Genomic DNA, 121,516 nt, shown 5'->3' with positions numbered 1-121,516 from the left:
TACACTGACTACAAAACTGAAAAACGTTAATAAAAACAATATGCAAGTATAATCAATCAATCAGTTCTTCAGCGGTGGTCTCTTCATGTTGTAGTTTAGTAAGGAATGGCTCAAGCTGCTCTCAGAGACCCTTTTATGCCAGGTGAGTATAGGTGATGGCCCAGACCCCCACCCCTGGCACTCCTGGTACCCCATGAAGACAAAGGCATACATTTGCATCACTATAGGCGAGGGTCGCTCTGCTGAATGGATACGGTGGTGATTAGCTGCCTGCCCTCGTGAATGGACGAGGGCATTATAAATTATAAATCTCTGAACTTTTAAAGGAGTACAATTCTAAAACTATTAAACATTTCAAAGATTCCTTTTCAGGCAAACATGTCCACAGTAAGATGAACATTTTAAAGTATGAATGGGGTTACTAGCAGTAAGTATGTAGGATTAGTAGCCTGTACTCGTTTCCCTTTAAATGTCCATTGCCGCATCGACAATGCATAGGGCGCTTAAAGTTAAATATCTCCCAAACTACAAATGATTTCAAAGAAAAAATCTCAAGCATGCATGTCCACAGTAAGGTAGATTTTTTGAACTGTGAATGGAGTTTCTAGGTGAAAGTGTTTTTTTGAGGTCCCACATTCGTCCATCGACCTCCATTCTAAATCTCTGAACTTTTAAAGGAGTACAATTCTAAAACTATTAAACATTTCAAAGATTCCTTTTCAGGCAAACATGTCCATATTAGGATGAACATTTTAAAGTTTGAATGGGGTTTCCATTCTATATATGACATTTTGAATCATTACAGTCAGTTCACCTTCTTTTGGGTCTTGAGTCGAACCAATTACTCCCGCGGAGACATCAAATTTCTCTTTTGGGCCTTGAGTCTTGGGACTCAAGGCCCAAAAGAGAAATTTGATGTCTCCGCGGGAGTAATTGGTTCGACTCAAGACTCTTTTGGGTCTTGAGTCTTGGGACTCAAGACTCAAATCCAGGAAATCAAATCCTGGAAATGGCAAATCAGCTTGTGTGGGATTTGAAGATGCAAGAGTCAGGTAGAGATGGTAGCACTTTACAATAATGACCCGTTATAAAGCATTTATAAACGTTTATAAGTAGTTTGTAGACTATTAACAAATCATTAACAACCTGTTTGTTGACATTCGTAAATGATTACTAAAACCTTTATAACTACAGTTACAAATCATTTATAAAGTATTAGTAAGTAGTGAACTATTCATTAATAAGCCATTTATATACATCTGTAAAAGATTATTAAATCATTTGTAACGACCCATTCTAAAGCATCTATAAACGTTTATAAGCAGTTTGTAGACTATTAACAAATCATTAACAACCTGTTTATTGACATTCGTAAATGATTACTAAAACCTTTATAACTACGGTTACAAATCATCTATAAAGGTATTTTATGACTATTCATGAATAAGACATGTATAATATATCTGTAAATGATTATTAAATCATTTGTAACTGATGTTACATAATATATACAAGCTATTGGTAGCTTGTTCATGTTTAACATATGCTTTGTTAAACATTCCTAAAGTATCTATAAATCCTTAATACATGTTATTATGTGCTCTATAGTAAAGTGAAGACAGTTCATCATTTACAACTGTCTGTTAATGTGTTTGTTCATGTTTAACATGCTTTGTAAAACATTCCTAAAATATCTAAGACTATGCATTATTATACTCTACCAGGAAGGCTGTACTTGTCAGCCATCTGTTAGCTCAATGGGTTGAGATGCAGTATTCATGATCCAGAGGCCATGAGTTCAAATCCCACTGATGTCATTCCTATGATTCTTTCCTTTGCAAACTGGCTTCCAGAAGATCAACTGAAAACTACCAGGAAGGCTATATTTGTCATCCAACTGTTAGCTCAATGGGTTGAGACGCAGTATACATGATCCAGAGGCCATGAGTTCAAATCCCATTGATGTCTTTCTATGATTCTTTCCTTTGCAGACTGGCTTCCAGAAGATCAACTGAAAACTACCAGGAAGGCTGTACTTGTCAGCCATCTGTTAGCTCAATGGGTTGAGACGCAGTATTCATGATCCAGAGGCCATGAGTTCAAATCCCATTGATGTCTTTCCTTTGCAGACTGGCTTCCAGAAGATCAACTGAAAACTACCAGGAAGGCTATATTTGTCATCCAACTGTTAGCTCAATGGGTTGAGACGCAGTATACATGATCCAGAGGCCATGAGTTCAAATCCCATTGATGTCTTTCCTATGATTCTTTCCTTTGCAGACTGGCTTCCAGAAGATCAACTGAAAACTACCAGGAAGGCTGTACTTGTCAGCCATCTGTTAGCTCAATGGGTTGAGACGCAGTATTCATGATCCAGAGGCCATGAGTTCAAATCCCATTGATGTCTTTCCTATGATTATTTCCTTGAGTGGGTTCGATTCCGAGTCATGTGTCCCCGGTAACTTGGGGCAACGGATAAATTGACTGATATTTTTCGTGATGCTTCCCTTTGCAGAATAACTTCTAGAAAAACAAGTTAAAACCACCAGGAAACCTGTAACTCTCAGCCAACAGCATAGCTCAACTGGTAGAGCGTCTGTCCAATAACATGACTTGACTTGACTTGAGTGGGTTCGATTCCCACTCAAGGCAAGTGTCGATTCCCACTCAAGGCAAGTGTCCCCGGTAACTTGGGGCAACGGATAAATTGACTGATATCCGTAGAATAACTTGTAGGAGTGTGCTGGTTCAAATCCAGTTCAACCCAGGACCGAGCGGTCCTGGGTTCGATTCCCACTAACTCACTCCTACAAGTTATTCTACGGATATCAGTCAATTTAACCGTTGCCCCAAGTTACCTGGGACACTTGACTCGAGTGGGAATCGAACCCACTCAAGTCAAGTCAAGTCAAGTCAAGTCATGTTATTGGACAGACGCTCTATCAGTCGAGCTATGCTGTTGGCTGAGAGTTACAGGTTTCCTGGTGGTTTTAACTTGTTTTCTAGAAGTTAGTCTGCAAAGGGAAGCATCACTAAGGATATCAGTCAATTTATCCGTTGCCCCAAGATACCGGGGACACTTGACTCGAGTGGGAATCGAACCCACTAATGTCAAGTCAAGTCATGTCATTGCCTTGAGTGGGAATCGAACCCACTCAAGTCAAGTCAAGTCATGTTATTGGACAGACGCTCTACCAGATGAGCTATGCTGTTGGCTGAGAGTTACAGGTTTCCTGGTGGTTTTAACTTGTTTTTCTAGAAGTTATTCTGCAAAGGGAAGCATCACGAAAAATATCAGTCAATTTATCCGTTGCCCCAAGTTACCGGGGACACATGACTCGGAGTGGGAATCGAACCCACTCAAGGAAAGAATCATAGGAAAGACATTAATGGGATTTGAACTCATGGCCTCTGGATCATGAATACTGCGTCTCAACCCATTGAGCTAACAGATGGCTGACAAGTACAGCCTTCCTGGTAGTTTTCAGTTGATCTTCTGGAAGCCAGTCTGCAAAGGAAAGAATCATAGGAAAGACATCAATGGGATTTGAACTCATGGCCTCTGGATCATGTATACTGCGTCTCAACCCATTGAGCTAACAGTTGGATGACAAATATAGCCTTCCTGGTAGTTTTCAGTTGATCTTCTGGAAGCCAGTCTGCAAAGGAAAGACATCAATGGGATTTGAACTCATGGCCTCTGGATCATGAATACTGCGTCTCAACCCATTGAGCTAACAGATGGCTGACAAGTACAGCCTTCCTGGTAGTTTTCAGTTGATCTTCGGGAAGCCAGTCTGCAAAGGAAAGAATCATAGAAAGACATCAATGGGATTTGAACTCATGGCCTCTGGATCATGTATACTGCGTCTCAACCCATTGAGCTAACAGTTGGATGACAAATATAGCCTTCCTGGTAGTTTTCAGTTGATCTTCTGGAAGCCAGTTTGCAAAGGAAAGAATCATAGGAATGACATCAGTGGGATTTGAACTCATGGCCTCTGGATCATGAATACTGCATCTCAACCCATTGAGCTAACAGATGGCTGACAGCCTTCCTGGTAGAGTATAATAATGCATAGTCTTAGATATTTTAGGAATGTTTTACAAAGCATGTTAAACATGAACAAACACATTAACAGACAGTTGTAAATTATGAACTGTCTTCACTTTACTATAGGGCACATAATAACATGTATTAAGGATGTATAGATACTTTAGGAATGTTTAACAAAGCACATGTTAAACATGAACAAGCTACCAATAGCTTGTATATATTATGTAACATCAGTTACAAATGATTTAATAATCATTTACAGATATATTATACATGTCTTATTCATGAATAGTCATAAAATACCTTTATAGATGATTTGTAACCGTAGTTATAAAGGTTTTAGTAATCATTTACGAATGTCAATAAACAGGTTGTTAATGATTTGTTAATAGTCTACAAACTGCTTATAAACGTTTATAGATGCTTTAGAATGGGTCGTTACAAATGATTTAATAATCTTTTACAGATGTATATAAATGGCTTATTCATGAATAGTTCACTACTTACTAATACTTTATAAATGATTTGTAACTGTAGTTATAAAGGTTTTAGTAATCATTTACGAATGTCAACAAACAGGTTGTTAATGATTTGTTAATAGTCTACAAACTACTTATAAACGTTTATAAATGCTTTATAACGGGTCATTATTGTAAAGTGCTACCAAAGGTTTTTGGGGGAACAATTTTGGCCTCCACACTTAGTGATTTTTTCGGATTTAATTTTGTTTCGGTAGTGACACAATGGTGTCACTACCGAAACGAAAAAAAAATTACTAAGTCCAGAGCTCGATGAATGTTAGGGACCCAAAAAAAAGTCACTACCAATCAACTTTAAATTGCCTGAAACGTACTCCTAACAGGTTTTTGGGGGAACAATTTTTTTTTTTTCGTTTCGGTAGTGACACCATTGTGTCACTACCGAAACGGAAAAAAAATGACTAAGTCCAGAGCTCGATGAATGTTAGGGACCAAAAAAAAAGTCACTACCAATCAACTTTAAATTGCCTGAAACGTACTCCTAACAGGTTTTTGGGGGAACATTTTTTTTCCCGTTTCGGTAGTGTCACTACCGAAACGGAAAAAAAATGACCAAGTCCAGAGCTCGATGAATGTTAGGGACCAAAAAAAAAGTCACTACCAATCAACTTTAAATTGCCTGAAACGTACTCCTAACAGGTTTTTGGGGGAACAATTTTTTTTTCGTTTCGGTAGTGTCACTACCGAAACGGAAAAAAAATTACTAAGTCCAGAGCTCGATGAATGTTAGGGACCAAAAAAAAAGTCACTACCAAAATGTCAATCTTATTTGCTAAAGGTCAGGGCAAAGTCTCTCTCACTCACACTCACACACACACACACACACACACACACACACACACACACACACACAATTTGACAAATTCAGTAAAAATAAGTTTGCTTTTATAATATATACAAAATACAAATACAATTTATGTACGAAAATGTACACACACAAAATTAATCAAAATTCATTTAAGTCTGCCAGTGTTTACATTCAGTAAAAACAAAATTCATCACACTGTTAATTTTCCATTGGAGAAATACAGGTACAGGAAAGATAGTACTTGCTCACAGAAAAGAAAAATACAGTAAATATGGTCCAGTGATCCATATCTACAGACAATAAACAGGCTAAAGAAAAGAGAGAAAGCAGCTGCATTCCTCATGGAGCATCTAAAACATGGCCGTTGTCAAAGAGTTAATCAGTTTGAGCAAAAACATGACAGTGAATTCAAGGTAAGAAATAGCTTATTCTTTTAAAGTTTTTTTTTTTTTTTTTACATAAATGTAAAAGGGGGGTAAAGCATACCAAAGCAAAAATATAGAAGAAAGTAAAATAACCCAGGTTACCAGACATAACAAAGAATTAAACTATATTAATGAATATGATTAGCTTCTATGCTAATTTGGTAAGCAGTTTGTAATGTGAGACATTTGTTTGGATCAATATTAACAGGAAAACATATTTTGAATGTTAATTCTCTTCTTGTAGCATGTGAACCCCCCAAAAACTTTTAATTTCAACTTCTATTGAATTAATGTAAATGTGTTTCAAAAAGTACAAATGTAGTACACAAAAACGTGTTTTTTTACATTATTCATTTCTCATCATTTGAGATATCCAACGGCATTATTTTAAAGAACTGTAACTGAGAAAGACATCTTTTTACTCAATGCTGTAAGAGTGGTTGGTTCAGTACGTTAAGATTGTTACGGTCTCCCTTACAAAAATACACAAAAAGTATTTATTTATTACAAAAATCCTTCTTTCAAAAATAGCAATTATTTTAAATGTGTTACTTTTACTTCCAGGTTTTTTAAGACTTCTACAGCACAAGAAAATATATTTTCTTTTCTTCTGATACAAATAAGAAATAAATTATCAGTGATACATGTGATGATTCCTTGCTCAAAATAATTTCCATTTCTAGTGTGCTTTTTTTTCTCTACTCGTTCAAACATTAGACAGTTCTGTAAAAAAAAAAAGAAACCTTGTCAGATGGAACAGGTAACATGGTGCCTCCAAGCCTCCAGGGCAGTGCCCTCATGTCAGTTTGAATGGAGTTCGGGTCAGTGCCTCTCTGTGGGCTGTGGGCTCCAAGGAGGCAAACAGCCCCCCACTGTGTCCTCTCTCTCTTGTACAGATTTACACAGCAATATGCAGGTACTTCCTCCGAGCCAAATGCATTAACGGCACAGATGGCACAACAAAGACACAGAACTGAAAAATAGTTTTCTCTCAAATAGTATCTACAGTGTTAGTGTGTCGTGACTTTTTTGTTTCCATTTGTGGCTGGTGCTAAAATTCAGTCTTAAGTTGTTTCTTTTCTCAAAGGAACTTAGTCGAGTCTTTTTTGCTGATGAGGACTTCCAGGAGGCGCAGCTTGGCTTTAACATGCTTGTATTCGCCGTACTCCACTGCCAAGGGGGAGCGGTCCTCCTTCTGCACATTCCTATAGGAACAGGAAGTGGGTGGACAACAAAACATTAGAGCTAAAAGTGGACAGTGTTCAGAGATTGGAGTAGAAGTAGACCTCTGGGGAGACATTTTGGTATCATGTGTTCTCTGAGTGACTCATGTAAACAAGAAAAAATACATTTTCCTCATACCTTCCATTTTGCCTGAGGAACTGGTCCTCAAACTCTCTGAGGTTCTTACGGAGTCTCTTTTTCTCCTCTCTGGTCTCTTGGAGTTGTTCGACAAGTTCCTCCCTGTATGTATGATGTCAAACCATTATTAATACATTTGAACTAACAGATTAAATCAGCAAATGTGCAAGTCAAAATCTGAATGAAGGAAGCGCAATGATTTGCCTGTAAAATGGTCTGCATTTCCATAGCACCTCTATCCAAAGCACTTTACAATGTTTACATTGACCCATTCACACACCGACGGCTAGGGCTGTCACAATCATGACATATTAGTTGATGATTGATTGTTGTTGTGCAAATAATTGTGATTTAAGGATTTTATTGTGACATTGAACATTGGAACATAAGACAAAAAAATACATTTTTGTTTGCCTTTTAGGCTTCGTAGATTTTGCACAAACATCCACACATGGACTCAAGGATCAACTAATTCAAATTTGGTGGTTGGTTGATAAAGATTATGGACAAAGCAATGTATAGTACTCTAACTTACGTGGTGGCAGAGTGAAGATTGGACAGCCTCATGTCGGTGGTGTTCTTGGAGGGAGAGAGCTCGTCCACGGGTGAGATGAATCCGTCCGTGTCCTCCTCCAGCTGGTCCAGGAAGCCCAGCATGCTGGGGTCTGGACGCACACTGACGGAGAACTGAGTCTTAGATTCTCCATCGTCATCTGAACCATCTTCCTCCTCCTACACAAACAACAATAGACAGGCAGGACGCATTAGGGAGGTTACTAAAGGTGGACGGTACACAGCAAGTGTCCTCAGTGTTAGTTTAAGAGTGTAAAATGGAAACAAAGGGATCACTTCGGGTTCATTTTACTGTACTGTTTATAAAAAGTCCTGCTGTTCGGTGTATGAGAGAGGTCACTTCTGACAGCTGACCTCCAGAGCCAATGACAGCAGTCCACAACCTTACATTTTTAAAGTAGTATTTAATACAAATGTCTGTCATCATGACAATAAAAGGATTATAATGCATTTCAGTCATCCTCCTATGGAATCAAGGTGTGTGGCCCTGTTGGGTAAACAATTAACAATAGCTATTGATGGGGTTAATGAGGAGAGTCATCCAAAGCAGTGGTTCTCAACTCCAGACTTCAGGACTGAGAGTTCAACTGGTGTTCACTTGGTAAATGTCTAATCAGGGTTTATTTGAGAGATAGGACATCATGCGAATGCAATGCAGCAACCTGGTTGAATGAAAGACTGGAATATTTAGAACCACTACTCAAGACGATTACCGACTTAATACTGTAAACATCTTCACAAACAGTATTAGACAAATGTCCGCAGAGAACGAGCTGAGCGTATTGATTTAGAAAACATGATTATGTTTTTGAGTTCAGTTCAGGGTTGCTTGATTTGGTTACTGGAGTGGGTGGGTGCACACAGACCTTGTAGCAATATAGCATTTTCTATGGTTTCGTTCCAACATTCCTCACACAGGCAGACCTTCGAAGGCATATTGCATAAAACAAAACAAAACCCAAAACAGGCATCTACTGATTCAGAACTTCATTGGACACTAGTGTCGTCCAGGCAACTGCCCAATCAACAGGCAGCAATCAGGTTTAGGTTGTAGGATAAAGGGTAGGCAACTGGTTGTTAATGGTAAAGGAAGGTGGTTCTGATGACTGATTAGTCAAGCAGTGGCAGCACCAGCAGCATCAGTTCTTCACCTTGATGTCATCGAAGAAGAGAGAGGGTTCACCCTCGATAATGGGTGGAAGAAGGAGAGGGCCTCTGCGTTTGCTGGAGGGAGATCCCTGTGGTAACGTTTCAGAAGGAGGAGGAGGGGTTACTATGCTACAAACTGACTCCTACTTTGTGACTCGTTGTTTGTGAACACTTAAACCCTCTAGGCTTAGTAAAGTGGACCTGAGTTGGCTCTGTACTCTGACCACTTTTTTCCGTCTACACTATATCTCTTTGCCAACAATAACCGTTGTACACTGCGAGCTTGTAGATCCGCCATTTTTGGCTAATGTTCCTCAATCCCGGCAGAATATGGGCACTGGGGTTCAAGTATGTATCCAGTAAAAGTTGACAGGGCTGTGCTACAGCAATATCCCGCATCACACTCAACCACTGCTAAGCATTCACACATGGGAGCTGCCCACGGAAAACACAGTCTTTTTCCCACCACAATGCCAGTCAGGGATTCAAACCATCAAACTTCTGCTCAAGGCCACGTTTTTTAACATCAGTCCTATCTTCCGTTTTATTTGTTTACAGTGAGGCTGTGAGAAACCCACCAGGCTGAAACCCATTTTCCACTGACTTGCACTGCTTCAAGGCTGAATCAACTTTTAACCCAAGCAAACTGTAAACTGAACCAAGTGTCTTCGACGTGGGTGAACACACCAACTTACATTTGTAGCAGATGAAAATGCTGGGTACAAAAATCTAAATGTTGTGGCAGTGGATGGGATTTTCATTCTCATGAACGCCAAAGCGCAGTGTCATGACAGAGCTGCGTCACAGAAATGTGCATCTAATGTATTGAGATGCTACGGAATGAGAACCAATCACTTTATTTTTCCAGGTACAACCAATATACTGGAACTTGCCTTGGTGACACAGATGCAAGAACATCTCACCACTCAAAATGACAAACACATACAGATATCACTAATTAAATCCCAACCATAAATGATAACACACTAAACCAACTCCCATCAGTCTGATATATCTCATGGTATAATATTATAATGTGCTGATATTCTCTATAAGAGAACTCTAGATGCCAGAGATCTCAATTTATATAATGGAGATTAAGACGTAGTGCCTTATGTAATGAACATACAAGCAGGGCCATAATGCAGATTATGTCTTACATAATCAAAGTGTTTAATAAATGAAAACATGGGATTAGGTGGCACGTGTACTACAGTATGAGAACAATTGTCATACAGAAGCTATCACAAATAAACAACAATAAAACTGATTGCTTGGTGTCATTATTATTTCTTTCAAGTTATCCGATTGTTATTGAAGCACGCAAACTATCATACCAGTTGCTTTTTATTGAGGGGTTTCTTACTGTCATCAGCAGGGGCTGTGTCTTTGAGTACTGCAGGTCACAGACAGTTTCTGCGCTGTCATTTCTCATGCCCAGCATAGATACACAGTGAGCTCAGCATCTCTGAGCCCCTATAAGGCCATCCGATCCACTGAGCTGCTAAAGCTGGATTTATCATTGGCCTTGATGGCGGGATAAAATGTTTGTGTCACAACTATCCACCTAGCACGAACAACAGCTTGGACGTTGGATTAAGGACCAAGAGAATCTTGACCTGCTACAGTAGGTCTTTAGTCAGCGCAAACCTTTGCCACTAACTTGTCAAACAGCAGAAGGACAAATTGCGGTGAGCATAACAACAGCTTTGGCGAAAGGGGATGGAGGGTGATGATAGTTACTTACAATAACAGGGATTGAGGATGCTCTGCATAGGATCTGCTTGACCAGGCGGTATCTGTCATACAGTGGCTTCATGATTTGCCTCTCGTTCTTGGTAATCTGGGGAGGTAGAAGTGAAGACACCTTATTAGTATGTTAGCATTACGGTATAAGCTTTTTATATGCCAGTCAAAGTGATAGGTAACCTAGATTGGCCCCAACATTACTGTGACTCCTGTGTCAGTATTGTAAGTTAAGAATGTGATGACTGTTTGTCTGTAAATCAGTGAGGCATGACGAGGGGATAGTGGGCGATTAAAAGGTCAGCCATGCTTCCTCATTAATAGTAGCACCAGCTGGGATTTTGTGCAATTAGCCCAATTAGATTTGGTCTGACATCAAATGTAAGTATTATGTGCTGCAGACTTGCAGTTCAGATATAGTTTAAATACTGTCAATGCTGTGAGCATAATGTAAAGCCATAAAGTATAACATTAGAAAAGTGTGAACACAGACTTGCAAAGGAATTATTCATCCTTCACTTCAATCTAGGTCACAGTCCAGTGCTGCACAAGATGTGCTACATTTACCAAGGTTTGAGTTGTCATGTACAACACTGGCTGGCAGCAAGCTACAATAAATGGAATGGTCTTTTCAGGAGAACTGCAGATGGTGGTCCTGCATTTATTTTCCAAAACACCTAGACTCAAACTATTCAAGTGTTGTTCATGTTCAATCCATCTCCACGCCTTATACACAGAGGAGTGAGGTGGCAATATGGAGCAACATTCCACCAACATGTTTTTCCTGAGTGCACACATTCACGTGTGGCGTTGTTTATCTGCTTGCCGAGAGTTTAAATAAGCATTTGGAAGCGTTTTCAGGTGAGCGCCTTGTGTTTTTAGCTGCAAATAAATGCCTCGGTGGACACAGCCCCTAAGAGGCTTATGTGTCTAGATTTGTTCAAGGATGGTGTGATGTGATGTGATGTGATGTGATGTGATGTGATGACATACTGGTCTGCCGTGTATGCTCTCGTAGTACAAGAGTGCCTTCTGTAGTGACACCTTCTCCGCTCCAATCTGCTCCCGTGTCATATCCTGTCGGCAGGGAAGAGAAAGTGAGTCACCATGTTCTATAGAAGGCCTAGCTCAATGGATGTCAAAGTGGGGTTCTAGCCTCTCAGAGTTATGGTGGTACTTGAAATTAAAAAGTTAGCCTTGCTTAATTACCAGACTCAAATCATCCACTTTTCAGATCCACAGTGATATAATTGCAGAGTTAAGCTAACACTCCAAATTTGCTGTTCTCACCTTGATGTCCTCAGGGCGGCCCACCTCCTCTCTCTTCTCCTGCAGCTTGTCGAGGACCACCTCTAGCGTGCTCTCCGCGGGGGGCTTGGCCGTTTTCTCCTGCTGGGGTTTCTTCTCCAGCTGAGAGCCAAAACTCTTGGGCAGGGTGTTGCTGCGCTGGCGAGTCAGCGGAGGAAGGTCCTCCTCAGACTTCATCAGCTTGTTCTCTGGTGGGGTCATGAGTAAATGACGAGAGATGTGAGTTACAGTACAATGACTGTCATGACACTAGATGGCAGCTTTGATTATAGTGATAATACCCAAAGAGGGCACTCTGTGGTATAATTATTTGGGTGTAACCCACAATCAGAAGCACACATAGCAAGAATAAAGAATGCCCTGAAGTGGCTAAGGACAAGTATTTTTCACATGTGTAATAATAAAAAAGAAAGCATGAAAGATAAAGCACAAATAAGCTACCTGGTTAGCCGATAAAGCATGGAATTATCAACACACTTGAAATGCATAATGCATATTTGACCAGTCCAGTTGCTTTCTCCTCAAACTGACTTGTGCAGCTTGTGCTGCTTTTAAAGTGCTGGACTTTTTTGAGTTGGTACATTAGTTTTACCTTTTAGGTCCTTGCGGAGCTTTGCCAGCTCGTTCGACCATCTTAGTACTTCTGGGTTGGTAGCTTTGTCACCATGAGAGGGCTGGACAGACAACAACAACAACAACAACATCTACATGAGAACAGTGCAGCAGCACTTTGTCCCTCTCCTACTATCACAATGAGTCATATGTGTCTGCTTAAAGTGTCATATAAGCTTGCTCACATGTCCCAAACCGTTATTTATCAGGAAATGTAACAGTGGAACATTGGACACATGTTCAACTGTGTCCAATGTAGTTAATATTTAGTCACAAGCTCTTGTTAATAATAAAGCCCACACACTATCACTTTCATTTTTGGAATGTTTAAAGCAAAAATTAGAGTGTGAGCTTGTACATCTTCTATTTTTGCAACTATTGTGTGACACTATGACAAAGTAGGCATTCATTTACTTAAAAGAAGAAGTTGAAATGTGTAGATTCAATGTTTCTGCCTAACAACTTGTTAAGTATATATTTCATTTACCCGGTATTTGCGCTCCTCCTCAAACCTCTCCTCAAACTTGCGGATCTTCTTCTTGAGTATATGGATCCTCTTAGAGAGCTGGGTCGTCGTCAACTCTTCTTTCTCGTCTTCGCAGGAGCCTAGAGACGAACTCCGTCTGCGACTAAGGAGACACAAGCAATTGCCATGGTCTCTAAAATGTTTCCTAGATTTGTCTTTGTTGCCAGAGAAAATAGCTTTCAGTACGTTTCCTATCAACAAAAGTCGTACCCATAAATGCTCAAATATAAATATAACACAAAAATATTCTACCACCAAAACAACAACATACATACAAAAAAAGATTGTAAAATCCAGAGTGTTAATTTAACTCAGAGTGTGTGAAATGGAACTAAATGGATGTACACTCTCAGAGTTAAATGAACACTGGATTTTATATATAATAATTTCCCACAGTTTCACAGCTCTCCACTAACGCTCTTTATCATTGACTTTGGCTGGCAACACTCTTCATTGTGCAAAGGACTTACAGCAAGTTCAGTGGGAGGAACGGCTTACCTAGCGAAAGAGTGTGAATTGGGTGGTGAAGGCGGCACCTCTGTGTCGTCCAGGTACTGCTGGCACTGGCCGTAGGCGTAGAAGCGAGGGGATAGCATGGGATCACTGTCCTCGTCCAGGAGCTGTTGAATCAGACGCCCCCCGGCGTGAGGAGACCGCCGGGCCTCCTCCTGGTCCATGCTCTCCCTCTGCCACGCTGAGTACGCCGGGACTGGCTCTGTGGGCGAGACGAGCACAATGATAGCAGCCAGAGGTTTAGTGTGACAGCCACATGCCAAAACTCATAGAACACAACAACTTAGTGGAAAACTCTGGTAATCTGCGGTCAAAAGAAAAGACTGTAGTCTCCCAAACTGGGTGTGCGAGAAGGGTTGAGGTCGCCTGTTTTCTCCCTCCCATTTTTTTGTTTTTTCGGTGAAACTTTGCACAAACGTGGTGAGCCGACAACTGATTAGCTCTCCGCTTAAACACCAGAACCGCAATATCATACCATGCCACCTATGAGACAAAAGTACACAGTATCTACAATGCTGTGTGATGAAAAAATAAAAAAAAAGAGTCAACTATTATATTACATCTGTTTGCTGTACCGGTGCAACAGGAACAATACAAGACGGACCATGATGGTCCAATACACTGTCTGCCTAAAGACTGAATACCTTTGCTCTAACGTCTGGCTTTTTGTGTCCCTGGCATCAGCCTGGTGGCTGGCACCGCCCCTGTGTGCTGTGAAGGTCAACGGTGGAGAATGACAAAGCAAACTGGCTCTAAACCCCTCTGCAGTACATGTATAAAAATAAATAAATAAACTTTCTCAGGACCTTCAAGGTGACAGATGTTCTCTCACTCTCCCTTCATCCCCTGGCTACTAGACAACATCAAAGTGATTAAGTCTGGTGAAAATAGCCACACGGCAGATATCCCTGACAATACCGTGCTATAAATAACACCAGGCTCCACTGTGATGCTCTCTGCAGGATAATGTTGGAGCACGACCCCTGTCCAGAGGCAACGGCTGTGACCTCACAGTTTAAGTCCCTCCTCCCCCGAGTGGCTGCATGAAACAGTGGTTGGTGTGTGTACTAAAGGCACGTGTATGTGATCGTGTGTGTGTGTGAGAGAGACAGACAGCATGTTTGACTGTTTGAGCACACAGCCTGTTGCTAGGTAAAGAACGTGGGAAGGCTGTAGAAAATACTGTAACACTGTCAAAACATGACAGTCAGAGATACTGTATAGCAGTGAGTAAATTATAGCTAATTATACTTTTCATAAAATATATTATTTCTATTATCTACGAGATGTTACCGCAATGCAAAGGGTCTGTTTTCTCCACAGCACCGAATGTGCGACTGCTCCACTGTCTGTCCAAACATGTGCAGCGGGCTGTCATCTCCATGACAACAATGGGTTGACACCTTGTTGATCATTGAGAGTTCACAGTGCAGACGGAGAAATTACAGCGCGCTGCTTTTGGTTCGGCAGCAGTTTACTAGTAGTTTAGTCGCGCCAGCAGTTAACTACAGCAGAAGCCTAAATTTAAAAAATGAATCAAAATGGCATGTTAAATGTTGGCCAGTAAAAGAAAAGAGTACCAGACCGATATGCCTAATGTGCCAAGAGACAGTAGCTCTGGTGGAGAGTGGCAATTTGAAACACCACTATGACACTGACAAAACACAGCTATTTTGAAGCAACCTTTCCTCAAAAGTTTGATACAAAGAATGTATGACTCAACTGATGGAGACCATGTTTGAAGGCAAACAAAAAGAGGAAATGACAGATAAAGCAAGCTATCACTCTCTCAGATTCCACAGCAACCAGTAGAACTGGATTACTGGCTGATGATTTGATTAAACAGCTTTGTGATGGAATATAAGATGCACAGTACATTTCCTTAGCTGTGGATGAGTCCACTGACACCACTGATAATGCTCAGGTCAAGGTTGTCTTTATTGTCACATCTTATAAATCTACGTAAGAGTTGTATACACTAGTTGTAGTTATACATTGTGTAGATCTAATATGTGGCTTGACCGACTTTAATAAAAAAACCTTTGTCCTATTGAAAATGTTCTTTGTGGACCTTTAAGATTAGTATTTGAGCACCCCTGCAGTATAGTTTGTGGAAAAGGGGGGAGGGAGAAACAACATTATTGCCCCATAACCTCACATGTCAAGAAAGGCACATGCATATCATTTAGTAACACTTTCAAACTGGACAGAGAGTTTGCTGTTGTCCCGTATCAGCCGGATCGGGTGTGCAAGTGAACCCACGTACAGAGAGTAGAAGTTACCATAGGGCGATGGGGGCGGTGTGAGAACAAATGCTCTGACAGTTGGACATTGTCAATGTGAACATCCAAAGAACCTGGGAATGGCTCTTGAAAACATGCCCACCCAACTTGGGAACAGCGCATGCATGTTTTTCTAAGCAGGGAGTCGGCTGGGTTGGAAGCACAGCAACGCAGCTCAGATTCCATTAGCAAACCCCTCAGGTCCTCCTGGACCTGGAGCTACAGTACGTGCAGTTTACCAAGTACTGTAGCAACTGGTTGCATGCTGGGACTCACTGCAAGACTCCTCACAACAGTGGGTGAACCACTCAGTCAAACTCATTGCATTCCTAGGTGTACTGTGTAGCACAGGGCTTCCCAAACCTTTCAGCTCCAGACCCAAAAGAGAAATTAGATGTCTCCCCGAGACCCAAATAAGTGAAAATAGCCGACCTACAGTACATCTACCTTGTATCTGCTATTTTCACTACTACGTTTTTTTATTCTAATTTATGAAATTCCTTTGTTAATTTTTACTTGATGATTTGTGATTTGTTTTGGATTTTTTGGAAAATCGTTTTAAACAATACAAATTCAAAACAAAATGAAAGAAATGAAAAATGAAGGGATAATTACTTGCAACCCATAAAAATGGGTCCGTGACCCACAAATGGGCCCCGACCCACAGTTTGGGAACCACTGGTGTAGCACATTGCAGCTGACCGACAAGACAGCATGGCATTTGAAATGAAACCTTTAAATCAGCCTCTCGCTGGGCGTTTGGCCTTCACACAACATTGACTAATGAAACAATGAAACATGGCAGTCTGACATCTCCCTTAAAGGTTGGCACTGTCATGTGTGATGCCTGGCCACAATGTGCCAAATCGCTCCATTTAACCCATTAAAACCGGGAAAGCAAATGTTTGAATATATATCTTTTTAAAGCCAACATTTTTTAACTCAAATCTTTGCTTCTGGGGGTCCCTGGAACAAAATATTTTGAGATGGGGGTCGGCGGCCTAATACATATCATTTTGGGGGGTCTTGACATGAAAAGGTTTGAGCACCACTGATATTAGTAAGATATATTATATATTATATTATATTTAGAAGACATTTTTAGAAATGGCCTCAGGTCTTCATGGGTTAATGATGTTGCCATGCAGCAAATGGTTCATGCTAAAAGAAAGCATGTGACCTTTTTCTTGTGTTTCATAATTTGAGAGGCGTTGTTTGTAGCAAGACAAGCCAACTTTGTTATTGCTGCAATACAACACTTACCGTGACAGAAACTCAGCTTCAAAATGCTTTTGAAATCAAGAAAAGGGGCGCTAAAGCATGGTGGATCTGTAAGGTGGAAAAGGAGCAAGAAAGAAATAGAAAAGCAAGAATTAGAAAAGCAGGAACAGAAATCTGGCAAATAAAGTGCAGAGTCTGCAGACACAAAAAAATGAAAAAGAAAGTTAGGAAAATAACATGTATGCACAGTCCTCTCTCCTGGCACACCCTCTCAACAGGTCAAATCAAACTACTTCTCTGTTAAATAGATCTGGACATTATTATCTTTGGTATACTTGCCTAAAGGTCTTTAAACACCGGGAGTGCGAGGAATAAACGATTAGAAAAATCTGTGAATATTTCTCATCAAACTATTAATTTGGTGATGGCCCCTTCATACAGATTGAAGATGTTATTCACGCTAAAAAATCAAGCTTGTTTCAAAAAATAATTATGCCGCTTCATCGCTTATCGTTATAATCACGTTCCGTGTGGATGTACTACACAAACAGCTCCTAATGCTTGACGTATACTTGGTTGCACACCATGTCGTGCACAGATATATGTGTATGTGTGATAGCACATCTACAAGCTCACGTCATGTGGCGACGCATTGAGATATGGTAGATCCGTTGTTTTCGGTGTGTGACACCACTATACCAGTTATGTAGGGTAGTGCGCTGGTTCTCAGGGACCACCAGGGGTCCGAATGGACCCTTACGGGTCTGTAACTGAGAGTTATATAAACACAAAGGATCTAACAGTGTAGATTGGTGTCCCAGAGATTAAAATAATATATCAAATGGGGGTCTGTGGCCAAATGCATATCAAACTGGGGGTTCTTGAAATGAAAAGGGTTGAGTATCACTGTCAGGAGTAGTGCATGTCCCTTCCTTCACATGCACACAGGGTTTGCACATCCTGCTGTCCCATCGCTTTGTAGAGACATAATTAGACTCAGCCTTCATCAACCAGTAAAGCAGCTGCACAGGGATTTCCCCTTGGTGACATATCGGTGCAGGAAAATACAGACTCATAGACTGTAGATATGGAGATAAGTCGAGTCTAGGGCTGCAACTATCTATTATTTACTAATCGATTATCATATCGATAACTTTCTCGATTAATCGAATAATTGATAAAGTACTTAAGCATTATTATACGGTGTTGTACAAAAATTGTCAAAAAATAGTGAAAACAGCAGATCATGTGTTGTGAACTTGTAGATTAGCTGTTTGCACTATTTTATTTCTCACTTTTTGAGACTATAATGACCAAAATAGAAAATCCATTATTTTATTAACTTTTTGATTATCAATATATATGTTTTAATAATTGATTCAATCAATTAATTTGATTAACTGTTGCACCCCTGGTCTGGTTACTATTTTACCTGAGCAAAAATCACTCTTTGGTGGCTGTGATAACTGAGTAAACATAGGGTGCCTGCTAAGAAGAAAGAAACACCAAACTTCTCAAGATCAGCAAACTGAATTCATACAGTAAATGTGGTCCCAATCCAAGCTACAGTATGGTAATATATCTTTTACTCTGTCTTCAAAGGACACAAGTAGCCTCAGCGAGGCTGTATCTAGGAGAGATGTGACTGCTGTTATGGATCTGGGCCACTCTCAACCAATCAAACCAGCTTTCTGAGGCATTTTCAATTCCCAATTGAGTTCAGAGTTCAGTGTCATGTGCATCCAGGATTTAACTAGACGAAGGACAATTAAATAAGCAGTTTGTGTGCTGCTGTTGAGAACATCAATCAAAAACTTGCTAAAGGATTGTTTTTCTACAAGCAAACACACACAGAGATCTTCAGACATACTGTACACAGCCAACAAGAAACAGACACGACGAAACTTGTACAATGGGATGTAGCATTAATAAGACAACATCAAAACACCAAACATTAATTGTCTTCTTGGCTAGAGCTAGACACCATACATAGACAAAAACAAACAAACACACTCCCACAGGACCTCTGTCATTCAGGAAGAGTTGACGTTGCAGGATTTTGCCACTAGAGAGCTCTAATGAGACCAGCGGTGGTCCATAACACGAGGCTGCTTGCCTTGAGGCAAGACTGATTGCACTGCGCTATATTTTCTTTGAAGGTGTGCCAACGTTTATTCAGGTCTGAGGCGAGATAGCCACACCGTGTACGCATTCTAGGAAATGGGGTGAGCAAAAGTGGAAAGGTAGAAATACTGTATGTACAAGTGCATGCCTCCACATGCACTTGTACATACTGTACAGGTCAGTGCATGCCTGCAACTGTCAAGGTCTTCAGTCAGAAAGGAGTCTTTGTCTTTTTTTACGACATCGGTATCCGCAATTGTGCAGCCGATGTGTCCCGATTTTTTAACCACTTTCAAAGTTCTTAACCCTATTTTGGGTTTGTCCTTTTAGGCATAAATGTTACACATTTTCAATCTACAAGCTCACAACATTGTTACGTTTTGCTTAAAAGTTACATGTTCTCAAATACAATCTTTAATAAACTAACTTTTTCAAATTGATTACAAAAGGTTGCACATTTTGGCAAAATATCGGTCAGAAAATCGGTAACCGGCGGTCTATGACCGACAATCTTGCATCGGTCGGCCTCTACCTGTGAGTACCTGATCAGTCCAATGCACATGAGCTCAGCAATTTTGCTACTTTGCACAACTACAGAACCCTTCCCTCCTCACGTGTTGCAACGCCCTAGAAAAAACACTCCCGACTCAACATGACACAATGATTCTGAGATCTCCCATTGCACTCTGTTAATAATTGCTCTACATGTGGTTTGAAAATGTCAGTTCAACTGGAAAGAGGCTCGAGAAGAAACCTTAAGATCTCATGCACTTCACATTAAGGTATATATAAGCTAACATGTTTTATAAGAGATGCCAATAAAGACACCAATAAAAGAAAATCTTAGGCTATTTCTGTAACCTCATGCATGACCTATGACACATGGTAAACCAGCATTAATAAACAAATAAATGGACCGTCTCGATCGCTTGCATCCTAGTTTCAACCCATGCAGTCTGCAGAGCTGAAATCAAAGGCACATGCATGTGTGCGCACTGCACAATCACACATACACTCACACATACGCATACATTCACACATACATGCAGTGAGCATGGACATTAAATATTACATGCATGTGTCCATGCGTGCGCACATACACACGTGTACACGTGTATTTGTATTACTATACTTTTGAGGACATCAACATTGTAGGACGACAATTTTATGAATGGCATTTATTTTTGCCTATTGTTATCCCTAAACCTAAAGCAAAAAATAGATGATCTACAAGCTCACAACGTGTCATGCTGTGATGCTTCGTGAGCTTGTAGATCTGCTACTTCCGATGCGTGACACCAGCATACAACTAAGAATAAATCAGGCATAACTCTAATCGACCCAACCCCTCAATGTCTAGACCTAACCCCAACCATAACTGAGATAGCATAGCTGACAAAGGGGATTGATATAAATGATGGCCTCCATTTCCACTTATAGGCATTTCAGTAAGAACATGTGTCTCACATTCGACTATTTTGGGGGACATTTGGCCGGAGTCACAAATATAGTAATACAGCACGAGCGTGCGCACACACACACACACGCACACACACACACACACACACACACACACACACACACACACACACACACACACACACACACACACACACACACACACACACACACTCCCTGCAGAAAGATCTAATCAACTAGACACAAGTTCTTACTGAAATGCCTCTAAGTGGAAATGGAGGCCATCATTTAAATCAATCCCCTTTGTCAAGACTCGGGCTGCTCCTAGTGCTCAGTACACGGTCGTCATCCATCCTCCTCTCTAATGATCACTTGTATGTACTAGTGAACAGAGAAGCTGTCACTCACAGCTGAGGCCGGACGCCCTTCAAAGCCACAAAGTGACCAGCAAACCCACCGCAGGGGGGAGTAGGAGAAACATGATGAGGGCATGCAGGTACAGTACAAGTGCAGCAAATACTGATTATTCCACAACCCCACAAAGAGAGCAGGACCCCACACACAGACCATGATCGTCAATGAGTAAACAATTACTGCCATGGAACACTATAAATAGAGCAAACATTCTCCATGCATGTTGTTTACTATTATCCTCAGACTACTAATACGGGAGGAGTACTGGACAGGAAGTCTAGACCAGTGCAATGCAATGCAAATTAAATAGTACTCACTATTCACCTCAAATACATTAGCACAGACAGACAAAACAGCTGCATGTCTTCTTATCACGTCCAAGGTCAAAACAGACAAACCACAGAACAACAAACAAAACCGATCTAGTTCAGCCCATGTGCGTTTAAAAGCAACAGACACACGTGGCAGAAGAAGCAGATCGTGTTTACACACTGTGGTTACACAGTACAATGCTGAGCTGCTGCGTTGCCCAGCCCGAGAGGACAAACGGGTCTTTCTCTTCTCCACATAATAGTGTATTAACTTAAAGAGGATCTCACCTCCTGCAGGAGACGCGAGACGAGAGCCACAAAAAGGGAAGAGGAAGAGAAGAAACAGAGAGAGGGAGAGAAGGAGGTGTACAGCTGCTTTCCAGACACTCATGTGCGTAGGGCAAGATTATAGGGTGGGGAATAGTGAGTGGGCTGTGTGAGTGCGCGTGCATGCGTGTTTGTGTACGTGCGTGTTTGTGTATGTGCGTGTTTGTGTATGTGCGTGTGAGAGTGTGTGTGTGTGTGTGTGTGTGTGTGTGTGTGTGTGTGTGTGTGTGCGCTCACGCGTGCGTGTCAGACCCTGTATCAAGCCCATTCCACATAGAAGCACAATCACAATAAAACATTTGAGTGTATAGGAAAAACAAGGCATGTCTATGTATTTACATGCATGTAAATACATGCTCCTATCACAACATTGTGCATTAAGCAAGTTGGCAAAAAAACAAAAACAAATTTTCTTTTCCTGTATGTACTGTATGTGCACATCAGAAATCCTCTGTGTACATTTTTCCATTGGGTAAAATTTCAAAGCTCATGTTTATATTTACGTATGTACAGTACTGTATTTCTGTTTTGAGCGAAAGCTCCTCAGCACAGCCAGGGGGCGACAGCGGACTCACCTCCCCAGCCACCGCCGTCTTCGGTCAGAGCTGTCAGGTCCAGCCTGGGGACATGGTCCTCGCAGCTCTCCGAGTCTGAGCCGCGCACGCCTCCGCTGCCTCCTAATCTCCCCGCGTCGCAAGTGAAGGGTGGCTCCTGGATCTTCATCCTTAGCGTCTGTACAACCATGAGAGAAACAAGATGGGAGAGCACTCAATAGATGTGGGGCAGCGCCAGCCAAGCACACACTCTTTAAGTTCAGGCACACGCTCCCTTCAGACAAGCCCTGCCCTGACAGGAGGGGGGCTGGCCCCTGATTGGACGAGCTGGCTGGCCAAAACATCCGCCCATCTGTCTCCCTCTCTCTGTGTGTGTGTGTGTGTGTGTGTGTGTGTGTGTGTGTGTGTGTGTGTGTGCATGTGTGTGAGAAGAGTGGGGGAGAGACAGAGAGAGTGAGTAGTGAGTGAGAGAGAGAGAGAACTCCTCCTCTTTTTTTACAGACTGGATCACCCCCCCCCCCCCTCTCTCCCACTCACACTCACTCACACACACACACACACACACACACACACACACACACACACACACACACACACACACACACACACACACACACACACACACACACACACACACACACACACACACACACACACACACACACACACACGTACGTCATGCACATACTCCCCAGCCCAATGCTGGACTTGAGTTGTTTGTTTCACAGTAGCAGGAGCAGAAGGGGAGGGGGGTGAGGGAGTTGTGTGTGTGTGTTCTGGAGAAGAAAAGCAGGCAGATTATTAGCCAGTACATGAAGGTTGGCAGGGTGATTTCTGTCTCTCTGTAGACAAACAACATATAGTACAGCATATTGTGAACTTTTCCATCTACGTGTTTGGCTAGTGTTTCTATATGTATGAAAAACACAACATTTTTTATGTCAAGGTCTTTTCTCACGGCTGGCTGCAAATACCAGCTACTGTATACTAGGGTTGCTTTCTTCTTACTTTCAACAAAGCAGACAAAGTATAGCAGAATGCAACAGGTTGTTGTGGAGGCAGTAAGCTATGCCTCATCAGCCTAACTGTGTAGCCTAGTTAAGGAAGAGCCATAAATCTTAACCTTAATGTACTTCAACTACAGCAACTCTCCCGTTGCCTAAGGCATAATCTATGCTTCGATGTACAAAGGTGTCTTGCCCCAAATTTAGCAATCTAATCTACAAGCCCAAAAAGCGTTGCATCTATGACGCAGCGTGTAGATTGGCCATGTTCGGTGTGCGACACGTCAATCGGCAAAGTAAAGTTCTGGCTTAATTTATGTGCCATCGTAAGAGTGAATCGGGCGCCCAAAATAGTAGATTACTAGCCGTGACCAGGGGCTTGTAAAAAAGAAATTGTCACAGAAATACGTATATTTATTTCTTATATTTTTGCTCTCTCTCTGTCTCTCTCGCTCTCACACCATTGTGCTATGTGATCTGAGCCGCTGCCTACGTACATTGCGCAGCCTTTTCTGGCAATACCCAACTTGTGTTTTTTCTACATCCAGATAGGGCCACGCACAGGTTTCTTTCCATCTTGTTTGGACCATTGCTTGGATCTATCAGCCATCAGATAACAGAGCGACGACTAATGCAGAATGGATGGTATTATGTGATGTATGTGGTGGGTCATTCTGCAACTTTGGCAACTCCTCCATGGTGAACCGTCAGGTGCAACTTTGTGGCAAGGACTGTACACATACCGTGCCAAGGCTATCATGTTCTCTAGCACAATTATCTGTGTGTGTGTGTGTGTGTTTGTGCGTGCGTACGTGCGTGCGTGCATGCATGCATGTTTGGCTGCGTGTGTGTCTGCCTGTGTGTGTGTGTGTGTGTGTGTGTGTGTGTGTGTGTGTGTGTGTGTGGTACAAGTGGACGGTTGCCTGCTGGTCATGTAGTCTCAGTGTGCATGTGAGCTGCTTGGCCCTTCTAAAGCCCCATAGGCTCCCATTTCCTCTGTTCCTCTGGGTGTGGGACTCAGTGCTAATTTTAGGGGGGGCTGCCACTAACTACTCCTGCAAGATTAGAGAGCATAAGAAATCAGTATAGTATATTGATTAACAGGAATGAGGAGTGAGGAGAGATGACAGAGGAGGTGGTGTGGGAGGTACAGTGTACTCAGCCCCAGTACTTCAAAGTATAGATACTCCTGGTCAAATATTACTCAACTACAAGTGAAATTTGCTCAGTCAAATTGGTACTTGAGTTAAAAGTGCTGGGAGTACTTAGTTTGAATTCAAAGGTGCAAATTATAAAGTACATTTTCCTTTTAATATCAATACATTGCTGTATTAAAGTTTTGACATTTTCTAAGTAAATTATCCATCAATTTACGAAAATATCAATAGTTAAAATTGCTGATCAACAAGCGTGTCGAGATCTGCTATTTTCACCATTTGAAATAGGGCTTAAGTCATAGATATTCAACTGGCGGCCCGCGGGCCACGTGCGGCCCGCGAGGAGCTTCCTTGTGGCCCCTGGCCATATTCCAAATATTTTTTTAATATATTTTTTTTATTTTCATATTTTCATAATTATTATTTATGTAAATATATGTTCGTTTTTATGTTATCAAAGTTAAAACAGTACAAATTATTTATCCTTCATTAGTTCTTGAAAGGCCATCTTTCATTGGAACTTAACTTAGAACCTTAAATAGAACCGAATTAGCCTGAATTAGACCCGAAAAAATTCGCGCGCGTGCACACGTGCAAATTGTGTGCGCACATGCACGCGCGCACTGTATGGCCCCCAACTCCAAATTATTTTACAGTTGTGGCCCCCTGCCTAATCTAGTTGAATACCCCTGGCTTAAGTGGTTAGAAATGCTGTAGAGTCAAAACTACTGATTTTTTTTAGTTAGAGATACTAAAAAAACTACTTAAGTACCGTATTCAAGTTAATGTACTTTGTTACTGTCCACCACTGGGGAGGTGAATGAGAGAGGGAGCAGGAGTGGTGGGGTGATGTGTGCATCCTGCCAAGCAGTAGCAGTAATAGTTATCTTTCAACTGTTGAGTGGGGAAAAAATGTGTGTCGTGAAACATTGGTACTGGTAGCAATAGACCCCGACAGGTTTCAGCAGAGACAGAAAGAGAGTCAACAGCGGAAATTTACCCCATATGTCCTTTCAAGGAAAACATTTTCTGTCACCATTTATGTGGAAAAAACCCACTAACAACCCCCACCCCCCCAGCCCCACACCCACACACACACACACACACACACACACACACACACACACACACAAACACACGAGCGCCTAGTGAGCATGGACACCAATGTAATCAAGAAGACATCTTATTTATTGACACCTTCCCATCCAAAACTCCAAACACTTGTTAACTTAAGCTGACACACACACGCACACGCGCACACACGCACACGTACTCGCACACACACACACACACACACACACACACACACACACACACACACACACACACACACACACACACACAGTACACTCACTGCCACACACGCACGCTCGCGCACGCACACACACTCAAAATATAAAGTACATACGCAGAAAACGCAATAACACTTCTAAAGGCAGGGATGATACATTTAATGTTAATTACATCTGCCAGGAGTACCAGTGCTGCAAGAAGTTGTATCAAATGTTTTAGAATTTCATCTTGTGTAAAGAACTGATGACAGGTTGAAAATCTATCCTCTGCCCCCCCTAGTCTCGCGTAGCCTGACAACTATTCCAAAATCTCCAAATGCTATATAGAGTCTGGAACTACACCTCCCAAAATCCGAGAACGGAAGCTGTCATCTATTCGTCATTTCCGTTCACAAAAATATATTTTAAAACATCTTTACATTTTATTTTAGCTGACGGACCGTCACTATGACTCAGACATAACCCTGTTACATACCCATATATGGGCATATACTGATAACATCAGGGATCTCCATATGGGAATAAAAGGGACAAGGATACAGAGATCACCATATATGGGCATATCGGTCGGATCGGTGGTGCAACATAGGTGTGAGGGGCCGCATAGTGGCCGGGACTCTAGTTTCTTTAAAAGGAAGGAATGGTAAAATGTAATCACATCAATTACATGAAGGACACCCCCACCTCCCACGGCACCATCTCACAACACACTCCAACGCGCGCACGCACGCACACACACACACACACACACACACACACACACACACACACACACACACACACACACACACACACACACACACACACACACACACACACACACACCTCGATGCATCTCAAAAAGGTCCAGCCCCTAGCCCAAGCTGACCCAAAGCACCCCAACACCCCCCCCGCACTCAAGACCCCCTAACGACTGTTTGTCCATCAGACTGATATGCACACATGCATCACATGCACACGTAACTCAATACACCCTTAACCTAGCAAGTGACAAATTACTATTACATGGAATTCTGCTGAAACCCCTTCCTGTAACGCACTTGGCCCCGATCCACAAACACAAGACATGCATGGTGTAGTGCCATGTGCACACTATTAAATACTCATGTAGCTAAGTATGACAAGCGCCACTGCTGACAAACTCTACCCACTAGGGCTGTCCCAATCGGCAAAAAAAGTGGATTGGATCAGATCAAATAATCTAATACAGGCACTCCATTCCATTTCATTATTTGTTATGTATTTTATTTAATGCTACTGTTCACATTTTAATTGTTAATTGGTTATAAATACATAAATACGCACTGGTATCGGACGATACTCAAGGCTGCTGTATCGTATCGGTAATTATCGGTACCAGAACTGAAAACATTGGATCGGGACAGCCCCACTACCCACGCACCCAATCTTTATGCCCGCTTGGCAAGAACACATTGCATTGCAGAGTGGGCACAGGGAAACCACTGAACAAACACGGAAACAACAGATAATATCAATGGCAACGCAGCTTATGACTGCCATGTCAGTACAGCATGAAACGCATTAGCAACTCATTAGGGCCATATTGACGTACTGGCTTCTGAACATTTGTTGTTGTTCCCTGGTATGTTGGTGATTAGGGCTGCATAACACCAGCAAAAAAACAACAACCTCAGCTAGAAGAAGCACGAAGGGAAGGGGTGACCTACTGAATACCAGACATTTAATGTTAGTGACTTTACTTGTTCATGTCCTCATTACAGTTCATGAGTGGTTAAGGCCACAGTGTGCATACACATATTGCTACTGAGGGTCTCTGAATTCAAATACTAACTACTACAATTTCCACCTTCAAAGAGGTTGCATTGTTTTCCTTACGTCAGAATGAAGGGCATTCCAGAAGTCTCCCTTGACCAAAACATTTTGTTGGCTTGCAGAATCCCTGGCATGCAAGTGAAGCTACATCATGTAAAAATAAATGTTTCAAATCACCAACCGCTGTGTCTTCTGTCAACATTGTGCTGTCCTAATCCAGTGGTTCCCAAACTGGGGGTCCCCAAATTATTTTGGGGGGTCCCCAGATGATTAGCTTAATGTGCAACATTGTTTTCTCACTCAACAGTAAACAAACCAACATACAATTGTAGTGTTTTAAAGGGGATCTGCACATTTCTAAAGTGACAATTTAAGGACTTTCAAGACTTTTTTAATACTTATAAAATAAAATAATAAAAAAAAGAAGCAAAAAACAAACAATACTATAAAGAATTTGTCAAATATTACCTGAGAAAGATATATTTATCTGTGGAACTTAGTCAAACAAAATGTAATGCCTGAACTCCTACAATTCCAATTCTTGTCAGGGTGGGGGTAGCCTGGTAAAATATCCCGGTCGCCATCCAGGGGCCAGAATGGTCTGTAGAAGACACATGAAAATGTGAATTCATGCAACTGGGATGGTTTACCTGGCTAGGGTGGGGAGTCTCCAGTTCAAATTAGCCTGAAAAGTTTGGGAACCCTTGTCCTAATCTATTTTTAGTTTTACATTGAAAAGGTTTCTTGAATGATCTTGATTGACCACCTTTTTATCTAGTCATTTATATGCAAATGAGGCCATCCAGATCAATGCCTCTCAAAGCAGATTGATTAACGGTGGTTTTGATAATGTACCTGGCCAAGTCACATTAACCTGCTGATTAGTTTAGTTTGTTGGTTTAATTCCAATCCAATCATAATAATTGCCAATAGAACAATTAATTAATCAACAGCAGAATCACTGAAAGACTTACAGGTAACAGTCATAATGAAAGTAAACAGGCATGTGGCTATTCATAGCCTGGCATGGCCAGACTAATATCACTGCATAGATATTAGTCTGGAATCTCTGTGTGGAACTTGCATTTCCGAGGGGCAAATAAAAAAAATCCCTCTGGTGATAAACCCACCCCATATCTGTATACTGGGCTCTGATTGGTCCCTCACAACTTCGGAGGGAGAGAAATAAAATCTCTATTGAGAGGGGCCAGACCTCTATGTAACATAATCACCAATATGAACATACATTCACATGAGCACAGATGCTCTTTTTCCTGCAGTGACGATTTGTGGGCGCACGCGCACGCGCACACGCACACACACACACACACACACACACACACACACACACACACACACACACACACACACACACACACACACACACACACACACACACACACACACACACACGGTTCAGTGCTTTCACTATGTGCATAATTCCCAATGACATAATCCACTGTGTTCAAATCACTGATGCTGTGATTACATCATCAGAAGAGAGCCCCTTGGGGTGGGGGGCATGATATAGAGACAGACCGTGTACACATTACAAGTACAGGAAAACAGATGATGATTTTGTTGTGTTTGCAGGGCTTACAGACAGGGTAAGTCACACATGCACACACGAGGGGAACATGAGGAGGATAATGCTGAGATGGCACGCTGGCACACAAAGTCACTTGTATTATATAACCAAAATCCAGAGTTAAAACAATACTCAGGATTTTGAGTGATTTTGAGTGTCAGTCTCTCTCTCTATTTCTCTCCCCACACACACACACACACACACACACACACACACACACACACACACACACACGCAAGTCTGTGTTCCTTAGACATCTTCAGACATTACAGTGTAACAATAACATATACAAAGCACAGCCTAGGCCTACATAATAAATCGTAAAATTATCAGTGAATTTGAGTGGAAAGAAAAACAAGACAAATATGTTGAAGAAGTTGCAGCCGCCAATAGAGGACCTTTAAGAAGCCAGTGATCATGCAGTCAATGTATGGGCAGCATATGGAACGCTTCAGTGCCAAGTAACAGGCTTAGTCTGTCAGCAGAAGCTTTCCATTGTAATTTTCCACGTCCCATTGATTCTGTGTGCCCGTAAGTGGCCTGTAATTGACATATGGGTGGTGAAGTAATCTTTTAAGGCAGCCAATTGGCCTCACTGCTGGTGCATATACTATACACACGTGCATGTGTGTGTGTGTGTGTGTGTGTGTGTGTGTGTGTGTGTGTGTGTGTGTGTGTGTGTGTGTGTGTGTGTGTGTGTGTGTGTGTGTGTGTGTGTGTGTGTGTGTGTGTGTATGCGCGTGTGTGCATCTGTCTGTTTGGATGAGTGTGTTTGTGTCCAGTACATCTGCTTTTGTGTGTACTTACTACTTACTGTATGGATGGGCTGAGTCAAGATCACTGCTACCCCCCCCCCCACCCCCATATGGTATAGGTGCTGTGCACTGTGTTCTGACTGGCAGTTACTGGCAGCACAGCTATCAAGTTACAAGGGGGGCTCAGGCCAACCAGACACTGAAACACTGATACAGTAGGCACAGCTTGTGCATGTGCGTCTGCTTGCTGTATGTGTGTAAGTTAGTGTAACAGAGAAATTATGATGTGAAAAAGTGATACTGTGCGTGTCTGTGTCTGTGTGTGTGTGTGTGTGTGTGTGTGTGTGTGTGTGTGTGTGTGTGTGTGTGTGTGTGTGTGTGTGTGTGTGTGTGTGTGGGGGGGGGGGGGGGGGGGGGGGGGGGGGGGTCAGAAACCGCTGTCGGTCAGAAACTTCTATCTCCATATTATTTCATGATACTTTGTCATTTGATAGTGTCGCACAAAAGTAGCAGAAAATAGCCAGTCTACAAGCTCGCAACGCCCAGAGATATGCTATTTTCATTATTAAATTATTATTTTTTAAATCCTTGCATTTTTTCACTTAGAAATAACATGCCCAAAATAAGGACACCAGGCTTAAAGTGGTTAAGTCCGTCTGGGAGTTTTATTAACATTTAACCAATGAAAATTTGTGAAAAGCTTGTGACTACCGGTAAATAATAACTACATTGGATCCATTGGAGCACAGGTTATTTTTTTCCATTTCCTCAAAGGCAACTGTTTTTGGACAGAAGGTTTCGGCCCGTAAGCAAAAATATGATGGACGTCAGGTAAATAATAAGGTTAATAATACCATATTGGCCAATACGATCGGGACAATATTCAAACACTGCCCTTGAGCAATCACTAAACCCCCAGAAGCACTAGGCTGACTTTGTATTTTAATTCAATGACTCTGTGTACACAGTAAAATCCAGAGTGTTAATTTAACTCAGACATAGTCAAAGACCTGACCAGCCTGATGGTAACACTAATGTCTCTGTATGATGCCAGTGTTGTGACCCTTGGCAGAGATAACCAAATGAACGGCTGTTCACCGCAGTGGCCCGTCAATCAGCAAGATGACCGTGCCAAGGCCCCAGATGGCATCTCAGTGGGTACAGTTTGCTGCTGGTGGTGGCAGAGGTGTGGCACACGCATCACTGAAAATCCATCTGTACTGTGTAGAATAGGATTCCACCAGATTTGTGCAGCACTATAACCTTGTTCTTTTACTGGTTCAGATTACAAAGTCAGCAGATGGAGAATGTACATTGCCTTTTTTTTCTCCCATCTGCCAACACCAAAGATTGCACAGTTAATCACATGTAAGTACACAGTATGTTGCAGTATTAATAGCATGGTGCACAGAGTCATTCTAACATTACTAGTAATAATACTCTAACTAATACTTAGATGTCCATAGTTTAATCTTTGAGACAAGCATCTGCTACTGGCAGAATCAGCCATGTAGACTGTCATTACTTCTTATAAGTTCTGATGTATCTCTGTTCAAACTGATTATCACTCCATTAGAGTGGGGTACTGATTATAAGCCATGACTTCTGTAAAGCAGCCAACTCTTAATTTTAGTTTTCAAAATAATTGTATAATGAAGACATAATGATCAGTATCTGTGTTGCTCAAATCATTAAGATTATTATTATTAGTTTGCATCCTGCTATTTTGATTAGTAAATGTTGTCAAAATGTCTAGCAAAATAATAATTATGAAGGTATGCTAAAACATTTAGAGGTATGGGTTGCCAACAACTGATTAAGTGTAAATTATTATCTGTATGATGGCATTCTTGACATAATCTACACATGCATTTCACTCCCAGTACTTTGTTACAAACATGAATATGACAAGATCAAAATCTCCCTGGTCAACGCCTGCTCTAACCGTGTGCCAGGGTGGTGTCCTTGACCAAGACATCCATACCTGTTGACTCACTGTATGTCGCTGTAGATAAGAGCTGTAGCTGAATAAATAAAATGTTGAACGTGTAAATATTGTAGTATATCTCTGACAAAAATCCTAATCTTTGACTACTAGTAGTTACAGTGGTTGCTGTGCTGCAATAATATTCTCAAAAACATCAATGTGGAGGTGCTACATGATGAGCAAAAGTGTTAAGAGTGATCTTCGGCTTTATTAAAGCATTTCTTCGGCTTTATTAAAGCATTTCATGTTTTTCATTGTATTGTAATTAATGTTTTGGCAAAGCACTTTGCAAATGTGTTTTGAATAAAGGTAAAATCTAATTTATTATTATTCTAAATAAAAGGGAGTGACGTGATGTCACCAATTACACCCACGTTGTTTATCTTCTTGAACACCTTGCCCACTACCTACTAATTCTCTCTCTCTCTCTCTCTCTCTCTCTCTCTCTCTCTCTCTCTCTCTCTCTCTCTCTCTCTCTCTCTCTCTCTCTCTCTCTCTCTCTCTCTCTCTCTCTCTCTCTCTCTCTCTCTCTCTCTCTCTCTCTCTCTCTCTCTCTCTCTCTCTCTCTCTCTCTCTCTCTCTCTCTCTCACCCCCCACTCATCCATCCATCCATCCATCCCTCCTGCTATCTGAGCCTTTGGTCTTATCTCTCTCCAGCAGCCTGTACTCAGTGACTAGACATGCACTCTGAGTGCATAGACAATATATCACAAATAGAGAGATGTAGAACGGAAAGAGGGAGAAATGACAGATTGAGAAATCATAACTTACCTTTGCAGGAGGAAGGCCGTTCATCCTTGGACTATCATTCCTAGAAAAATATGATGTAGTACACTTAGATTATTGGCCTAGAGCTTCAGGAATAAAACACTGACTCCATATGTCACATTCGATCGAACTTAACCTTCATCACAGGCACGTTTGCAGAAAGCAAACAATGTTTTGATCTGGCTCTCACTCCAAACTTTCAGCAGTCTTTTGCAGACTAAACGGCTTGAATAAAGGTCAAAGTACATACAGTAAAGCTGATCCCCTTAAATCTCAAATTGGCTGCTGGTGGTACTGTATAAGCTAGTATCATAGCAATAAGAGTAATGATGTAAACCCTTGATTTATACTTGGCTACACGCGGTCTGGCGCCCCAAAAATAACTGATCTGCAAGCTCACAACACGTCACACTGCAACGTGTTGTGAGCTTGTCGAACAGTTATTTTCGGAGCACGACACGGGCGTTCAACCAAGTGAAAATCAGCGTTTACAGTTGTGTGATCATGAAAAGGTGAGTCTGTACTACTACTGTAGGGCCAAAATATTGCCAAACTCACCCATTCTCGCTAGACTCCATGACGTCCTCTCCAGGCGTTTCATCTGCTCTTGCCCCACAAACACTCTCCTTAAAATGGAAATAGACACAACATCACTCAAGTAAACAGTTGGTTTTATAAAAAAAAAAAAAACAATAAAACCAATCTGTGGGTGTGGCGAGAGCTTTACCTCTATGCCACCTGGACAGATGGCATAGAGATTCTCGTGTAAATATAGGATCAAATTAGGGGGTGTAAGTGATATTTTCTTGTTAAATAGCTCTATATTCCAATAGAAATAGTTGGGTTAGGGCGTTCAGTAACAGGGGTCTCCCCTCTTTCTCCAGGAAAAAAAATCGGGATACCAATTTCATCCAATCAGGTGAGAGAACTCGTACAGGATACAGGATATACAAGTGAAATTGGAAGTGATGAAACAAAGAGATGAGCAGACAAATTTGGAATTGGAACAATACAAACTTGAAGCAGAGAAGTGTTTTAATAAGTTTTTTTTTTTTTTTTAACCAACAAATACCACTTACAGCACCTTTAAAGCTGAGGGAAGTGAAATTCTTTATGATGTGTGTCTCAAACAGCAAAAACGAAAAACACAGATGTCTAGGTGACACAGTTGGTCACAATGAACCATAAGGAACAGAATATAGTGTACCCTGCTACTTTGTGTAGTGTACATTCTAACCCCACTGGGGGCTTTCTGGCCCTTATTTACCATACATACAGTATAACAGCGCATGCCATATCTTTACAGTCAGTCATTCCCTTAGAATACCTCCTCCCCTGCCAGTGGCAATTACAATTATATGTGTGTCAGGGTGTCCTGTGTCACCTTCACGCTTACATAAGAGGAGTGGGCAACACACAGTGAAGGTCTAGCGGAGTAGTTTTTTTTACTTGGAGCTAATCCAAATACCGGTACCAATTTCCATCTTGGCAACCAGTGTGTTGGTTATGCCATACAGCAAGTAAGCTTTTATATTGTGCGAGTGTGACTTACAAGCCAAGTGCGTTTGTGCAAATAAATCACCGACTTGCCTACGCAAACAATTTGCACCTGAGCCTAAACAGGTCTTCTATCTTGCCAAAAGAAATGACCCCCCCCCCCCCCCACTGATTTTCTGTAATTACACTTTTATTGCTCCTAATATTGATGATTTCTTGAATAGTATTGTATGTCTATATCTTGATTAATCAAATACAAACAAGCCCTCTGGGTTTTCTTTTTAATCCTTTAAGCATTATTGTATAACCTTTTACATTTTAAGGTTGTTGGCTGCTGACTAAGTGTTTTTTTCTTTTCTTTTTTCCTTATCTGGTATGCGGATGCACTTGCAAAAGATAGACACCTGCCAGATTCTACCTCAGCAAGCCAAGTCGCCCAGCTGGTATGGTTTAAAGTATAAATTAAATTCCTGTGCACCTTCAAACACAGGTGCACATTAACGTAGGCAGGCTATAATAAAGGAAGGTTGATGGTGGACGAAATAGAAGGGGGAGCTCTGCAGAGCGCATATCTCGCCCAGACTGGTGGAATTTCCAGGGCTGTGCAAGTCAAGTTCCCGTACGTTGCAGCCTTCAGGACCCCAAGGCTATGATAGAAGAAGGTACAGACAGTCCATGGGCTGGGCAGGCCCCATTGACGCGCATGGGAGGCAAAACTGGAAACGAAAGTTTGGTGAAATTACATCGAGAGCCAAATATATTTTTGGGTCTTTTTCTGCCTTTATTGATAGTAGATTGACAGGAAATGGGGAGATAGACGCGGGGAGTGACACGCAGCAAAGGTCGTCGGGATCAGCTGTCTGCTGATTCTTTTCAATCAGCCACGCTTTTCTACACTCCAATCACAGCTCATTCCCACAATATAAGGCAGTCCATTTAAATATGGCTCCCTAATACACTAGATCTCTGCTTTCAATTGCTGCCACACACGCTGCTGCTGCTGGAAAAGCTTGCGTCCACCACCACAGCCTCCACCTTCTAGTTCAGAGTCTTGCATGGCTCAAAAGTTAAACTGAATGTTAAAGGGTAAGACCACTTTGGTAGAGGTTTGGGTTGTGTAGTTATCTTGCCATGATGTAACTCCAAAGGTGGGCAAGAAATCAAAAATAATTGCTCCATTGATTAGAAATTGATAATTCAAAATATGCTCCTCATTGACTTACATTGTACGGTAAAACAGCTCTCAAAGTCACTCTTTTAGCACGTAAATGAACCCAAACAAAGTTGATTCAGACAATATAGAGCATCACCAAACCCAGTACTGTTTGTTTTTTTAATAAAAATGTCAACTTCCTGTTGATTTTACTGTTTGAAGATCCGGATCCGGATCCGCGGATCCAGTCCGGGTTTTCTACTTATTAAAAATGGCAAAATCAACAGGGAGTTGACATTTTTATTTAAAAAAAAAAACAGTACTGGGTTTAGTGATGTTCTATATTGTCTGAATCAACTTTGTTTGCGTTCGTTTTTGTGCTAAAAGAGTGACTTTGAGAGCTGTTTTACCGTACAATGCAAGTCAATGAGGAGCATATTTTGAATTATCAATTTCTAATCAATGGAGCAATTATTTTTTATTTCTTGCCCATCTTTGGAATTACATCATGGCAAGGTAACTACACAACCCAAACCTCTACCAAAGTGGTCTTGCCCTTTAAACTGAAATTCATGTGTGCATGGCTCTCTAAACAAGTAAACTGAAATTCAATGTTTGCATGGCTCTAAGTTTAACTGAAATTCAATGTTGTATGGCTCTAAGATTAAACTGCAATTCAAGATGGCATGACTCAAGTTAAACTGATTAAATGTCTTGCTATGGCCACGCTCTTGTATATCCATGGGGATTTTGAATTGCGTTCCCTGATTTTGCTTAGCAAGCTGCTTAACTAAAATTGGGGAACATCTTAAGAGCAACGCCAAGTATAACTGTATTCCATTTGTTGCAATAAATGGATTCCTTTGATGTACTGTAGCATGCAAATCTTATGAAAAATAATAATAACACACATTTATAACCATAATTTTCTATCATTATAATCCTGTTGGTTCATACAGTTGGCAAGCATACCATAGGCCAGGAGGCACGGACCTACTTGCAATGTCACAGGTTCAAATCCGGCTCAGAGTAAACAAAGCCCTCATTAGTAGCTAAACAAAGCCACTAATGAGGGCTATGAAACCTGTAAGCAAAGTTTGCAACATTAAAATGGAAGTCCACCATGGCAAAAATATCAGCGCCAACCCACGAGTAACATGAATGTGTTAGTATAGTCAATTCTCCTCGAGTAAGTTAAACCAGGTATATTATATACATAGAGATGTTGTGCTGAAAGATGTGTACATACATCTAGTATTTAGTTAATTCCATCTCACATTTCACAAAGGGCAAGCAGGTTCAGGGAATGGTTGAACCGTTCTGAAAGATTATTTTAACAAGACATGGCTATTGTTTGACACGTCGACTATTGTGAGTATCAAACCTATGGCCTTGTGGGGGTCACAGAGGGAAAGCAATAACCCACCATCGCAGCAGAGGTGCCTCTGGCTTCAAAGAGACAATTGTAATTGAGTCCTTGTCACTGCTCTTAGGCCTGTCACAATTATTACATAATCGTCATTTTCAAACATTTTCCAAAAATAGCAGAAATTATTTTGGAAAGTATAAATGTATTAAATGTGTCAGTAATCTGCATATTTAAGTTATTTGTCATTTCTGCCCCGTGCAATTTTTGATTATGAAGTACATAAAAACAAACAGAAATTAAATTTGTATTCTGTTCCAATGTATATGGGATATAGGGTGTGAACCTCTCTACTTGTTATGCTCTCCTGGTGTAACTCAGGTGAAAAAAGAAGTTACTCCATGTGTATCAGAGGAGGCACATGATAATCTACACCTAGTCTTGTGTAGCCACTAGAAGAAAAAAAAACATCTGCACTGAGCAATAGTTTTTGGTTAAAACAGAAAGGGTTTTGGTAAAAACGTTTAACTCTATATTCTATAATAGTAAGTAAGTCATTGTAATTGCATAGTAATTGCTATAGAGTATTAGTTCAGTAACAGGGGTCTCACCGCTCTTTAGTAAACAGAAAATCATAAATTCTGTCTACTCAATGTTTTTCTTTGTTTCTCATGTATGAGACTCTCCTGATTGAATGAAATTGGTATTACTACCTGAAAATGAATCTTAGCTGGAGAGAAAGTGATTCCCCTGTTACGGAAAGAAAAACACTCTATAGCAATGACTACTAAATAACAAAATATCTTAAATTACGATTTAATGCCTGAGAGTCATTTCTGAAATCAATGTTTGATTTGACTTTTGTCTTTCTGACTTGGCCTGGATGGGTCTATAACACTGGTTGCTAGAGACTATTATGTGTCATTACAAGACTAAGGGTCGGTGGGTGGTGGTGCTTGAGTGGCTGTGGATGAGGAGCTAAATTCTGGGAAATGTTGCCCCCCCCCTGTCCATAATTCCTAATGTATAATACTATTGAATCCTACTAGACAATATATTATCCACATCTACACCAACAACACTTTGTGTGGAGCAGTGGTGAAAAAAGTACTCAGATTCTGTACTTCGTAGATCGGCTATTTCCAAATATATAGACTATATATATAGACTTTCAAAAGTCTATATAGGACTGAAGTGCTTAATGTATGTTTTGTAATAATATTTAAAATCTACAAAGTAACTAGTAACTAAAGCTGTCCAATAATTGTAGCGGAGTAAAAGTACTACATTTGCCTCTGAGATGTAACGGAGTAGAAGTAAAAGTATTGAAAATTGGAAATACTCCAATAAAGTAAAAATATCTCAAAATTGTACTTAAGTACAGTACATGAGTAAATGTACTTAGTTGCTTTACACCACTGGTGTGGAGAATGGTACATGATGATAAGTACAGCAAGGGATAATCACTGCGGAGGCAAACCCCCCTCCACTTTGCACCGGGGAGCGGGGATATTTGTCCTCTGCAGAACCCAACTATTACGAGTGGGCGTTAATAATACAGCACGGAGGGAGTAGTTAGGGTTAAGTGGCTTGCTCAGGGTCACTTCGACACAGACTGGGGCAGGGAGGTATAGTAGGCCTGTCACAATTATTACATAATCACCTAATCGCAACTATTGGAGATAATCATAATTATTTTTGCATTAATCATCATAATAATTTCCATGTAGAAAATTCATTTTCAAACATTTTTCAAAAAAATTGCAGAAATAGCAGATCTACAAGCTTACAACGTGTCACTTTGTGAGGCGTTGTAAGCTTGTAGATCAGCTATTTCCGCTATTTAAAAAAAATTAAGTATACAACTTTTTGTATAAGTTATTTGTCATATCTGCCCCGTGCAATCTTTCATTATGTAGCCTAAAAGGCAAAAATAAATTAAATTTGTATTCATATGTTCCAATGTTCAATGCCAAAAACACAATTGAATCATTAATCGCAATTATTTGTTTGATAATTAATCATCAACTTAAAGCAGCAATATGTAACTTTTTTGAATGAATAAAATGTAATTTTGACCAATCTGTATGGCAGAGTAGTTTAATACAATATAACATCTACAGTTAGGGTGGTTGTATTTTAGTCTCCCTGCTCTTCAATTGAGACAGTTGGATCGTGTCAAAGGTAAAGTCTCACCTAGACACAGGACCAGACAGGATCCCCTGAGCAAGCCGGAAGGCTCTATTGGCTCAATTGTAAAACAAGATCTGCACTTGGGCTGGAAACCGGGTAGAAGAGGAAAGATACATAGTGCTGCTTTAAATTTTGTAATCGTGATAGCTTTACAGGGAGGCAAACCAGGGACTGTCAGTAATGACCTAGAAACAAGTACCAGCTGAGTTAGTCAGCTGACAATAGTCACGTCTTTCACACGCACGCACGCACGCACGCACGCACGCACGCACGCACGCACGCACGCACGCACGCACGCACGCACGCACACACACACACACACACACACACACACACACACACACACACACACACACACACACACACACACACACACACACACACACACACACACACACACACACACACACACACACACACACTTTTATGTTCCCCCAAAAACTTGAGTTATATTTAAATGAAAGTTGTTAGCTTCAATAGCTTGCAGAAAATGTTAAATAACTGTTAATGGAGTACAATTTTGATTATTTATATTCACTTGGAAAGGTGGTGAGGCCGCTGGGTCAAAGGTTAACTAAAAATAAAGACCAGTCTCCGACAAATCACAATCAAGTATTCTCTGTGGCCATGGTAAGTAAGGGATCATGTACAGTGAGCTAGGCACTTATAGCCTGGCATGGCCAGACTAATATTACTGTGTAGATATTAGTCTGGAACCTCTGTGTGGAACCTGCATTTCCAACGGGCGGATTTAAAAAAAATGCCTCTGGTGATAAACCTGCCCCGTATTTGCATACAGGTTCCTGATTGGTGCCCCACAACTTCGGGGGCAGCGAAATCCAATCACAACCTAGTGGGGCCAGACTAAATCTGCTGAGGGCGATTTTTTTTTGCACTGACAGATTTGTCTGGTTTCCAGGCTAAGGCACTTCTGCTTCCATAGCAACATAACAGAGGCAGAACAGCGGTCTGTTGTTCAGAGATAAACAGACTGCAGAATGCCTTGATTGACCAACCAGAGTCAAGGATTCAACACTAATCACGCAGTCACTGCTCGACAGCATTGTAGGGCAAAGACTCCAGGACACAGAAGAAGACACATCAACACACAGATGAAGCTGAAGACGAGATGCATTGCGAGAGACTCACTGTTTGGTCCCTCTGGTTGTTGGCGAGCTGTGCCAGCCTAGGGCTTTGCATGGACCTCCTGGGTCTGCGGTCGGGGTCCTGGGCTCCCTGCGAGGCCGCGGTCGTCCCGTCCTCCCCGCCGATGGCACTCAGGCTAGCTCTGCCACTCGCCGGAATGTTCTCCTTGTTGACGTCCACCCTTAGGGACACGGCTCTGCTCTCAGAGTGGGGAAGAAGAAAGGAAACAAGGAGATCAGATTCGACTCTCTCTCTCTCTCTCTCTCTCTCTCTTGATTTCCTCTCTCTTACACGTTTTCCCTCTGTTGACATGGCATCAGATGAAACGCCCAAGGGGTATCCTTATGGCAAGGTCATCCAGATATCTCATTTACTTATACTCTACCTTCTCACTGTTTAGCTTTGACACTAATCTATTTACGGTGAATACCCTGCTTGTATTGATGTTTGGCTTTCTGGAGTGAACTAATGTAGCTCCTGTAATCCATGCTGTCACTGTCCTTGCAGGCTCCACTAGTACTCTATCAACAAGGATTAGCTTGGTGATGCTAAGTATGACGCCAGTTGTTGTGGTTCTATTATGCCTCAGTGGACTGGACCTGTAGGGAGACATACCAAAACCCAGACAGAAACCTGCCATAATTGGAGGATGATCAATCCACTCTTTCTCCCTGGTTCTTGTTACTAGCGTGTATATATAACTCAATACTGTATGTTTCATATCCTTTGTTAATCTTTATATTCTATATCTATTTCTTATTTCTTTGATTGTTTCTTTTATAGTACAATATATACCCATTAAAACTCTAACTCTAATGTTGATGCCTTAATAATTAGCGGTGTGCATTGGCACTGCCCTCACGATTCAATTCGATTATGATTCACCAGGTAACGATTCGATTCGATTACGATTAACCTTGTAATAATTCGATTCGATTCGGCGATGCATCGTGATGCATCACACTTTTCAATTTTACTGCACAACATGGCTAGTCTTTTTTTTTCTAGATTATTTTTCACACCACTATTACTAATTAAGCGTGATGATGACAGCATAAGACTAGCAGCTGAATGGTGTTCTGGTATCTACTGTATGTACCACTGAACAGAACCTGGCACAACCTCGCCATACCTGCTCCTGCCTCGGAGCCTCGATCCTTCCTCCTGCTGCTCTCTCTGCTGTCGACGTCTCTGGCGCGCTGTGGGTGTCGGTGTTGGTGTCGCTCCTGGAGGCGCAGCGCGCGGGGACACCGTGCGGCACTCTGAACCCTGACCTCCCGAAATGTCCACCTCGAACAGGTGCTGCTCCACGGTGGATCGTATTGTCCTGCCCAGGACGCTTAAAGGACAGGGGAACAAGCACAGAGGTGAGAAATACAATAGGTTATGCTGTATTAACTGTAGAACGCACAGCAGGGCCTTGTGTGTATTATGGATTGTCACTCAAGATGTACTGTAATGTAATAAATTGCACGGAACAGAACATTAGCAACGAAATATTATATCATTTAACTGTGTACTGGGTTACAATGGCAATTTTGAGGGCAATCCACTTACTGTGTCACATCTGGTCTGCAGAAGACAGGCGGGAGATGATTACTGGACAAAGAGACAGAGTGACAGAGAGGAAGGAGAGACAGTGAATGAGAGGTGAATGAGATGAGGGAGGCAGAGACGGAGGAAGAACAGAGAGAGGATGAGAGAGATGACAGAGAAGAGGTTTAAAGAGAACAAAGGGCAAGAAAGAGCCAGCATGAAATAGAGGTTAAGAGTGAGAGAGAGAGGGAGAGAGAGGGAGAGAGAGGTAAGTCATGTTAATACCACAAAAACAGGTGGTCACAAGCAACACTTAAAACCCCAGACTGTAGCTGACCTGAGGTGATCACAATGGTGTGTGTGTGTGTGTGTGTGTGTGTGTGTGTGTGTGTGTGTGTGTGTGTGTGTGTGTGTGTGTGTGTGTGTGCATGCATACTTCAGCAATATTAACACCACACACAGGTCCTCTGAGAGCACTGCGCTGCTGGCTTCCATGGCTACCATAAGTCTCTCCCTTTCTCTCTCAGAAACACAGACAGACATGCGCATATTAAAAGAGCACTCTGTGTGTGGCAGCCCTGGACATACCCACAGACTGTTTGTTTTGGGATTCCCAAAAAGGAGGCAAAAAGGCTGTGTGGTGTGTGTGCGCGTGTGCGTGTGTGCGTGTGTGTGTGTGTGTGTGTGTGATGGTGACATGCCCTGTGCCACAGCCAACTCACTAAGGTGGAACTCTGCAATTTACATCGAACAGAAACAACCAAGTTAGTTTTTGCTGCTACATCTGTAATGGTCACTAAAATGAGTCTGTATACACACAGCTTTCTACACTTCATCGGTCCGGTAATAAAATTGGGGGGCTCTCGTTGTGCAGCAGTTATGGGGATTCCGTGCCTTGCTCAAGGGCACTTCAACAGCATTGTGGGCACTGTAGATGAAACACCTGCCACGTGACAGTGGCCAGCTCACAGTCTCCTGATATTACCCTGCAACACTCTGGTTAACGGTCATACTCATACCCTCTACCTCAATACTGTACGTCCTGGTACATGAAACACTGTAGTGTACCAGCTTGTTCAAGTGACTGTAGCAACATCAACGGTGATGATCTTAAAATGCTTCCATAAACAGTGGTGTTGACTGTTGACACTAACAGCACAGCTTGCAGGAGGCCATGGCCAGCGTAAAGATATGAGGGAGAGATACTGATGCAATGATGGCACAGTATTAAGGTGACTTTTGTAGTGTTGCTACGAATATGTGTGCAACACCAAAGTTATACGCAATCATTATGTGTTATCTCATAATGAGATAAATCTTGTTCATTATTGCTCTGTTGTTCTATTGTAAACTTAATATAATACTGTTATAGCATTATTGCATTGTTGTTGTTGTTGTTGCTGTCATGATTGTTCAAGCACTTTGTAACATTGTTTAAAAAAGTGCTATACAAATAAAGTTGTATTATTATTATTATAATCAAGTGATGGTTTGGATGACACTCACTGATACATGATGTGTATCTAAATCTTAAACAGGTGATGTAAATGCCCGGTGACTTCTTCTCCCTTTTCTTTTTCTTTTTTTTTGCATTAAAGGGAATAAATGTTAAATCTAAATTGTATTATGATCAAAATGCTGACTGAGACATTTTCTATAATATTTCAGGTGCCAAACTCATTGAATCCGATGCTATGTGTATTACAATTTAAGAGTTGGGTAAGAGTGTACAAGACAGCTGCCTATTAGATAAGAAAGACAGCAAACTATAGATTATTATTTTTACTTTACTCTTATTTCTTATTACACTGCGAAATGGAAGCAAAAATGCACACAGACAGCAGCTTGGCATTATAAGGCAAACTGTACCCATCCATCTGACATGGACATCTTTTTTTCTTTTGCATTAAAGGAAACCAATGCTAAATCTAATGTGCATTATAGTCGAAATGTTGACCGAGTCATTATCTATATTATTTCAAGAGTTCTGAAACTCCCTTGCCAAACCCATAGTACCCGATGCTATGTGTATTATAATTCAAGAGTTGGGTAATGAGTGTATAGCGCACCTGCCTATTAGACAAGAAAGATAGCAAATTTCAGATGATTATTTTTACTTTATTTCTATTTGTTGGTGCACTGCGAAACGAAAGCAAAGATGCATACAGACAGTAGTTTGGCATTATAAGGTAAACTTTACCCATCCATTCGATATAGACATTACTTACTTTTCTCATTACACGGGTTAAAGTTAAGCAATGTAAATTTGACTTAGAGTCTCTGTGAGCGGTTGATCGTTTTTTTCTTAAATACTATAATTTAAATGTATTGATTTCACTCACCCCCCCCCCCCCCCCTATTTGCCTGTGCCTCAGCGTGCCCACAAATAGTTGCATTTATTTCTACTCACTTTTATGTGAAATGAGTGTATCCGAGCTTGAAAACAGTTATTATAACTCATTTAATGAGAGATCCACCGTCCTAGTCAGAGTTAGGATAATGCACCGGTGGTATAACAATTGCAAGCTGCAGTTCCCCATTTTTGTTTTTCAAGGGAACTTAGTATTTCAGTTCGTTTTTGTCTTTTTTGTCATTAGGGGTTTTTGTTTTGTTTCTTTGTGCGTGGGTCACATCATGGGTCCAGTTTTCTCAATAATCATATTCATTGAATCTTATACAGTGTCAGGTACAATATCATGGCTGCTTACTTTCTTGTTCTTATATCCCTTTTTCAACATAATCTATGGCTCATAAGAAAAACAACCAGATGAACAGTCCTGACTGTTCTGTGAGGATGCTTAGCTGGAATGTAAGGGGTTTGAACAGTCCAGTAAAACGATGTAGAGTGCTTAATCATATCAAAACCTTAAAAGCAGATATTATATTCCTACAAGAAACCCATTTAAAAAATGAAGATCATAAAAGACTTAAAAACAAATGGAGTAACCAAATCTTCCATTCAAAATTCGATTCAAGAGCCAGAGGAGTGGCGATTTTAATAAATAATCAAATCCAATTCACAGTTTCAGAAATAAAAGCAGATGTAAATGGAAGATACATAATTGTGTCAGGAATACTGTTCCATACTCCAGTCCTGCTAGTTAATGTCTACGCCCCTAACTGGGATGACTTAGACTTTATGAATAGACTTTTATCTAGCCTTCCAGATTTAAACACTCACAAACTCATCTTTGGAGGAGATCTGAACCTAACGATCAACCCCTTGCTGGACCGTTCAAACCCTAAAAGCCTTTCTGTTTTAAAAATGTCCAAATCCCTATCAACATTTATGGAAGACAGTGGATGTGTTGACCCCTGGAGGTCACTAAACCCTCAGACTAAAAGCTTTTCATTTTTTTCAAATGTCCATCAAGCTTTCTCCCGTATTGACTACTTTTTTATAGACAAATATTTTCTTAATTATGTGACATCAGTAGACTATCTGGCGATAACAATCTCCGATCATGCACCACTTCAGCTAGACATCTCATTTCCTCTAAACATTAAAACACGCCCTCCCTGGCGCCTGGATGCTTTGCTGCTTAGAAATGAGGATTTCTGTAAAAAAATATCTAGTTCTATTGACAACTTTCTGGCTGAAAATAAATCTGATTCGGTCTCTGAATCACTTCTGTGGGAGACGTTAAAGGTGGTTTTACGCGGTGAAATAATTTCTTATTCATCCCATGAAAAGAAAAGAAAAAATAAACGTTTTAAAGAACTCACAGAAGCAATATCAACAATTGACAGACAATGTGCTATAGACCCATCTCAACAACTTTTTAATAAAAGGATTAGTCTTCAATCAGAGTTTAACATTCTCTCTACCACGAATGCAGAGAGAATGCTATTACAATCTCACGGCTTAACATATGAATATGGAGACAAAGCCAGCAGGCTACTTGCACATCAGCTTAAACGACAAGCAGCCTCACGATTAATCCACCAAATTAACGATGAGTCTAATCAAACTATTTCGGACCCCCAAAAAATAAATGATGTGTTCAAATCCTATTACTCGACCCTATATACAGCACAAGAAGTTAATGAAACAAATATGAAGTCTTTTTTAGACGATCTTAATTTTCCAACTATTAACGTGGAGGGTAAAAACAATCTGGAGAAACCTATAGAGCTTAAAGAGATTGTTACAGCAATTAAATCATTGTCTAATGGCAAGGCTCCAGGCCCAGACGGCTTTACAACTGACTTTTACAAAACATTCATTGACAAGTTGGCCCCCATTCTGCTAAACGTTTTTAATGAATCACTCAAAAATAAGTCTCTACCGCTAACACTCACACAAGCTACTATAACTCTTTTGCTAAAAAAAGACAAAGAACCCACTGAATGTGGCTCATATCGCCCTATCTCACTTCTAAACCAGGAACAAAAAATATTGGCGAAGGTTTTAGCCCAACGCTTAGAGTCTGTCATCGCCCAGATAGTCACACCAGACCAAACAGGCTTTATTAAAGGCCGCCACCTGTTCTTTAACATTAGAAAGCTGTTGAACATCATCTACACATCGAACGCGCTTCTCCCTCCAGAGGTCGTTATATCACTGGACGCAGAGAAAGCGTTCGATCGTGTAGAATGGCCTTACCTTTTCTCTGTTTTACGTAGATTTGGCTTTGGTGAAACATTTGTGTCACGGATCCAGCTGTTATATTCAAATCCACTCGCAAGTGTAAACACAAACGCATCGCACTCTTCCTTCTTCCGCCTAGCTAGAGGCACACGCCAAGGTTGCCCGCTATCAGGGTTACTCTTCGCTGTTGCAATCCAACCACTAGCCATTGCGCTAAAAGATTCTCAAATGATCCAAGGTATTACTCGATACGGGAAAGAATACAAGACCTCCTTGTACGCAGATGATCTTTTACTTTACATTAAAAACCCAATACAATCAATCCCGGCCGCTGAAGCTATACTAAAGGAATTTGGCTCGTTTTCCGGCTACAAATTAAATCTGAAGAAGAGTATATGCTTCCCCATTAACACCTCGGATCAACAAATTCAACAAAAAGATACCACCTTCCAACTATCACACGCTGGTTTCAATTACCTAGGAATTAACATCACACCAAAATTATCACTTCTTCATGAAGCCAATTTTGTACCATTGATAGCAAATATAAAATCTGACTTTCAACGTTGGAACAACCTGCCTCTATCACTGGCGGGAAGAGTGCAATGCGTAAAGATGACTACCTTTCCTAAGTTTCTGTACCTAGTCCAGTGTCTTCCAATATTTCTGCCCAAATCCTTCTTTAAAACTATAGACCAACTCATAACTAGCTTCATCTGGAACAATAAAACCCCTAGAATTAGTAAAAAAATCTTACAAAGAAGGAAGATTGACGGAGGTTTAGCCCTTCCTAACTTTTTAAACTACTACTGGGGAGCTAATACTCATAAAATAAATTACTGGCTACATGCACCGGACATAGACTGGTGCTCCCTGGAACTTCAATCGTGTCAGGTAGCCTCACTACCAGCCCTAGTTTACTCATCTCTTCCTTTATCTCCCTCCCGTTACTCACTTAACCCTATAGTTTTGTCAACCCTAAAAATTTGGATACAATTTCGACGTCACTTTAAATTTACCTTACCATCTATACAGGCTCCCATTAAAATGAACCACTTATTTACTCCTTCTACCATAGACTCGTCATTTAATAGGTGGTATGATGCTGGACTTAGGTGCTTTAAGGATCTGTACATGGATAATATATTTCATAGCTTTCCGTCTCTATGTTCTGAATTCAATCTGTCCCGTGATAACTTCTTTAGATTTTTGCAGATCCGTCAATTTGTAAAAGACACATTTGGTTCATTCCCACACCTTCCTAATAATCAGAAGTGGGAAAAACTGCTCCTGATCTCACCAACGGAGAGTGGATTCATCTCAGAGAGCTATACATTTATTTCATCGTTAACTGAAGTTAATACACAACGATTAAAAAACAAATGGGAGAGAGAATTGAGGATGGAGCTGACAAATAAGTGGTGGGCTGATGCGTTGTATAGAGTGAACGCAACTACCTCCTGTGCACGGCTCAGCCTAATCCAACTGAAAGTAGTACATAGATCTCATCTTAGTAAAGCCAGGGTGGCTGAAATGTACCCTGATGCTGACTCAAAATGTGACCGCTGTGCTCAGACACAAGCACACCTTACACACATGTACTGGTCCTGCCCACACTTACAACTGTTCTGGTCACTTGTGTTTGACACCCTTTCGGAGGTCTTAGAAACTGCACTGCAACCCTGTCCACTGCTAGCTATATTTGGCACACCAGCAAATTCCTTACAATTTTCGAATCGAAAGTTAGATATTATTGCCTTTGCAACTCTCTTGGCAAGAAGAAGAATACTACTAGCTTGGAAATCTCCAAAGCCACCCTCTCACTCAATTTGGCTAAACGATGTGATGTACTTTTTAAGCCTAGAAAAAATTAAATTCTCTCTTAGAGGAACCACTGAAGGCTTCTATGAATCATGGAGACCTTTCATTGAATACTTTAATAATCAGACCTCTCGAGAGTAGAAAGCTCCGTAGGCAGCAAGTATAGCGGTCAGTGGATTTCGGTGTATCTCCGTTGGGTGTATGTGACACAATGACAATGGCTGTGACCCATGATGTGACCCATGACCTTGCTTGTACTTTTTTTTTTTTTTAGTACTTAATCTCAGTTACGTCGTTGTTTTGTTTTTTTTGTTGCTTATTTGTTGTTTTTTGTTTGGGGGGGATTGCATGTTGTCTTTTGGCTTGTCTTGTTATGTGTTAAAAAAAAAAGAAAAACAATGGGGGTGACTATACGCAATGATTGTGTATGCAATGATTACTGTAACACTACTGAATTATCCCCAATAAAAAAGTGTTATAAAAAAAAAAAGTAAATGCCCGGTGACCTTTTGTTGTTCCGAGCTGTTGGCTCAACCTAAAAAAAAAGAAATCATGTCCAAAGGGACACCTCTGCGAAACATTAACTCCATACTTCCAAAAATACATATGGCACCATAACGATACAGGTTAAAACAACAGAAAAGTGGGTTAACTTAGTGACTTCCAATAAGCCATTATAACCATAACCCTCAAGAAATGTCAAGGGGTAAGAATCATTAACACCTCTTGGATGGCGTAATGCCAATTGACAGGACATTCTAGAGAACAACCTTCCTCCAGGCTATAGGCAGTCTATTGCATTTATTCACTTACAGTATGTAACCGCAGCCTGCCCACAAATACTATGCACCAGGGGAAGAAGGTTGTAAGTCGAGTCTTTGCCAACGCATCAACCAGTCTAGACACGTCAACCTTGGGTCCAGCTCAACAATGACCTGCAGAGATCGTCTTGTACTGTATCTGTGATTCTTTGCAATGCGCTCATGGAGCAGGGATTCAGCATTGTAAACATTTTTTGTTTTTAGATTGTTGAAATTGTGGCGTGTGAATCAATTGAAGAGCATAACTTCAACATCTCAGTGTAGGAAACACAATAAGGAAATGTGTGAGCAACTGAAATAAAAGGGATTTTCAAATTCAATCTGGTGTGTTTTTGGTTGGGCACTGCAGAAGGAATTTGGACGCTTAAGAAACCCAATGGAAGAAGTGAAATGATTATGTAACATTATTTCATGATTTAATGCCACTGACAGCAGTGATACTACTGGCTTATGATATCACTGAGTTACTTGGAGATGTACAACCTGGAGATGTAACAGTGTGTAAGCTCTTTGTTATGAGACTGGCTTGTGACTGTGAGTCAGGAAGGAACTGATGAAAGTGAGCTAATGGCTAAAAGAGATCACAGGAGCACTACAGCAGAAACAACGACTTTGCTGGTAATCTTATTTTGGGGTTACTGGAGTAGGCTCATTACCGGAAAGTCTGTGGTTCAAATTCCGTTGGGAAAGTCTGAATGTCTTAATGAAAGTGATTAAAAAGCTGTGTGAAGCAGGGCACTGCTGAAAATAATAGCATCATTTCAGAAACCATTTGTAGTAATACCCATATTTAAAAAAAAACATTATCCATCAGATAGACTAAATGTATGAATACATTATACATTTATTTTACATTATGTGATTCCATTATTTTTTCAGCATGTGATTTGTTTATTATGTATTGTTATGTATTGTTGTTGTGATGTCATTCGTCATGTTGAGTGTTTCTCGTTGGAGGACCACAATGGAAATAAGCCCTCTGGCTTTATTGTGTTTTCATCCTCTGTGATGCGAAAGTGCTCTTGTGCTTTTATGTCACCAAATAAAATCAATCAATCAATCAATCAATATTATTATTATTATTATTGTACGGGAGACATGGAGCATTATCACAATGTTAACTGGACATTAATCATTTGCCTCAAATTCTTTATTGCTTGACCCTGCCGTTGATTATTGCTGACAAAATAATCAACTGAATAATCAAGAACATTGTGAAATCACACTACGGGAGGGCTTACAATAATAGAACACCTTGGGCTGTCCATTACTAAATTAAAATACTGTAGTGCGTGTGCGTGTGCGTGTGCGTGTGTGAGAGTGAGAATGAGTGAGTGAGAGAGGGAGAGAGAGAGCGAGAGAGACAGAGAGATGGTGGGGGTTGGTAATTCTGTGGTCATTATGAGTCATACCCCCCCACCTCTACACACACATACAATAATAGAAAGTGGCCATCACTGGGGACCTGGCTTATGAAACTGTAGCCATGGTGACAGGATATACGAGTTACCTATGCAAGGTTACCAAACAGTGAATCGGCATGTCTGAATTAGGCTATGTAACATATTTCACAGGTTCTGGATTTGTCTCCATAAGCTATGCCTCGGTTTCAGATAAGGCCCTGAGAACCTAATTTGGACCCTGCTCAGGAGGTGGAAATACCCTGAGTTCTGGGAACCTAGAACTCAGAACTTATCATTTCAAACATTTTTTTAAAACAGCAAAAATAGCAGATCCACAAGCTCACAATCTAAATGCCAAAACCAAAATCATACCACTGATCATTTACCTCACATTATAACCTCACCTAATTATGTCACAGCCGTATTGTTTTTATAGAAGTCCATTATAGACTCTGATCTTTGCTGAGCGAGTCGTTGTCAGCAGAATCACTTGACCTTTTGAATTCCATTTGGCAGTTACGGGCCATCCACACTAAGAATGATAATTATAATGACTAGACCATACCCGGTCGGCGCAGCGCATCCGTGGGGGGATATGCGCACATGATCTGGCAACCCGGGAGGCAGTTCGTCCCATAGCTGGGCAGCCCCGTAACCATGGCGACAGTGTTTGACACAAAAACGCTAATAAGAAGCTAAGATTTGATGAAATTGAAAAACGGGCTTCACAGTTGCGTTCAGATGGTAATGGTCAATGGCTGTGTGCAAAATCAGAGCAATTGGTCCAGCCAGTGAGGAGAACCGGGTATCTTCACTCACGTACTCACCACCACTACAGAGGTTACTAGAATTATAGTATGATAACTGTGAACATCCACAGTGATGGGCGATAACATTCTGTAAACTATGGTACCAAGCACACGTTACATGCTCTAGCTGTGTTACTGTTACTGATGTACATTGTGCAGAGAAAGAACAAGAAAAGCAGAAGGGCATGGGGTTCATGTAGCATAGAGTTACAGTAATAATTGCATACTTGCATAATCCAACACCGTTACAAGTGTTGTTGTCTTATATACAGTAGACGAATCGTATTCATACTTTCATATGAGTCAACATCCATTTGATAGTATCCTGCCGATCGTCAAAGAGGACATCAGTAAGGACCAAACAAAATGATGAGCCATGTTGAATTTGAGTGCTGTGTTGAGTTGAACATAATGTGTACATGATGCCCTGTAAATTCGGATAGATTTTTGATTGGCTGTCAGTGGTTCTATCATTCAAATGATATCTCTCTGAAAGTGATCCCAATGATATCATTCGCCAGACTGGAATACACTCATGTATGATTGCTTGTGTGTCCGGATGTATGTGCACGAGTACAAGAGTGCGTGCTCAAGCATGTGTGCTTGTGTTTGAACTGTATACGTGCAAGTGTGATCATGCTTGTTTGTGTGCCTTTGCCAGAGTGTGCCTTTATTTGTCTGTTTTATGAAACAAGAAGTCAAGATTGCATTGAGAAATCTCTCCACAGCATCAACGGAGAGGGAGAAAAAACAAAACAATGCAAAGCACTCACACAGGAAACTAAATACTGTGTGTCCTGTCCTCAGGTGATCCAGCACTAATTCACAGTAAGACATTAACCCTGACCATATAAATACTATTTCTCAACATGGAAAGGGGGAAATCTAAAACATTATTCTGTGCTTCTCTAAAGTTAGTGTAAAAACTAACAGCATTCTCTTAAGGTGAGACAAAGGTAAAGGTGACTGTGTGCGTGTCTGTGTGTGTGTGTGTGTGTGTGTGTGTGTGTGTGTGTGTGTGTGTGTGTGTGTGTGTGTGTGTGTGTGTGTGTGTGTGTGTGTGTGTGTGTGTGCACGAGAGAGAGAGAAAGAGAGAGAATATGCAATAGCTACTGTAAAGATTTACTATTTAAAACACAGAAAGTTAAATGTACACTGCCAATTTTACTGACCCAAATCCATTACCAAACCTTGAGTTTAAGTAATGTAATTTCACAGGAAATGATGGTGGATACGGTTCAGAGGTGGCTGCAGGATGAGTCATGGGTCTCAGGTGTCAAAGAGGTGTGAATCAGGTTACGTTTATTAGCAGCATGTGTAAACACACGTTGGGTTTAGGAAATGCAGGGGCTTTATTCTGTATTGTGTCAAAAGAGCTCCTGCGTGGGCCGCCGATGGCCGAGTGGTTAAGGCGCATACCACATAATAAAGGCTCTAGCCTGACAGCGAGTCCTCGGTTCGATTCCCGGGGCGAACCTTTGCTGTGTGTCATTCCCCGACTCTCTCCCCATTTCCAATCTACAATGTTCTGATCAAAATAAAGACATCATCAAAATCATGAAAAAAACAGTGAGGTCATACAATTCTTGTCATTTTAGTGCAAGAATATGATGCACGCGCTGAACACCTTTGAGTCAAGTCACACAGGTGACAAAATGATGCAAAAAAGTTGAAATTTGATAGCCTTAAGCCCTTTCTACTGAACAATTGCCCACTCACCTTTGCAGAGGTAAAAAGATGATTCTGGAATCTGCAGATATCCGATCATTTTTATCAGAGCTTTGTTGATTACTGAGGGGAATGTGTCCTTTGGACAAACCCTCCACTGTATTGGAAATGGAGTAGGCTAATGGACACGGCAAGATTTCACCCATACTGTATCCTCATCAAGGTAAGACTGCGTTCATGTGATCACTGATGTGGTCAATATTATAAATTAATAGCGTGATGGAGTTGGCATGAAACTTAAAGCCTAATAGCAAAACTGTGGCCACAGTTGCAGAAACGGTAAACACGCCGAGGGAACTAATAATTCAGCTCTAAATGCGTCAAAGAAAAGGGAAAAAAAACGGTTGAATTTGCATCATGTCATGTCTATATGCATAGATAGAAGCAATAGATCGTTGACATCTCTTTTCTTTCTTTTTTATATGTGTTGACAAATGTTGGGCACATAAATATTTAGTTTGAGGTTTGGCACTATTGTAATTAATTTTGCATGAAGAATAAAGCATACGCAAGCTTTGATCCCATGTAAATCAGCCTCAGAGCAGACTTGAGAAATAGCGGACCTCCCGCAAAATTCACAGACAGAAAAAGATGAATGAATCAGACTACTAACGTGGGAAGTTGCGTAAATTCCTTTACGTTCAAAATATGGGCGTAAACAGCTTAGTGAATCAGGCCCATTATCTCTATAGTCATGTGATCAAGACGGATCTGTCCAATTTTTCATATTCCATCCTGATTGACGAATTCCGAACATTGCTGGCCCACAATAAACTACCTGATCTGGCGGTGACCTGTGCTCCGAGGAGCACTTTTTCTAGTTTACATTGTATTCACAATACAGTAGTGTATTAGAGAAAGTTCCATTACGTACCAAAACATATTCACTGTGTCCTTACAACGCTTTTCCATGGATTATATATACTGGTTAATACACTGAATAGCACCACTCCATTGCAAAGTGTCACCCAGTAAATAGTTAAACAAAATCCAGTTATACAACATAAAATACTGGATAACATGACACCGAAACAAACCCAGTCCCTCTCTGTATTGTACAACCAGAGGATATTAGATTTTAACAGGAAGTTTTCATGTCCTCTCCTGACCACGTGCTGTGGTGTGCAACCAGCACTGCCACAATAACAAAATAGTAATGCAATCTGTTGCGTGTGTGTTCACTCCCTCCTCTATAACTGAAGCTTCTATTGTTTTACACGCTAATGTAACGCCCCCTCTCTCTTACTCACACACACACACACACACACACACACACACACACACACACACACACACACACACACACACACACACACACACACACACACACACACACACACACACACACACACACCCCTTTATTATCAAGGACTCCAAAACAACATGCTGTCTCACGGTTGTCCTGTTGCATACGCTACGTAACGGTATGGTCTTACCTCACGTAGAATGGAGATATTGGTCTCTCCCTCTCATCTGGGGATCTGGGAAAACAAAAGAGAATTAAGGAGAATTAATAGAATGTATTTACAGATTACTAAAAACCAGATAAATGCCCCACCTCTCCTTCCTGGATCACTATTGGTGTTATTGGGAGAGAGTATAGGCTGAACACGGCCATAAAGCCTTTTGTGTGCACAACAATACCCAACGTGGTGCTACACATCAGCTGCTTTTGTTCAGCCTGTCTCTGGTAATTATTATGAACTATGGAGAAGTGGGGAGCACCGCCGCTGATGCTCTATGAATGTAGGCTAGTGGCCTACCACTGGGACACAAGCCAACGCCGCATTATGAATTTACACAACGATTTTGAAAAAGAAAAAATGGATATTGATGTTCCACCCCCCCCCCCCCCCCAATGTGCTCTGACTTGACTGTTCTCCTGGACTAACCCATTCAATCCGGGAACGCATCCGAGTCATTTTAGATTTTTAGCTATAACCATTATTTTATACTTTGGCTATAAAATTGCGGATCTACAAGCTCATATGAGCTTGTAGATCTGCTATTTTTGATTTTATTTGTGAAAGTTGTGCAAATCTTTGAATGGGGGGGGACATTTGTAGATGCGTTTCTGGATTGAATGGGTTAACAAATAAATAGGAGGTGGCCAGGTGGGATGTTCAACTGCTGTTGTGTTTAATGAGCTGTTCAATGATCCTGTGTTGACTGTGTTTACTTGACACGGATATATGTTTACTTCATGATGTAAAGACTGTAGAAATGGAGCAAATTCCATCCGTACGCTGTTCGGAAGGGAAATTAACACTGAGGATTTGACAGTCTATTAGCTCTGGGAAATAAATAAACACTCACAAACAATCACTAAGACTAATCATGTGTTGTACAGTAGGTGTGTTTTTAATTCTCAAGACTAAACAATGGGCACTCTCTAGCACACAGGAGAAGAATGAGGTGTTATTGAGGGGGACTGCTCAGTAAATATTTGGCACGGTGGCGTTTTGTGGTACGTGACGATCTGCAGTGTGGTTTACGGTAAGAGGGGGCTGGACGTGTCAGGAAGGTGGGTAGGAGGGGAAAAAAACACGGCATTTCAGCCAGTCAGCAGTCACACATCCAAAACAAAGGATTTGGGTTTCAAGTCAGTCAGGAATCAAAATGGACCAAAGTTCACTCACCTTCCAAAGTCTTCTCACATGACACTATCTAGAAGAATTGTGTGTGCTTGCGTTTATGTATACGTGCGGGTGTTCTCTAGTGCAAGGTTTTTCGCACGTACAAAATCACCTTATGATACAAGCTGCATTTGAAACTTAATACATCAAATTTGTAAATACCTAGCGGGAACTTGGCTGCAAATATTTTTGCGCGCGTGCACACGCACACACACACACACACACACACACACACACACACACACACACACACACACACACACACACACACACACACACACACACACACACACACACACACACACACACACACACACTCCAATGCTCTTAGCTGGTGTTATACAGTCTGGCAAGCGTATTAAAATAATGTGTGCCGTCACTGATGTCGTGAATTGCAAAAGCGGATATCCTGCTTACCCACTACCTTACTGAAGGGGATAAAGAGCAGGCTGTGCCAGGGGGACTTGGAATAGCCCTGATCCCCCTCCAGAGGAAACGGAAAACTACCGACAGAACAGTAGAACAAGGCCATTTTCTTTTCTACGGGTTTATGAGTTTATGAATGAATCAATGATGCATCATGGTGAATGAAAGATGGAGAATGAATCAATCAATCAATCAATCAATGATTCAATGAATTAATCAATCAATCAATCAATAACAAATACAGGACCTAGACCAATGTCTTTGTGGTTAGAGTGTCCACCCTGAGTTTGGGAGGTCTGGGGTTCAATCCCCAGCGTCTCTGCTTGGCACACAGCATCAAGGTTTGGCTTGTGGGGGCTGTGGAACCCTCCATACCTGTGGGTTGATTGTTCTTCAGCGAGAATTGAGCTGTTGGCTGTTGCCCCTTGCGGACATAAGTACCTGCCCCTAGGACTGGCAAGAAAATCAACCTTGATTAGGTTTGGTCTAAAAACTGTCTTAGCGGCTGTTAAATCCACCATGACAGAGTCTCTGGGGATGTCCTCCCCACACTCAATTCCCCTCCCCCCAAAAACATCAGCTTTTATAAGGATGATCATCATGGCTGCTGGGCATTCTTAGCATTCCTTGGGGCATAGGGTTAGCCTGTGCCATACCTAAAGCACTTGGCTGATAATCCTGCTTGAGCCATTCTCTACTATACCTTGCCTGAAGTGTACATTCCATCATATACATGGGTGTTAAAGGAGCACAATAGCATCATGGTTCAGGGCTTATGCTGAGCCAACCAGGGGTGTAGAAGGCCTTCTGAGGAGACTATTACTATAGAAGTGCCTTCAGTACTCGTTAATGTCTGTGTTGTTGTTGTTTTGTCTAGTCAATAGAAAACGTGGTAAGACTTTATATTAAGGCCGGGTCTATATTATGCGTTATAACCACATTTATAGTGCACTTCTAAGGCATTATCACACTTGTTATAAATGTTTATAATTATGCATAACAACTTATAACAAGGTTTATGAAGTATTATAACTTATAATACTATAATTTATAAGTGCTGGTCATAATGCATTATAACTACCTGGTAACACTTTACTTAAAGGTTGGGTCTATACTACATTATAATCACATTTATATGCATTATAATGCATTATAATGCTTCATAACATGTGATATAAATGTTTATAATTATGCATAACAACTTATAACAAGGACGCTTTATAACTATGGTAGTTATAATGTGCTGTTCCACTGAGCTTATAATGGATTATGACAAGCACTTAAAATGCGTTATAAACGTTGCTATAAGTTGTCACGCATGACTATAAACATTTATAACGAGTGTTATAATGCCTTATAAGCGCATAATAATGCATTATAGACCCAACCTTTAAGTAAAGTGTTGACGAAAATGTTATCACAATTACCTTTAGACCTGCTAGGATTTATCGTCTTACTAAGAGGATCAAGAGCAAACAAGATAGATGAAAGATTCAAGGCAACAAAAGATCAATTAAATTATAACTAATACGGTGTCTTAGTTGTATATTCTACATACATGCTGCCATAATGCAGAGGCTGCTTTTGTTTAAGATTGAGCTTTTATGAACCCATCACCGGGAATGCAATGTGATTTCTTTGGCTATTCAAAAATAGCAGATATACAAGCTCATAGCATGGCACAGAGTGCTATGAGCTTGTAGATCTGCTATTTTTGAAAAATTGTGACATTTTGTGCAAATCTTTGAATATTTGTTTAAGCGAACATTCGTAAATATTTTGTTCCACGGACCCGCAAAAGCAAAGATTTGAGTTAAAAAGCATATATTCAAAGACTTGCACACATTTTCCACAATTTTTCAAAATATAGTAGATCTACATGTATGCTTGTATATCTGCTATTTTTGAATAGCCAAAGAAATCTTAAAAATTACACAGATACTTTCCCGGTCTTAATGGGTTAATGAAAAGTGCGTTGCCATACGTATATTTCTACCAAGTTGCATGAGAACTGGTTTGAGCCAGCTATAATGGTTAAGTAAACTCCAGGCTGGTTAGTCAAGCTATCATTCTGATGGATGACACTTCCTCACAGATGGCCCACAATGCCCATCGCTCACACCACACCGCAACGTTCCTCACTCCCACCTGCTTACAATGGGCTTCTGAGAAACCACAGGGTTACATCACATAATTCAGTGAACCGTGACAGCTGCGTACAAAAGCCTGCATGCATCCCCTGTGTGGTGACTATGCAACGCCCCCAAAAGCCTATACGTTCACAAGACACCACTATGTTGGTTCTGCAGGGCTGGTGGGCCCTGGCTTGTAAGGTACAGTACAGTACAGTATAGTATTAGTTACAGTATACTGTAGCTGAGGGATATTACTACGTTCATCATAATAAGAATATATCTGTTCATGGTGTACATGCCAATAATGTGCTTTACCTAAATTTATTTGCACCACTATAAATCATAAAAGCACATTGTAGCAATACTCTGATATACTGTATATAAGCCAGAGTGAATTGGGTAAACGTTTAGCAGGGAATGAATTTTCCATAGAATTCCACCATCAAGCTATTGCATTTTCAGCGAGAGGTTCAATATGGAGAAAAGCATCTCACCCAAACACAGACTCTGAGATGGGTGATTTGAACTGGTGGGAGAGAGACCAAGCGGGACCTGACCATGACCCCAGAGACAGCAGGGACACCCAGAAGCAGGAGGAATGAAGGGGGCAGATGTTTATTACGGTAAACATGTAATTCAGGAGCACAAAGCCTGAGCGCATCATGTTACATGTCAAAAACAGCAGATGTACAAATCACAATGCATCGCAGGCAGGACACGCTGTGAGCTTGTAAATCTGCTATTTTCTGCACAAGACACTGGCACAAAGCCAAATAGGAGGCTCATGTGGGCAAGCAAAGCAGATTGTTATGACTTGGACGACAGTGTGTGACTTCTGCACAAGTTATAAATTATACCCTAATTGACACCTCCATTCCATAATCTCCCAAAACTGACTTTTTGTAAACTTATTTTGGCATCACAAAACTTTATTGCAGTAAAATAAGACAGAAAAAAATATGAATTTCTGGTATTCTACGCTGGGCTCTGGTAAATCCAGTTTGTGCCAGTTTGGGCCTCTCGGTGTTACAGTATGCTGACACAGTATGTCTGACACATACCTATGGAAAGTAAGAGCAAGCTGACAAGTAGCCATACGATTTATTTTCCATATATCTAACCTCACAACCTCAGCCATAGAGCATGATCTCCAATTTGCTGTGTTTCCACATCACAGCCACTTTTAATACTGATACTAGTGTTATGTTAACCACTTATACCCTATATACTTTAGTTACTTATTTATTTATTTTATAATTTATTTACATTGGCCGCAGTCACCCAGGGGTGGTCTCCTCCTTTTTTCTTTCTACACCAAATCTCTTTGATGAAAATAGCCAATCTACAACACGTTGCGCCACGTTGTGAGCTTGCAGACCGCCTATTTTAGCCTATTATGACATGCCCAGAATAGGGACTCTATTTTTCATGTGGTTAATCCACATTTTGACTTGCATTCTCTTTGTTTTCAATCACACATAGAAGATTATCACTGAAATGTAGTGCATTCCATCCAAAAAGAGCATAGCAGGGGCGTCATTTAGGGTCCACGGGTATGGCAATTGCCAACTCCTAATGTTTGCATTTCACCTAAAATCTGGTTGTTATGCATGCTTTCTCCAATTCTCAACATTTTTGCTTATTTTACTTTCGCATGCTTCAATGAGGCGATGATCTTTCACTGTGTGTGTGTGTGTGTGTGTGTGTGTGTGTGTGTGTGTGTGTGTGTGTGTGTGTGTGTGTGTGCGCGCACACACGTGCGGCCATGTCTTGTTTGTATGTGACTGTCAACTACCCTCGCAACTATTATGTTCCCATATCCCTCAGGAATGCCTTTACAAAGTCATAAAATAAAATCATAACACATTCAATTCATTTAGTGTTTAGGAAACACCACAAGAAGAATACACATTGATATCTTGTCGGGAAATACTGTGAGATGTGCGTGTACGCACGCATTATCACCTTGATGTGGACTATCCAGTTATAGAATGTTTGGGGGATTCTGTTGCAGGTGGTTGCAAGTTTAAACAAGGCTCGAGAATCTTTGATCTGAACGGTGCTTTAGCCTAGGTCACTTTAAGTTTAAAAGTGTTTTGCCTCCTTGATAAGTCAAGCACTTTAGATGTGTGACTACTAGCATCCATAAACATGGGGCACTCCTCAGAGTTATGTGCTCCACTGTAGCTGCCATGCAATAGTCAGCTTGTGTTGCATTGCTCGCACAAGGAGAGAGCCAGAGTGTATGCCAGCAAAGCCAGACTGAGTACGCACATTGCTGGAGGTACCCTGTCATACTGTCACTGGATCAGTCACCCAATACGACCTGATGAGTCGATTTTTAGGGTGTGGCCACTAGCCCCCCACTGCCCCAGAGATTTACAGCCACCCTGCAGTGGTGTGGAAAGCTGTTGCCACTTAATGGAGACATGCAGACACCCAAACTATTAAAAGAGCTGTACAGTAGTGATCAGCCTGGCACATGAAAGAAATCTGTTTCATTTGCCAGGTACTGTACAGTATAGACCACCGTTTCCCAAACAGTGGGTTGGACCCATCTTTGGTAGTAGCAATTTTTATGGGCCGTGAGTAAATATCTCCTTCTTTCCGTTTCCTACATTTAAACAAATAAATATATATATATAAAAATATTTTAAAAAAAAGTTCAAATTAAAAAATCACAACTTTTCACCAATTAAAAACAATTCCAACATTTAAAAAAAAAAATCATAAATACAATTAAAAAATCCAATTATTTCCATAAATAAAACATTTTAAAAGTTTAAGAAGTAGTGAAAACAGCAGATCTACAAGCTCACAACGCGGCGTAAAACGACACGTTGTGAGCTTGTAGATCTGCTATTTTCACTAGTTTGGGTCCCGGAAAAATGTCTAATTTCTCTTTCGGGTCTTCAGCTAAAAAGTTTGGGAACCACTGGTTAAGACTCTAGAGAATGTTGAAATGTCAAATGAGGTTGTCTTTGGTGATGCAGAAGCTATGAAAGATGCGATAGTTACAGTAATACAAGAACTAAATAGCTTTTTCTTTTTTAGTAGCCTGATGCTGTTGGAAATTATACAGGCAATTTAAATAGCAATGTTGATGATACACAGTTCCAGCTCCAGTTACTCATTGACCCACTATATAGAAACCTTTGCACAGCAATGTGTGTGGCAGGGTACTGTAATCCATCCTGTCTGTCTGTCTGTCTGCAAAAGTATGCTTAATTTATACTCTGTTTGCTGAAAATAGCAGAACTACAAGCTCACAGGGGGTGGCACCAAGATAAATCTCAACTACGTGTCTGCTGAGTGAACTACTGTGTTATATCACACTGTATCTGGTGCTGACATTATTTGATCACTCATTAGTATCTTATGAAATGTCACTGGTATATTGGATAAGCTGCAATGATAGTATAATAGCCTCATTAGTTCTCAATTTAGTGTGTTGGAAAAACATTTATATTTATAGTTGGTCTGTGCAATACAGTAGAAGATGATACATGGACTTGTCTTGTCGCATTAGGTATAATACATCAAATACTGTTCACGAGACTAGATTTTATTTTATTGCGACCGTAGGTCGCATTTACTATAGAAACCTGCTCCAGGTGTCCGTGCGTCCCTCCGTCACACACGTCACACTTTTGCCCTGCTCATATCTCCGCACCCGTTGCCCCGATCCATGCCAGATTTTGCACACACACTCCTTACCTGCCAAACTACACCCTCCAAGGACCCCCGGAGCTCCAGGGACCCCCAGCTGCCTCGGGGACCCCCAAGTGTAAAAAATCAGCACGTCACACTTTTGCCCTGCTCATATCTCTGCACCCGTTGCCCCGATCCATGCCAGATTTTGCACACACACTCCTTACCTGCCAAACTACACCCTCCAAGGACCCCCGGAGCTCCAGGGACCCCCAGCTGCCTCGGGGACCCCCAAGTGTAAAAAATGAGCACATGTGGACAAATTACCAAATGACCACCCCAACGGGGCTGCTCACGGGGCATTCCCGGGGACCACCCACTCCTGGTGCTCCAGAACGGATGCAAAAGTGGTGGCGCCCCCAGTGGAGGACCCCCTGCCACTGCAGCTCACATAAAATGCCGTAACTCGGGCTAGGAGCGTCCGGGAGAGCCGCGGCCGGTACCTATTCGTCCGCCAAGGCAACGCGGACACCCCACCCCTAATTTCTCACATGGCCCTCTTCTAGCGCCACCTTCAGGCCGCTTTTCACAACACATTTTTGCCCACTACTCCTACAGTTTTGCCCCTAAAAACACGCAAATTGCTACACACTACACAGTATGTCTACACTCATGTCATCAACATGCCTGCCACCACATTTCTTAGACCACCAAACAAAACTATACATTGCCCACACAACTAGGAACCAATCGCCGTTACAGCCCTCTTCTGTATACATGTGACCTACGGTCGCTTATCTCCCGATTAGGGAGTCTTACTGGTTATATTTTATACTTACTTCTCTCTTATATGCTTATTTTTAAGGCCATAATTCTGATTCAATCAGGTCCAGGTGTGGATCCAAGCTGCATCCTCCCCAACAACAGAGAGACACAGCTGTAGCCTTGCTATTCCCAGGGCTGGAGACACTTGAGACTGAATGGCTCTGGTTTCAGGTACTTAGAATAAGCTTTTTGACATGACAGCAGCTCATTGCAACACAGCTTTAGCCCCTCAGATGTGAGATGGCAGCCGGATGCTCCGGATTCTTCACCCACACCCCAAGGGTGATATGACATGTCATCTACGCAAACAGTGGCCATAACCTATTTACCATACTTAGGTTTATGCCTTACCTAGGATTCCAGATGGGAATGCTGTGCTGGTACTGTGTTAACAGGTTAAATGTGGGTTGCCTGTTCGCAGGCCACTTCGAGACATTTTCTGCAAAATGGGCCCCTCCCGCAAAGTTGGAAGCCAATCATAGACAATCAGAATGGAATATGACAAATCTGACTGAACAATTTTGATCACATGACTCTATATGGGGAGTTGCGTCATATTCTAAGGAAAGCAGGGTGATTGTACAACCTACAGTTCAACAGTTATAGCCCAAAAGGTGAAATGGCCTGCTGTAGCGACACCAAGAGTCCAATTTGAATTTGGGGTGGACGTTCTTAACACATTGGCTGCCAAACACGGTTCAAACCGTGTTTTCACAGAGTAGCGCTTTGGTGCCGAACATGGCTCAAGCCGTGTTTTCAGTCTTTTTTTTTCTTCTTTTTTTTTTCCACACGGGGGGGTGGGGGGGTGGGGGGTGCTGGAGCACCAATGGAATCACCCATGAACACACTAAGAAGTAAGGGACAGATGGATCACCGTGCCAAAAAATCTGGCTCCCATCCGCTTCCATTCTATCTCCTTGCTAAAAACCTCTGTATCTCCTTAACTTTTTACAGTGGGCAAAACGATGCACGATCGCTCCGCAATGGTGACTCGCATGAGACATGTTGTTCCAGGCTTTAGCCAGGACCATCCATTGCTGTGTACGCATGCATTGTTTACGTGCGTGTGCTCGCCGTGGATTCCACAGCTCTAAACAGCGCAGCGTTGCAGACGGTGAGATTTCTGGCACCGAACGTAATCTGTTATTATAAAATTCTGGCACCCGATGTGTTAATTGGCCTACTGCGAGTGCGCGTGCAAAGTTTCATGCTGATCGGTCCAGCGGTGACAGATAGACAGACACACGGACAGGGGCGAAAACATAATCCCCACCCTCAGCTGTTCTGGCTTGGAGTTGATACTAAACTACACAATGAATGCATTGTGTAGTTTAGTTTCTTTCTGGCTGGTTTCTTGCTGAAAATAAATTGCTACAGTATGTAGAGAAGTGGTTCTCAGCTGACTTGGCACTGGGACCTTGATTTTGAATTGTCCAAGAAGAAGACAGTAAGCAATGTGAAGACTGAGCTCAGACATCAAATAAGGCATGATGATCATAAGTACTGACCTATTAAGGGCCTCTAGACTCCCAGAGGGGGTGATGTCAGAGGGGGTCCAGGGAGTTCCATTGTCCGGCGTGCCTCGGTGGTGACCTGGGTGTGAGGCAGTCGTCTCCATCATCTCCATTGGGCTATTCAATTCTGGGGTCAGGGTGAGAGACAGCGGCACAGGCAGGGGCCTCACATGGGGCAGGCCAATAGAGGGGCTGGGATGGGGTACTATGGGCTGTAATGTATTCTCAGTATTCCCCTTCCTCACCTGTGGAACAGACATAGAGGTGAACAACAGGTGAGTCTCGTGACGGGGGAAATCTGAGAAGTTATGAGGTAAGCGATACGTACCGGATAGTATTTCAGTTTTAGCATATGCATTCAAATACATGGGTGTGTACACCCATACAGCTCATCATTAGTGCTATCATAACTATCAACCTTTGCTCAGGTTACTATGAACCATTGCATTTGAGGATGTGCTGTGGTGAGGCAGAGTGGGGGTAATAAAAGACCAATAAAAGCATGGAAGCAAATGAGCTCCCAACCTGTAAAACTGAAGGGTTACAATCATGTTTGTCTTACCTTGCTGACCCAGACTGTGTATAAATTACATGAGCCGTCTGCTGCCATGCATTAGAAGAACCTCAACCTAATGACAGACTACTTATTTTTTTCTTTTTACATTGCAAGTAAACCAAGTTACACTTTTACAAGAGTGATAGTTGTATGGAGACAGAGAATGCATAACATTTATAATGAGCTGCCTGGTCTCTTGGTGTGCATGTTGTAGTCATGTGCCTGTCTGGCAAAATGACCTACATGAGAATTCTATCTCTCCTACCCGGCAGCAGACTGGCTCTAAAATGGGTTTGAAGTATTGATAACACGAAAAACAGATGATTTTGAATAAAAGCTTGGCTATAAATAGCAGTCTGTAGCTTAAACACTGAAGTACCCACATGGCATCCCTATTCTGGACATTTCATAATAGGCGAACATTCTGTGAAATAGCAGATCTTCTGTACAAGCTCACATCACATCATTTTGTGACGTATTGTGAGCTGGCAGATCGGCAAAGGAAAGGGCCAAGTACAGACTCCTGTGGGACCCTGGTCAACAAAGTATTTAGGATTTAACTGGTTAAGAGGCTCTGCTTATTTTTGTTTTACAATGATCAGGGGAACATTTCTATTTGGAGTCTAAACTAATTGTTTTGCCTACACTCTATGAATGATGCCTCCATCTAGTCAGGGGTTGACCAAGTTAATGGGGGTGATGGTGGAAATAGCCCCCAAAGTTCTCTTTAGCTCTGGTATGGATTTTTCCCCTCAGTACTTGTTATTTGATTGAGCTAAATTTGTCCTCCACAGCATGCCGTAGGGAGAAACCTTTTGCAACAATCCATAGTTAGGTCCCAGGCCCACATTTGTCTATTAAGTGATTTTTGTTCAAATAAGTGTTAAATAGCCATATATTCTGCTGATAGACTGGTCAGGATACCAATTGTATACAACCAGGAGAGAGAGAACTCAAACAGGACACAGGATAAACAAGTGTAACTGGAGGTGATGACACAAAATTTGATCTGGAACATTATGAACTTTAAGTTAATAAATGGGTACTCTATGCTGATTGGATAAAACTGGCAACGCACCAGAAAATGACATTTCTGTTTATTAAAGAGTTGGAGAGACAGGGAGACCCCTGTTATTGAACACTATATAGCAATGAGTACTCTATAGATATGAATATAGAGCTTTAATGTTTCACACAAAAAAAAAATACTATCTTTAATTATAATGAGATAAAACACAAATGTATTTTGTTGTATAAATGAAACATTGTGTGCATCAAGTTTGTGAAAAATGGGACATTGTGTGCATACATTTCCTGCTTCACCCATACAAGGTTCAAACTAAATTCAAACAAAACAGAAAGTGTACAACATTGAAGAAGGAAGTTGATGGAATAAGGGCCAGATTGACCTCTTTTAGCAAAAATGAGGAAGTGAGCTGGTTTCTAAATCAAGGATTAGCTAATAATATTGATGTGATGAAACTCAACACGGCAACATAAAGAAGAGGAGAAAAAAAGCACAAGAAATGTGCCCATACATGCCCTACAATATAGGGACACCAGGTTTAAAGTAGTTAAATAGTCATCATTTGACCCAATTATTATGCTTTTCCCCCCTAGGTAAGTACACTGCTGTACCTGCATCTTCAGGCTTACTGCAGTTTCTGTTTCTGTATGTTTATCTACCTGTCAACACACCTCAAAACTAATGGCCAGTTGCCAATGCCATTACATTTGCTGTGGATTTGCATGCTCCCATGAAGAAGAAACCTGTTGATTTTGCTGACCCCCTGACCTTTTCTCTAGCACCACCATCAGGCCAAACTTTTAATTTTCAAATGAGAATTCTCTTGACCCCTTAGATATACAGACACAAAATTTGATGTGCACAACCATGCTCCCAAGAGGAAGGGACCTAAAGATTTTGGTGACCCCACCACCTTTTTACATTTGTAGGCCTTGGTGGAGTTCTGCAGACTCTGCACTCTCTTTGCATTATTGCACTGTTTAGAAATACCTTTGAACGTGTTGCTTACCTGGTGAACAACAAGCCACAATACAGGACATTTACGTTAAAGGCAATGCTATGATTGACACGTGTATGTCACTTTTTAAATAGATAATAAGATTGCCTGAGACAGACTAAAGCTGAAGCTTTGAAAAATGTAGGGCAGGTTTCCTTTCTGGCAAGATTGCACACATTTTATTGACAGGTTTCACAACCGAGAGAGACAGCATTTTCATGTGCCAGGCCCTCCAGCTCTGGGGCGTACTCTGCTCTGGGGCGTACAGCAAACACACGTCTCCTTTTTCCTGACAGACTAGGTTAATTTACAGCCTAACAGAGCAATAAAATGCACAAAGATGATTATGCTAATCTACTAATAATTCATACTTTGTCGTCATAGTGCAGAACATAATGAGCTGCACATTATTCTCACGGTGCATGCGTGCAGAACTAAGTGTTGTTAATGTGCCAATAACATACTGATATGCCATCTGTCATTTTAGGTGTCTCCAAAGTTTTCTTTTTACAAAGAAATCAGAGGCTTTCAACTGCCACCACAAATGGTCAGATCACAGTAGAGACAATATATTTTAATACTCATCAGTCAAGCTACATGATTCAGTTCCGGTCCACATCGCTCCCAGCCAGTGACACAGGTTATTAACAATGTCAGGCCAGGCAGCCATATCATTAAGATAAAGTCTGAAATACAGCCAGCAGGGAGGAGTTTTGGTGGTAATCCATACGCTGCGTAATGGGAAAGGATGGCTTTTATTCGTCAGCTATGTGCAGTCATAAAGGTTAATATTAACAGCTGTGATTAATAACGCTGTTAGAGCAATGAAGCAGCCATCTAGTTTATCAACAGGGAATTGTGGGAGTGGAGTGTTTTACGAGTGCCAAAGGAGCGAACGAATGTTGATAACAGTGATCGGCTGTTGAGAAGAAGAAGGAACCGTCGCACACCAAGTATGATTCGGAAAGTGAATTGTGTCTATTATAAGAAATAGTACTCTGCTGAACAGTGTGGATGTTTCACAAATGTTTGTCGATTTGTGGGTGCACTGTGAAATCCAATTGTGTAGTGTTTTGTGGTCTTTTACCCATAGGCCCATTTTTATACGTTGTGAGTAAATATTCCCTTATTTTTTGTTTCCTACATTTTGTTTTGAATTATTCTTTCAAAAGACCTTCCAAAAAAATCAACATTTGTCATTAAGAAATTTCATCATTGAGACATGTTTATCACATGAATCTAGAGACAATGAGTAGCGATTTGTGGGTTGTGGACAAAATTAGTAGGAGTAGCAGCAAAACATTTTGAATATATGCAAAATGGTGAAAGAAATTTCAATTGGATCTACTGAAAACATAATCTCCGTTCCTGACCTTGGGCCTGGCAGAGAGATAAAAATAAGCAATGGTAAATGTCATTGACTTCCAGAAGAAGACAAAACATCCTCCATCAACAAGGCCTTATTTTTCCACTCCACCAAGCTTAATCCCATTGTCAGCTAGTTCAGCAGTGTTGCCAGGTCTGCTTATTATAAGCGACTTTGGGCATGTTTTTCTGTAAAATATTGGTAGTTGTGCGTTTTTTGGGGCTTGTTTCTAAAGTGTAGTTGCTTATTTGGGCTTACTTCCTAAATGTGGTTCTCAAGCCATTTCCATGTCAAGGACCCCCAAATTAATATGTATTTGTCCGCAGACCCCATCTGAAAAATATTTTGAGGCCAGGGACCGCCATACAAGATTTGTGTTGTTCAATTGTTTCAAAATGATTCATACTTTTTCAAATACAAAATGAAAATAGCAGATCTACAAGCTCATAGAGCGTCGCATTGCGACGCACTGTGAGCTTGTAGATCGGCTATTTTCAAATAGCCTATGGATAGGTTTAAAGTGATCATGTGGCCTAGTCGCTTCTTTTGGGCTTGTTTTCATATAGACCTGGTTGCTTATTTCTCTCGCAAAATCTGGCATCAGTGCAGTTCAGCACTTCTATTATCTTCTCTCTGGCGCTCCACGTGACATTAGACTTGGCCCATGCCTGTGCTTATAACAGCCAGGGAAACATACATTTCAGTGGCCTGTGGTGGTAACAGTTTGAATGCAGAGTTTTAAAAGATATGACTACTTAATGACTGTCATGTACGAGCTCACAAAGCATTCCACACAACACCGTGATGCAACTAAGTATAAATTATTGCTTAAAATGAATGGTTAGACTCATCAGCACTTTATTGTTGCAGAGAAACCCTACCGCTGTGAAGAGTGTTACTCAGTACACTAGCCCCATCTGTGACCACCCCTTTCACTGTAGCTCTGGGACTCTATCACATGGCATTGTCATCCAGAGTTGTAAGACAGAGTGATATTTTTTTTAATGTCAGTGAAACAACCGCTTAAACCGAGTTTCTGTACTCTTGTAAGACCCTTGCCCTTTGTGCTTTTCATTTGGGGGGGGAGGGACTAAAACAAATTTGCCATGTAACATTTTTTTCTTAATTAGGATCTATATGAGGCAATGCAATAATATATGTATTGTAGTAAGTGTGCAATGAATGCTTCTGTCAAAATCCAATAAACAAACTTTAAAAGCTTGTTTCACAGACGTCTTTAATTAATTCCACCACTCAATCTTTACTATAAACATAGGAAATGTGGACTTAAAAAAAAAAGTATATGCCATTGGGAAATAAGTTCAAAATAGACTGTTTTGCCTGGCCCGACAGTTTTGGATGACAATGCTAACATAACACAGTTCTGAAAAGAAAAAAACATGTGAGGGTAATACAACACAAACAAATGATCCAACGTCATAATCCGATTCTACACATATTGACCTATTTGTAACAGTGTTCTTGTATAGCAACAACTCAGAGCATAGAGGGAGACTATGGCAAAGCTCCTGTTTGTCTGTCACTATGATTACTGTGTTGTGGAGGTTTCCTCCTGCCGATCACTCTTTATCAAATTAAGTCATGTGACTGTGAGTCGCGAGGGCGCTGGTGCCATCAGACTGTCATGACGACACTGGCCTCACGCCATTCGAGACGTGCAGTACTGTAGGCAGGGTAAAGTATGAGAAACCCAGGAAGGACTTGTTTTACATCAAACAGAATTTCCTGTTTGGGACAAGGGGATATCGTCAAAAAATATATTTTTCTAAAGTTTAACGAGATAAACGTAATAAAAATAAAAATCTACATGACCCCAAAAAACGTTTCACCCATTTAAAAAACGAATTCACCGACCTTTTTTTCTGGCACCCTTAAAAAAAATAAACCTGAAAAAATAAATAAACCCCTTGAAGTTGAGGTACTGCATTGTATACAACAGAAACATATGTATACTGTACCTTCTTTTTCCTTGGCGTGGCTGTTGGGGTTTTGATGGAGGTGTCACTCAAAACGTCATTGACGTCTGGTGGGATACTACATTTCGCCTGAGAATAATAATAGCAATTACATTATAGAAACATCAGTGATGAGTCTTAGATTATGGAGCTGTCAGGTCCTGGTCTGACCATGATAAATGTCCGTTGGATGTGATTTGTTGTGTGTAATGCCTTTTTATTCCTTTTCCCTTTTAATGTTGTTTTGACTGAAACCATCTGCAAAGAACTGGATTGAACTGAATGTATTTGAACTGAACTGAATTGAACTAGCATTCTAAGCTTATACTTAACACAGCATGTTAAATACACCAACGTGTGACTGATTTGTGTATTTTATTGCTGTAGAGTATATACATTTATAGCATGACAGCATATTATCTAAATAACGGAATCTAGACACAATAGCCATTCGATGTAATAGTAAGTGTAATAGTAAGACACTTGCTGGAAAATTGCCATTTGAACAGTATTGGAAACCATGTGATTATCAAGCCAAGATAACTTATCAGTAACGTCATTGGCAAATATGAAGTCCACTAAAGAGACATTTTCTGTTCACATCACATGGCAGAAGGACATGAAATACCATATGCTGAGGTCAGCTGAAAGCAATAATATCTTACAAATCTCTCTCTCACACACACACACACACACACACACACACAGAGAGAGAGCGAGAGAGAGAGACACACACACACACACACACACACACACACACACACACACACACACACACACACACACACACACACACACACACACACACACACACACACACACAAAGAACAAGAAGAAATTGTCCCACTGCGTACAAAAACAGCTTTTTTTCCAAAACATACCCACGTATGTTAATCGCGTCAACAACACAGGTCACATGGTTGGTGTTAAATGGACTATGTAAGGGAATTTGTAGGGTTCATGCAGGTCTATACTGTGCATAAGGGAATGTGTGTGCATTTCACACCAGGCACATACAAACCTGGGCATAAGAGGGTTCTATAACAGGTGCGTTTGGACAGGAACACTTATGTATGCATGCAGAGTAACACAAAGTCAAGGGCATCTGCGCACATCCACACACAGTCACCCAGACACAAACTCACATGATCCACACGCACACACGTGCACACACACACACACACACACACACAGACACACACGCATTGTGGACACACACACGCGCACACACACACACACACACACACACAGATTCACACTCACTTCCACACGTACACACAGATACACATGCGCACAGAGACATACGTGCGTGATAAAACCCACACGCACCTTCTTCTTCCTGGGAACTGGTGTCGGTGTCATTGAAGGTGTGCCGCCTGATGAGTTCTTTGTGTCCATCTCTGTCACGTTTGCTTCCTGGGAATAGAGATAGGACAAGTATGTTATTCACACAGGCGGTTCATCTATTGTATATATAATCTCTCATGCTGCAGCCCTAAGGAGCAACAAGCTCTGTTATATAGGCCAGGGTCCCCTCTGTTACCTGGTTGCAGCTCCTGCAATTGGAGCTTCAGTTTTAAGGTGAGGTTATTTAAAATAGGTTCAGCAGAACTGTAGTCAGTTTCTTTCTAGCCATGCTCAAATCACAATAACGCACACCTCAGCCATATGAGACATGCCTCATCGCTGTAAATACTGTATCACTCAACCATTGACACAAACGCAAATATCAATCAAAGCATTTCCATGGTAAAGCAAATGCAGCTTTTTTTCCCGACCAGTTGGAAAAAAGATTGCATGTACAAGCATTAATAGGTAAAAAAAAAAAAAGATCACATGTACAACCATTGTGTGACATTGTGTTTTGCTTTCCCAATACGGACTAAACACCACACATCGCAATTTTTTTTTTACTGTTAGTTCAGTCTTGTTATAACTAAGAAAAAACACTAGATTAGATTAGATATCCTTTATTATCCACAAGGGAAAATCATTTTGCTCGGGTCAATGCATACATTAAAGACAAGACAATACATAAATATACACCACAATTAGAACACCTAGCAAAGTACTTAAATTCTATAAAAAGGTATGCCTATTACCCAATTCTAAATTTAAAAGGGTCTTTAAAAGAAAGCACTGTCCTCTCCACACTTGGACACGTGGAACGCCCATAATGTGTTTGTGTATGCTTTCATGTGTGTGTGCATGTATGTATGTCCATGGAGTCCAGCTCATCCAGGCGCCTGTCTTCGTGCGTGTGCGCGTGTGTGTGTGTGTGGCTGTGTGCGCATATTCATGGGGGGCATTAGCAAGCAAGTCCAGTTCAACCAGGTGAGGTAGATCAGGTATTAGGGGGTTTGTGTTTATTAAGGAGCCTAATGGCAGAGAGGATGAAACTGGCACTGCCCTTTGCCTTCTTAAATAGAAGGGCAGCATACAGTATCTCCTACCCGAGGGCAGGACCTCAAAGCAGGTCTAGTGCTTTTGTTCTTTCTACCGTCTTTCTTCGATCTGTACTACAGTTTGGGAGGGAAAGAGATGGAGAGGGAGTGGGGAGGGAGGGGGAGAGAGAGAGAGAGAGCAATGCTGGGTACCGAACCTCAGAAAGCTGATCGATGCGTCGCGAAGAGGGAGGAAGGGGGAGGGAGAGAGTATGGGAGGAAGACAGGGAGAGAGATCCTACTTCACCCATGAAATACCCAGGCCAATGCTGCGTACAGAAATCTTAACATACTGTTCAACGTAAAAACCCCAAATAAAAATAAATAAAACTGTTATGATTTAGAAGACATTTGTAGAACCCACAAAAGCAAAGATTTTAGTGAAAAATGTCACGATTTTTCAACAAAATAAATAGCAGATCTACAAGCTCGTAGCGTGGAACCGAGTGTTGCGCTATGAGCTTGTATATCTGCCATTTTTGAATAGCCCAAAGTATAAAATAATGACACAGCTACTGTACATGCGTTCTCGGATTGAATGGGTTAACTACATGCACTTGAACCCTTACAACAACCAGCTGTGGAACAGATGACCTCCACTATCGTTATACTCCCCTCCACCTGCGGTCAAACACATGAAAAGACATAAACACATTCACACAGGACAAGCCTGACCTCCTCCCCCAGTCCAAAACAGATTTTTATTACAGTAGCAGCAGTGGTCATACGCTATGTGCTGACAGGCATGCCCTGCAAGATGGAGGCCTTCCCAGGTCAGTTTAGTGCACGCGCATGCATTTTCTGGAAGAGTATGCAGTAGTACTCAACATCAGTACTTGAGTCAAAGTATTGCTACTCCTGGTCAAACATTCAAATTTGTACTTGAGTTAAAGTACTGGAGTACTTGCTTAAAAAAATATATTTAAAAAGTATTCAAAAGTAAATGCTTTTAAAACTACAAAGTACAAAAAGTGTGTCACTATATATTTGAGATAGGGCTTACTCTAAATGTGCCTTTGAAATGTAATGGGGTCATAGTCGTAAGTATCCAAAAATACAAATACTCAAGTAAAGTACAGATACTCAAGTAAGTAAGTAAGTAAGTAGGTCGGAGAGGATTATTGTCGGTATGAGCCAGAGAGCAGGAGTCTATCCCCGTTTCTCAAGATACAGATACTAAAAAAGATACTAAATGTACTTCTTTAATGTCCACCACTGCACATACTTTATGTGTGTGAAACGCAGAGATAGACAGAAGTCCCATGCATTTGACCGTGCATGTGTGTGTGTATGTATGTGTGTGTATACTGTACATGCACGTGTGCAGGGTTTGTTTGTGTGTAAGATGATCTGAAGAAGACAGCTACTTTGATTGAATAGTTTCCCATAGGTCAGCAGAGGTCTCAGGTATCTGTATCATCCCAGAAATATAGTGTATATAGTATAGTGTGCATGTGCTCACTTTACAGTAACTGCTCACTAATGCAAAATTCGGGAGTGAAATTTTTGCCTGGCAAGCACGGTGTCATGCAGGGTAACCAGACACTTGCCCCCACCCCGTGTCTGATCTGATGTTGTAAAAAAAAACGGCGCGAGAGGGGGGCGATCCCGTGGCAGGACCAGGTCCAGCTCTTTAAGGGCCCACCACCCTCCAAACCTCTGAAGGTTCAAGGTTCAAGGTTCAACCTCCCTCCAAATTTCCCCCTGGTCATCTCGTTACAGTTGCACAGGTCCCTGTCATCGGAAATGCTGTATCTATCCACGTGTCTTCAAGTCACGTTTCATGCCAGCCGGACCAGAAGGGATATCCAGGGCGGGTCATCGATACGGTATCAATGACCCGCCCTGGATATCCCTTCTGGTCCGGCTGGCATGAAACGTGACTTGAAGACACGTGGACAGATACAGCATTTCTGATGACAGGGACCTGCGATACCGGTGCTGACATCCTGGCGCCAGTGTTCATGATCATATTCTACCTCTCTCTTGACCAGTCTGTGGTACCCACGTGTTTCAAGAGGGCCACCACTATCCCCATACACACGAACGCCTCCCCAGCCGGCCTGAACGACTATCGCCCTGTTCCGCTGACATCAGTAGTCATGAAGTGCTTCGAGAGGCTAGTAAAAGTCAACATCTGCTGATCTCTCGCTGGGTAGGCAGCCCAGCCTGGTTGAGATACGCCCTCCACAGAGCACCCCTTTCTAGTTTTGTACAACATTCTTCTGAACGGAAGTGCAGGCATGACTTAGTTAAGTTTTGAAACCTGACCACAAAAAAACGAATTATTTAATAGGAAAAACACAATAATCTTTTTCGTGGTGTACAAGTATTTCGAGATAAACCAAAATGATTGACCAATATGGATAATTGTCGGTGTACGTACCTTAACAATGATGAGAGTTGGCAGCTCTTTGTCTGTGTGGTTCTCAAAGATACTGCTGTAGTTCTGAATAAATTTGGCCATGATCTTGTTACAGATGTTCTGGTCCCTCATTGCTTCAAAACCCGGAGGCACACTGATAATAGGAGATAGAAAAACAGAAAATGTATGTATTCAAATTAAAATAAAGAATTCATTGAACATCATTCCATATTGTTCAATAAATCAGACTTTTACTTGCTATTTTGAGTATGGACCTTCTCATTTTATGAGAAGGTCAAAGCACCTCTAATAAGATAAAACCAAAGGTAGCGTGTGGGGTCTGTCTCCTGTTCTACATTCGAGTTGAAATAAGAAATTACATGACTGAAATACAAAATAAAGGAATGCTACGGTACTCTACTCTCAGTCAAGTGTAGTGTAGAGAGGTGCTCTGTAAGGAGAAATTGAGTGGTGATGATATGCAGTACTGTAAAAAACTGTAGACAATTTAAAAGTGAAAAGGCCTTTATTGTATGTGGCTACTGCATACTGAGAGGAAGGCCTCAATGCAGCAACGCATTGGCACCTTTTTACACCAGCATTTCTCAGTCTGTATATGAATGTATGTCTGTCCCCTCAATCACAGTTCTCAGCAATACGTGCAAGAGTCAATGAGAGCCAGGTGGACCAGCTTATAAATAATCACTATTTCTGAACGATTGAGACCTTTGTAAAATACTCGGTTCAGGAAAAGAAAAGAAAACATATCACACATTGTTTTCTGCTGTGTTGCTTTTCAATGTGTACACTGTATCATTTTATAGAGGTATCTAAAGAGTACAAAGTACGTTTCTGAATGTGCCAAAGTATCACAAGACTTCCTGCCTGGCAACCAAATCTCGCAATACCCACAAGCCAGAAACGATACCTGCCACTGTTTAGGTGCCTCAATGCAATTATGTACCGTGCACATCGAAAAACAAGTGATTAGAAAACAACCAGTGAGATGTCTTCTTTTCCATTCCTGAACCGATTATATGACAAAGGTCACAGATCGTTCAGAAATAGTGTTTGTTCATAGCTGGTCCAGCCGGCTCTCATAGACTCCAATGTTATGTCATCGAACTTCCGGTGCGAATTTGCCAACCATGAGCGCCATGGCGCATACCCGGTGTCCAGCGAGTCCTTTCCTTAAATTATCTTCCTTCTCGATTAACGACCACTTTAAACGTTGTATAGTGTGTACGTGCCCTTTAACCCTAAAAATAACTGCTAAAATATCCCATCTCTCATGTACATACACTGCGCGTGCCGCTCGCGCACGCACGCACGCACGCACACACTTATAAAGAGAACATACTGTACATGGTTATCTATGGCCTTGTCTTACTACTGCCCAGCAGAGCCCAGCTGTCCTGGCACAAAGACCAAGGTTTATTACTGGAAATGCCAGTGCAGTGCCAAGTGCACAAGCAGCAAAGAGGACAGTGGCCAAAGAACGTACAAATATGACAGGAAAAATGACCCATGGCCCACTGATCACAACATCATGGACAACATGGTGAGGGCTGCAATAGGCCTATAATGATATGAGTAATGACCAATATGTATGACCAGTATGCTGGGATTTTATGGTTAATTGATTATGGGTTTTTGTTTAGGTTTTCTTTTTGTGCTAATTTTTAAGAATTGAATATCTCAATCTTCTGCAAGTTTGAATCCTTCAATTGGTTAGGAAAATCTCACCTCACTCAACAACTACTAATAAGAAATTATTTTTATGGCCAGCTATGTTTGCACATAACATGTATCTGTTAGGCTGGTGCACTTCATCATTGAAATGAGATGAGATACACTTTAATAATGCCTGAAGGGAATTTAAGGTTACAGCAGCATGATATAAAATAAATATATACAAGACAATACAAAAAACGATACACAAAACACATATACAATCCTAACCACAAACAGGCACACACATCAGACACACATGGACACAAAAGCAAGGGACTTGACCCTGGTTCAGAATGGAGTATCTCAGTGCACAACAACAACTACGGAAGACAGTCAGTGTTTGTACTGGCCAGTTGAGCTCCACAGTAGGAATATAACCAAATGAGGGTGAAGCAAGGGTCACTGCTGTAGAATTGCACCCATGTACAAATTGTGCCAAATTTCTCTGGTAATGTTTAAACAATAGAAGATTTCAGTCTGAAGGGACATTTACAAGGGATTCCAGTGGTAATGTCTGAAAAGCCTGAAAATTACTGAGCCATGCTCGGTAATGCTTCCAGTCTTACTAAGTGAACTGCAGCGCCACCTGTTGACTGATATTTCACGAGGGAGAAAGGTGAGAGAGAGAGTGAGAGAGAGTGTCTGTCAGAAAGAGGGAGGGAAATGCAGACAGACATACAGAGAGAAACAGACAGGGGAAATTGAAACTGAATACTACTGACAGTGAGTCACGCAAGTGAAAATACTCTGGCAGCCATGCTTGCCAATCAGAGTATTTAGAAAGGTCCTCACATTGAACGTGTGCATAACTTGTTACATAATCTTATTATATTTCTAGACTTAAATGTCTCTAGCTTCTTTTTGCGTTGTATTGCTTGTGGAGAGTCACAAGCAATACACATTACACAAGTCAAATTCCTCGAATGTGCAAATGTACTGGCCTATAAAACCAATTGTGATTGTGATAAGAAATTGTAAACTATCACAAGGGTTAGGCTTATAGTGATAAGTAGCACATACACACAATAAAAAGGTGATAAAAGGTGGAGAAAAGTAATGCTGGGCAGTGGCACACAGGTGTGGATACACGACACAAACAGAAAGAACAAATAAGAAAACTATGTAGATTTGTATATGTAGATACAGATGTACGTATATATCACACTTTTACCAAGTCCAAACATCAATGGAGTGCCTATATGATTTTCTTCTGTCATTAGTTCGCAGTTTTCGCAGGAACGATTTGAGAGATAAAGTCTTAATGGCATGCGATAAATGGTACCAGATTGCATTTTTTATTATCTCATGAATACTGTAACTAAAATATGAACCATAGTGCCCTTATTCTGGGCGAACACTCCGCGACAATATGTGAACTTTGACAAAAATAGGCAGACATTCAGGGAAAATAGCAGATCTACCAGCTCACAACACGATTAGATCTGCTATTTTCACTTTGACGTACAATGAGGAATATAAGGTTAAAGTGGCTACGTTTTACTTTCCCAAAATGTTTACTGACATGAAACCTGCCTTGTCACACATAGGGAATTGGGTAGATGGGTTATTATGGGGGTGAGAGGATACAGCATCCACCAGATAAGTCGTTATGACTCCTTGTGGCTATCTTTAGCCGAGTCAGACAAGTTGTCTTTCTCTGTCAGCTATTAAAACCCCTGTTACAAACACTCTAGAAAGGTCATGGGCAGGATTGCTAACCTACTAGCGAATCCTTTTTCAGGAGTGTTAGCTATGTCATGCAATAACAGGTAAACATCTAAACAGGTCTGTAACGTTGCCTGTTAATTATAATCAAGATAACACTTCGGAGTGTTATTTCTTCATGAAAAGCCTTCACAGGGTTGTGACACAAAAACCACAACCATATGTACCAACACATGCTGCTGCTGATCTGGGATCAAATCCCACCAGAGTCTTCTCTCTCCTTCCTATGCCTGCCACTACACAGTTAAATCCTTTACTGATCCAGTTTTACCATTTTAAGTGGTCAAATTTGCGGAGAACATTGCAGCGACCACATCAGGCCAGACATGCATGGTCCTGGTGTCAGAAACAACAAGGGAAGTGGTCCTGCTGGAGTTGACTGTTCCCTGGTAAGACCGGATGGAGGAGGCCTTTGAGAGGAAGAGGTCCAAGTATGAGGAGCTGGCAGGCAAATGCCGAAGCAAGGGATGGAGGACCTGATGCAAATCCATCGAGGCCATGTGCAGAGGATAAGTTGACCATCAGGGCATTCAAGATGCTGGGAGTGAAGGGACTGCACAATAGAGGAGCCATCAAAAACATCACAGACACTGCAGAAAAGGTGTCAAGATGGCTGTGGAGATCAAGCAGGGGATCCGTGGACCACACAAGCAACAGTACTTAAGACACAAGCCAGGGCCTGATGTTGAAACACCCGATGACTTCAGGATACATCACTGGTGTCTAAGTTGCACCAAGGTGTTTGTTAGAACTACACTCCAGATCTGACTGTGATCTCCTGACTGGAGACTGCCCTGAACTGACTTAGTGTAAGCAGATAAGCAACCACACTTAATTGCAACACAGCATCTCTAATTTGAGCGTAGACTTTGTTTTTCTGTATTTTCGTGCCTCTTAATGTGAACTACAGAATTTTTCTGCACCGGTGCCATATTAGACTGATGTGTATTAAGTAATTCACAGAGTAGTTCATTAGTAATTCATGTTAATTCAAAGTAATGCTTGTTTCTGTTCGTTGCCTTCATTTCTCTCCATTGGAAAAAACAAAATAATAATAATTAAAAGAAAGACTCACTGGAAGACGTTGGGTCCAAAGACGGTAGCCAGATTATGTACGGTCATTCGGTTGTCCTTGTGGTGGCTCTCCACCTGGGTGAGGAAGTGACACAGGAAGTGCAGGAGGCTGTAGTGTACATCTGGAAGCTGCTGCAGCAGTTCTCTCATGTCCGCCCAGGAACCATCATCACCATACTCTGGAGGAATACACCAACACAAGGGAGTAGATTAGATGGACACAAGTGCTACTACGATTACAGAAATTCTACATATTTTATAGCCATCAACACCACCCCAGTCTCACACACAGACACACTCTCTCTCTCTCACACACACACACACACACACACACACACACACACACACACACACACACACACACACACACACACACACACACACACACACACACACACACACACACACACACACACACACACACACACACACACACACACACACACACACACACACACACACAAGATGAGTGGTCAGCGTGACTACTTGGTTGACAATTAATTATTTTAGTTCAACAAATATCATCACCAACACTTTCAGAAATGACAAGAAGACAAAGGAAAGGAAAGCAATGCGGCCTGTCTATACATCGTCGCCGTTGTATCACCCTATTTAATTTGTTTGTATGACAGTGTCGTGATGATCTTCGTCTATATTGACATGCCCAAAATATGCTTGTGACTAAATAACTACATTGGATCCATTGGAACATTTTATTTCTTTCATTTATTTTTTCCATTTCCTGAAAATTAACCGTTTTGGTCAATAACAATATATGCATTCAGCATTACATCAACATTATGCCCAGTGTACATTGACCTGCCCATGGGGCAGCACAGGTCAATGTAGTAGACATACTGTACTGTATGTGGGTCAATGTGGAGACGAAGTGATCAGTCAGGTGCTTGAACTAGTGAGTAGATGAAAGATCAGTGTTGCAGTCAACTTATTTTGTCAATGGCATGATGACTCATGTATCCAGGAACAGGAGTTGTGGTAAGCAAAGCACACACATCTTGAAAACATGTTGATGCCACCATTCACTGTTGGGTCAGAGACTTGGTTACTGATCCTGACTCAACCACACTGTGTATCTGTGTCAGTCTGTGCATGTGACTGTGTCTGAGCGACTGTGTGTGCGCGTGTGTGTGTGTGTGTGTGTGTGTGTGTGTGTGTGTGTGTGTGTGTGTGTGTGTGTGTGTGTGTGTGTGTGTGTGTGTGTGTGTGTGTGTGTGTGTGTCAGATGGAACATAAAACTAGCTGCATCAAACATTTAACTAAATACACAAATTAATCTACAATTTAAAACAGATTGATATAGGTATGTCATCTTTTGACACAGCTGCTAAAGATGTCATACCTGTCTTAAGTGGTTTACCATACCTGCCGTTTTATCTGTAGCTTTATTTCATTTATTATATATTTAGCTGTACATTTATCTATAATTTCTTAGCCCTGTATCTGCGGAACATGTCCCACCAACATTTCACCTGTACCTGTATGAGAAAATGACCTCTTGATTCTGCTTGATTCTTCTTGAACTTTGAAGTCAATTCCAGGTGAAGTAAAACATTATTGCTTTTAAATTTTCAAAACATCTCCGTCTTTAGTGTGTAGTTAATCAGCAGAATGATCCCTTGCGTGTGCAATTCTCACGTGAGCGTTTTGGACATTGCAAGGCCATCACTGACAATTTTTTAAAAGGCAATATCTTGCCTTGACAGCAAACTGTCAGCCAGTAGAAGCAAGCCCTTCATTAATACGGTTTTCCAAGGCAGCCTTGGTGCATGGCGTGATCTTTGCATTGAGAACAGCTCTGTTGTTAGATATTCACATGCCATTCATACTACGGCTAATACGTACATATAAAATAGTCATTTTCTATTTTAATCACACAGAGGGGAAAGGAGACCCCCTAGGTATTTCCCAGATATATATAGCAATATAAAGGAGAGTAGCAGGCTGATTCTCTTGTACAGTATGTATGTAATCTGTAAGCTAATCATAACCGTTTTGAAGATTTTAATAGCTGCAATATTAAGTGTTCATAATTATAGTTTTAGCCATACTCATGCCACCCAACTATCCTCAAGGGTATTGTTGTCCATGGTTCTTTTAATTAATTTAATTTAACTACTGCATATAGATTTATATACAGTATAATGTGACCCTGGAGAGCACTGGATTATACATTTATTGACATACTTCAACCATATAACTCACGTACAGACTGGGAAAGAGGTTTGTGAATGCAGGTAATTATATTTGATCTTGGCATTCAGTACCTTGTAACTTGTAACTAAATCTGTCAAATTATTGTAGTGGAGTAAAAAGTACAATATTTGCCTCTGAGGTGTAGTGGAGTAGAAGTATAGGATCAAAAAGTAGTAGTACCTTACTTAAGTACAGTACAGAGTAAATATACTTAGTTACTTTCCACCACTGCATACCAACCTGCAGAATGTGATAGCGAGAGAACAGCAGTGGAATGCGGTGAGCTTAAGCTCTATATACTTACGCGTCGTGAGCTTGTAGAGCTGCTATTTTAGCTATTTTTGGAACATTTCTGCCTATAATGACATGCCCAAAAAAACAGGGATTCCAGGGTTAATGTGGTTAAATAAGCCGCCAAATTGGTCAGCTGCTTGAAACATCACAGTTACATAACCAATATAGCGCAATGTGTGATCCACTCAAGTTTATCTGCCTGAACTGGCTCTCATTATTGCACCAGTTGGCACCCAGGGCGAGCACATGGTGCACAAAGTATTTATTTGCCGTTATATAAAACGTTTGTCTGGCAAAAGGTGAAGCCATTAATCTATCCACCAATGTATTTGACCTATTTATCCATCCATGCATCTATCCATCCATGAATACATTCATTTTAAAAAGCACCAAAGTTGGTGATTTCTAGATGAACTTTATTTGAACAATGATAAAAAGGGAAGAAAACTGAATAAGAAAACAATTACTAATTTGTGTAAGTGAAATAAACAAGAAAATGTTCTCACCGAACAAATAAAACGTATACATGCAGCCTTACAAGCATAACAAATCTTCTTGCTCATAAATCATGGCTAATTGCTGTGCCAAAGAAGGCTTCTAATGCATCTTTTGGCCAAAAGCCCTAAAAAAAGGATAAATCTATTCATTTGATTGATATTAACATTAACTATGACACTAAAGCAACAAACATGAGTCAAGATGGAGCCTGTGTAGACATTACCCAGATTGAACCTAATGATGAGAACAAGCACAGACACTATTGTGGCCAAAGAACTCACTTTACCTTTTATGTCCTTGAGGTTTTACAGTTAGTGCCTCACTTTACCCCCACTCCACACTAACCAAAATATTGTTATAGAACATGACTTTTCACTTTATGTGCTGTCAAATTACATGAACAGAATGTAAACAATCTGGTTTATCAATCTGGGACGTTGTTGCCTACCGTTACCGCAAATTAGGGCTTCATATTTTCATTAACGGTGAATGAATGGAGAGACTAAGGCTATTCGGGTCGGGCTGTTTAGGATACATGTAGTGCTACACGATTCTTGCTCAAATGTGAATCACGATTTTCCTCCATAAGAATTGAGATCACGATTCTCACACGATTCTCTTGTAAATATAAAAATATTTTAAAAATTTTAAGAAAAAAAAAAAAATCGCCATCATTTAAAATCGAGATTGCACAGGTGTCTGAATCGAGATCACGATCTTTTTTCGATTAATTGTGCAGCACTAGATACATGTATGGTGGGGGCTTCACAGGACGGGGTGGGGGAGGGTGGAAGCGTGTGTACTGGAGACTATCCTACCCACATGGAGATCAAAGAGTGAGTGAGCAAGTTCCTTTACCATCACCCCCAAGGACCCCTGAGGGTCCCCGGGCCCCACCTTGAGAACCTGAGCTGTAGACTGTAGAAATCAACGGCCTCCGTTGATGACATATCCTTGATGATTACAATGGTTCTGTTTATAACTGGTGGAATCACTGGCCGGTTCACTAGAAAGCGCCACGGTTCCAAGAATCCAGAACGAAACCGGTGTTAGAACCAAAATTCTTTTGGTGAAAAAGGGGCCTCCAAGTGTACATTTTCACGCTAGAGAGAAATTAACGGAGGATTTTACTGTGCATGGCACAAACACATGTACACACACAGGGATATGCTACCCCATATTCATGTACTGTATACAGGGACGGATTAAGACTCAAGGAGGCTACTTGACCAATTAATTTTTAGGGCCCACCCCACGAACAGGCCATCGGGTGGGCACGCAAACACACTACTCGGATTGTAAAGCATGTGTGGGTTAAGAAAACTCCTTTAGACATTTTATGGTCAAGGATTTACCATAAAATGGACATTAAAGGATATAAAGGATCTTAGTCCATATACACGAATCCACGGAGCGCTGCCCTGCGCGCAGCCATTGCTGCGGTGTCAACGCTCCGCGGACGCGACACCGCAGCAATGGCCGCCTACAGGCAGCTACAGGCAGCGCGTCTGTGGATTCGTCTATAGGCACCCCAGGGACCCCTGGTCAATGGCCCGATCCATAATCCGTCCATGTATGTATGGCGTGCACCCACCACCACACACATAAAAACATATAATACAAAGGTGCTCTCTCACACACACACACACACACACACACAGTAACACACACTATGCACCTCCCACAATTGCTGATATGCACACACACTCACACCACCTCACACACATAAAAATGAAACACACACCCTCTCACCCACTGACTGACTGACTGACTGACTGACTGACTGACTGACTGGCACACACACACACACACACACACACACACACACACACACACACACACACACACACACACACACACACACACACACACACACACACACACACACACACACACACACACACACACACACACACACACACACACACACACACACACACACACACACACACACACACACGCGCGCGGTATGAGTCGGTGAGTATGCAACCAGTGGTGAACCCCAGATGGGGGGGTGCTGGTAATCGAGCATATCAGCATCTAAACATAGCTCTGCTTACGAGCCAAACACAGCCAATGACCTACATACAGACCTCAACGGCCAACAGCTGAGTAAATGTATTTGTTTACAGTTATTATGATTATGATGGGAACAGCTATGACACAAATAAAAGAAAAACAAATCCTGCAATTTGCAGTAAATACGAGGGGGGACTTATTTTGTATGCGCGTGCTGTGCCAAGAGCTAGAGTAACTGTCATCTCTCACCTTTCTCACCTCTCACAGCTTTGCTACTGCATTTTAATATAAAGAGTGGGCTGAAAACTATGGTCAAACTCAATGGTAGAAAATGACTTACAAACGTGAACAGCAAGTCCACTGACTGACCCAAGTGTGGCCTTTGATACTGTTGACCATGACATTGTAATTATATTAATAGACTTAATAACCTGGACATGTCCTTAACTGGTTGCCCTCATATCTATAAGGCAAGCCTTCCTCTGTGGCTCTTTGTAATATTAAATCTGAATATGTGGTACCATGATACAGACACACAATCGTATTCTGATGCTGCCGACACATACTGTACTGTAGTTGTACATCTCAATGGCCCATCTCTGCAGCAACTATGCAGTTGCTAGAACAGATGAGAAAAAGTCTGCTAATAAACCTACACCTACTGCTTTGGAAAACAATAATATATCACCATCCCAATATGAAGGACGGCCATAAAGACTTTGAATTGTTCTACAATGCAGTCATCATTTGTTAAATCTCCAAATTTTGATTTCACCAGACATATTGTTGGGTGGAATATCTCCAGTGTCTGGCTAAGAAAGACTAATGTTTAGTTAGTCTCACCGACACGTAAATATCCATTCTTTCATTACATTTTTTGTGAAGCACATATGATAGTGACTGGTACACAAAAATGGCATAGTACATCTTCTCTCTTGTAGTACCTTGTTGCAGCTTTATCAGTGCGTGCTGAACCGTGGAGTCCACCAGGCCGCCCGGAAGGTTCCTGAGGTACTGTTTGAGCAAGCTGGCCACAGTACACGCGTCGGCCTCGGATAAGACATCCGTGTCCTCACCGCTCTCCAGCCGCTGTTTCAGGCTCTCCACAGCACGTACATTCCCGTTCACCCTGAACAGGCCCTCCTGCTGCAGGGCTGGAGGGCAGAGATCAGAGGGCAGAGGTCAGGCTTGGTGCATGTCTTGTCATTTGGTGAAAAAACAAATCTATTTATTGGCACATCCAAGCAAGCAAGCAAATATATTTATAGCCTTTCAGACTAAAAACAATCATTTGGTGAACAGCAAGATGGTACAGCAAGCCACTGATTTCTGATACACAGTGAAAAGTCTTTAAAAAATGTGTACACATGTAACCAACATTTTGTAAGTTACAATAACATAAATGAACACTGGGGATTATACTGTGTAATATTTATTATATGCATTTGTGTTATTGGATTGATAGCGATGGTTTAAGGCTTAAAATCATACACCATGTTTGGTTCCAAAAATGGAGGAGCTACTACTTACCCATTCACAGCCCCTACATAATGACTTGAGTGGTTCTGAGCTCATATTAACTTGAAGGGGGCCGATTATGATATCATAAGTGCACTGAGTTACTGTAACAGTATTTTTAAACATCTCTGCAGATGGTGACTCTGTCTACTCTCATTCCTTCATGGGAATTGGAGATTAATTAATACCAGGAAGATGACCATGAATCCAAGGCGCTGACAAACAGACATGCCTGGTTGGAACTTCCCCTGCACTAGTAGTACTGCTAGTACTGGCACTGCTAGCAGTGGTGGAAAGTAACTAAGTACATTTACTCACACAGTACTGAACTTGAGTACAATTTTGAGGTATTTATACTGTACTAGAGCAGAGCTGCCAAGTCTCACCCTTTGAGAGTGAGAGTCACGCAATTTAGAGTATTTCCAATTTTCAGTACTTTTACTTCTACTCCACTACATATCAAGAGGCTAACTACACTACAATTATTTTAAAACTTTAGTTATTTTGGTAGATTTAGATTATTGTTACAAAAAAACATACATTAACCACTTCAGCTCTATACATTTCGGCCATTTGAAAATAGCAGGTCTACAAGCTCACTAGCCATGGTTCACATGACGCTTGACAGTCATGTTTCAGGGCTACAAGCTCACAATGCATTGCTGCACTGTGAGCTTGTAGATCTGCTATTTTCAAAAGATTTGTTATACATTTGAAAACTTGTGAAATGGAACATTCTGCATAATGAGTACTTTCTACTTTTAGTACATTTTGATACCAATACTTTTGTACTTTTACTCAAGTAGATTTTGAATTCTGGACTTTTACTTGTAACAGAGCGTTTCTACAGGCAGTATTGATACTTCTACTTGAGTAAAAAAAAAAAAACTTTTTCCACCACTGACTGTCAGGCCAGCGTGTTGTCGTGCACGCACGCACACATCCGCACGCACTGACACGTACCTTCGCCCATACCTTTCACTTACAGTATTACTTAGCCTGCTGTCTATCTCTTTCGTGGAAAACCGAATAACAAGGAAACGCCATATTAATGAGACTGATACAATACTAAAACCATATACTGGGTTGTTTAGAAGGTTAGTGTCGAATAATTGACACAAATTAACATACAATAACAGTTGGTCTGCTCCTCACTTGACATTATTACGCACCTGGGTAGCTAATATCCCAAGAATGCCTTCCAAAACAACAATGCATACGTCATGCAGGAAATAAACGTCATGGTCCTGCACTGACATCTAGTGGCCAAATAGGAGAAGTACGAAAAGGGGTAGCCTAGCATGGCCAGACTAATGTCACTGGCTTTTTTGGGTCTTTTTTTCGTTTTTGCACCGGCAGATTCGTCTGGTTTCCAGGCTAATAAAAAGGTAATGTAGTAAATTTGTGACAGTATCATCCACATTATTAAGTATTTCTAGTTAAGATAAATGATGTATCTATTTTGAGCCTCTGTCATTAATTATACCTTGACCAACGATGTGATAACACAGTAGACCTACTTGTGTCTACAACAGCCAACCAGGTTTTGATAAAATGGCAATATAATCATGAACTACATTTCCCAGATCATCAACATTACCAGCAACCAGTAGAAAGGACATAAACTCAAAACATATTTAAGGGACACTCATATCCAGAGCTACCAAATGGAATGGAGTCTGGTAGCTTCTGGTAGCTAGTCTGATATTTCCATTACAAGCCAGGTGTTCCTGAGCATGGTACTGAACCCCTATTCTATTCTATTCCACCACTCCTACTCCCACACATTTTCCTCACCATGTTGGCGGAGGTGCTCCACCATACTCCGCAACACCAGTGGGACGCCATCCTCCACCAATCCCAGCTCGCGCAGCTCCAGCAGGGACACTCCAAAAAGCCTGCTCCCTTTGCTCTCCGCTGCTGAAGCTGCTGCTGTTGCCCTGGGCCTCAGAATGGGCAGGCGCACCATCTTCTTCATGTCCTCCTTGACCTGCACAGCTGCCTGGTTGTGCTGCAGGGCAGAGCAGAGGAGAGAAAAGCAGTCAACCACTGGCACTGCTCGGGGCACCGGTAGAGGCAGCGCTACAAACGGCATGGTTGGGCAGAGAGATCCACCAGGGCACCTGTTCTGGAAGTGGGAGATTTTAGTGCCAGTGGAGGAGACTCCACTTTAGGGACCTACATCCTCACACTGACCGGCACACATCTGGTTTCTGACCCCCTCACACTCACGCAGCAGAGAGTGGAGAGGGGAGTGTGGGGGCGGGCTGTCCTGTGTATATGTTGCTATGTTGTATCTGGTTACCATGCAACACCTTTGGAGGGAGGGCCAATGTGATACGCACACAAAGACAGGATCTGAAACAATGTTTGAATAAATACACAGGCAAGCACAAATGCGCAGTAAACTCATCAGTGTTAGAACTCTTTTTTTTTTTTTACCGAAATGGACCGTATGGTCCAGAACCTTCTATTGGAGAGTTACATAAACGGGGGGGGGGGGGGGGGGGGACAGAGCCCGTCACATAGTTCATGTAAACTCGAAATAGTGACTCAAGTGCATTCCGTAAACTTCCGGGTCAGGGCTTTGTCACTTTTCACCAATAGAAGGCTCTGTAGAAGACTGTCCCGTTGAAGTGAACGGAGGTATGGTCCATTTTCTATGTTCTTAAAGGTAAATGAACACAGAATTTTGTTCAAGCACACATAATAATTGAACACGTAATCAAACACACAGAGGGGACAAACTCAACTGTTGCCTCCCACTTCTTTTTCAGTATGCACCCTCACACCATGGTATTACCTATCAATATCATTCATTGAGCAAACAATGCAGCTTAGCTACACTGGCATTTATGGTGCAGTGTGTGTGCATCATAAAAGTCCTGGCTACATTGGCTAGGCCTGTATATGTGTTTGAAGTGTAAAGTAAAGCTGCAGGAAAGATTTCCCAAGAGCACAACACTTACTTAATGTTGTGAAACAAGAGTGAGCTAATTGCTAACTGTACTCATTTCCACTCAGTGAGTAAAAATTGTAAGCCAGGAATTTATTGTATACATACTGTTTATAGCGTGCATAATAATGTATGTCCACGCTTGGAGGGAGAGAGAGAGAGAGAGAGAGAGAGAGAGAGAGAGAGAGAGAGAGAGAGAGAGAAAAAGGTGTGTGTGTGTGTGTGTGTGTGTGTGTGTGTGTGTGTGTGTGTGTGTGTGTGTGTGTGTGTGTGTGTGTGTGTGTGTGTGTGTGTGTAAGCACGTATTCACCAGCTGTTTGCTATCTTATCTGGCCTATAGTCATGCTACCCTAGTAAACTGCCACCTGTTGTCTCTATCTCCTGAGAGACAGACACACACACACACACACACACACACACACACACACACACACACACACACACACACACACACACACACACACACACACACACACACACACACACACACACACACACACACACACACACACACACACACACACACACACACACACACTTTTTATCTCTCTCGCTCCCTCTGACTCAGGTACACACTATCTGAAAAGAGATCCCTTAATCAGGCAAACATATGGAGAGACCCACACATTGATAAAGTAGACTATAATAATTAACTGCCATATTGTGTACCTGTTTTTGTGGTGCTGTTTTTCTCATAGAGCAAAAGAGGATTCTCACAAAGCAGAAGATGATGCAACTAAGTGGGTTTGCAGCAGGATACTGAAAGATTCAAGTTCAAGTGAGGACCAATTATTTGAAGACAGGGTTGAAAATGGGTGAAGTGCATGCTCCATTAAGAATGTTTCTTTACATGCCGGATGTATACTGATTACCGAAAATAGCAGATCTACAAGCTCACAACGGGTTGCAAGCTTCTAGATCTGGTATTTATTTTTGATGCACGACACCGAGGCGAAATGAAGAGTAAATCAGGCTTCAGTCCTCTGTCTCTTTGAGGCACTGCATGCCAAAGAGTACCACTTCAAAGGAGAGCGCAGCTGGTCATGCACAGTGAAATGAAAGGCCCAGTATCTAAATGAGGCCAGGAGTGACACAATGCCTTTGCTGTGTTAGGAAGTTATAAGCTGAGAGTAGACATGACACAAATCTCCATTAACCACTTAAACCCAATATATAAATTACTTTGTTGAAAATAGCCTATAAACAAGATCACAATGCGAGCTTGTAGAAAATGATAATGACCTCCGAGACAGTCTTGTCCTGTTTAAACTGGGGATTGTCTGGTCTGACTGCAAGCATCATTCTAGACATAATACAGATGGCCATGTTAGAGTGTATAGTCAGAAGCATTATGCTCCCTCAGTAACCAACCTACTGTAATGATGATGATGATGCTACTGCATCATTCATTTACAAAGTGGTGACTAAAATAACAACTGAAATCATAAAACAGCACATGCACAGTACACTACCACTAACCACCCAACACATTTCAACAGGCCTTTTCAGTAGTGCAGTCATGATTCCAATCAATGTGTAAATTTAAATTGTTAGAGGAATTAATGACTTTATTTGGAGAAGCAGGCCATGTTCTTATTGATCTCCCCTCAACACGTGTCGTTTGTTGGCAGGTTAATTAAAACCTACCTCAGAATTAAGTATGGCTAAAAGCCAAGACCTACATGCTGTTGAAAAAAACGCTCCAATTTACATTGAATTGTGTATGACTGGCACACCATGTGGCAGAAGATATTCACAGATACATCTCTGGCATGTCATAGCAAACAAGCCAACGAATTGTTTATTATTGATTGGGCTACTCAATAAATATTTGTTAAAGGAGACACACCATGAATTTCACTTTTTTTTTAATTTTTTTTGTATTTTTTTGGCTCCCCAGTGTCTCTTGTACCCCAAAAAATATTTTCTTTTAACATTCAGTCATTCATTCTCATTTCAGAGATTTTCAGAATGGGCGTGTCTGAACAGGCCATCTCAGAATGGCAAGTTTGCTTACCTCACCAAACTTTCTGCCCATGTATTTTGACAGACAGAATTGCTCAGTACCGCAGTACAGCACCCCCCTAGCCAACTGGACGTTTTGGTATTGCAGCTGAAAGTGCTTTATAAGCCTGAGAGAATTGACTTGGGATGAGTATATCTGAGTGTTGATTTAGGCTCAAACCTTTTGAAAATGGTTTGAGGGACATACACCATATGATATTAAATATCAAATATTTTTTTTAAATTCATGGTGTGTCTCCTTTAATTCAAGACCAAGACTGTCAGCAACATTTTTCAAAAGCTAATATTTGACCTTATATCAGCATAATTGGAGTAACCTCGTATTCAGGGCTGCCATGACTGTAAACGATAGCAGACTTCTGTCATACAGGTGTTCTAGAGCTAAGCCTGTGTGAGCTAACTATAGCTGGTGACCAATCTGGGAACTCATTTGGTAAAAAAAAGTTGGGGGGATAATTACGGGGCCAGGCTTCCAGCATGGACCCGTATTGTTATTCGCATTATTCCATTTCTTCTTCTTCTTCTTCTTCTTCTGCCGTTTTTGCCAGTTCTGGCTGAACCGTGCATACGCTTTTTATGAAACTCGGCCATATGATAGATGGTCATGAAAAACGATCAAAAAATAAATCTCACAATCTTTCGTCAAAAGGTGGCGCTATAGCACTCAGTTGAAAATGCCAACTTTGAACAGGTACAACTCATGCCCTGTTTTACCTACAGCCATAAAACTTCAATACACACATGCGTCTCCTCATGATGAACAACTTTCACACTCTGACTTTTGACCTCTGACCCTTAGATCTCCCACCATTTCGAATTATATGAAAAACAGTTAAAACCTATCTCCTCCTGGGATTTTTGAGTAATCCGCACGAAACTTTTTACACATGAACTTTGGACCTATACCAAAAAACGTTTGCAAAATATCTTCCATAAGTGAAAAAATGAAGCTTTAATGAGCCAATGAATATTGCAGTTTTATGACAATTATTCATCTGCCCCTAACACATACATGCAGACTTACCATTCTTTGCAGAAATGTAAAGGGCCATTCCAAGTATCACTGAAACCAATCTTACTCCAATTGGTCAAACGGGGGCGCTATAGCAATTTTTTGAAAATGCAAACTTTAAACAGGCAAAAGTCATGCCTCGTTTGGCCGACAGCCATTAGACCTGCTTACACATGTGCCTTGACTAATGAGGAACACATCTATCACGTTGACCAGTAAGCACCGCCCTTAGATTGTCCGCAATCTTGAGCAGTTTGAAAAACACTTAAACCCAGGATTTTTCAGCTATTTGCGTGAAACTGTATCATCTGTGTGATCTCCTTTCACAGGTTCTTGTCTGTTGGTGGCTTCTCGCTTAAATGTGTGCCCCACAACCTGAAGGTCACCAGTTCAAGCCTCACTTGGTGCAGACTTCATCTAAGTTGCATTTCACACAACATGACTATCAATGAATACATCTGCAATTGTTAAAGATAACATGAAATACTTAATTGAGTGTTTCTTACATACAGCTGATCTACAATCTCACAACTTTTCAGATAGCAATGAGAGTATGTTTTTTCAATGTATAACATACTTCATTGTGAAAATAGCCGATGTACAATCTGACAACTTTTAATGGTTTGTGAGCTTGTAGATCGGCTACTTTCACTAGTTTTGCTTCTGAGGAGATGTACAATTTCTTCATTGGTAAATGGTTTGTGAACGAGTGATCTTAGTGTTGGTGAAACAGGGGCTTGGGTCATGACAGAAGGCAAGCGTTTGTGATCCTCAACAGACAACATCAGCCTGGACAAAGCTATAATAGCACTATAGGTAGTGTTGCAGCTACCTAAGAGTGCCTCACGACCGCAAGGTTGCTGGTTCAAGCCTCACTTGATGCACACTCATTTAAGTTGAATTGCAAAAAACATGACTCAATCTATTCCGTTTCCATGGCTCTCTCTCTCTCTCTTCAATCTATTCCGTTTCCATGTCTTTCTCTTCAATCTATTCCGTTTCCATGTCTCTCTCTCTGTCTCTTCAATCTATTCCGTTTCTATCTTCAATCTATTCCGTTTCCATATCTCTCTCTCTCTCTCTCTCTCTCTCTCTCTCTCTCTCTCTCTCTCTCTCTCTCTCTCTCTCTCTCTCTCTCTCTCTCTCTCTCGATTCCAGGCCAGGTCAGCAAATGGTCAGGCCAGGTCAAGCAAGACTCTTAACCCCTAATTGCTCACAGGCCCTCATTGGAAACAAGACCGCAAGGACTTTCATGAACTGACCTGTTAAAGGAATTATCATTTCTCTTTCTCTCTCCTGGCCCCGTATTATCGCTGCTTGCAGCTATATTTCCCTTTGTTTTTGCCTCTGGGGCACCACCTCCTTTTTTGTGTCGAAACAGGAACACGGTTTGGCTCCTCCCATTCCTTAGTCTACTTCCTCCTGGGTGTTTATTCCTGCTAACAACAACACTACAGTTTAGGGCAGTGGTACTGCCCGATTCGGTAAGACTTTATATTACTCGATTTTTAGGCTGCTGTGCGGCCTTCAAACCTAGTCCTATGTTGCACAAATGAGTTACCCCAGGGTGGCACCCCTTTAGGCCCACATGGAGCCCCTGGTGTGGCTATTCTGATGGCAGACCCCTGAACAGTGTTTGTGCCAATTTTGGTGAGGATGGGACCTATAATGTGTTATAACCACATTTGTAATGCATTAAATTGCATCATAATGCATTAGAATGCTTCATAACACTTATAATGCTTCATAACACTCGTTGAAGTAATTACTGTTAGCAGAATCTGTCTTGAGAGATTCGCTGGTGACAGACCTCATAAAACAGATATCCCCTAGAGCTGACCTTTGCACTGCAGTCACACTCACAGACATTGTTCCTCAACAGGCAAACGTATGCATGCCTGAGAGATATACTTACTGCCTTATGTCTTTCACACACGTGCGCGCACGCACACACGCACGCACGCACGCACGCACGCACGCACGCACGCACGCACGCACGCACGCACGCACGCACGCACGCACACACACACACACACACACACACACACACACACACACACACACACACACACACACACACACACACACACACACACACACACACACACACACACACACACACACACACACACACACACACACACACACACGTCTTGAAATGCACCCAATAATGAATTCACCCATTCATAGTTCTCTCTATTAAACAAATTACCATCCTCTCTATCATCACTGTTTCACTGGAATGTAGGTGATTATGTTCACACAGAACTATTTCATGTTCCTAAACTTCTAATTCCTTTCAGATTTTAAGGTAGGGGCAGAGCAGATTTAGCTGTTCAAACACTGATTTCCAAAATGTGACATTATTTATTGTTTATAAGAATACCAAATTATAACATAGTTACTGGTTATTATTTAAACTTTGTTGTTTGTTGTTCTGCTTATAAGAAAGGCTGTGTTGTGCTTCTTTCAATGAAAGGATTACGAAGACAGGCAACAACCCAGAATTGGACAATTTTATGATGCAGACTGGCAAGTGTTTGAGGTGTCTCAATGCCTCTTCAGGGTCAAGGGTCAATAGGAGCTCATAAACAAGGGCATGGACAATATACAAAATTATGTTGGCACTGGAACCAGAAAAGTTCTTGCAGAGATTACTCAAAGCGATATTGCACAATGTATACAAATTCTGTATATATGGTTATGCCTTTTTGCACACTATAACTCCAGACACTAAGGCACTGTTTTCCAAACCCATTTTTATGGGTCGCAAGTCAATATTCCTTTTTTTTGTTTCCTACCTTTAAAAATGAATTTATAAATGAATAATATTTAAAAAATCACAGTATTTCATTTTCAAAAGAATTTCATGGATAAATGAAAAGAAAGAAATTACATAAATGTAAAATTAATGAATTAATTAAGAAATAGTGAAAATTGTATATCTACAAGCTCGCGCGTTGGGAGCTTGTAGATCTACTATTTTCACTAGTTTGGGTCCTGAGAAAACTCTTTTTTGGGTCTTGAGCTGAAAAGTCTGGGAACCACTGCACTAAGGTACCCTCTCATCCCCTCCATATTGCTGCTATATGGCTTTATCTTTTATTTATTTTTTATCTCAATCTCTTATTAGTACATCTTTATCTTTACGTTTATATTTATTATTGTTGTTATGTTGTGTTAGCACAGTATTGCAGACCTTACCACAATTGCATTTTGCTGCTTGAACCTGTAGCTAATAGCTATGATGTTTTCTAAACTGCAATGCACTTTAAAAAATGTTGCCAGTTTCAGGACCTGATTTTAACTTTGATCACAAATGCTGTCTTTTATCTCTTATTGTTGATATTGAGCTAAACTGATGGCCCGATGATGACTTGTAGCTGATGGTCTCGTCTACTCCGCTGTTTACCATTAGCCTGGTAAACCCTCCCTCCAGAAATCTCATTTCCATTTGATTCAAATGGAAATGAGATTTCTGGAGGGAGGGTTTACCAGGACACTCTGCTGTGATTAGCCTAATAACCCATATCCCTTTTCTCCTCCCCCACAACACTGTTAACCTCTGACACAATGGGAGAAAGCTATTGTCATTGTCAAGTGTCTCTATGGCTTGTGAGTGTGAGTGTGAGTGTGAGTGTGAGTGTGTGCGTGTGTGTGGACAGCCACTCTCTCCTATCTTGTGAACTGAGGAGTCAGGCTCAAGTTTACTGAAGTAGTTTGGTCATTTTGTATCTTATACTGCTCAGATATTCTTTAAGTAGAAAGCTATGTTCAATACATTTTTCTTCACACAAAGTAAACCTCACATAGCAAGTCTGTCGCTTTAAACTTACTCATGGATGTGGATGACAAGCCCTAGCATGTGCCCTCTCTTTCTGCAGCCTAAACCCCCACCCCCCTGTCTTTGCTCCCTCTCTCTCTCTCACTCTCTCTCTCAGAGTGGTGGGTGGCCATTTGAAGCAACTGGCTGGTTGACACTCCAGTCAGCACAGGCTAGCACAGCAAGCAACAGCTGTTCAACTAACTGCTAAACATGCATGTAAAATATGTTTTGTTTTAAAACACTTAAATATTTATAAAGTTAACATTTGAAGAAACCCATTCCAAACTATCCACTATTTGAAGAGCATGAGTAAAGTTAATACAATTAGGCCTATGGCTGACATGACAGTCAAGAAGATTATGATTCATGTTAAAACCTCTACTCACAAAACACATTTTGAGGATGATGATGATAGTAATGATAATAATAATAATGATAATGATAGTGGTAATGGTAATGATAATAATCCTCTTTGTTTTCAAAATAAATACTGACTGGAAATCAGAAATTACACCTTTGACATAAACTTGAACTGGAAACGTTGAGAACATTTTTCAAAGGTTGCCACTGAAGGTGGAAAAAAAATGTAGGCATTGGTAGGAAAACATTACAGACTGGAACAGACTCAAGGAACATAAAACTTGCAGTGTGTCACAGAGGCTCCAGCCAGCTGTGGTGTATGAAAAGGCTGCCGGCAGAACAGCAATAATACTCAAGAGAGAAGACATTGCTTTCTCTCTTTATAAGAGTACTAAGCGTAGCTGTAGGCATGTTTACTTAACAAAGTTGTTAATACAAACTTTTGGGGGAGGAAATGTTAGTTTTAAGTTGGTTGCCTCAAGAAGAAAGGGGGGAGCATACAGAAGAATTGGCAGCCAGACAGTGAAGACATTTTGAAAACACTTCCTGTGTCCAGATGGATGCAAGTGCCACAGAGACACAGTTACACACGCAGTGCTCACACACTCTCACTCAAATGACCCAGAGAGAGAGAGAGAGAGAGAGAGAGAGGGAGAGAGAGAGAGAGAGAGAAAGAGAGAAAGAGCGAAAGAGAGAGAGAGAGGATGGAATGAAAATGAATAAAGACAGTTCCGTCAGGAATTCTTTAGTTGTTATTCACAGATGGGATGGTTAATCCCAGTGCCAGCTTGAGACCACAAGGCTTTGCAGCTTGTACTCACACAGATGGTCAGAGCTCCTGCCCCCATTCTTCCACAGAAGAAACTCCTGCAGAGGGAAAGATGAAGGGAAAAAACTCCTATCCTTCCTCCTTCTCCACCTCCTCTCCTTTCTTCTCACTCTGTACTGGGCCACACACTTAAACATTTCCCAAAGTGGGGGAACACTTTCCTCCGTAAAACTTCCATCTATACAAACCCCTCCACACCCCCTAGAAAAATCCAACAAACACAACACAGATAATCCAAGTCAGAAAAGAAGGTAGTTCTCAGCAGCACCGGCCGGCCAGACTATGCTGCTTCACCACAAGCCATGAAACACAGATTAGAGGCCTCCCTCCTTCCCTCCCCATTCCCCTCCTCTTCTCTCCTCCTGGGCTGAAATCTGAGCTGAGCTCTCTCATTGGCTAAGTTTCCAGGTCATGTGATGCAGAGGGTGGTTAAAGCCCAAAACTTTGAATCAGTGCCAGAAGGCCAGGCTTCATCATGCCGTGAGGGCAAGGAGAGCAATGGAGTGCAGCAAGATGAATGATGTGAAACATATGGGATACACAATTAGATGTGTAATTTGATTGAGGCGTCTTGAATTCTTATGTTGTCAACATTGTAACATTTCATTCGATTTAAAATTCCCTGTGGTAGCTAGAATTGATCAGCATGTTGAAATGAGATGCAAAAAGTACTATAATACCATAATAATTTGCGACTGCAGCCTCAGGCCAAAACAGTGATGCTACTAAGCTAGGTAACACACACATTAACACAAATTAATAAAGGACATTTTTAATCAAACAATGAAAATGAGCCCTGATAAAACATAATTACAATTTGTACAACGTTCTGTTTCCATAGGCTGTAACATTATTATTTAAGTATGAAAATAATATTCTGTTAAGTTGAATGTACATTCTCTCTCTATGTAATATAAATACATTAACCTAATAATCTTCAAAGGTATCAATAAAGTTTACGTTCTGTTTTATTTCACCTTACTTTACTTAAAAACAATATCATAGCATAAGATTATCTATAACTTTTAAGATTTGGTCTAAGGCAGATTCCTTTGTCAGATCCCTTGCATTAACAGCAGGGTCTGTTTTGCATAGAAACGTTCCATTCTGAAGGCTTTGATTTGGAACACAGCAGCTTTGACGTTTACAGTATGATGCTTTAACAATGTATAGCTTTAGCACCTTTACATTACAATATTACAACATTATTTCCCATGGTACGGCTTTGAAATTGCTTACGTCACATGAACTACAGTTTTACAGAGGGTTGCTGTGTTTGATTCAATTAACATACAATCTGAACTACACTGGCTGCTTCTAGCTTTGATATTAGTCAGGAAGGTTACAGTCAAGTTATTGTAAAAAAAAAAGAAGTAGAAACAAACAAACAAACAAACAAACAAACAAACAAAAACAGACAAAGAAAATAGACACTGACTGATTATTATTCAAATTCATAGATTAGGCCTTCAGTGTGTTTAATGATGAACTGATGAATTGGATCAATAGGGTGATGTGTGTCTGCTGGAGCCTGAAACAGCAGGATTTGTTTTTGTTTTCCGTCTTTATTTCAAGCATTGTTTTTAGTACATTGTGCCATTAATACTATACATGAATTTCTTGATGTTGTTCTCAATCCAATCACTGAAGGATGATACACGGGTGAACACGGAAGGTTTCTTGTCTTTGATACAGCCCTGAGCACCAAAGCTGACGATACCATGGACCTCCCAGGTTGTTTTGCTTCCAGGGGAATGGCAGGCAAACGGCCCACCAGAGTCACCCTGAAGGAGGGGAAGGTCGGGCGAAAGACGAAGAAGGGACATTTACTTTATAAGTGAGGAAATAAAGTGGTGAAAATATGTTTGAACTGTTGTGATCTGATTTGATTTGTCAAAGTCCATTCAGGTCATTTCTGGTGCTCAATTAGGAAATAGTAATATTAGTAATAGTAAAAGAAAATGTTCTTGTTGGTATGTGTAGAAAGAAACCTGCTCAAGAAGCTGCACTTGTCATGTCATTGTTTGTTCCAGAGCCATAACACAACCCTACTGCAGAGGCCTTTTTATTTAATTTAGTGAATCTTAATTTTAAGTTAAAGTGACTTGGTGCAAAAGTGTGATCTTCCCCCGTCACAAATCTCTACTTGGAATTTGGCTCATTATATCAAACAAATGCATTTGGTTCCCTGCCCAATTATGTCTGCAAGCTTGGCCATCATTGGCTACCAAAGCTGACCTCACACAAACAAACACTTTTCGTGGCATTACGTAAAAGGCAACCAAAATGGTAGATGCCAGTACACTTATATAATAGCATGCGACAAAAGCCTCCACAGGGAAGACCCGGTTCAATTAGCAGACCAAGTAGAGTGCTTTCTTTTGTGTGCTCTCGTACCCACAAACAATACTGTTCCTTCAGTAGCAGTGAACTTGATCCAACTTCTCTTGCAATATGTCTATCTGGAAATGTTGTTTCTCTCTAAAGGTAGAGATCACAGTCTCCTTTTGTACCCTTTATCATTATTATGTATTAGTTATTAGAAAGTAATTACCGGATTGTTGTTAGTAATTACAGTTTTTTTTTTTTTTACTACATTAAAAAGTAAAACACGCCCCACTAAGTCTCTCCACAATGCTCTTTACCCGCTCCTATCCATTGAACAGGGTTTGTGAATGGATCCTCTTACCTGGCAGGCTGACTTCAGCTCGTCTGGAGATTCATAGCCGGCACAGATCATAGAGGGCCTGAGGGTGTCCCACCAGTAGGCAGGCTTACTGCAGGTTTGGAAGTCAACGACAGGCAGGGCTGCCTGGTTTAACTGTTCTGACACCTTGGGGAACAGGCTCCCTAAATGGGGCGATTGGAAAGAGAAGTGGTCATGTTTGTAACCAGGCTATGTAAGGCAGGCTTCAGAAACACGGGCAACTCCAATATCGACACAAAAGTGATACACAGTACACGAAAGGCAAACAGAACAGATGTCCTGAACAAGGGTACAGCTTCCTGCTTTGAAATTGAATCAAAATAGGAAGAGAGTTCAAGTGACAGTTCATATGAATGGCCTGTAGTTTCGCTGTTTTACCCCTGCTGGTGTCAGAAAGAATTTATCTTAATGCAAGCGGTTGGGTTTTTGACGAACTTTAGACTTGATTTTCTTACCTTAATAAACATTGTCATAAATACTATATGCTTCCAGTCGCGAGTTTAAAGTCTCCTTTCAATCATCATGATATGCGTTTTGGTAAATTATGGTACCATTTATTTTAAAATTGACGATAAAGTAGAGCTTGCACAAAAACAAATTTCACCCACTGTTTTACACCTGTAAACCTGTGATGTGGCAATAACATTCTGAATCTGAAGCATGCAGCCCAGACAGTCGTCATGTAGACTCATGGCTCTTTTAGCTTACAAAGGGTAACCCAGAACCTTACATAACCTGAAACTTAAATAAAGTACCAAAAAAAGCAAAAATTGCAGGGACTTAAAAGAGAGCTAGATCGTCTCCCTCTCTACCTTTCTCGTCTCCCCAGCCGGTGACATAGCAGGGGGTCCCAGCAGGCATCAAGGCCTCAGGTGTGGGCAGGCAGACGGGGCTTATCTCCTGGGTCATGGTGACCGGCTTGGCCAGGTGCACCAGGGCGATGTCGTTGGTGATGTCCGTTTTGTCCTGCTCATAGACAAAGCCCTCATGGCGAATGATGCCATCGACGTCGAAGCAGGCCTCTGCAGAGGGAACGTCCATGGACGAATTCATGTGGTGCTTACCCAGGCACATGCGCCAGTATCCGGGGTCGTTCAGAGGCCTAGGAGGAAGGGGTAGAATAACCATAATAAACCTGATTTGTAGCACACTTTTGGTGAATGTAGCTCTATGTGATTCAATAGCAACAACTCAACTTTATTTGTAAAGCCCCTACCACTTTCAACCTGGCATCCCTATTTTAGGTGAAATTTTCCCTGAAAAACATGAAAAACTGCCGATCAACAAGCTCACAATGCGCCCGCTACAATGCGTTGTGAGCTTGTAGATCAGCTACGCATATTATCACCACACGACACTATAATGCAACAAAGTATCACAGCGCTGTTACAATCTCCAGTGAAAGACTGGCTAGCGAGGCTATGCTGTCTCAAAGGGCTTTACAGGCCCACATTTAAGCAAGGGAAACAAACACACCGGGGGACACTTGGACAGAAAAGGGTGGAAATTAAAAGTTATTATATCAATATTTTACAGTGGAGAACACATGCCAGTAGCCAGTGTTGTTGTTGTGAAGCCAAGGGAGGTGGGGTTGGGGGTGGATGTAGGGCTATTTTGTCTGCTTTAATGGATACTGTATTGGAAAAAGAGGTAAAATGTGAGGATGACACTCCGTTAGTGTTAGGGCTAGCATGTTAGGGGTTAGCATGATGATTTATGTTTTTCACTAACAAACAATCAAGTCAATTGGCTGATATACACAGAGTTAGCCAGGTGCCCTAGCCTATTACTCTCCACTGCAAGTTAAAAAGGAATATCCTAAAAATGCTGTTCAGAGGAGGGCTGCATTTTAAAGGGGTGTGCACTCTCTCACCCTACATTTTCCATTTACACTTGAGCCATTTAGCCAATGCTTGTGATGACTACAAACACAACTGACATTTAGGCCTACATTTTAAGGCTGATGTTCTTAGCCAGAGTGCCTACAGTACAAACACAACCATGAATGGGCTTTATCCACACTACTCCGGCGTCTTCAAACCCCTGAAGCGGAGACTTTTCAAAACACTGCTGATCCCATGTTGTTTTGAAAACTCCGGCATTGCATTTCAGTTTTGACAGGGGCGCATTTTCCGACCTTTTATTTAATAGGTACAGTGCTGAGAGAGACAGGCAACACAGAGCAAGAGCAGGGGAGTGACATGAAGCAAATGGTTCGGCCGGCCGGGAATTGAACCAGTGACTTGTTGTCAGGCATTAGATCTCTGTTTGGTTTTCACGTCCCTATCACCTTACCCTTTTCCGGAAGAAAACGAACATCATCAGCCATGACCATCGGTAGTTAATTCAACATCAATCACTAATTACAGGCTCACAGACGTTACTGATCTTGGTGTCTGTGCTAGTTGTTGTTGCACAGTTAAATGTAGCAATTTATAATGCTACTACTGCGTAGGGCGCAAGCTATTATTGAGGTACAATTCCCGTGTCCAGCAGCGTTATGGGTGAGGTCGGGGAGAACAAGTGCCTGCTGGGATAATTGTATTAACTAGATGTTCAGGCCACTACACAGCTTTCACATCTAGATTTTCAAACCACAACGAAAGACTATGTCAGACAATTGACCACAACCTCAAACTGGGGTAACTAGGGTTTCCCAACCCCCTGAGTATGACATAAGAGCAAATTGGCCACCATGTGAATATGGTCAATCCTCCCTCTCTATCTTTCCCTACCCTCTCTATCCCTCTCTCTGTCCCTTTCCTTTCACTGTTCCCTCTGTTTGGTTTTCTGCCAAGCATGTCATCCCATCTTACTTACACCATAAAGCAGTGAGCAGCAGTAAGAATCCATTCCTCGTGAATCAAGGAACCTCCACATCCATGCATGTAAGGAAACGGACTCCCTGGAGAAGCCTGGTGGAGAGGGAGAGAAAACTATCAATGTACAATAATGCACACACACGGCCTGGGCCGCAGTGTGGCGGTCCAGGCACCCTAGGCTGCAATGCCAGCCTGACAGCGTGTCGCGGGTTCGACTCCCGTTCCCGACGACCTTTGCTGCGTGTCACCCCCCCATCTCTCTCCCCATTTCCATATTTCCATATCTTAATAATGCACACACACCTGTATGCAAGACAAGTAGGCATTAAACACATGAAGAATATCAACATTAACATCATGCTCATATATGCAAGCAGGCAGGAAGGCAAGCGCGCACAAGCACACAAGCACACACACACACACACACACACACACACACACACACGCATGCTGGGAATACCTGCATGGAGACCTGCCAAGGCCAGGAGTGGGGCACAGCCTCTACTCCGTTCACAACCCTGAGAGTGTCATTTTTAGGTGGGATAGCCGGGGTGCCACAGTCCTCTGGCCAGCCTGTGAACAGAGAGCTCACATTAACACTTCCTCTGAATGACATGCCATCTCCTAGTCCGTTTATTCTGCAAAAAACTCTGAAGCAAAGAGTGAAAAGATGGCAATAACACAGTGTAACTAGGGAAAAAACCGTTGTAGAGTTGTAGGCCAAAACGTAAAGTGGGCTGTTATAGCGCCACCATGAGGTCGAATGGTGTGATTATTTTTTAAATAATTTCGGACTAAATTATGAACCTCCCCTCCAAATCTGGTAACTCTAGCTCTTACGGTTTCTGAGAAAAAAATACTTTTTTCCATTAAAGTGGATGGGGACATTTAATGCACTAATAAATCAATATCAATACAACTATGCAACCAATCTCTTAGCAAAATACAAGCGCACGATTCCCGGTGAGGCCGGTCATTTTGACATATGGCACTAAATTGGGAAAAATAAACTGTGGGAGGAGATGCGGTTTGAAATAAAGTTCAAACCGCGTGCGAAGATAACTATAGTCTGGTTGCCCTGTTAGGGCAACCACACTAATAAACATATCTGAAAAACAAACAATGTACAATGTGCAAGAAATAAATAAACAAAACACTTGCAACTAACTCTGCTGCAATGAGCTTTTTAATTGTACATATAATTGTATAATTGTAAACAAAAATGTGGACAAGAGCAAAAATGACTAACTCTGCTGCAATTAGGAAACGGAAATGACATATCAAAACAGCCCTCCTAACAAAGATAAAATCCTATGACTAAGATGGGTGTGTCATACTCACTGATGGTGATATTGTCCCAGGGGTTAGGGGGCAGAGGGGGCAGAGTAGGGACTACATTGGCATCCGTGGTCCAGTAACCACGGAAACCCTTCTGCTGATTGTCTCCGTTGCTGAGGAAACGGACAACGGCGGTGTTGCCCAGAACGTTAACCTGAGGGGGCGGGGAGAAGCCGCAGAATCTACCTGTAATGGCAGCCAATGTGGATAAGTTACCAGTTGTGCAAGTGAATTGGCTATGACATTATCTGCAGATGACATGGTTCATTTGTAATTAAATGCTGCAATAAGACACGGAAATAAAGGGAACCAGGCTTTACTCCGAATGAGATGCAAAAAGCCTGGGTCTTTAAGTAAATAAATGAATAGTTGTTCTCTTTGCATGAAAACAACTCAAGTATCACAAAGAAAGATGTCATGTACTGTAGAACAAACCTTGGGAGACCATGCCAGCTCCATTGAAGATTTCGACATAATCCACACAGTTACCCAGCATGTTGACAGCCTGCACCTCAAAGTGAGTGAAAACTACACTGATGTTTTTGGCCCCGGGAATGGTGATGCGCCAGGTGCACACAGACTGGGCTGGGTAATCATTGGGCCAGTTAGGGGAGATGATCTCTCCTTGTTCAGTGCTAAAGCTGCCTCCACAAGGTGCTGTGCAGGTGGACAAGACAAAAGCGGGAAAGCCAAGTCTGGTCATTTATATTTGGCAATGATTTGTGAAGTACCGTAGTATCTTCAAAAATAATTTGCAGAAAACTGTGAAAGTGTTTGCCTATAATGACATTCGCAAAATAAGGGTTAAAACCATTAAAGTCTACCATACCAGCCCTGCCAAAACAAAATTTTAAAACAAAATGTGGACACCAGGGAGTTAATGTGCTTATTAAGGACTGAAGTGGTCACCTTACCCTCAGATGGTGACACTGCCTTCCAGGTAGCTATGAAGCCTGTGTCCACTACTCTGTCGTTGGAGGAAAAGCGGACGTGCAGCATCTCGCCATCGCTCACCAGCTCCCTTGGGGGTGTTGTGTGGCTGCAGTAGGTGCCTGGAGGGGAGATAGTTTAAACATGGAATACTGCAATGCAGGATTCTGCTCAGCCTCTCAAGAAATCACCTGTACATTTTGCCCTGTTAACCAGAGCGTATTTTCGAGCCACGCTGCATAAACTCTGAAATGCATTAAACTATATCTCAGTTTAGTCTATCGTTTAAGCTTTACTGCAGTTTTATTTTGTGTCTTCGTTTTCGTACTGTCTTGCCGATACTTCTTGTTATAATACCTGGCGGAGCGTTTCTGCTGTGAAGACTTTTAACAACTTATGTTTCACGCTGTAAAGCACAACCATAAAGTGTGGAATTCATCTGCATTAAGCCCAATTCATTCCAACTTCGCCGCACGATGGTGTCACGTGCCAAAAATAGCAGACCAAAAGCTCTCAACGCGTCGATTCAGCATCCGCAGTTACCTTTATTATGCCTGAGGATTTATCATGGCTGAGGATAAAATGCTGTATATCACAGTGGTCCATTGATATACAGGTTCACAGCTAAGCCTGTCAGTGTGTATGTACTGTACTGTATTGTAATGTCCTTCACAGTACGCTGACCCGACAATGACTCTGGAATGCCATTTAGACTTAATCATAGGCGTCTGTTGCAATCACCGTGGAGTGTGCAGGGGAAGAGATATGGCCATGAGAATAGAATGTCTGAATCGACTGACCCAGAAAATTAACCAGCAGCTGAGAAGGAAAATGGAGGTCATTATGTACACATACTGTACTCTGCATAAAGACATGTGCACACGTGGTACACGTCTGCTCACATGCACGTGCACACACACATACAGTACAGTATCATCCTCAAGTGATTATTTGTAGCCATGCACATCCTCATGTGCACACATGTTTGCACGAGTAAGCACGCACGCACGCACACGCACACGCACACACACACACACACACACACACACACACACACACACACACACACAGATAATGACATTCACACAGATAATGACATTCACAAAAGGCTTCATACCTAGAGAGCCTGTTGTGTCATGAAGGGTGACTTTGTCGCTGAGGCACATCTGGCTCTCCTCCAGGGAGAAGTTGTGGAATTGCAGGTGGACCACTTTGCCAGTGGGTGCTTGGATGTTCCACTGGCAGTTGGCTTTGTTGCTGTAGCTGCCAGGGTAACCCATGGAGGACAGGGTGCCCTCTGTACCGGTCAAGTCTTTTGGCCCACCACAGCCAGATGCTAAAGAGAGAGAAGAATGGAGGAGAAAGGACATACAGTGTCATATACGTGGTAATAATATTACCACGTCTACATATTACATGTATTATGTACATATTATGAAGATTCATTCATATGGATTCACCACAGACAGATGGGGAAGCATGACAACATAGGATGGTGGTATTTTTCCTCGCAGCATGCACTCCACCTGCATGGCGTGCACTGCACCTGCATGGAGGGTAAACCCCATGTCCGCTGTAAGACAACCTCAACTGGTGAGTTTAGGTCGGTGTAGAGTAGATTAAGAACAAGTTGGAAACGTACTGTGTTCAATGTACATGTCCCTGCGGACGACGTTCTCAATCCAGGGGACGTAGGCAGAGGAGCGAGTAAACACAGAGGGTTTCTTGTTCATAATGCAGCCGATGGGGCCAAAACTAGTGATGCCGTGCACCTCCCAGGGGCCACCCGCAGTATCCTGACACACCAGAGGGCCACCTGAGTCTCCCTGTTTCACAAAATGGCAAAGGTTACAATGTCATCAGCATGTTTTTGATATGAAATATGATAATGATGTAGTGTTTTCAGCCATCTTTTGAAATGCCAGCTACTGTACCATTTCCTTCACCAGGGTAGCTCATCAGTGACAGTAATGTTAATCTATTTATTAAATTTAAGTGGTGATCATTAATTGTGTCCAATTTGTTAATTGTACCCTAAGGCCTGGGCTCATACGCTGCCCCTCCGTGTATCAGCCTGAGGGTACAGTAACTCTGGGTTGCATTGTTTACGCCAGTGTTTACCTGGCAGACTGACGAGAGCTCATCAGGCAGGGTGTAGCCACAGCAAATCATGGAGGTTTTAACCTGGAACCACCACCAGTCTGCCCTCTTACAGGTGTCATACGGCACCACAGGCAAGGCCACCTGGTTCAGGGCCTCTGCCACTTTAGCATTCATTGAATCACCTGGTTAGCAGAGAAGAAACAAACAGAATGGGTTTGGAATTCATGTATGGACACTCCAGTCATGTGCCATGGAGGGCCATATGTAGTGTTTATTCCATTTCAGGACTACACCTGGTGAGGTCAGTAACCACTTTCAACCTGGCGTCTCTATTTTGGGCATGTCATTATATGCGGAAAAATTGTTCAAATCTTTCTATACATTTTAAGCAATTGTGAAAATGGCTGATCTACAAGCTTCACAGTGTGAGCTTGTAGTTCGACTATTGTCACTACTAATGCACGATACTGTCATATGACTACGGTAAGTATAAAGTTGGGCTTAAGAGGATACTTGGTACATCTTCAACAACTCATGTGGGAACTAATTGGTGAAATAATTTAGTTAGTATGGGGTTGGGATGAAACCGTCACACAGTGCATACAGTTGGCTCTCCATGGCACAAGTACTGGAGGAAATAGTACAACACTGGAAGTAGTTACACCTTTGTTCCAGCAGAGAGCGCGCAAGCTGTTCCAGTGGAATCTGAAGGAATATTTTAAGCCAAAAGGTCTATTCAAATTTGGCTGTGAAGTGTGTGCTCCTGATACTACACATGTACAGTATGTATTTTTTTAAATGACATAATGCAATGACATTTGAAGCAGATCAACAGCAAAAATAGATTGAGATCATGTCAAATGTGCATTGCAACATGTAGCTGCTTCCCTTTCTAGACAATTCGTTTTTTTTGCACAATTTCTTACCCATGTTGTCAAGACCTTGTGGTATGTTATATTACACATGTATATGCTTTATTGTATTTTATTTAAATTAAAATAATGAAAACAAAATAACAAGTACCAGTTTCATCTCCCCATCCCGAGGCGTAACATTTCTTTCCCCCTGGTAGGACCTCCTCCACGGAAGGTAAGCAGGCGAAAGAGATCTCATTGGTGGGAGTCACTTCCCCGTCCAACCTGATCAGAGCGATGTCAAACTCCACGGTGGGGATGGTGGGGTACTTGAAGCCCTCATGGCGGTAGATTCCTGTCACGTTGAAGCAGCGTTCGCTGGGCTCCGTGTAGGTCAGGTTGTGTTTGCCAAGGCACATGTGCCAGCGTTGCAGCTCATCTGCGTAGCTGGGAAGGAAGGGGGGCAGGGGGGAATAGGTTAATCGATACTGATACCGCACCATGCACGGCAAATGGACACAATTATTGGGCTGTTCTAAAAAAGATTTTTAAGGTCAATATGAGCTGACATAGCATACTATTATGTGTTGTGAGGAAAATAGATTTCTCTTTTTAAAAAGGGGATTGAGCAGTTCATTCCCCTGAGAGGTTTTCAACTGGAAGGCTGAGAGTGAGATAGCAGAAGAGAGAGGCCTCTGGCAGTATTCATTTCAAGGATAGAGACGTGCATATGTGCATCGAAAGACCCATTTGACCACCACAGACTGGGCACAGCATATACTGAATGAATTTTCACTGTATATAAAATTCGATCTGGCTTTCAGACCTGTGCTGCATGTTCTGCTACACTGTCCTATCAAATACTATCAACAAAAAGGCCAAAAGCTAATGTAATACATAGGTTCTGCATTTCCATTGTTTTCTGGTAATGTCGTCTCTCGGGATCATGCATTGATCCAAATTTCCCAGTGGAGATGATAAAGCCAGGTCCTTGCATCCCCCAATAAGACACTGTGCACACAGTCTCTACACAGCATCAGTATGGCTCTAGTCATACTGTGGTCCATTAGCCAAGTCTGGGGATTCATCTCTAACATGGTTTCCCTCTGTTACCATAGAAAGCCTTCAGTAAAACTTTTTTTAGAGGTCTTAAACACTATGCCATCACAGAACATCAAACTTAACTCATTTAACTTTCTGTTATGTGCACGGTATGTGAAAATGACAAGACAGAAAACTTACTTTATGAAGCAGTGAGCTGCTGTAAGGACCCAGTTCTTGTGTATGAGAGTTCCACCACAGGTATGGAAGAATGTGGGTTCTGGACGGCTAGCTGGCCAGACCTGAAACGCACGTGCGCGCACACACACACACACACACACACACACACACACACACACACACACACACACACACACACACACACACACACACACACACACACACACACACACACACACACACACACACACACACACACACACACACACACACACACACACACACACCACATATTGTAGCAAGGATGAGGGAGTGGGAGATCATTGTCATTAAAGATGATATATTTGCTCTGAAGGAACTCATTTCATTTTATCACTGAGTGTCGGTACTGTAATTACAGAACCGAAAGGTCTGCATAACAGTTGCTGCTCTGCCACTTACTGTGCAAAACACGTTTCGACCACATATTTGGTCTCCGTGAGTTGAGTTAATTACATTGACCCAAAGACCTTTATTATACCACATAACATGAAATATCCCCAAAAAGGGTTCCATATACACCCAATGCAGATAATCTATGCATGTACCTGTATGTAACATATCCCACAAATCAATTCTAGTCCAACAGTTTACAAATGAGAAAGTACATAGAAATCACCAAAAGGTCTCACCAGTCCAGCATATATTTACCAAGTCAGTATCTAGACCAAGTCTTAGTCCTCATTAAGGATTCCAGGTTGCAGTGTATGGAGGGTGAATACAATTTGTTATCTCCCACCCACATTTAACCACCCACACACTGGGAAATAAAATAAAAATAAAAGGAACTATGACATGTTCAGCTACAAATGTACATACTGTACATGCAAGTGGATATACATATGATATCATGTGATATGCATGCTCAAATGTGATATATACAGGCTCAAATTCCATTGAAAGCATTGCATATGTTAAAGTATGCTCTTCCAACTGGAAGAGTATACAAACTAGCAGGGCCCTAATTACTGGTATCAGTGAACACTGATCCAACATTATGACAAAAAAAAAGTCCAAAAGCCCAGAAGCCACACTCTTCAATAAAATGTGATATACAGTATTGATATATTATTAGACAGTATCAATGAATGAGTTAAACTTCCTGATGAAAATTAAATGTATCCTGTGAGAAATGAGATTCCTGACTCTAAACTTTATCAAGACTTGATCATTGGCAACATTGTTGTTGGGTTCTTCTACATGATGAGTTTGAGTTGTATGAGCTCTGTTTGTTCGGTTTGATAGTGGGGTAACTCACCTGCATGGACACCTGCCAGGGCCAAGAGTGAGGTTTGGCTGGCTCTCCATTCACGATGCGAGTGTTAACGACTGGAGGAACAGCTGGTCTCCCACATGTGGGCCACTCTAGAGAAGGTAAGGCAGAATGCAACTTATGTATCATCATTGCTTGTGAGTGTGTGTGTGCTCATGTGTGTGCGTTCATGTGTGTATGCAAACACAGTATATTAAGTGTGTGTGTGTGTGTGTGTGTGTGTGTGTGTGTGTGTGTGTGTGTGTGTGTGTGTGTGTGTGTGTGTGTGTGTGTGTGTGTGTCTCAGGAGATAGAGACAACAGGTGGCAGTTTACTAGGGTAGCATGATATACTGTAGGCCAGATAAGATAGCAAACAGCTGGTGAATACGTGCTCACACACACACACACACACACACACACACACACACACACACACACACACACACACACACACACACACACACACACACACACACACACACACACACACACACACACACACACACGCTAGATTTGTACAATAGTCCCAGTGATTTGGGCAACACAAATATTGTGTTAATATGTTATTGCATTTTTTGTGTCTTAACATTTTCAACAACAATGGGCACTCTAAATGAAATAATTAAAAGAACATTTTACTGGTATGTCAATACTGCTATGATTATTAATGTAGCATTACATTTCAAATGATTCAATTATAAACAGCTGATGGTGCAGCTCTATTGTATGATTAGAAGAACTACTTTTAAAAACAAGTTGGGGTCCCATTTAAAATTTTACCCAGCAAGCCAACTATGGCTCATCTCCCAGACAGAAAAACCCTCTTCTAGGGCCAAATGGATTAATCTTCAACAAATACAGACTTTGTGCTGGTATCCAAGGTATTTATCCCTATTAGAATGTGTTCCCCCTCCTATATAATGTATTGTATTGAGGAGGTAGTCATTCTGACAGACATACAAAATGAGTCATACATCTAGACACATATGCAGTGCTATACTGTATATCGGAAGGGAAACACATTATGACAGGGATAAGTATCTTGGTAACTTGCCAGAATACCGGTCCTAATTCAAACGAGATTTCATGGCCATCTAGTCTGTGATAGTTCTTGATGGCCCACTTGAATGTGTATTTATGTATTTTGACTGTTACTGTTATTCTATGGATATAAAAAATAACATCAATTGAACCATTTGAATAATGAATAGCCATTATCCAAGGCAAACTCAATGTGGAAATGTATTTCCTGTATAAGCCTGCTGTTCAGCACCGTAGCAGAAAAGATGCATGCGAGACACTGTCGTTGCAGTGATGCTGCTGCCATGCTGAGGCGATGCTTCCAATGTGTTCAACAGCAGCACTACGCTCATGTCCTCTCTATAATCTCTTCAATCTTTCTTTCTCTTTTATCCATCTCTTCCCTGCTCTGGGCAGAAGGCTGGGTTGAAAAATAAAAACACTCAGCAGCAGCAGAGTTCATCTATAAAACTATTTTGGCCAATTCTCTTGGCAGGGGCCCCTGGGCCAGCTGGACCCCATTACTGGGTAAAGAATGGGATTGAGGTGACAGTCGGCCAGCAGGGAAGGTGTGCTCTCAGCACATCAAATCAACTTGTTGTTTCAAACACATCTACTGTACACACAGCAAGCAGAGGGGATATGATGACACTATGATGAAGGAGAGGAGGCTAGACCTCTCTGTTTCGCTGTGTGATTTCATTTCACGCTGCATCTTCAAGCTAAATCTTGTGCCCTCGTGGCCAATGACTTTGCAGTCACATTTCAGGTCCTATTTCAGATTTTGGACACACAATAAAATATGTATCTAAGTATCCCATATGTGGTTATCACCACCATGTGAGCTAAGCTACAAGCGATATGAAATATTGCACAGGTAATGTTGCTAACACAGAAGGCTTACCTATGGGGATGTCGTCCCAGGGGTTGGGTGGGGTTGGCGGCTCAGTGGGGGCTGGCTGGTCAGGGTCTGTGTTCCAGTAGGCCCTGAAACCTTTGGCCTCTGTGAAAAAGTCTGCATGGAAACGCATCACCAGCCTGTTGCCCTGGGTCTCTATGGGTGCAGGAAGAGTAGTACCACAGAATGGACCTGTAGATGAGATTAAAAGAAAAACAGAAGTATAATACTGTATGGTTAGGGCATAATATATTAGGGCATAATATACTGTGCTTAATTTACGAAAAGAGATGTACTGTACAGTTAAACGACGCAATTGCTTTTCTAAGATGATGTAATTTCATACAGTATAATTTTGTTAGTTTATGTATATTTTCTCTTCTCCACATTAGCACTATTTGTGTTGGAAGAGAATCAACAGAAACTGTGAATGATTTATTCTGTTGTTCAGTGGTTAGTTTGTTCTGCTGTTTCCTTTTCTGCTGTTATGTCAAGGTTAATACCTTTGTCACTATGGTTTATCACATTGTAACAATTATCATGTGTCAGGAGATGAACCTGTTGTTCTCCTGACTCATTTCTTGGGGTCCTGGCTAGTGATTGTGAAATGAATAGAAGGCACATGCTGATGAATAAATACAGGTTTTCAATTTGGATAAATATAGGTGGATGTATTTTTCCATCTTTAAAGTTTCTTAACTACTTAAAGTCATATACTTTGTACGATTAGACGACAATTGGTCTTTGACATAAATAAGTTAGAAAAATCTTGGAAATAGCTTGACAATAATGACAGGGCCAAAATAGGGATGTCAAGTTGAAAGTGGTTAATAATTGAGAGACAGGAATAATTTAAGTCATTTTCATAATTAATCAATACAGTAATTCTGCACCACGTCTTACCATGCTTTTTCATGAGCAGGCCATCCTGGGTTCGAATTTCAAAGATCATGACATTATCGTAACATTTGGAGGTCAGGATGTCTTTTCCTTCCAGGTCAAAGTGAGTGAAGTTCAGGGTGATGTTCTTCCCAACGGGAACCGCAATGTTCCACATGCATTCTGCGTTGCCCTTGTAGTTCATTGGCCAGTTCTGGGACTTTATGACTCCGTTTTCTGCAGTAGTGGACATGCCACAGCCCTGGATCTCTGAAATGGTGACAGAGAGAAGGACCTTGAGCAAGGCACTAAACTCCTCTAGTGAAGACGCTCAGTGGCAACTGGCAAGCAGTATAAAGTTCAATTTATACTTCACCATACAATGGTGTTGCGGACTGTAAAATAGCAGATCTATAAGCTCACAACGTGTTGCATCCATGACGCATTGTGCAGCTTATAAATCGGCTATTTTCTGTACGCCATCGTACAATGGAGCATAAATTAGACAAAAGGCTGTGGTTGTACTGACAAGTTCATGGGTGTGAATGTGTGTAAACGAGTATGCATGAAGCCCTGGATAAGACAAACAGAAATTTAAATGAGAAAAACTGATAGGTAGGCAGGTAAAAACATGCAAATATAGACATACAGAGACAGGGAGACAGAAAGGGAGACATCATTGTGTGTTTGAGTGTCTGCGTAAGTTGTGTTTCCGTCCATGTCAGTCTATCTGTGTGTGTGTGTGTGTGTGTGTGTGTGTGTGTGTGTGTGTGTGTGTGTGTGTGTGTGTGTGTGTGTGTGTGTGTGTGTGTGTGTGTGTGTGTGTGTGTGTGTGTGTGTGTGTGTGTGTGGTGTGCATGCTTGCGTGAGTGTGCACAGTATCACAACAAATATGCCAGAAACGTACCTAAATTAATGTCCAGGAATGTACTGTATATCTCTATGATATTAGTGCAGATGACTTGCAGGGTCTGAAACTTTGCCAAAAGGGGTGTTGGGGGGTATTAGTGTGTCTTAATGCAGAAGCAAGTGTGAGTGGAAGTGCGGAACATAAGGCAACGGGTTCAGCTCATGGCCCATTTGCTCCATGAGTAGATTCTGGAGAGGACCACTGCTGGCTCCATAACTCAATGGCAAAATGTATTTTTAATGGATCCATTTAGCTTCATATTCATAGAGCTTAAACATTTTGGATGAGTTGATTTTCCCATGAGCAGCACCAGTGTCACGCGTCACATAATTATCTGCTACCTGCTGGCATTCCATATTCTGCAATTGAATTAGAAATGCTTAGAAATGCTTTCACGAAAACACCTTTGAAGATGCACTATTAGATCCTGCACTCAAGCTTATATATAAGATTGACTTTCATGTGAAGGACAACTCCTCAACTCCATAAATTGGGATTATGTAGAAAACATGCATTATTACACAGAAAGTTACGATGCTTGCTTGAAGGTATATGATTATGAACTGTATGCAGAGCAGGAAAGAGGGGATCCAAATATCGAATGACACCTCTATTATTTTGATGGTGTGGCTGAGCTGTCCACAACAGTGTATTTCTGGACAAACAACCAAGGTCATGTGAATGTGGCATTCAAACCCATGACCTCACAACGAGGTCTATGGTTAGTGCATGTGCACTGACAACCGGGTTCTCAACGTCGGGTCCCGGGACCACAAAGGGGTCGAAATGGATCCTTACGGGTTTATTTGGTTCCATTTGTACACACTCAAGAGTTAAAATAACACTGAGAATGTTACAGTGTAGTTTGGTGTTCCAAAACACTAATTGGACCCATGGTGGGCCCTAGACCAGACGTTGAGACACAGTGCAGTGAATGCGCTAACATGACACCAGCCTGCCATCTCAGGCGTTATCAGAGTGAGGTGCAGCGAGGTGCAGCAATTCTCGTTCCAAGTGGAACCTGAAGTGCTCCTCTTTGCTGATAATGGAGATTAGGATCTGTCCTTTATCTCACCATGTACCCTGACCTGGGCTTAAGAGCTCACATCGACTGTTTCTGACCTGACCAGAACAGATATGGAGACGAGGGGAGTGAAATGATTTATGGGCAGTTATTAGACGACACTGAGCTGACTCATCGGCATCTTCCTCAGGTGTGAGGGTGCTTATGTGTGTGCGCGTGTGTGTGCGCGCGTGTATGTTTGTTTTCCTGTTTGCACACATAGAGGAACTTACTGTAGATGTGTGTGTGTGCTTTCCTGTTTGTTTGTGTGCGTGCGTGCCTGTGGCTGCATGTGTGTGCGTGTGTGTCAGGTGTGAGTACCTGCGATGTCCTCTGGATAAACAGCCTCCCATTCGGCATAGAAGCCCCGGTCTGCAAGACGGCTGTCCGACTGGAAACTGACCGACAGCAAGTCAGTAGAACTCACCACCACAGGAGGAAGAATGTAACCACAGTGAGTACCTACGGGGGGGGGGGGGGGGGGATATCTTTTATATATATATAGATATATTTTATCCAAATTTCACGCAAATCGGTACACATGATCTCATGTGATCATCAAGACGGATTGTTTTATTTTTCATATACCATCCTGATTGGCTAAGATTGACATCTAAAGTTTGCAGGAGTGGCCCATTTTTTAACAAAATGCCGCAAATCATGAAGGCAGCGTCCGCGAAACTTTGCACACCCTTTCAACATTGCAACTACTAGCGCCACCAGGAGGCCAATTTTTGATATTATTGCTACAAATGTTGTACAAACATCACGCAAATCTGTACATGTTATCTCTTTAGTCAAGTGATCAAGACGGATCCGTCCGATTTTCCACATTCCAGGCTGATTCCGTACATTGCTAGCGCACACTAATGTAATGACCATTAATAATGTAATGATGTAATGATGTATATATGAACATGTCCCAATCTCCCTGTGTTCTAGGGAGAGTGAATGCTTCTCTCTGTCTCCGTCTCTCTCCGTCTCTAGCTGTCTCTCTCTTTTGTTCCGTCCCTCCATGTCATTCTGTCTCTCTCTCTCTCTATCTCTCTCTCTCTCGGTCTGTCTCTCTGTCCCTCTCTCTCTCTCTCTCTGTCTCTCTGCCTCATTGCTTCATATTGGCGAGCTCAGCAGCAGATAAAGTTATATCAGCTCCTCTGCAGCCTCTGAAGTGAATAATAAGGAGTGGTAATTTACAGTGTGCTGACTACCTCCACTAAAGAGAGATCTTAATCACCAGCTCTGTAGCTGATACACACGCGCGCACACACACACACACACACACACACACACACACACACACACACACACACACACACACACACACACACACACACACACACACACACACACACACACACACACACACACACACACACACACACACACACACACACACACACACACACACACACAATACGTGTACAATACCAATGTGCTAAACAGGCAAAAGACACATTCAGACAATTTTAGTCAGATAATTGAGTTAGTGAATGGCAAACTGACCCATGAGAAAAACAGCTTCACACATGGCTCACCTAGTGCCTTGTAGATATCTGAGATAATCAGCTTGTCTTCTGCACACTGTCCAGCCTCTCCTGTGATGGACATGTCAGTGATCTGCAGCTTCACCAGGAGGCCCTTGGGCACCCGGATCTTCCAGGAGCAACGCAGGTGTGCTGGGTACGCATTTGGAAATCCAAGAGACTGTATCACTCCCTTTCTCCCGTAGATTGTTCCTGGACCACCACAGCCAGAATCTGTCAAATGGGCACAGTGCATGTTTTTATGAACTGTTGAAGGGCACCCGTTCAGATCTGTTGCAGTACCCTGATTGGCAACAAAGACATCTGAGAATATCACTAGTGGCTTTAACCACCACAGACTACAGGGTTGATGTGGTTAACTCAAAGAGACCAAACCAAGGTCTCCACTTGCATTCATTCTTGTTTTGGAGCCATCACCTTGGTACTGTGCCTACTGTATGCAAGGAGAAACTGTGCAAGGAAGCATGGCCTTTATGAAAGCTGCTTCACAAGGCCCTTGTTTGGTGAGAACAAGCAGCTCATTGATTATGCGATTTACTGTGCGCAAACTATGAGGGACACCCTGTTGTAAAAAAATCTATTTACTTTAGGCATGAGTCTAAATCTCGGATTAAATCACTGGAAGTCGGAAGTTAGTAGAAAAATGCTCAAGATGAATTAGACTCAATAATGTCAATATTTCTGTAGCTCTGGGCTGAGAAGAGATCAATTTTATAGAGAGCTCACATTCAACTGCAATCAAGATAGAGGACCCCCCAACACACACACACGCGCACACACACACACACACACACACACACACACACACACACACACACACACACACACACACACACACACACACACACACACACACACACACACACACACACACACACACACACACACACACACACGTTTGTTAACAGTACAGGTAGTACAGTCAAATCAGAAAAGTAGAACCCCAGAAATAAAAAACCTACCTATTGGTGTTGTTGTGGGACCCGGTGTGGTGGTTGTAGGCTGGGGGGTTGTGGGTCTTGGTGTAGGGGGAAGAGGTGTCGTGGGTCTTGGTGTAGAGGGACGTGGTGTTGTGGGTCTTGGTGTTGTGGGGACGATGACAGGAGGAAGGCTGGTTTTGGTATAGGTGGCACTGAATCCTTTGGAGGTCAATGTATTGTCACTTTTGAAACGGAACACCATGGTGTTGCCAGAGGATTCCAGGGGTGTTGGGAGCTTACCACCACAGAATTTGCCTGTAAAATATTATCATTAAAACCTTTCTGATCTTAAAGCTGAAATCCAAAATATTTATGTCCTGCCTGGGATTCAGATTTGAAGATGGAAAGTCTGTTTGGGAAGGGGAGATATGACACTTTGAGATTTATGCAAAAGGCTTACCTCTTGTCAACAAAGTAGTTGTCCTGCATTGCTCAATAAGAGCAGGGAGACTATCTCCAACCACTGTTGTGTTAGTTATGTTTTAACATACTCTACCATACACATAGCTTATGGATTGTAGTCTTATCAGATGATTGCTATTTGCGCTCTTTGCACAGTCCTGTCCTGACCACATGGTCCCCCTGCTGTGACCTATGATCAAATCTGTGCTGCAAAGTAAAAGTGTTAATTTAACCACTTTCAACCTGGCTTCCTTATTTTGTAAATTCTTACAAGCTTACACATTCTGAGCTGCGCTATAGAGAGCTTATCTGGGTCATCCTTTTAGCATTATTTTGTATAATTCTGTGCCACCGTGCCTTGTTTTTGCAAACTGTTAATAAAGTATTCAATCAATCAAAAAGGCTGTAGCTTTTAATCTCTACCGATGATGTCATCTGTACACAGGTTTTCTGAACTGAGTCCTACCCATGGTTTCAGAGCCGGCTTTGTGTCCATCAAAGACCTCCACAAAGTCTCCACAGGCCTCGGGGACCAGATCAAAGGAGGTGAACGTCAGTCGAACCCGCTCCCCCTCCGGTACTGTGATCCGCCACTTGTCAAACATACATAGAACAAGAACATAAATAGATCCATTTGTACACTCTCTGGGTTAATTTAACACAGAGGATTTTACTATGAACGCACGGTAAGGTGAACTGATGAACTGGGATGTCTAACCTAAATACTCTTCAGAACAATACTGTTCCTGAAGAATCAGTGTGGGCTCGCTATGTTGGTAGCTATATGTATTAGGTAGAATAGTTTGATAAGTATGCGCATCTTAGCATCTTAGCCAAACAGCAAACAGTGCTTGCTTGGCTGCAACCTATGGAGTCGATTTAGCAGAGCACAACCTGGAGATGGCTGCACTGCAGTCCATTTATCAATATTATGCACTCTCATCTATAAAGCAAGTGCTTTCTGCATTGGCCTCAAGCCTTGTCCCTGTGTCTCACTAGCCTTTCTGTCTCTGGTGGGGTTGCAGAGTGCGGCATGAGCTGCAGTTTGACATAACTCATAAATAATCTTCTCATTTTCCCCCCTGTATTCTTTGGACAGAAGCCCAGCCGCCGAGCCAAGGCTGATAACTTTAGAGCCAAATAACAACAGAAGTCTCCAGGTTCAAACCGAGTAAAGGATCCCTGATGAGAAATTATTAAATTGACATTGAATACTTTAGACCTGATCCTGGTCAAAGTCAATATCAGCCATCAATCCCATAAAGAAAAATCACACCCTGTGTGAAGGTAGCGGCGCCTTTGAATACATTATGTCATCGATATGTGTTTATAATGTGTTTATAGCCATGTGTCATGTGAAGCTTGACCAATCACTTTGTTGACGGGTCTGACCAATCAGAGCGTCGACGACAGATAAAGTTAAATTGAGGATCTAACTTTAAATAACTTACCTAGAAGGAGACTTTAGCCAAATAAAAATATATACAAAAAAAAACATGAGGAAATAAAAAATAAACCTTGACATCATAGTGATGTCATGAATAGTCCCCTTGCCTGACAAATCACAACCTTGACGGGCCTGACCAATCAGAACCTTGACGGGCCTGACCAATCAGAACCTTGACGGGCCTGACCAATCAGAACCTTAACGGACTCTTGGATTCTCGATCGTCTCTATCAAACCATTCTGTCATAACGGATGACTGGGTCCCGAACTCAGACTTTCTATACATTCACCCTTCATCTGTTCTTGTATCTTTCTCTTTCTATTCGTCATATTAACTTTAAATAACTTACCTAGACGGAGACTTTAGCCAAATGAATAATAAGATGAAGTCATTGTCATCGTTTATATAGACATCGAATTCTATATTCATGACATCATAGTGATGTCATGAATAGTGACCAATCACAACTTTGGCGCACCTGACCAATCAGAACGTTGACGCACCTGACCAATCAGAACGTTGACGCACCTGACCAATCAGAACGTTGGCGCACCTGACCAATCAGAACGTTGACGCAAAAGCCAGGCATAGAGGGCTAATATCCGCTCTATACCTAAAGGTATAGAGCGGCTAGCGCCGCTAAAAACTCATCAGATGTTACAAACATTGCTTTCTATTCTATTTGGCAAGGTTAATTTAATAATTTAATCATGTCAGTTTTTAGGTGTGTTTGTGTGTTGAGTATCTTTGCTTATGCATACAGTATGCATTCACTGATATATGTGTACACTATGTGTGTATACAGTACATAACAATACCTGGTACAGCGCTCCATTCTGGTAGTTTTGCTCTGGATATCCAGGGGTCAGCAGATCCCCGCGGTCACCTTCCACAGAACCACCCGCCCCGGCTATTTCTGGAAACAAGGGGATGAAGGGCACCTCAGATCCACAGACATCTCAAGGATACCCACTCCCCTGTCTCCCCCTCCTTCACTTTCTCCCTCGCTTCCTCACTTCCTCTTTCACTCTCTCCTACTCCCTCCCATCCACCCTTTCCCCTCTTCCCAGCCACCCTCCTCCCTCCCTTTCACCTTCTCTCTGTCAGTATCCATCTCCCCATCATTCTATTGCCCTCCCTCTCTCTCTGACTCCCTCCCTCCCTCCCTCCCTCCCATTCCATCTCTTTCCCCACCTACCCTCACTCTATCCTCCATTCCCTCCATTTATCAATTCAACCCGACACACATCATAACGACACTGCTCATTTTCTAGGTCATAATAAGCATAGAGAACAAGACATCTGACATTTCTTGAGGTCCAGAGGCAATTTCTGTTGCATAGAGCACCGAAGTCTGACACCACTGCCGCTAGAGGGCGCTATCCCTCTTGGTCACGGTGTTATTCTTTTTATTGGAATCCCCATAGGGGAATCTTAAATCTTGTCATATAAGAACTGTTCCAAAAATACTACCCCAGTGATTTTACTCACATGGATATGAAGCATCAACTGACGGTGAAAAAAAATCGAATTTATCCAAACACAGACGTCATCAGTAACTCAATATCATAAACGACACATGTGTCACATACCTGACAAAATTGATGGGGTGGTTTGTTTATTTTTGGAACACAGTTCTTATATGACACAATCTAAGATTTGCCTATGGGAATTCCAATACAAAAAAATAACGGTGTGACCCAGGGGTAGTGGGAATGACGGTGACAGTGAAGCCAAATGCCTTTTTTACATATTTCTTCATAGTCTGGATTCCCAGGATTGGGACTGAGAATCAATTAACCATTTCAACTGTATATACTTTATTGACAGGTGTCCCCCAGGGGTCTATAAGTTTTCTCCTTTTTTGCCCTCTACACCAAATCTCTTCGCCAAAAATAGATATTGTGACTTTGTAGATCTGCTATATTCCACAAATATTTGCCCCAGAATAGGGATGCTATAGGGTTCATGTGGTTAACCACCGGCACCTGGGAAAACTGGATCCTCAGCATATAGCATGTTGAGAACAAGTCAAGTGTACTAATCTACTCTGAAAAAGTTCTTTTTTTTCCTCCACTTAAAATGTCTTACCTGCTGTGCTTTCCGGAGAGACAGATTTGTAATGGGCCTTGAATCCTTTGTCTGTCTTTCTGTCATTGGTGTCAAAGTATACCGTCAGACGGTTTCCCAGGGACACCACCGGTTTAGGCTTATCATAGCCACAGTATCTTCCTATGCAGAGCAAACAAACAAATAAATACATTTTGATTGAAATTTGTATTGACACTAGAGGTTCGAGCCTCTACGCCTCACGCACCTACGTTGCACTGTCAATCCGACCAATATATCTGAGTCATAGGGTCGGGGGCTTTGTCAGAGTACCTGTTTGTCTGTGTCTATTTTGTGCCCATATGGAGATGTC

At 41.6% G+C, this 121,516-nt stretch overlaps 2 protein-coding genes across 3 annotated transcripts; both read right to left on the bottom strand.

The window, feature by feature from the left end:
• Positions 1 to 5,464: 5,464 nt before the first annotated feature.
• Positions 5,465 to 96,952, bottom strand: fam13a (family with sequence similarity 13 member A). Of its 2 annotated transcripts, XM_084080410.1 has the most exons (25): positions 96,675 to 96,952; positions 87,472 to 87,685; positions 85,101 to 85,310; positions 79,133 to 79,310; positions 74,620 to 74,752; positions 71,119 to 71,205; positions 69,793 to 69,879; positions 63,862 to 64,112; positions 54,117 to 54,161; positions 41,529 to 41,570; positions 41,104 to 41,310; positions 39,975 to 40,167; positions 33,175 to 33,242; positions 32,620 to 32,659; positions 22,292 to 22,448; positions 17,164 to 17,229; positions 13,604 to 13,820; positions 13,067 to 13,208; positions 12,560 to 12,641; positions 11,950 to 12,155; positions 11,653 to 11,736; positions 10,661 to 10,756; positions 7,727 to 7,923; positions 7,192 to 7,293; positions 5,465 to 7,034 (listed from the first exon to the last, which is right to left on the bottom strand). In XM_084080410.1, the coding sequence occupies exons 1-25, from the start codon at positions 96,699 to 96,701 to the stop codon at positions 6,911 to 6,913; spliced, it is 3,255 nt and encodes a 1,084-aa protein (XP_083936536.1). In that variant the 5' UTR covers positions 96,702 to 96,952; the 3' UTR covers positions 5,465 to 6,910. The 2 variants fall into 2 exon arrangements, with proteins under 2 accessions (XP_083936536.1, XP_083936537.1); XM_084080411.1 differs by lacking the exon at positions 17,164 to 17,229 and having other exon boundaries at positions 96,675 to 96,950.
• A 1,313-nt stretch (positions 96,953 to 98,265) lies between these two features.
• LOC311055230 (ovochymase-2-like) lies at positions 98,266 to 116,499 on the bottom strand (the record flags this gene model as incomplete). The annotated part of the gene is made up of 18 exons (XM_084071353.1): positions 98,266 to 98,466; positions 99,372 to 99,532; positions 100,202 to 100,491; positions 102,210 to 102,304; positions 102,672 to 102,784; positions 103,553 to 103,735; positions 103,985 to 104,206; positions 104,464 to 104,601; positions 105,597 to 105,815; positions 106,122 to 106,305; positions 106,601 to 106,764; positions 107,606 to 107,883; positions 108,679 to 108,779; positions 109,955 to 110,061; positions 111,875 to 112,060; positions 112,772 to 113,017; positions 115,042 to 115,182; positions 116,256 to 116,499. 18 exons carry the CDS (start codon positions 116,497 to 116,499, stop codon positions 98,266 to 98,268), a joined length of 3,273 nt encoding a protein of 1,090 aa, XP_083927479.1.
• Between the last annotated feature and the right edge of the window lie 5,017 nt (positions 116,500 to 121,516).

This window comes from Gymnoscopelus microlampas (genome assembly GCF_963454915.1).
Source record: "Gymnoscopelus microlampas genome assembly, chromosome: 2".
In the NCBI taxonomy this organism is placed as follows: Eukaryota; Metazoa; Chordata; class Actinopteri; order Myctophiformes; family Myctophidae; genus Gymnoscopelus; species Gymnoscopelus microlampas.
This window is presented reverse-complemented; position numbering and strand designations above follow the sequence as displayed.

Coding starts and splice junctions, on each gene's coding strand:
- fam13a (XM_084080410.1), bottom strand. CDS start 96,701: ATGGGGGCAGGAGCTCTGACCATCTGT. Junction 85,311..87,471: donor GGAGCACCTCCGCCAACATG/GTGAGGAAAATG, acceptor TCTGCCCTCCAG/CCCTGCAGCAGGAGGGCCTG. Junction 7,924..10,660: donor CATCCTCAATCCCTGTTATT/GTAAGTAACTAT, acceptor TTGTTTGTGTAG/GAGGAGGAAGATGGTTCAGA.